General features: G+C 39.4%; 1 protein-coding gene across 11 annotated transcripts; it reads left to right on the forward strand.

Moving 5' to 3' along the window:
* Positions 1-7,767: 7,767 nt before the first annotated feature.
* Positions 7,768-61,116, forward strand: SEMA6D (semaphorin 6D). Of its 11 annotated transcripts, none has more exons than XM_016163231.2 (19): positions 7,769-9,294; positions 46,705-46,867; positions 47,256-47,367; positions 47,924-47,984; positions 48,101-48,163; positions 48,272-48,373; positions 48,606-48,696; positions 49,145-49,264; positions 49,970-50,058; positions 50,792-51,009; positions 51,119-51,250; positions 51,565-51,720; positions 51,813-51,986; positions 52,689-52,829; positions 52,925-53,002; positions 53,453-53,553; positions 53,917-53,973; positions 55,492-55,659; positions 57,411-59,840. In XM_016163231.2, the coding sequence occupies exons 2-19, from the start codon at positions 46,759-46,761 to the stop codon at positions 58,697-58,699; spliced, it is 3,261 nt and encodes a 1,086-aa protein (XP_016018717.1). In that variant the 5' UTR covers positions 7,769-9,294; positions 46,705-46,758; the 3' UTR covers positions 58,700-59,840. The 11 variants fall into 11 exon arrangements, with proteins under 11 accessions (XP_036095014.1, XP_016018717.1, XP_016018716.1 ...); XM_016163230.2 differs by having other exon boundaries at positions 7,769-8,121; XM_016163232.2 differs by having other exon boundaries at positions 7,813-8,121; positions 53,492-53,553.
* The last annotated feature ends 83,063 nt before the right edge of the window (positions 61,117-144,179 follow it).

Consider the following 144,179-nt stretch of genomic DNA (forward strand, 5'->3'; position numbering starts at 1 on the left):
CTTAAATATGGCCAGACTAAGAAACTTGGGAAAAATTTCCCCCACTGCACCCCTACATTCAAACATCGGCCCACTCTGCTGTCTGTCTGGTATATATTCCTATTTTTCTATTGATTGCACCACCACTGAAGTCATCTTCTGTCCTGACCCCTACATTAGCAACCTTACTTCTGAAACTTCCTGCTTCTCCAACCTGTTCCTCTGGCTTTAGTATAGTCTGTCGAAAGCCCAGCCTAGATTATCTATTTCTCAACATTCTATGGCTTCTAAATACCCTAAGTGCCAATTCAGAAATTCCATACAATGATTCTATCCTGCCCTTCAAGTCACATCTCCTACTTGCATGTCAGTCATGCTTGTCTACACCTGGCCCTCACACCCTCTCCTACCTTTGCTGTCCCCTCAGCCTATGACATCTTAACTTGGTTATAGTCCCCTACCTTTGACACTTGTCTTTGAGTGTGCTTGGCTCAGCTCACATGACCCCACATCATGAAATCTTTTATAACCCACACTATTTTTCATTTCCCCCTTTTCTGTCTGTGTACACACTCTCCTTCACTTCTAGATTTAGCATTTACAGCATTCTTCCATGTACGAAGTTAGCCTCTGGCTCAGCTGTCTCACCAGTTAGGTTGCTCTCTCACTCATTATTCCATCTATCAGATATCTCTAGGGTTACTGTCCCAGCTGCTATTCTAGACACTAATAATACAAAGACCTGGTTCTCTCTCAAGAAGCTCAGTCTAGTAGGTGATAAAACAGGCAATAACACAATATGGTGAGATAAGTGTAATAAGGAAGTCCAAAGGGTAGAGAATAGGGAGAGTGTGTGATAAACACCAGACTTAGATTCAAAAGACTCTGGATGGATCAAGTTCTGTCTCTTCTATGTAACTAAGTTATAATAAGCAAAGCTCCTAGTTTCAGTTTTCTCATTTGCAAAATTAGGATCCCTATCACCCAGTATTCCTCGAGGATCAAAATAAAATTAAATAGTAAATTTCCACGTCTCAGGTTCTGCTAATTGCTCTCTCCTCTGGCTGCTTAGGTCCTAGGGGTAGTCAGACCACTAGTAACTCTCCCTTGTGGTTTCCTTGGACTCTGCCCACACCTTTACAAATAGTCCCTTTATTAAAGGCTCCCCAAATTACCCCAGTCAAACATGCCATCTGTTTCCTGCCAGGACTCTGACTGATAAAACTGCTCTTCAAACTTTAAGTTCCTGTCTAAATGCAAGGAATTTCTCATTTATCTCTGCATAGTGCTTTACACAAAGCAGATTGCTGCTATTAATAACAAATGGTGAGATGAATGTATGCAAGGATGAATGAGTGAATGATCCTGCCCTTCTCCACTCTAGCTGTAGTCTTCTCTGAGGGATATCTCCTTGTCACCTTCATGGATTTTGTAATGTCTGGTTTGATTTAAAGGGTTCCCTATTCCTTTGAAATTCACTGTCTCTTAGGGAAAACATTTCTGCAGATAGTCTATCTCAGTCCTTGTATATTTATAATGATTTAACTTAAAAGGGTTAACTTTCCTTGAATTTCTACAAATATCCCATTTCTATATGCTACACACTTACCTGGGGTCTAAATAGATTATTTATTTGTTCATTTATTTATATTTTTGTTCATCATCATAAAAGATGGCAAATAAGTCAAAAGCAAGCAAATTGATTATTTCCTTATTACATGGGACCGAAGAGCATATTTAAGGAATTAATAGCCCAGACCGGGGTAGTTTTTTTCAAAAGCACAATAAACACAGGGCAAATCGTTACCTTCATTGCCCCTTCTTCTAGGCAAAGCCTAGTCAACGAACGGGCAATCGAGTAGCCTCACCAAATGATCTAAATAAAGTTAAATCACAGAATTCAGTATCCTGATATTTATGAGGAGCTGATATCATGACTGATTAGACTTTAATATTAAATTAATTTATTCTCAGCAATTATAGACTATCTTTATCTCCTGACTTCCCACATAGCTTGATAAAATAGGAGATAAGTGTTTTTCTCTTTTCTTAATATAAAATTGATGACTTAAAATGAGAAACTGACCCACAGAAACTATCTTTATAAAACATACTTTTGAGTAAATATATTTAATCGTATGTCTTGGTACTGGGTAGGCATTATTCATTAGCAAATAATTGCATAACTAGAATTCTTAATTAAAATCTGTGATGAGAAATGAATCTGTTTATTCTGTAATTATGACCCAGAAATTCAGAACATATTGGGGTAGCTTATGAGAACAATTCCTAAGATTTTAATATTGCAAAGGAACTCACAAAGCTTATGAACAGGAACTTTTAGAGAAAACACACACGCAGTGTATGTACATGTATCCAGATACAGTAAGATTTAAAAAGTCAACCATCGACTATAACTATAACATGGAAAGATTCTAATTTAATGGGTGTCTAATGCTGCTGAAAACCTCTAAACAGTCCTCAGGAAAATCCAGAAAGGCCCTTAGCCAAACAGTTTCTTCCTTTAGCTTTGTAATTGAAATACAGATTCAAACAATGACAAACACCATGAGGCTCCTTTTTAAAGCTTACTTTAAGAATATAATTTTGACGTGATTTTTTTCAGCATACATTTCAATTCGAGCTTCTAGAAGACAGCCGTCAAAGAACTCATCTTGGACTATAGTTAAGTGAATCAAATAGTATTTAATTCTAAATTGGTTGCTAGGGCCAACCTGGTAAGAAAGTCTGTATAAAAATGTATAGCCTTTGATTGTTTTTACTTGCTGGCTGTCAACTGATGATAGGTTCTGCAGTCGAAGGCCAAAGAGATTTGGGGACAAATAGAACTTGGACAGACCACTTTGTGGAACCAACCAAAGGTTGGATAAACTGTAGATTTCTTCTGAGCCTTTTTCTAGGATATAAATGAAACCCATGAGCAGGCTGGAGGAGACAGCATTACCTCCTGTCACTTCCGTGTTGTTGCTGACTCGGTGACACTATGTCCCAGACCCGGATTTAAACACGGTTGGCCAATCGTATCTTCCCATGTGCTTCTGGATCTTGCCACTTCATCACAGCTTAATAGGGCATTTGGATTTTAGACAAGTCCTATACTTACAGCAGAATGCAAACACTGTTTGCTATTGATTCTTATCCCAGAATGCCAACTTCTTCCTGTCCCCCATATACATACTACCTTTCACTCCCTTGAATATTAACAATGTAATTTTTAAATGAATCTAGTATATTCAATATTAATGAGCTGTCTATAATAGTAAACATCCTATCTGAGAAGACAAAAGAAAAAATGTACCCTTTATTTGGAAAGCTGTAAATTACCCAGAATCCTATTCTCTCTCTCTTTTTTTAACCAATAGGTGGCATTAGTATTTCTGGCAATAAATTGGCTCTATAGCTTTACATGGTATAGTAGTTCTTGTATGTACAGGATTCAGTGATTGGGATTTTTTTTTTTTTTTTTTTTTTTTTGTGAAAGGTGTAATCATATGGTCCTAACCATTAATTGAAACACTTGTGGCTTACCCAGTAAGGTTTATTTTAATATAAATTTTTATGCTGTTGAACGGCTCTTTTTTCTTATTATTTATAAGTGATTCAGAGATGCATAATAAAATGCAATAATGTACAGAGGTTTAAACTATGTTAAAAATCCCATCCCAGCGTTCCTAACACTAGATTGTATGTGATAAGCAAAAACTATCAAAGAAGTAGAAATTAAAGCACACATTTTTAACCTAGCTTTGAACATTTAGTTGCAGGTTTCTTAATGTTTTTATTTCTTTTGTTAACCAAAGCATATTTTTTTCAAAGCTATACTTTTTATTTTTTATAGCATGATGTCCTAGAAAGAAAATAAGCCTTGAGAGCCAAACAGACCTGTATTAGACCCCAGACTCCATATCTACTAGGGCTACAAACCCTGACAAGATGGTTAACTTAAATAACACTCATTTCTTCAATCCTAAATGATGCCTGTCTCTAAGAGCTATGGCAAGAATTAAGTGATACTATTGTGGCTAGCCAGTATCTGGGATGTAATAGGTACCCAGTTAGTTTCTACTCTCTTTGTTAATTTGAATTCTAACATTGGCCATTGGATGAAACAAAAAAAAATAAATGAATAAAATAAATAAAAAAACAGACAGGGAGGTTTGTTTTAAAAAACAAAAAGTATTTTTTAAAACAGATAAAATGTTCTAATTCTCGACTACTTTTGGTTACTTTTATTCCCTTTCTCCTTTGTTAAGACATTCTAACATTTAATAGACCCTAATCAACCCCAGTTCTTCAAGGTCAGAGGCTTGGTTCCTGTAAATTTGTAGAGAGAAGGCTGTCAAGAATTTACACAATCTCAGCTTCCTTACATCTGCTGGCATGTAAGCTGGCATCACTGTATCCTAAGTATTCCTTCCCAAAGCACATATAAGTAGAAATAAGCAATACCAGCTAAGTTATCATCATCTTATTTGATTCGCCTCAAAAAAATTTTATTTTGCTTCTATTTGTTCTAAAAATCTTTGATAAAATGGTGATGGCATTCTCATCTCGCGTCTGTTTTCAAAAGAGCTAGTAGCATTATTAAAGGCTGTTTACTGTTCCTCTTTCTGATGGAAAAAAAGCTTAATTCTTTTTATTTAGCTTTAGCATTCAGTGTCCTTCCATACGATGGCACCTGCGGAATCATTAGCAAAATTAGATAAGTAACTGAAATATTATTTCCGTAAATGCACCGGTGTATTCCCTTTACTCAGAGCGTACAGCAAAAATTATTTATGCTAAGTATAGCAATCAAAATGACTTAAAAAGCACGTTTTTATCATTTCAAACATAAGCATAGCTGTGGTGGTATACTATCATGGTACATAATAATAGAAATGAATTATGTCAGTAAAATCTTGAGGTTGAAGATTTACCATGATAAATATTTTTCATTAAAGTAAAATATCTTGGCAGAGTCACTTTTATATGCAGACTATTGACACAAGGAGGCCAGCTGTGCCTATGCAGATCCTGAGATTTGGTTCTATATTATTAATGATTTATCATGTCACGGAGAGCTTATATTAGTTTTGAAAGCAATCCCTTGCCACAAGAGCATTTCTATAATGTGCAAACGCAAGGAATACTATGTGTTCTTTCTAAATTAAAGTAATCACAGAAGCTGTAGCCTTTGAAATTTTAATCCCTCTATGTTTTTATTTTGAAACATGAAATTCTGCATCCTAATTTGTATTATTCATTAAAATTCACACAAAATGTTATTTCACATCAACTGGAGTGTAAGTAGTATGTATTTAATAGACATATACACATAGACGAGGGAATGTAGATGGAATGGAACAAAAATTATTACAAATCTATTGCTCTAAATCTTGCATTTAACGTGAGGTTGGATTAAGTTTCTAATCCAATTCTTCAGGATTCTAAGATTGCCCTGCCTTTGGGGCATATCTAATAACATTGGCTAACATTTATTCAGTGCTTGCTGTGTTCTGAGTAAGATGCTAAACATTTTATATGCATTATCACATTCAGTCTTCATAAAGTCCATTTGAAGTATTGTTACTACCCGTTTCACAGATGAGAAGACTGAAGCACAGGTAGTCAAGTAAATTATCCCAAGAGGAAGAGTCTGGATTGAATCCATGTTGTCCGATGTTGCAAAGCCTCTACTATTAACTAGTGCTATTAACTGTGACCTCACTATTAATCATTATTCCAACTAAGCAAGAAGTTGGGTTCAGATCCTACCCTCATACGACCTGTGTGGCCTTCAACAAGTCACTTAAACTCTCTAAGCCTCAATATCCTCTTCTAGAAGATGAAGATGATAATAATATGACAAGTCTATTACATGATCCTTACCAAAAGATATAGTGCCATTCTTATGACATCAATGAATTGTCTACTTTCCTACCTCTCTTCCCATAGAGGACCTAACACAAGGATTGGCTTTTAGATCTAGATCAATACTGAAACTGAAAATACATCTAATTTTTGGCCCAAAATGGCCTATTAGCATATCATATCCTTGTGCAACCTAAATGTTTTTTCATTCCTGGATTTAAGAACTCAGTCTAGGGTCAACTGCACCCTCTGGGGTGGCACTCTGGAGAGTGGGCCATCGCAGAATTTCAGCAAAGAATTCAGGAATCTGGAGGAGTGAACTTTCTTTTTCTTTGCTTTGCTGCTACAGCAGACACAGGACAACTCATGAGTTTTCTGCCTCCAGATGGGTGGCAGTTGATTCCTCATCAAGTCCTGGGTCACCTCTTTGCATTTTTATTCAGTGCACAGAGCCCTCTGCCTGCAGTGGGTCTTGCTCCCTTGATGGAGAAAACATGGAATGACTGGATGCCTGTAAAACAGGCACAGCTTTCTGGGTCAGAAGTTGGCCCAAGAAAGGCCCTGACTGCCAAGACTTGCAGTGATGTCAGAGTCCATCCAGCACAACCAAGAAACACCAGCCAACCAGCCAACAAAAGCCTTAACAACGGGCAGAAAATTCAGAGCTGTGGTGCGGAAGCTGTTCTTTCCGCCCCCTACCCCCTTTCTTCTAATAGAACAGCAGGAAGAGAGTTGATATGTTAAAAGTCACCCTCCCCCCACTCCTACTTCATTTTGGTAACAAAGTGTTAACTACTGAGGAAACAGTTCTGATGAATCTTGCGTTCCTGGGGGTGTCTTTTATGTGTTCCTTTTCAAGGCTGTCAGTGCAAGGTTCAGAAACAACTCAGAATAGGGTATTTCCCTAAATGTAAACATTTAACTTTGTGCTGTGGAGAAAGCAGGAACCAATCAAGGAAAGGAAAATCCTTTCTCTGCCCTGTTCTTTTCTCTTTCACGGTAATTAACTATACTCAAATGAAAATTAAAAGTTTGGCGAAAAAGCTCTCTTCTTTCTTTTTCTTTAAATAGGGGCATCATGGTTCATTCCAGCCATTTAGAGCCTTTGGTGATTCATAATTCAACTGGAAATTAATAAAACACAGCCCGTTCTTGGAAACGAAGTTTGCATTCAAATTTGGATTCGAATCCTCTTGTTTTGGAATATATGACTTTTTTTTCCTCCTTTCCTTTGTGACAGTCAATTTTAAGTGATGTCACTTCAAGGACATTTTCATTTCTCCCACAACATATTACACGAAATACTTGCCTGTAAAACCGGCTCATTAGCCTGCAAAATTATACTGTACTGAATGGCTTTCATTCAAAGTAGAAATGGGATTTTTAGTAGGCAATTTCTGTATTTTATAAAGATAAAGCAATGTTTGATTGCTTCTTCCCAGCTGTTTTGCTTAGTAGTTACAAAAAGAAATTGGATGGGGGGCGGGGCGAAGAAGGTAATATAGGGGCTGGTTTGTGAGGATGTGCTTAAAAATAAATGTAGGATTAGGAGACTAAGGCAGAACTTTACGGAGCAACAGTGCCTGCAGCTTCTCTGGGCTGCAGTGATTTGTCCTCTAGATGTCTGGAGAAAAGCTCCGGAAAAAGTGAAGGAGCGATTAAAAGGAAAAGAAGGAGGAAAACGGAAAGGCGGCTTCGCGGGCTGCATGCAGCAGTCACCGCGAGCTAGATGGCCGAGGTGCTGGGAGTTGCTGGAAGGAGCAGCTCTTCAGAGGCGGGGAGAGGGAGGGTGCGCAGCAGAGCGCCGGGGAGGAGGGAGGCGGAGGCCACGGAAGGGTCAGCGGGGCTGCGGCGCCGGGCTTGGGGCCTCCAGGCGGCGCTGGCCGCGGGGCTCGGGAAAGGGTGAGCGCACCCGGCCACCCGCGCCTCCTGCTGTCCGCGCCTGGGGGTGGGCCCCGGGCCGCGAGCTGCGGCGTCGGGGAGGGAACGAGGCTCCGACTCGCCTGATGGATTGACTTGGAGATGGATCGAATTACACCATTTGCCGTGCCTCGATTTGTTTTGCTCCCGCTTCGTCCTGCTGCTGCGGCTGCCGCTGACACTGCTGCAAGGACTGGAGTTTCGGGATTATAGCGAGGAAGCCAAGACCTGAGACAGAGGGATATATATGTATATCTTTCATTTTTTCTTTATTTTCATTTTTCCTTCAGCGTGACAAGCTTTTTTTGTTGTTGTTTTGTTTTTGATTTACCAGCCTCCCTCCATGAGGTAAGAAGACCCTCTTGTAAAGACTTGCTAATGCTCTGAGCGCCTGGTGGGCAAGAGACCCAGATCTTCAGAGCCCGAATCGAAGCCCATGTGAGTGTGTGAGTGTGTGTGTGTGTGTGTGTGTGTGTGTGTGTGTGTCCGCGCGCGTGCGCGCGCGCCGCGCGCGTAAACGTTGTCACTGGAGAGTTGATTTCTTTTCTAACCAGCTTTCTCCGCCTGCGGTGCAAGAGACGCGCAGAGGGCTGGAGAGGTTTGGCGGACCCGTCAAAACTGGCAGAGCTGGGGGTTGGGAAGGAGGGGCATGTGGACTTGGAGCCCCCCTCCCCCGCATTGTGCAACCCTTTGGGGAAAAAATAGCGGAAGAAGGGGGCAAGTGAAAGTTTCTTGCTAGGCAGCGCCAGCTCCGCGCTCCCCCATACGTTATCAGGGGCAACCCAGTCCGCTTCGGTGCCCGGCACGGCGTCAACACCCAGCAAGAGAGCAGCGCCAAGGCCAAAGGAGCCGGCTGCGCGTTCGGCCGCCCCCCTCCGCCTGCGGGCCCCGGAGCCGACGCTGGGACCGCCGGGGTCGGGCAGCGCGGTGCTCCGCTGGGAGTGGACGGGCGAACCCTCGCCTGCGCCCGAAGGGGCGTAGCGCAGCCGCCGAGACCCGAGCAGCTCACCGCGGACGCTGGCTACCTGTCAGTGCCCTCCTGGGTTGGACCGCCCGGGTGTAGCGCCTGGCTGGGGCTTGGGGGACTCGCCCACCCCTACCCTCTAGGCTCCAGACCGTCTTCTGCCCGGAGAGTGGCCACTGCCTTACCCTCCTTCACCCCCTGCTGGCGGAGCGCGCTGCGGGGTGGGCTCTGGGCCGGGAGCTGCCCTCCGCCCACCCCACCTCCCACCCGGCGCCCGGGTTTCTCCTCCCGGCCACTCTCCCCTGCAACTTTCCGTGCTTTGTTCTCCGGCTGGAAATGATTTACGGAAGCGTCTTGGACAGGGTCTCCGCCAGGCGGCAAGAACCCGGCGCTGAGATGTGTTACGTTCTCATCTACCCATCAATTATGGATGGAAACAAATAAGGAAGAGTCAATTTTGCATGAGCCCCTTTTCTGGCGGCAAGAAGCGTCCTGCAGCCGGGAGGGAACTGCCGCTCGCGTCGGCAGCCGCTAGCAGGGGGATGGTGAGGAGGAAGGTAGGGAAACTTTTATTTCCAGTCTTGACAGTGATGTTTGTTCCTAGTCTGCAGAAACTGATACAGCACCCGCCTTGGGGAGATTTGGAAGGGTTTAAAGCTTCCTCTATCGTGTCTAACACTTGGATTGAAATAAAAGGTCATAAAGGACTTGAAGGTGTGAATTAGAACTGGGTTTGAAAATTTTTCTGCTAAGTCGACTCTTGGGACCAGTACTGCCAGGTGATTGTTTGAATCCTGAACCTGTGAACAGCTAAATGTCATGGAGCCAGTGCGGAATAAAGTAGCGGTATTAATTACAGCATTAGAGGCGGTCAGGGGAGTGCTCCCTGTTCTGAAGTGACCAGTCAGGCAAGTTCCAGCATCCCAATTCCTCATTGCTCTCAGCTGGGTGATTGTCACACAGAAGGGACAGTAGATCGTTGTTGTAGATATATAGACTTTGTAAACAGTAATTGTACTCATGTCCATCTCTATGTCAATGGGGGACTACTTTCCCCTTAAAAATAACGGTACACTTTATGGTTTCTTGGGAAAAAGCGCCTAGGGCAATTTTCCCAAGAACTTCTGGCTGCTAATAATTTTAAATCAACAGTATCTTCTTGATACTTGGGGCTACAAAGTGGATTCTTTTGTTTATTTCGAGGCTGAAGTCCTAGGAAGGGTTTATTATTTTTCTAAATTGAATTGGTCTCTGCCCCTCAGAGTTGTTTAGAGAATGTTTTCAATGTTTCTTCTTGGTAGAATTGGAAAGTCCTATCTCAGACAGCTCAAGGTGAGGATTTTACTATCCTTATGATGGTTGAAACAATAGGTTTTGATGCTGGTTTATTCGTATTGTTAAAAAATCCCTTAGCTCACTTAGGTATCTAACTCAGGAAATTGAGTTGTGTGTAGTCATGTTTAACGTAGTAAGTGACAAGCATATTCTGTCAGGCTGGCAAATATTAAACAAACATTTACCCTGCCTTAGATAAAGAGAAGTTACCAGATAAGCTCTGAGATTTGGGTCTATATATTACCATGAACTTAAACATCTGAAGGTAAATAAACTATAGCTCTGTCGTAGCTGAGTTTTGTTTTTTATACTTAGTGTCTGTGATTTGATTTAGGTCTCTAGAATGTGCTCTCAGACAGTTAAATATATAACCCTAATATTTCCCAAATACGTTGTTTAGCAGACCATTTTCTTCCATTAGCACTTTTAGTTAGATTAACAACCAGAAACTGTATCTTATTGTCTCCTGTCGAATATTGCTTGTTTCTACTGGAGAAGCTACACAGATAACCTTTCTGGGGGGAGAATTTCTGTGATGCAGGAGAGCGCTAGGAATACTGTGACTTTCCCATCACCAAACAGCTGGTTAACTTGAGTTTGATTTAGATTTGTGGGCATTCCGCCCTCTTCCTTTTTTTCTTCTTCTTCTTCTTTTTTTTTTTTTTTTTACTCTCTAATAGCACCATCTGGTCACGTCTCCCCTAGTTTGATAGATTTGAAAGATGGCTGTGACGTAAAGCTATTAGTCCTTAGAGTGAGGGTAACTTAGAAATTTTGTAGACTTTAGTTCACTGGCTGCTTGCTGCACAGGAAGGATCTGTCCACTAACTGTGCTCGGGGTAAGTGGGTCCCCTATTTGTGTGTGGTAGTTTCTGTTGCTTGAAGGGCACATAGGCAGACAAGCAGAAATCAGAGCTTTGATTCACAAAGATGCCCATAATTGTTAAGGACTTACTGAAACTGGAGGAGTTCTTCACTTTTTACTTCTCCATCATAATGAACCTTGGTAATTATCTTAGTCATAGTTCTTGTGTGTGAATTTCACTAAGATACAAGGAGTGAAAAATGCATCTGAAATAGGGTCATTTTTTACCCTTCTGATGCATTTTATGCATAGTTCAGAGCCTGGCTGAATGCCTAACCATTATTGGTGTAACTAGAGGAGGTGAGCTCCTTCCCTAGCATATTGCAGGATAAAATATTACCCTTTATTTCAATTAATAAACTTTAAACCGGCACATTCTAGATTCATTTCTAGAAGAAGCAAGAGGCAATTGGGATATGCCAGCCACTCAGTATTTACCGAGTATTATTGTTTGCAAGGAGCTATGCTAGCCAATGTTTCAATACCAGGTGAGGCAGACATCTTTCTGCGTGTCCAATTGAAGTAAGAATGAAAAGAAAAAAAGTATAGCAAAACATTTCACTAAACAAGAATGTAAATATGCATCCAAGGGATTTTTGAATCAAGATTATTCATACCCAATATTTACAGTGGCCTTGTCTTTCTGCCATTTTTTACAGCTTTTCTGACTTTAACACTAATAATTCAATGTACTCTTAGTGTAATTCATGTATCGAAAGCATCATTAGAGCCAGAGATCTCACTTTGGGTGGTGGCTCATGTGAATGGAGTCATAGTGTTACAATCTACCAAAACTAGTATCTTAGATTGTCGCTTATTTTGTGAACTGCTGCCAACTTCCAGTTGGGGAAAAAAGTGACACATGGAGAGAATAAAAATCATATAACTATATTAAGCATATCATAATCCTTTATAGTTGAAGTGACTGTTGTCTGGCTGACTTTTCTTCTTTTAGCCCCTGACAACAGTGGCAGTGCAGCTGGTAATTGAAGCTGCTTCCATTCATCCCAACAGGACAACTAGAAAATATTCTTACTTTGAAAAACAACTGTTGATGTAACCAAGGGTGATCAAATCAGTGGTCCACATAGATACCACATGAGGTGTACTTATTTTTCAAACTTCTCCTTTCTGTTAAGCTTTTGTTAACTTACCGAGATTAGCATTTTAACAACCCTGAAGTGAACTTCTGCCATTCTCTCTACTTGGACACAGTATGTAGATCATCCATCATCCTGTCCTTGGCTACAACAGGCTGCTGGCTCCGTCACCATTTGGAGCTACACAGAATCCATCCGACTGTGAACAGCACAGCTGGCTACAGCAATTTTTTCTTCCACACCACTGGCAGCATTGTCTGGCTGCGGTAACTAAAGTTAACACCCAGAACGGGAAGTTTCTGTTGTTTGGCAACCTGTGCCAGGCCCCGCATCCAGTTCTGGAGGGACACCTGCAAAAAAGGCCCTGCTGTCTAGCAGTGGTGTGTTCCACTTAAGAGGGGACTTGCTCCAACCTTACACGACCCACAGGAAAGCCTCTTTAGGCCTGATACGATTAAACCACCAGAAATACAGAATTAGAAGGAGCTATTCAGACACCACTCATCCTAGACCTTCAGAATTTACTCTATTTGAAAAGAGGAAGAAAGAAATGAAGTAGCCATTAGCTTGTTATCCCAATGACTGAAAACGGAAAAGACTTTGTCTAATTCTTTGGAGAACTGAACAGATTACTGCTTCATCCCTTTTCACAAAGAACATGTGATATGTCTTAATTATGGGGCCCATGTCTAATAGTACCCAATACATTATCATTGTTTTTCTTGTTTATTTGTTTATTTTTATTCAGTGAGATCTGCTAGAGTAGTTATTGCTTATTAAAGCAAGAATGACATGAATTTGTTAGGATATGTTGCCAAGCTTTAAAAAAATTATAAGATTGCTTTTTGGGATTGGATACAAGAAGGATAGTTTGATGTGCCTCATGTTCTGGTGGAAGATAGTCTCCTTGCTTTTTTTTCCCTAATATTTATTAATGAAATCAGCCACAAAACAGCTGGGATAATATTGTGGAGGCTAAAAAAAAAAATGGGTATTTTTTCTTCCACCCTCTAAATTTTTCTAGCTAGGCTAATAATCAAATCGAGACAGAGTAATAGAAGAAAATCTGATTTTAATACCTGCACATGGAGAATTCACAAATGCATGAAAATTCCAAAGACAGTGAAGCAACATTAGGTATATATGAAACTTGGGGCAAAGGAGGAAAAAGGGCAACTAGGTCTGAGATTTCAGAGATGAGAATGGGTTACAGGTAGTTGAGGAAGAACAAAACACATGTGGCAGGCAAATTCTTGCTAGGCAACTCAGAAAGTGAGACACACGGGGTATCTAGCCAATAGGCCCCTGTCTGAAGCCTTCCTATTTACCATACTTAATCAAAATCAGGCAATTATAGGAGGCAAATTATAGGAGGCAAACATCCTATAATTCCCTTCTTGAAGCAGGTTTTTCTGTCTGAATCTTTTAGGCAGGGAAAAAAAGGAGGATCAAAGGTTCTGAGTCTTTTGTTTCTTAATAAACAGCTTAAAAGCTTCCGGATGCCAGAACTTTGGTCCTCTTCAATATGGTGATGCTGCTGATGATAATGATGATGAAGAAGAGAAAGAAAACAGCAGTAACCGCAATACCTACCACTTGTTGGTCTGCTTACTGTATTCTAGGCACCATACTCAGAGCTCTATCTTCATTATATCACGTAACCTATAAACAGCAAATAGAACCAGGTAGGTTCTATTATCATCAGTGCTTTATCAAAACAGAAATTCAGGTACCTGAGAACTGAAGTCATTTTCCTAAGGCCACACAGCAGGAAAGTGTTTAGTCAGTATTTAAACTTTGCCTGACCTCTCAGCCCATGTTTTTCATCACTGCTCTAAATTGTTTCTTGAATCCTGGACCATTCTTTAATTTTCTGAGTCCCTGATATTTTTGACATTTGTTTTTCAGTAAGAGTAAGAAGTAAATTTTTATATTGAATGAAATAATATGTACAGAATGGGTATGCTCTTAAATTCTAACCTTTCTCTGAACTAAATCCTATTGCTGTACTCCTCTTTCATTTTTAGTCCTGTTGGCCAAATAATTATGGCATGCTCTTCAAGTGGCCTAGAACTGTTATCTTCTCCCATAATTTTTCTCCATGGTAGACTTTCCTGTCCAAAATTGCAGTGGCCTAGGACAAATGGCAATATTTATCACTCTCTACCAAAAGTGCTTCTGCATCGTGGTGTGATTGACATTCATTTCCCTGATCGTGGCAGGTGGATTTCCATTACGTATCCTTGTCCCATTTCCCAGGAGTATTTATGGGCCCCATTAGCAAAGACAGTGAGAACTACAGCTAGCCATTCAAGCATTAGTGGCACCAAGAGGGCAAGTGAATTACTGAAGTTTGACTGTGTATTATATTATAAGACACATTTTTGTTGGTTGTGGTTGTGGAAGAAGCCTTTTACCTATGAGTCATCAGACACATTGTTGAGAAATTGCCACCCATGCATCAGCATTTTTGTTGTTGTTGTTCTTTTTTATTCAGGATTCCAATGGGAAGGAGAAAAAAAAAAATACATTACCACTACATGTGATGCTGAAATTTAAGGTTTTCAACATATATTTATGGGAAGGAAATATGGGTTTTTAAAAGTCCAATATGTTGGTACATGTATAATAAGGCCTCAGGAAGATCTGCAATTACTTAGCCTATTATTGGAGTCTGTATTTAAAAATAAAGTGTGGAGTTTCTACTCAGCCAAGGAACTGGCACATATGAACCAGAGCAGATGAAGCTCTTTAAGAAAATAACACTTTCATTCCCCTGGAACCAGCTGTCAACAGACCAGGGACTCAGACCCCTCTAGAGTCTACTTTGGCCTGGGCCTCACTTGTCATTCTAAGACTCTCTGGAAGCTTTATTGGTCTTCAGAGTTGTCTACATTTATCAGTAAGTCCTTGTTTGGATAATTGGTAGGTTAAGTAAATATGTTTTTAAAAGCTACAGAAAGAGGAGGAGGAAAGGCCGAAGAAGAAGGAATAAAGAATGCGGCAGTTGTTTCTGTTTTTGTCATTGCTGGGGTGACCGTTTGTTCATCCAGCTAACTTCTACCAAGTGTCTGCTCTGTACAAGTAGGTGTCAGGGTGGGGAGAGGTTTCAAAGAGGAACATGACACAGTTCCAGAGCTCAACGGTCTTGCCGAGTGGTATAGAAAAGACGAGGTATACACATAGCCGAAATAAAATGGCAAGTGTTTTAAGTGCCAGAAAACATACACACAGACCTATGGAACCTGAGAAGAGTGAGAGGTTATTTCTGGTGAGAGTGGTCAGAGAAGGCTTTGTGGAGCCACTGATATTTGAGCTGGTCCTTGAACTAGGTAGGATTTGGACAGGTGGACAGTGAGGGAGGTGGAGAGAGGGAGGGCATTCCAGGCATAGAGAACAGCTTAAGCAAAGGCCCTGGGGTGGGGTGGGGGTGGGGGTCTAGATCAGTCGTCCAAATCTGAGTCCTAACCTAGGACAGACTTGCATTTCAGGTGTGAAGAGGCAGTTTGCCATGCAATTCACAAATACTTATTTACCATCTTTGGTCTGCTGTTCTTCGCTATTCAGCCATCAGAATGAATGAGATCAATCTTGTGACGATTTAGTAGATCGTTCCGTGGGAACAACTAAAACCGCCATGGCAACTGCCAACTGGTTCAGTGTCACACATGAACATTGCAAGGGATGGCATGATTTGCCTCAAATTGCCCAGCAAGATGTTTTCTTCCCACAGTATTGTTAAGCAGAACCAAACTAAAAGCTTCATCTTTAAAAATAATAATAATGATAATAACTTGACAAGACTCTAGATACAGAATCTATAATAAAGAACAAATTGCATAATTTGTGGGGATATTTGGTGGTAGGAGAAGGGAATGCGGAAGTAGAAAATAGAAGAGAGTAGAAACATGTTGGAACTGTGACAGTGATATGAGTTAGACTCATGGTGCTAACTAGACTGCTGGCCCCAAGAGGACAGATTGCCTGCTCCCCTCTGTAAGTTAGCAGAGTGAGTGACACAGAGTTAACATGCAGCAGATATTTCGGTAAATGTATTAATTGCATTAACTTTTTATTACATTGTAGTTAGAGCCTATAGTGACTGGTAAACTGTAAATAATGAGATTGACTGCCTTTTCCTAACAGCAAAAAATAGCAGTTAAGGACTTTGGAAGTTACTACTGCTTCCTTTTTGAAAATCTCAACCTTGAGTATCCCTGGGGTTCAGCACCCCTGTCTGTATCTCAGCTTTCAGGATAAACTCAACCCCCATCAGGTGCTCCCCAAGATCATACCTTACCAACTTCCTCATCTTCTTCCTACCCTCCACCCATGCTCATCTTTACTTTAAGCTAGGTTGTTCGGGTTTGAGGATTTCCAAGCCATCATTAACCCCTTGAGCTAACATGAATTGTAATCAACCCACGATTTAGTGGAAATGATAAATAAGCTTCATGGGAAAAAAGACTAGAAGTTCTGTGTAGTGTAAGCATGCTTATTAGAACACATAATAAAGGAAAAATAAAATGAAATATTTACATTAGGGAATGATTAAGCCAATTGCTTTGTGAAGAATTGCTCCAGTAGTTCAGTTTTCCTTGATATATTTAAGTCTTGTACAAGTTAATAGTTATATGACAGACAGTCTGAGAGAAGACTCTTAAGTCTGAAAAATCACGGCCAATGAAAGATCAATCAGAAATAATAAAATAGGTCAGTGGGGGAAAGGGATTATGCACATACAAATTCAATATCGGGAACTTTTCAGGAACATTCCACTGACTTAAACAGAGAGCATGCTGAGTCTGGTAAGCAGTCTGGCTCCCACCCAGTTACTCCTTGAAGTGAAGGGCGTGCTGCCTGCCCCTGTGTAGAGCACAGTTGCTTTCCAGACAGGACCTAAAATAAACTGGCCTGGCTCAACTGGACTAATAATAACAGCTAGCACTTAACAATGTGCTTACTTTGTGCCATGGCACTGTGCCTAGCACTTTAAATATCTAATTTAATTATGTTACCCCTGAGAGTGTAGGACTCATAGCTAAGAACTAGCATTTATTGAATACTTACTATTTTAAGTGCATATATTAAATTATTTGATCAGCATTCTGTGAGGTAGATACTATTATTAATAATATCCTCATTTTACACAGGGGGGAAACTGAGGGACAGGAAATTAAGTAATTTTTCCAGGGTTGAACAGCTAATGAGTAGTGAGACCAGAGATCTTGGATCCATGAGAAGCATTGTGATAGCGAGCTTAAGAACAGGAACTCCTGAGCCCGATTTTCAAGGTGTGAGTCTTGGCTGCGTGACTAATAAACTGTGTGATCTTGATCAAATTACATGACATCTCTGAGCCTCGGCTTCCCCACATAAAAGTTGTATGATGATGGTAGTAATCACCTGGTAGGGTTTTTGTGAGACATAGATGAATTAATATTTGAACAGCACTTAGAATAGTGCCTGACAGGTAGTGTCTGCTATATATATATGTCATTGTCTGTTAATATAATAATAAATGCAGTCTGGCTCCAGAGTCCATGCATTTACCCCTTATGAATAACTATGCTATCTTTTCACCTGTGATTTTGTCATATTTCTTTAACCAGTACATAAACCTTGAAGCCAGTTTCACAGCCAGCTACCCTCTATCTCCACTCACTACCCTTGTCACGAATTCAGCCAGATTAGAAAGGGGGAATTTGGCAGAAGTCCAGTGGCCTGGAGATTTACCCAAGACCTTGATGCCTAGTTGTATATCCTTGACCCAGATATCAGCTGTTTCAGGTTCATGATGGCAGAAATCTGGCTGCCACTATTGGTTGCGTTGAAGGACAAATGTATATGATCAGCATGTATTCTATGCTAGTTGACCCCTGGGCTGATGAAAACCTGAATAACACCATGGAAATTCAGGCACACTCATAGACCATCCCTGTCATCACTCACAGTGGTCCACAAACTTTAAAATTAACCAAAATCACATGGGGTTAAAATTCAGATTCCCAGGGTCCCAGCACCTGTGGGTCTGGAATGGTGCCCAGTCTGAATTTTTAACAAATGCCTCGAGTGACTTATGCCCTGTTTTGTCCCTTAACTACACTTTGAGAAATGATGCTCTAGTGCATCAGAGTGTAGATTCCCATCTAGACAAGGCGCTAGACTTCAAGGCTAGTGTTGGCAGGCCACTAGGTAGTAGATCAGAAACCTTTTGCCTACAGCAGAGGGAGAATGGTCATGAGCTGAAGGCTTCCTGGCTTGCTCATGAAAGAATAGAGAAAGTAATAAAATCTGCTCAAAGCTAAAATGTGCTCCCCCCCCCTCCCCCCCAGTTTTCAAAAGATCTTCACAGTGAGTAGAAATTAAGAAAGAAAAAGGGCACTCACTTATTTCTGCTGACTGGCCCATATCATTTCATAAATGGAGTCCTGGGCCAGTATTCATAGCAACATTTTTTGATTTAATGATAAACTGAGATAAGGGTAATCAAACTTCATGCTTCAGGGCATAAGGTGATTGCCTGCTGTGGTCAGGATGGAATTTTTTCCCTTGTGTTTTGCACAATTGACTAGATGCATTAGAGAGAGTACTTGGGCTGTGCTCAGAGGAGCAGGGGCTGGAAGCCCTGGCAGAAAAATTCCACTGGGTGATATCATACAGGAGATAGTCTGGTTTGCGATGAACAACATCATCATTTGGCTTTTTGTTTCATCTGAAGATCCTGCATTCCATGCATTTGTGTTTCTGTAAATCCCACAGTGAGGATGAGAGCCTACTGTATTTGGAATCAGATGACCTGGACTCCAACTTTGGCCAGCAATACATTCTCTGGGCGACCTAGGGAAAGCACTGCCCCCTTGAAGGCTGACTGAGTCTCTTCATCTGTGGCCTCATTTTATAGTGAGCATCAGATAAGAGAGTAGAGGTGAAAGGGCTTCTTAAAAAACAGATATGTGCTGCTCGGTTGTAAGGTATTATTATGATATATTGAACTATACTTTAAAAGCCACCATTTATTATAATCAGCAATATATAAATCCCTACACCATATAATGATATTGTATGCTTAAAAACAGTAAACATATATTGAGTTCTTAAAGTTTTTACATGCCAAGCTCTGAAGTATTTTATTTACATTCTCTTATATACTCTTTACATTAATGCTTTGGGTCACACACTTCTTTTAGTCCTATTTTACCAATGAAGGCACAGATGTTCAAGGAGTGTCAGTTTCCTACTGCTGTTGTAAGAAATTTCCACAAACTTAGAGGCCTAAAACAACACAAATGTATTACCTTACATTTCTGGAGGTCACAGGGCCCAAATGGGTTTCACCAGGCTAAAGTCAAGGTGTCAGCAGGACTGTTTCTCCTGGAGGCTAAGGGATGAATCTATTTCTTTGTCTTTTTCACCTTCTAGGGAGGGTCTGCCTTCATTTCTTCACCTGTGTTCCCTTCCTCTATCATCAAAGCCAGCCATCCCATAACTCCGACTTCTACTTCTATAGTCATAGCTCCTTCTTGGACTGTTATGCCTCCCTCTTTCATCTTTTAAGGACTTTGTGATTACGTTGGGCCCATACAGATAATCCAGAAAATTTCCCATATTTTAAGCTCCTTTGTTTAATCACATATACAGAGGCCCTCTTGCCATGTAAAGCAGTATATTCACATGTTTGGGAAAGGGGGCATTATTCTGTCTTCCACAGATAAGTACCCTTCTAGGAAAACACAGTGGCAGAGTCAGAACTGATGCCTAAGCCTCTCTAACTTCAAAGCCTATAATCTCAATCACTTACTATAAAACCTCCTTGATTCAATCAGTAGAAGAAACAATAAAATCATAGAACATAAGTGGTGAGGAGGGCTCTGCTCTGTTCCTTCTAAAATAATCAATTGGTGGGGGGAGGCTTTTAAGTATAATCATTATAGTAGTAACAACACAAAATTAACCTTACAGATCTTTGTCCTACTTTGTACTAAGCATACTCTATACAGTCATTTCTTTCTTGTGAGGGTGAATATTATTTATCTAATTAACTGAATTTACAGGGTCCCTGAGTCCATTTGTTTTTTATGGGGTGACTGGATAAAGAAGGAGCATTTGGAGGACCAAGAGACCATTTTGGAGGACTATAGGAAGGTGTTCTAATGGAGCCACCAGTTCATCAAGATTGGTCGGTGATGGAGAGAAGCCATCCATAATCCTTGCTGGGTCTGGCATTGGCTCTGGTTTAACGGTCTCTTGGCCAATTGGATAGGGTTTCTCAGGTAAGAATACCCCACCCCATCCACTGAAAGCCAAGACCACCTCTAGGTCACAGGGCTTGATGTCCTCAGAGGTCAATCAGAAAATCAGGAACTTGTGTTCTGTTAGGTTCTAAAGAACTACAGAAAGTTATCAGAGATTTCTCTTAACTCTCTTACTTCGTCTTTCTCTTCTTCTCTTTGCCACACACTTAGCTCATCTCTAAGGTTTAATGTAATTTAAAGTTCAAAGTGTGCGCCCATCACTGACAAGGCTGCCAGAGCAGTTTGAAAAAGGAGTAAGAAGACAGAGGTGTAAGTCTGGAAACGTAGCCCGGTTCAACTATTAGCCAGCCAGATATCTATGGACAAGGCACTGGCTGTGCTGGCCTTAGTCTTCTCATTAGAACAAAGTGAGGTGGGAATGGGTAGCGCAGAGCATCTAGATGGTCTCCAAGCTTCTTTTTAGTCGTAGGATTCCTTAATATTATATTTATTTTCATGTTTTAATGACCTACATAGTAGGGTCAAATCTAATGGTGATTTTAAAAGCATGAATCTCATGGATGTGCACATAGCTATCTGTAAAAAGAGACAGACACACAAATAGTCCAGCTTCTCAAATTTATTATTGCTATTTGCATTTTACAGCATTTGCCCTTTTCTTTTGGGATCACTTAAACTTCATTGCTGCTAATATAGTTTTTAGACTCAATTTTCAGACATATATAGATAATATTTTCAGTTAGCAGTAATTGCACCTCATTCAGCTCTCAGGGGTTGGATACGCTACCATTGCACAATTTTCCTGTAATTTTCAGTTCCATCCCTGAAGAGCCATCCCCCACTGAACACGTATGTAGGACAGATAGGGCAAATGAGTTTCAAAGTAGAAAGCCAAATCTAACTGCTTAGTAGTAACTGCCGAAGTCTGTGTTGTAGAAATTTGTGGACCACATCGAAAGTCAGGGAGAAAAAGGATACTTTTATTGATTAGTGAATTCTTCTATGACCACCTAGATTTTCAAATTTGCTAAAAGGGGAGGTGCGTGGTAGCCCCTCTATAACACATTTGCCATCTTTGAGTCAGTATTTTCTTTAGAGACACATATCTCCCTTAAAACACTTACTCATTAATTGTCTCTGTACACGTTGATAAGTATTTAATGCAGCACGATTTCTCAGCTAGCCGCAAGGAATAGAGTTTTGAATTATCTGACCCATGAGAAGGAAAATAAGTAACTCCCAATGGTTAAGGAAATTTGGTAATGATTACTTTTTCCATTTGCTTTTTTTTTGTTGCTTATTCCCTCAGTTATTCCCCATTATTTTTAATATTTCATTAAAGAGTCTACAATGAGATAAATGATTATGCTGCTACAAGTAACACCTGCACCATAGGTATGTAAGTGTGGATAGTCATTAAAATATACTACTACCACATATATACAAAAACACATACAGAGATTTTAAATAACTTGAAGTCTTAGGTTGGAATCCTGCCCTATCTTCTAACTAGATGTGAGAAACTGGGTATATCACTAGTTTCTCCAAGAGTCTTAGTTTTCTTTTCTGTTAAGTGGAGAAAACAGCCCTTATCTTAAGAGATGTGCAGTTAATTAAAGTGAATGCTTGCAAATTAGCCAGCATAGTTCTTAAAACACAGTAGATAGAGGTTGGCTACAAACAATAGAAAACCCCACTCAACATTACTTAAACGATGAGGACGTATTTAGTCATATAATAAAAAGTCCTGAGATGAGGTGGCTCCAAGGTTAGTTAATTCTTTGGCTCAACAATGTCATCAAAGACTCACATGTTTTCCATGTTCTCTGCTCTTCTCAGCCTGGCAGTCTCTCCTTGGCTAGCTCTTTTCATGTTCCCAATAACACAGGCACATACCTGGTGAGAACTGAGCAGATCAAGAGACCAAGAAATCTTCCTTAGGAATCAGCTTCTCATAGGTCTCTGCGGATAGAATCGTAACACCTTCTCATGCCCAAAGCCTAACGCAGTCTTGAGCAGGGCGTGGGACCACCACAACTACATATGACTTAGTTGGAGGAAACTTACTTACTAGTGGATATAGGAACAAAAATCAGCATTTTGTTATAAAGTGTTTGTATTTATACATCGATATATATATATATTTATATATAGTATATATATAGTATTTATATACAGTATATATTTCGTAAACATATTCATGAGTGTGCTCGAGCTGTAAAACTTTGGTGTTTATTTGAAGATTTTGCATACCTAGAATAGAATTTTTGTTTAATCAAGCAATTAAAAATATAAAAAATATGACATTGGAAGACAATGCTACAAAAAAAGTGGACAGAATTAAAAATGAATTGCCTTCACTATGCTTCCATATTTTTCTTTATTTTTTTTCCTATATCTTGTTTTAAATGAGAAATAAGTTACCCCTGCTAGATTAACACTTTGAAACATCATAATAAATATAAGCCATAATTATGAAGGCACTTTTATCTCTTGATAGGTAGAGACAGAAACACTAATTCTATTCTCTTCAATGCTGAGACATTTTGTAATTATAAATTCACATTTTCTTATGGTTCCTACTTCAAAAGGACCAACCATTAACCCCCGAAGCTCTAAAGTTAAGGTTTCATATATTTTGCTTACATATTGTAAATTCTGTATCTATGGAGGAAATTTACTCACTTTTTTTTTTCTTTCTTGTGCCTTAATGAAATATATTGCCGGTGACCTAAGTGAATATCATAGCCTGGCTCTTCCTTCGCTCTGGACTGTTCAACTTTTTTCTGGTCCAATAATGCAATAAATCAATCCTGAGGCCCCATAAAACATGGGCGAGGAGGTTCTGTCTTTGTTCAACTTTGTACCTGTCTTTGTACAACCGATTTGCCTTTGCAGTAAGCTGTAAAATTAACCACCTAGATTTTCAATATTGGAAATTTCTACTTTTAGTGTTTTATGGTTGCATTTTTGATCACCAAATTGAAACTTCACCCAGCCCTTATCAAATAAAAATCTCATTCCTTAAAAACAGCCCTTGCGGTGTTCTCTGTATATCCAACCTGCACTATTTTCCTTCAAAAAACTAGTAGTCGCTAGGAGTCCAAAAAGTCCTAAGGTCCAATTCTAATTCTGCCATTTAACCCTCTTGGAGTCTTGTTTTCCTAATGGAAAATCAAGATAATATATCTACCTGTAGAGATGTTACAATGTCTTCCTTAAGAAGGAAATATATGCAAAGCGCTTAACATGGTATCTGACATAATAAAAACTCTATAAATTATAGTAGTTTTAGGATACCCAGCAATGTGTGAAATATTCATATCTGAAGGGCTTGTAGATTTTGCATATGGATAGATTCCATAAAACATCTGGATGGCTTCTTCTAAATGCAGAACGACACAGAAAAAATACACAAGTTCTGGTAAGAAGCTGGCATTTCTTGAGCACATAAGTACAGTAATGCTACCACATGTACACATTGCTACTCATATTTTGGTCATGGATCTGGCAACTTATTTGTGTCAGGCTGGGAAAGTTGATTATGTCATGAAGTATTTTCAGATTATGAATCATGACACTTAAGTAATGGACCAAGTGTTCATGGCGACTGTATTAACCTGACCCTGGGTCTTAGTAGTAATTTTCTAGGTGTATTCCTTCACTCATTCATTTATTCATTCTTTTATTCACCCAACAGATAAGCTTTGAGCATTTTCAATTACAAAAAGCCTTTCTTCCCCTTTGCCTTTGAAGAGTCAAAGCCTAGAAAATAATGAAATAATGAAATAATGAATAATGAAATAAAAAAATGAAATGGGGGTCAGTTTCATTGATGTGTTAACCTGTGCTGTCACAGTTGGCCCTACACCTAGAATGCTCTGCTGTAGCATATCCTGAAATTTTAGATAATTTTTTGAATAAGGAGCCCCACGTTTGCATTTTGCATTGGCCCCTGCAAATCATGTAGCCTGTTCTGATCGCTCCTTTTTACCCGTTGTTTTTCTTCCGTGTTGATCTGAGTAGACAGACGTGAGTTGGAAAGTCACAGACTCTGGGTCTAAGTTCCCACTGTATCACATACTGAGGCAAGCCACTAATTTCTCCAGGCCTCGTTCTCTCTGTAAACTAAGGCAGAATAGACTTGGTCTCCAGAATCACTGCTGGTAATCTTCACACTTCAGGACAGTAAGATGAGAGAGAGCATAAAACGATGCCAGGCCTGCCTAAATTTGGATAACTGTGGTGACTACACTCTCAGAACTCAAAATTAGCATTATGGGGATTATAGGATCGAAAGCAAAAAATATTGAAGTCAGGAGACTTTTCTTGAGAAGCCGAGCTGTGTAGTTGAGACCTTTGATCAACTGAGATCAAATTGATGGAGCATTGGCATTATTTCATTTGGATCTGCTCTTTCCTCTCTATAGATTTTATGCTAATATTCCAGAGGGGACTTAACTCACTCCAATACTTTGGCCACACCTTAAGAATAAGTCTATGTCCAAGCCTTTAAAACTCTGGTATATGAATATTGGCATCCATGAGAATTCTCTAATTTACAATCCTAGAAGTTTTGTTTATTGTAAGATGATAATCAGAATGTTTAGCCAGCCTTCTGGCATGGGTACTGACCAATTAAAACAGACCCTATAACGTGGTACCAAGTGAAGGCCAGCTCTGGGTATATTCCATATAGTATCATACTTCAGTGCTAACTTTTAGAAAAAGTGCCGGTGTACTCATGATGGCCCAAATATCTAGTTCTATAGAGACCTATCTCTCCAAAGTGTAAGAAAGAGGTACCACCATTGAATCTGCATTTACTCAGTGTGAGAACCAAGTTCTTTTCTGGTTCAGTCATTCTGACACCTCTGAGAGCCCTGTCACAAATTCTGAATGAAAACTTATGGCTGTTTAACGGCAAGCACAGACTTTAGATATGAATCATTTTTTTAATCAGGTTGGGGTCACCAGCAAATTGTAACGAATAAAGACCTTTCAAAGAAAAACAACTCTAAATTAACCGAGATTCCGCAATCATCATTTGTAGATACACCTTCAATTCTGCCTGAAGCCACCTTCTACTCTATGAAATTTTAGATGGCAAGAGAATTCTCCGCCCCAAGTATCTCTAATCATTTACCTAAACATTTGTATCATTAAGTGGGTCTTTCCATTTTACATGCATGCTGTCAGCTTGTTTGAGCAAAGAGATGGGGACTTTCCGTAGAATTAAAAGCCCACAAACACTTCCAGTATAAGTCACAGCACCAGAAGCCAATTAAGATCAAAGCCATGATGCTTAGTGCTACAGAATTCATCACTTAAACATTAAGCAATTTTTACTTTGACACTGATCAAGAGGTGTTAATATGAATTCTTTTAAACAACTCAAATAATTTAGGATGTATGGGTGTATATGTGAGAGAGGAAAATGGTAATTTTTTCTACCTTCAAGAGCTAGAAGTATCATGTCAGGCCCCCTAAAAGTTACTCAGTTTAGGGGGTTGTTAATTTACTTATTTTAATTTAACTTAACTATTTTATTTTATTTTATACTGGTGGAGAACATCTTGACTTCCACTCATTTTATTATGCATTACAGTATGTTTAGGTTAGAAACCTTGGAACTAAATAAAAGTTTACCTTTTAGTTCCCAGGATATTTCTTCAGCCCTGACGGTGATTGACGGATGTGTTTACATTTGTATTAGCACTGAGTGGGCTGATTTGAAATGGGCCGCAGAAAGAGCTGACTTCTTGTTGCTCTAACTAGAGGCAGAATTACATTATTCTTATTTGCTATGGTATTTATTTTATGACTAAGAGAAATGGTTCTATGTAACTAAAATTCCGAAATAAATTTGGTGTTCCAGCAGCCATTTCTTTTTAAGGTGAAATGTAAACAGTTCCACTTGGAAATTAGTTTATAAAAATATGTTTTTAATGTTTTGCTAAATACAAATTTAAATGTCAACTTCAAATAGAAGTTTACTTAACACCTTAGACTGACACTTATTTAGATCCTGGCCAAGTAGGGTGATGACTTCAGCAAAGAGCAAGAAGGCTGGCAGAGAAAGTGTCCTTACTTCCTGCCACTTCATTCACAGGGCTCTAAGGGGAAGTTTGGGATTTGAATGAACCAGATTTTCCTTCTCCATTTTTCTCTGCCTGTTTTGAGAGTAAAGAAAGGAAGACCTAATGCCAATGTTTGAACAACTGGGGTAAAAATGATTTGGGCTTTAAATATCCAAATACACAATTGCAGTCAGTGTTCCATTTGCTTTTGCTGGTGTACATTTGACCACTGAGAAGTCTAAGCCAAGTTTTCTTTCTCCTGTGTGACTGTAATACTTAATTTTGAATGCAGGAGGCAATAACTATATTACTAGCACCATGAGAACAGCAGTGATTTTGAATTGGCATGAATCTTTGTGAAAATCGGATTAAAGTTCACTCTAAAAATAAAAATTGTTGTTGCTAGTTTTATCTTAGCACTTTATATTTTAGAAGTCCAGGAAGGAAAAAGGGAGAGGTTGGAAGGAGAGAGGAGCAAAGTGAAAATTATAATATGCTAATTTACTGCAATCTCTGAATTACCTCTCTTTTCTCTTACTGAACACCAGAGTATAAATATAATACATAAAATGATAGAGGACTTATTCTCTAGGAAGTTACTATCTAAAGTAAGCTATATGTTTCAAGACACATATTCCATAGGTTCCAAGAATTAGTTCTTGTTTTCCGTTCAGCAGAAGAGCAACCATTGTCTTACCAAGAAAATGCTCAGTTTAATTGGATTGGAGGGTGGTTTTATTTTTTTAATGGTTCATTTCTCCGTCCTCCTTTTTAAAAAGTTAAAAAATGTTTTGTTTTTAAAGAGGAAACATCCTAATATAAACTATTATATAACATTTTATCTTTATCTGTTCCCTTTTAATATTTGTCTGTGTGTATCTCTGTTTTTATTAAGTAGTAATCAGCAGGCACATAGTTTTATATTCTGATTTTTTTTCCCCACTTTGTATTACATAAACTGAGGATTACTGGTCTTCATTATTATCATCTTAATAGTTGCATAACATTCCACAAAGCTGGCATAGTATGCTTTTTTTATTTTAACTACTTCTCCATGTTTAGAAATTTAACCTGTTTTCAATTTTTTCACCATGATAAATAAGTCAACAATAATCATCTTTCTTTATTAAGGTTCTTTTATTCCCTTCTTACTTTATTCACTTAGGATAAATTATGAAAGTAAAATTACTGAGTCAAAGGTTGGTATTTTTAATGTGCATGGATGGGAGCGAGTTTGTGTGTTACACATTGCCAAATTATTTCCTAAATGGTTGTACTAGTTTATTCTGCCATGGGGAATATATTGATTTCATCCCAACTTCACATTAAATATTATCCTGTAAAACAAACAAACAAAAAAGCCAGTGTAAAATTGTACCTCGTTGATATAATTTGTATTTCTATGATTAATAACAAGAAACTTGATTTTAACAGACAGAGACAAGACAATTTAGGGACAAGTTTTATACTGTTCGACACATAGCAAGACAATCCGAAGACTGTTACTGGGGATTGTCATAGCATCTGCATTCTGACTAAAGACTCCCTGTGTTTCTGCAATATATGCAGCTTTGACAGCTAATTTCGGTCTTCAGCTGGTCCAACAGGAGTAAAGAAAGTGATATTTCAGGATGGAGAGATTACATGAAAGGATTCAGGAAAAGATTCTCCCCAAAACACGGAGTATATCAATTCCATTAGAAACCATCCAAAAACCAAGTGTTTAAGAAAATATATCATTTATTTGACTCATGAATCTACAGTTTGGGCAGAGCTCAGAAGAGAGACTTTGTGCTCCACATAGTGTCAACTAGAGTGACTCAAGCAGGGGCTGAGGATCCACTTCTAAGATGGCCCACTCACATGGGGGCCAGTGTGTGTGTTGCCTGTCAGCTGCGGGCTCGCCTAGGGCATTAGTCCCTCTCCACAGGGGCCTCTTCATGAAGGCTTCTCCACAAGCAGCTTGGGCTTCCTCATACTGTGGTGGCTGGATTCAACAAGTTACCTGTTCATTGAGTTTTGGGCCCAGAAACTGACACATCTCTTCCACCATATTCTATTATTTAAGTAGCCATACCAGATTCAAGGGGAGGATAGATATATCCACTTCTAAATGGGAACAGAATAAACACATTTGAGGACCATGTTTTAAAACTACTATACAGTATTTCTAGCCTTTTGAGAGACAGATAATCTAGCTACTTGAACACCATGGACTGGGAGGTATTGTAGCACTTACCTCCACATTGCCTTCCAGAATACTTCAGAAGTGAGTTCTCCATTTACCTAATTCACCTTTCCTACAACAAAGAATTCAGTCCAGTGTCTCTAGGACCAATTTTTCCACTGTTGGGAATCTTGTAGTGTTCCCTTCACTCACCAACCTTCCCCAAGACGTCAGGTCTCAGTGCCTTTAGTTATCTGCGTCATGGCTCTTTTCTAGTAAGATAGATGTTAGAGGTGGGCCCGAGTGTGTAACGCATCTCAAGAAGAGGAATGACATTAAGTATATTTGGTACATTTAAACGGCAAAATGCTTAATGTCTAATGTGCTGACAGCCATATTTCTGAGAATCTCACCTGACTGCTAAGTGGTTGATTTCGGTGTTCCTATTACTAGTGCCAGGAAATGGAAAATAGTCGAAGGCAACTTCTTTGTTCGGTATTCCAAAGAGTATTCCAAGAAGACGATGCTGAAATTACCAGAAGTGGTCTTCAGAAAAGATTAGATTATCATGGGGCAGGGGCCACAGCAGAGAGGAGGAGAGTGATACTACTAATAATAATACTAACAGGAACAACTATGATAATAGCTAATACTTTTTTAAAAAGTTTTCTGTATATTAAGTCTATAACCCTCGAAATAACCCTTTAAACTGAGTCCAGCTATTTTCCATTTTTTGCAGATGCGAGGTGAAGTAGTTTTTCCAAGGTTACATAGCTAATGGGTGGTGCAGCCAGAACATTCTTAAACCCTGTTTCCTCATTGGATTGTATGAGGCCGTTTATTATCAGGCATGGTAGGAAGACGAGCCATCATCCAATGGTTCCTTTGGGTTTCACACATTGACACACTATTTCATGGGGTTGAGTTAGAGTGTGGATGAGAACCTCATGCTTCACTGTCAGTCAGTGAAGACAGAAAGTAAGAAAAGTAGACAAGCCTCCCAGAGGTGGAGACCTAGCTCCTTAAGCACTTCCCCCTGGCATCTACTTTAAGCCTCTCTTTAACTCTGAAGGACCTAGGAGCCAACAGAGCCCATCGGGCTTTCCACCCTCAATTTGTTTCCAACGAGAGCACCTGAGCAAGGAGGTTCCCTGACCTTGGGGGAGGGTGGCTGCTGCATCCCTTCCCTGTCATCCCTGGAAACAATAGGGAAGAAACCTCTGACCACTTCAAAGGTGGAGGTAGGAGGAAGAGGTGGAAACCAAATCCTGAGACTCAAGGAGGCAGGATCTTAGCTCATCTCCCACATGAAACTCCTCTCTTACTATTTTATTGTTTCATAGAAACTTTATTTGCCTGATACAATTACCTGCTAGGTCAATGGACTGGAAAAAAGAATGTAGGGGAAACATCGCCATTTGCATCTTAAAATAACGATAATAAAATCAAGCTAAAAGTGTGATAGGATTCTTATCTAAATAAATTACAAACACCTCTTCCTCCTCTCCTTTCTGTTTCTTCTGCATTATTTTCTGGTATAGTGATTAAGACTACAGACCCTGGAAGTAAACTGACATACACCTAGATAATTTAGTTTTATGACTGAAAGCAGATCACCTCTTCATTTTTTCATTTACAAATTTGGAAAAATAGCACCAACCTCCTAGGGGTACTTAGCACAGTGCCTAGTGCTTACTTAGCTTTCAACCATGCCTTGTTGTAATCATTACTGTCTCGACTTTTCTAGTCTCCAGCACGTGCATATTACAGACAACTCCAGGTGTGTCACATGAAAATGGAAATGAGTGTGTTATCAGAGAAATTCTGCTCTCGTGGAGCAGGAATGGGAAATATTTCCTGCATTGGCCCATGAACTTACATCCACTAGTAAGTCATAGATCCTGCCTTCTAAGAACTCCCTATCTAATCGGAAAGACAGAAAGTTGATGGCCAGTGCTATCCCACCGTGGTAAACCCATAGTTGAAATGGATGGAGCATTGCAAAAGGAAACCAGAGAAAGAGATGGAAAAGAGCTCAAATCGGTGATGGGTCCTAAGGAACGATTATGAACTTGCCAGTCAGAGAAGCCTGGGAAGGTGTTCCGGCAGGAGGCTCAGTGGAGCCTGAGATTTGCAGAATGTCTGCAACCATGGAAATAGAAATGCTAATATTTATTTGAGCAAAAGTATAAGTGATATCAGTATACAATGCTGATGCAAACTGTGACTAAATAAAGTACTGATAATAATACTACTTCTTCACACTTGTATGGCACCTTTACAATTTTCAAAGTATTTTTACTCACATTTTCTCACTTGTCCCTGTAAAAAGCCTCAGTGAGGTAGTCAGCGGCGACACTCCCTTATCTCACCTCAAAAGAAGCAACAGTGCGTGGGAGGCCACAGAAGCCCGCATATGCAGGTGACGCCCTTGCCGCGGGATCCTTCTGAACCTTCTCAGCAGCCTCCATTTCTTCCTCTCCCTTGGGCAGGTTGGATGCTGCAGAAAGACACAGTAAGCAGAGAAGATAGAATCAACTCACCTGAGATAGAGCTTAGGGCCAGGGAACTTTTGATAAGAGCATCTCCGAAAGCAGTGCCCCTCACCCCCATTGGGTCAAGGGTTATGCCTGTGTTACTGGCTGCCTCTCCTTGAGATCCCAAAACCTCAAAGATGCTCTGGGACCTTTAGCATGCACGACATGAAAGAGGCAGCTCTCCGTAACACCCAGCTCGGTATAGACACAACCAGTTGGGAAAAAAAATGTAGGTGTTGAAAGGAAAGCCAGCTACACTTTTCCTTTCAAAGGTAATTAAGCTGATTTCTTTCAGTCTTTCCAACAATGTTCAGCCCGTTTGCATACCTAAAGCAACACTTTTCTATACCTCCCAAGGATGTTTTTGGTGACTGGGATAAAATTTGGGGCCCCAACTCCAAGGCACTGGTCATTATAGGAAATGGGCCAGAGAATATCACTGGAGCATTTGTCTGTCCTATATGTCCATCCTACCAATTGCAAAATCAGTGGAAGCCTAAGTCTCACTGTGGTCAGATCAGCAGCTGTAGGAGAGAACGCCTTCCACACAGACTGCAGCATAATTTCATGCTGGTGTGTGTCTGTGTTCACTACTGCAGACCGTGGGCAACCTGTCCCTAGCAGTTTACCATCAGTGAGAAAAGTGTTCTCCAGAGATTTTTCAACTTTTTTTCTTAATAAAGTACAGGGTTGCACATAACAATTCATTCAACAGACAACTATTAAAACCCTGTGTACCAACCCCTTTTTAAAGAATTTATTTATGAACAGAAAGGGCACTCAAGGGACTCAGGGAGTAGGGCCAGTGGAGGGGAGTAGTTGAGAAAGTAAAGCAATGTAGTGTATCATTTGGTATGAGCCCTGATAAAAATGAGCCCTGGTTTTGGTGGCAGAAGGTGGAAAAGAGGGAAAATCCTGGTGGGAAGTGATTTCTCATTAGGAATTGGCCATGTAAAGGAAGAAGAAAGGACCAGAGGGCATTCCGGGTGATGGGTGCAGCATACGCAAAGGCACAGAGGGAGGATGAGCCGGTTTGGAACAAGGCGGCTCCATACACCCAGAACATGGGGCACTAAGAGAGGCATCATTTAAATGCTGTCTCACGCTTGGGCTTCATATTTGTAAGGTCGCTTTTGGACGTCACTGTGGAATCTACTTTTATTTTTATCTGTACATGTTCATTTTGAGCCTCTCTGAGATTAGCCATGGAGGTGACCGAGCAGTAGACCTAGAGGCAGTTGTTCCAGAAGCATCTTATTAACAGCCTCACGTCAAGTGGATATTCATTGACTAACTCAGCAAACATTCTCTAAGTAGGTACTGGGTACCTGACACCATGGTGGGTTATAAAGATAAAGCAGATAACAGATAACACAACAGACTTCTGTCCTCATGAAGCTCACATGAAGTGCAGTGGAGATAATAATTTCTGCCCTAAACCTTCAAGGACCGAAATAGATAAGACATGTTTGCTTTGGAAAGCATAAGATGCTATAAAAGTGAAAAGCTCATTGCCTAATTCCTGGTCTACAGTGACTATCACTGAGACCTGGGAGTCCCAGATCCCTACCCTTATGCACAGAAGTTAATGAAATACCTTCATCAGCTACAGACTGCATTTGGGGGGTGCTAAGAAACCTAGAAGTCCTGGGTGTATTGGACCTGAGCTTCCCACAAGCATATCACACAATTTAAAGAAGAAATTGCAAGTGATCCGTTGACCTGGGGGGGAGGGGCTGCACCACCTTACCCCTGGGTCCAGGGAAGCTGGAAGCAGTGCTTAAAGGCAGTATTTGCCAAGGCCACATGACTATGAGGCGGGGTGAACTACGCATCCTCTACCATTCCATCCAGCAATGTCAAATCCACATTCATAAGTGCCAGGGGAGACTCATTCAGTGTTTAACGCATCAACCAGTTTATACTACAGGGAACATTTGTGGTTACAGATCAGAGGCAGGATCGAATCCTGTCTCAGGATTCGGAGAGTGTACGCGTGCTCTGTATCCTAGGCAATGCCAATTTTATAGGAAAAATTTAGAAGTGCGAATTAAGAATTGTTTTACTTTTGGTAAAGAGCCTTTTTCAATCCAGACACCAAACTCAGAATCATAAAATTCAGTGACTTGGAGGGAGCCTTAGAGATGATTAAAATTCTAGCCCAACCTCTCATTGTATAGATGAGGAAACTGAAGTCAGAGGAAGTAAATTGGGCTTCTCATGGCCTCTTGGCTCCTTAGAGGTTGAGTAAAGAGTAGAATCGAGATTTCTTGACTCACTATTGTCTCCAGGTGTATTTGCTGCCTGGGGAAAGATTAACATCCCCCAAGGTGATTCATAAAGGGAGGCAAGAATAAATGTAGATAAGGGTAATATGACATTTGAAACATAATTATCTTCAGCAATAGCATTAGAACCACATAGCCCTTCCTCAATGCCAGTAGCCTTGAACAGTTGCCTGTTACTCACCCAGTCATATAACAGGTTCCAGGAACTCTCGCATGCTCTTTAAATAACTAGCATTATCCTCAACAGAGAGTTAACCAGCTTGCCTAAGGGCAGGTGGCTAGTTAAGTGGAAAAGCCAGGATTCCTACATAGGCATTCAGGCTCCAGGGTCCATGGCTGCGACCCCTTACTCTACTGCTCTGCTTTTAGTCAGACTCTACCTTACATAGGAGGGTGTAGGAGGAAGGGCCCAGCTTTCTCACGCCCTCTGGGTGTTGAGTCAGTTTAGAAAAAATCAGCAATTGGCACCAATTTACCTAAACTCCCATTTTGCCTCTGTGGACCTAGAGGTTTTGAAAGCTCACAGATATCAGATATGGAGCCCAGACAAAGGTCCACGGGTGAGTCACGGTAAAACTGATGCAGTCTGGGCCCTCCAAGAGCTCTTGCTGGCCATGGAACTCACTTGGGCCATTTACTGTTCTCTCTATTAGTTACAGCTTCTTGTTTAGTTCAGGACTGTCGGATTGAGTCTAACTCACTAGGGACTCCATTTGTAGCAGTAAGACAACATATATATACATATATATAATTATATATGTATATATATATTGAAGTAATTATAAACTCACAGGAAGTTACAACAATAGTAGAGTCCCATGCCCTCTTCACCCAAGAAGTACATTTTAAAAAACAAGTCAGAACTGAACTTTCCAATGGAATGTGGATAATGGTAATGCTTTGGATCCTTCAGAGTAATTAGTAATCATTCTCCACAGTTGCCATAAAAAGTAACTGTCACTATGTTTTCAAATGCAGAGGGAAAATACAAAGACCATATTTTTGGCAATTGAAACCCATAGGACTTGGACCAGGAATTCTTGGCTTTTAAAAAATTTTAAAAGACCACTTTTCTTTCTCTGGGTTGTTAGGGTTTAATCCTTCTGTAAACCCTTTGACCACAGTTTTAAATCATGACATCACCTGGAAACCTCGGGTTAGGTGGTTTGCAGATTATAAAACGTGAAGACATGAGCTCCTTCCTGTTGCTGTTGGCAGTGATGACGAACACAGATCACTGAACTCTCATGACATCTGGGTTCTGCAGCAGCTCAACCATTCTGGGATCCGAAGTCCCTTAGTATAGCTGCTTATTCTCTCCCAGGAATAGTAGCAGCAGCCCATCCTCAGTCTTTCCTTGCTTGAGGATTAGTCTTGTTCTTTGAAAACCTGAAAAGGCACCATGGAGGATATTAAAAACTATGGCTCCATAGTGGTGACATTAGACAAGTCAAGAGAATCAGAACAAACATGTTCTACTTCTGTCATCCCAGCCCAAAGGACAGAGCCAGGCATGGACCCAGACCCTATTATCCTGAACGGAATGTCACATGCAGGCCATATGGCAGCCCCAGCAGGCCATCTGGTAGAGTAAGGCAGTGTTCCAAAGACAGGCTGATTCCTTTGGCATCACATTCATCCCTTGGAACCCCGAGCCCTTCCTTTGTCTAGAATGGTTCCTTTCCTGGAGGCCGAAGGGGAGCAGCCGGGTCCGGCTGGGACTACTCGTGTGGAGAAGATAACAAAGAAAAAGACTTTTAATTTCTCTTGTCACTGGATAGCCTTGAAAGCCTTGCGGTCCTCCCTGAAAAAGGGACACATCGTCATGCTCATTTCTGTCATGGCCATCTTTGGCTATCTCTTGTTTTTCTTTTTTGGTTGTACAAGGTTCCAATGTTTTATGTTTTTACAAAGCGAGGCCTCATCTTTCTCTCTTAAGAAGTCGGTGTGTTTTGTCATCTGCCTGCATAGCAGATTCTCTTTGCTTAGATACGAGGCTTGGCCTCTCACTCGTCTCTTGTGTTATTTTCACTTAAATTGAAGATTGTTTCTGGGATGATTTAGCTTTAAAATGTTATCCAGTTTGAATGAGAGCGGACAGGCAAAAACTTGTAGGGAAGTTCTCACTAAGATTTTGCTCCGCAGAGCCATGGTTTCTGATCAGAGGTCGAATTCTGTGATCCCTGTTCAGATTTGCTTAGAATTTGGCAAAGACAGGTTAGATCTTGTTTTCTGTCCCTTCCTGCCCAGTTCCTTTTAAGTTAATTCGTCTTTGAATTATTAATATTTGACCAGAAGCATTGAAAATTCAGACTTAAAGTAAAAATCTTTAATTAGAGCTGCTTTAATTTTCAGGAAACCCCTTTAAATAGCAAGCTTTCTTCATGCATGTAAAATATAATTAAAATAAACATAATTGATCCGACTTTTAGGAAGACATCCATTATAAAGCAAGGCATTAATAAAGGACACAGTAGGCTCCAGACCCCACTGCACGCCCTTTTCTCCCTCTCATGGTATCTACTGCCACTTTTCTTTTCACTTCTATCAGAATCTAGCCACCAAGAAAAGACCATATAAATGTATTCATACTGATTTCTGGCCTATATTATGCTCTGACACTACAACAAAGGCCATCAGCCAAAGGAAATAATTTCCCATTGCAAATTCTCCAGCATCAGCCAGCTAATAGGCAAGCCGATTTTTATTTTATTTTTGTTTATTAGGGAGAAGGGAGTCAAGTAGGCTTCCTTCTCTACCAGCCCCATGTTCCCTGCTCTTTAACCTCAGGAATGGTTCTCCTTTCCTTTGTTCTGGGAAAGCTGCAAATTGGTCAGGAACTTCAATGGGAAGTGATGGAAATCACTCTTTTGGCCTGTACTGCCCATCTCTCCTGCATTGAAAAGCTGTTTGTTAATGGTTGGTTTGTGTGAAAGGAGGTGTCTGTTACTGTTTCTAAGAACCCCTTAGTCTCGCGACACCTTCAGAAACTCAGGGACTGGGGTCTAATGAGGATGCTGTGCTAACGCTGCAGGAGAACAAGAGTAGATTCAAGACTCCAGATGTTTGGGGCAGTGGTGGAGAGGTGTTCACGAATGTGCCACAAGTGCCACGGCTGAGTCCGGTCACATGTACCACTTCCTTCCTTCATTTATTTCTTCCTCTAATCATTAAATACTGACTAAGGACCTCCTAGGTGCCAGGCCCTGGAGATAAAGAGGGCAAGTAAAAAGTACTCTCTTCTTCAAGTAGCCCAGTTTAATAGAGAAAATGTGAAAATAAATAACATCACTAGGAAGTGGTAAGTTCATAATAGAAGTATTCGCATGGTATCATAGGGGAGCAGTGTGGCCAAAGGAGAGGGATTTGGGGGAGGAGGAAAAATGGGAAAGGGGTGAAGTCCAGGGATGTTTTGAGCTGGTGAGTTGATGATTTCCAGGAAAGGTATTTTTAGGTAGAAGAGTATATGCAGAGTTCACTGCTTTGAGATCAAGGTGGGGAAGCATCAGTAGCTGAAACAGAGAAGCTGGCAAGAATCAGATTGTGGAGGACCTTCTAAATCTTGGAAATGAATTTGGACTTTATCATATAGGCCTTCAAGAACCATGAAATTGTTTTTAGACAGGGAAGTACCATGATACAATTTGCGCTTTGGACAGATCATTCTGGAGGCTCTGTGGAGAATAAAGTAGCAGTCTGGAAAAACAGAAACCAGTTAAGAGTGAACTCCAGAAAAATTAAGAGAAAGAAATCAATAGGATATACTGACAGACTGGAAAGGGAAGGTGATATAGAGGGAAGAAATCTAGGATGACCCCCAGGTTTAAGGCTTAAGTGACAGAGTAGGATATTAAAAATAACAATAATAATAATAATAATAATGGCTGTAATTACTGGATCCTTACCAGATGCAAAGGGTTTGGCAACATGCTTTACATAGATTATTTCATTGAATCATCATCATAATATTAGTGTTTCATTTTAGGTAGGAAAACTTAAGACTTTGAGAGGCAAAGTAACATGCCCAAGGTCACATGGCTGGTGAGTGATAGTACATGAATCTGAACCCAGGAATTTTGAGCTCAGAGCCTGTGCTCTGTGCAGAATTTAGTAGGATGACAAGTCAAGGTGAAGTATCTTAAGTTCAGTTTTCGTGTACCGAACTTAAATCACCTATGTTTTGCTAAGGTCAAAATATCTAGCCAAGAATTGGACAGCTGAGTCTGGAGCTAAGGAATGTGCTTTGTGCTGGACATGCGGGATTAAGATTTCTCAATTAATTGGTGTCATTGAAGCTGGTAGGTATAATGTTGGGTGAATCTCAAAAGAGCCAGGATGGAACCACGAAGAACCACATGTGTGTGCTCAGACAAGTTTGGGAAGGTTGCTGAAAAGGAATAACTAAAGAGGTGAGATAACTATGAAAGTCAAAGGTAGAGTTTCAAGATCTGATGGAGGAATCAACATGATTAAATGCCTCAGAGAGATAAAAGATTTTAAATGAGGGTTGAGTTGGATTTGGCAATTACGTGGTTGGGCAAGAGCTGAAGTTAGACTGAAGTTGGTTTAAAAATTTAACAGAAAGTGAGAAAATGGAGACAATGAGCTCAGACTGCTCTTCAAAAAAGCTTGGCTAGAGAAGGAAGTGAGAGACAGGGAGATAGTAGAGGTAGCCTCAGAATCAGGGGAAATACCGTTTGTTACGGGAGCCACCTGAGATGCTGGTATGGAGGGAGAGGAGAAAAAACCTGTGGAGCAGTAGGGGTTACACCAGGACATTTATCCAGGTAGTAGGGGAAGTAGGATTCTCCCCTCCGGCCCTCAGAAGGACATCATGGACACAGCAAAAGAAAAAAAAAAAAGTCTTCCTATACTTTCAATTTGCCTCCTTTTCGTAATATGAAAAACTCAAGACAGAAAAGTGAAGTGACTTGTCCATGGTCATGCAGCAAGTCCATCACACCAGATCTCCTAGTGTCTGGTTCCTGCTGCCATTATCAGTGGGAGAAGAAGAATCCTTGAGGTGTTCCTCATGGTTCCGAGTCCCCAGCCGTCCAGGGTGGCTTTTCCCTGTTCCTTCGGAATGCATATCCTTCCAGATTCTGATGTGTCGGCATGGCTTTGGCAGTGTGAAGGCTGAGTCAGAGAGCTGCTTTGTCATTTCCTCAACATGCCATAGGGGCAAGGTTTGAGTTAGTTAGTTATAAAGTGTCACTAACACAGCAGTGCTGGAAGCCTCTTCCTCTCACCTGAGCTCCCAAGTTCCCACAGGGAGGAAGGGTCTCAGAGTTAAGGGCCCTTCAGCCACCTCTACCTGGCCCAGAGTAAGGAATGATATGTTTGTTCATATGTGGCACCTGGTCCCCAAGCCTGTGTACAGGAGAGAAATGGGTAGAGGTGAGTGGGATAGCAGTAGAGATTCCTTGAAAGAGATATCCTACTCTCCCCAGAGATCTTGTCAGTCAAGAGTCATTTGCTGAGCCTGGAGGCCAGCAGCTACTGCTCAGAAGGACTCAAAGTATCTTGCCTCAACTTTGCTTATGCGAACTTATATGTATCTGGTGGTGGTTCATCATCCCTTCTCACATTCTCATACTCGAAAGGTTATACTGTCAGCCTGGCCATCATACCAGTATTCTGTTTAAATACTGTTGTTGAGCACTGATTTAAAATCCACAAGCCTACACAAAACACACTGCCTAGAATCTAAACGTGTAAATAGTATATAAACATAAATATAAACTCTTTTTAAATTGACCTTTGATTATAACCCGTTGTGTCTTTGTAGGCTCCAATGAATAGCAATTAACTTGACTTCTCTTTGCTCTTTTTCAATCTACCTAAACCCAATGTTTCTTTTCCATTTTGTCATGTGGAGCTGTCAGGTGGATCTATAACTTCTGTGACTCCAGGGGCCATCATTCTCATTAACCACTATGTGAACCGTGCACCTTGGAATTTCATGGACAGTAAAAATGAACGGTCTCCTTTTGCTGCTGCTCTAATTCCACCCCATTCTCTCCTGTAGTTCACAGCACTCTCAGCTAAAAGGATTAATGCTGTCCGGGAACAGCACTTAGGGTGTCCATCCTCCCTGGGTCTGCTGCCCTTCCCCTTTTGTTGTTGTTGTTCAATAATATATATATTTTTAAATCTAAATTAGAAAGGAGTCCAAAATGAGAATCTTGCCCGGAGAGATTCAGCAGGGCTGGTGGTGATTCAGAGCACATGACTAGTTCTTTTGTTTACTCCTTCATTCACAGTTCATTCACAGTTGTCTCAAGTATTGACAACTGTGAGACATGCTTTTCCTCAAGGACTGAGAAGAAGCTTTTCTAGGCTCTGAAAAATTAGGAGGACTTAACTAGGCCAAGGGTAAGAGAGAAGAAGGGCCATCCAGAAGGGAAGTAGGAGCAAAGGCTGGTGGAAGTAAGTGGCATGACACATTCAAAGGCCAGAAGTGGAGCCAGCATGGTAGGAGCACAAGTGAAGAGGGAAAGAGAGTCAAGACTAGAGAGGGCTCAGGACACAAAAGGCCACGTTACAGAGTTCTGGCTTTCTCCTAAGAGTAATAGGAAATTACTGGAGGATTGTGAGATTATATGTAAAGCCTTATATTCTGAGAAAAGGTAATTCTTGCTTTATCTAGAAAGTGAAAGAGAGGCAAACAAGGGACAGACAGAAAGGTAAGTAAAAGGTCAGAAGAATGTGTTATAAAGGAAGGCAAGGAATAATCGTGTTTTAAAACGCTGTGAACACTCAACTGTGTCTAAATCTCCTGAGCAATCACATGAGACAGGACTGGAAAGTACCTGTTGCATTCAGTTACCTGGAGGCCATCTGTGACTCTACTGAAAGCTGTTATTGAGAAAGTTGCTGGAGCAGAGGAAGTAGAAGAATGAGTAGGGGGTGGAGAAATGACAACAGTTAAGAATGAAAAACTGTTTTTCTGTGTCTCAATGGAGAGAAAGAGAAAGGTGGTGGCTGGAAGAGGATATAGGGTCACAGGTGCTTATTACCTTTTCTTTTCTTTTTTTTTTTAATGAGAGCGGCTTGGGAAAAGTTAAGTGCTAATCTATAGTATTTAATCAATACACAGTTATAGACTATTTAGAGAGAAAAATATAATTGATGGATTTTTTTTTTTTCTGTTTCAAGAAAGTCAGAAGGGGTTGGGTTTAAACAGACTGAGAAGTGTTAAAGAATGAAATCTAAAACAGGAGAAAAGGAAGGAAAAGCTAGATGAAGATGCAGATAAGTTGATGTATTTGGTAATATTTATTTTCTATGTGAGGTAGCTAGGGTCCAAAAGGGAATCTTTCAGTAGAGTGGGCAGAGAAAACAGTAAGATGTTGAGGAAAAATTTAAACATTGATTTGGGGAGTGGGCAAATCTTAGTAGAGAAACAGAGAATCCTCACAGAGTTTTAAAGTGCTAGTTGTAGTTAATGATCAATAATTCTGTGATATTACTACCAAATTGTTCCAGAGTGTGGTTGTCTTCACGAGTATTCAACTGCTTGAGGGCAGATGTAAAAGGTGAATGGCTGGGATAATTCACGCTAAGAACTTTGCAAGAAAGTCTGACAGACAAAGGGTGAGGGAGTCTAGAGTACAGGCAAACACATTATTGAAATGATTGACACGTAAGATGGATAAAGTGCTGTCTCAAGATTGGGGGTGGGGGCTATTGAATCAAAAGAAAGGAAAGAAGTTAGTGGGACTGAAGGCTCTGACAAGTAGTTATGATGAAAGGGGTCAGACCAGCAAGCTTGGAGATTGGGATCAAAGCATGTAATGCTCAACTATGATTTTTAAGGTGAAGAAGCTATAGCTGATAACAAGTCCCTGAGTGGAAACATGCACTGGAGCTACTAAAATCTTTGAAATGTCTTTCTTAGAAAAATGACTAGGAAGTTATCAACTAAGCCAGGTTTTTAAAATAAGTTCATGGAGGCCCAAGATCCAGTAGAATCATTGGGAAGCTGGGAGGTTTAACTCCACTTTCAGATCGTGAGGTAAATGGAATATGGGTCTAAACATCCCTTTGAGAAGTGGCATATCCAGGAGAGAGCCAGGGGAGAGCTTTATAATCAGCATGGTATTTTTCTGAGTTCTTTGGCCTGGGGATGAATTAGGCCTGCTCCATTTCTGAATTCTCACTTCCTTGGAACTAATACAACTTTTAGGGAGACAAAGACTATATATACCAATTTATCTATCTGGGATTTATTAATTTCAAATGTGGCCACTGCACTGTAACCATAAAAAGAACTTGCATTAACCAACCCTATAAACTCTCTCACTTAAAAAACTCCATTTTAGCATTTCTTTTAGTTTGGGTCTGCTAACAACAAACTCTCTCTCTCTCTCTCTCTCTCTCTCTCTCTCTCTCTCTTTTTTGCTTGTCTAAAACATCTTTATTTTGCTGTCATATTTTGAAGAATATGTTCACTAGTAAAAAATTCTAGGCTGAAAATTTATTTTCATTCAGCCCTTTAAAAATGTCTTCTGTGGTTTACTGAATTCCATTGTTTCTATTGATAAGTCAGCTATCAGTATTGTTCTTGCTTCTTTGAAGATAATATGTCTTCTAGCTTTTAACATATTTTGTCTTTGTGTTCAACATCTTCACTATGATATGTTTAAATGTGTTTTTGTATTTAGAAGTCCTTAGAGTCTCTTAAATGTGTGACTTAGGGTCTTTTTTCAGTTTTGAAAAAATGCAGCCATTATCTTATTAAATATTGCTTCTGTCCTTTCCTCTCTGCCTTCACTCTCAGGGATTTCAATATGTTGATCTTTTCTCAAGATCCTATGTGTCCTTACTCTCTTATCAGTTTTTTTCCAACTATTTTGCACTTCATTTTTTCTGATATTTTCTATTAATCCATCTTCTAGTTGAATCCTCTCTTCAGCTACAAGAAGTATCTTGGTAAACACATCTATTGAGAAGCTTTAGTCATTGTGTTTTTTAGCTGTAGAATTTTCATTTAATTATTTTTTTAATAGATTCTAATTCTCTGGTCAGATTCTTCATCTTGTCATTTTTTTTTTCCTGGAAGAAATAAACATAATTATTTTTTAAATCTATGTTGAATAAATATCCGGGTTACCTGTGGGCCAATTTCTACTGTCTTTTTTTTCTTTCTTAGTCTTAGTTCTTGTAATGTGTAACAGCTGCTGTTTGAATGTCAAGTGTTTTATGCAAAAAAATTGATGTTATTTTACTCCAGAGAAGATTCACCTTACCTTTTCTACATGTAGCTAAAGTAGAAGACGATAACATCCACCCAATCAAGAGTTATCTTATAGAGATCAGGTTGGAGTTTTGGTAAAGTTTGGCTTACTTCATGTTTGCCTCCTCTCCTTAGGGTATAGACCTGCAGAGGTCAAAATGAGAGCCTTTATTTTATTTATTTGTTTTTTTGGGGGGAGAATGGAGGAGCTTTTAGATATTTACTAAAACTCTTCCTTCTTGGTGGATCTTAACCTTAAGATCGCCAAAAATTCGGCTTTTTTTTTTTTTTTAAATCACTACCCTCTCATCTTTATACAGTTTAAGAATTGGCCAACTGCATAATGTGAAATCGGCTGCTGCATGTGGGGCTCTTTTCCTTAGACCTCTTTCCTCTGAAAGATCTTGCCACTTAAGACCTGGCTGACTTGGCAACTCTTAACTCCTTTTAAGAACTTTCCTCATTATATTTAGATTTTAGCATCAGGAATATGTGGGAGAAAACCATATATAATACCAAAAAACGGCAAAATATAATTATTCAGGTACCCCCATTCTTTGGCTGAAAGTCATAACATAATATAGGTATATTCTTTACTAAAAGTTTACACGTAAGGAAGGTGGTTTCCTCTGCCTCTTTAAAGGCATCTGTGTCTATGAAGCTGTACCTTAATCCTCCTAGAGCACCTCTACCATTGTCATGATGGCATATGTAAACAGTTTGGTAAATAGTTGTACAAAGTGAAAGAGCCAACATTTCTCTTCCCCTTTTTGGCATTTTGGCCAATAAGAGGTAACGGTAATAGTCATGATCCTATTCACTGAAATTTACCAGAGATTTACTATGGACCAGGCCCTATGTTAGATATTTGATATAGATTATTTCATTTAATCCTTAGAAGAGCTTACGAGGTAGAAAAGATAATTATTCCTATTTTATACTTGAAAAAACTAAAGCTTTAAAAGGCTAAGTCTACTTATACAAAGTCCCAGAGCCAGGAAGGAAATAGTACAAGTCATTTGGAGTCAGATTATTCTAATTCCAAGGTCTATGATCCTTTCCAACATTTTGTCCTGCCTCTTGATGGCCCTCTTTTAAACTAACTAGTTTCATGATTTTACTGAGTCCCGGAATCCTAAGATACTTTCTTAAATAAGGTAAGAGCAATATTGTCTGAGGGAGTTCACATGCAAATTGCTTCAAGATATCTTAGGTATTTCCAGATGCTTCCTTCCCCCACTTAACCTTACTTTGATATATATTTTACATTCAGTATTTCTATTTATAATTTCTATGGGAAATCTGAAAGTTTTTTTTTTTTTTTTAAATAAAGCTTTATGTAGGGACAGGAAGCAATTAGTGGTAGGGCTTTATTTTTGGAGGATGAGATTGGTGGGGAGCGGGGTATGAGGAGAAATTGCTTTCTGCAGTGTCAGATGAATGAGTTATGGGAAATGATAACTCAGCCAGCAGCTTAGTACTTGCCGGTGAGTCAGCAGTGAGTCCGTCCTCAGTCTCATTGCTGGGATCACAGCTGTGAGAGATACTTTTTCTAGTGAGGCCCCTCCCTGCCCTAATGTCTGGGACATCAAGGCTCTGCCCATGTGATGTGAACCATTCAGTTACTTGTCCTAATGGAGAAAGGTTCACAGAATTGTCTTTTTCTTTTCCTGTAGATAATTCTAAATTTCTTTAGGATTGATTAGTGTTTCTGATAACCAGCAGAAACATCCAGTGACTTTCCATCCAGAGAATGAAGTTTGAGATTAATGTCACAACAAAATTTAGTTCTTAGGGCAACATTTTGTATTTTTACACAGCTTCAACTTTCTAGGGGATTTATAAATGGCAAAACGTGATGGAAAAGCAAGGCAGGAAGATACTGCTTCAAGAGAAGTGGTAGCTTGAAAGAGATCATCTTGTCGTAATTGAAAATACGTGCATGTGTCAAGAAAACTAGAACCAAATCGTTGTGGTTGTTGGGTTAGATGGTTGGATTATCAGTGATTGTTTTTTACTTTCTTTTCCAGTTTTGATAAAGGGGCTCAAATCGTAAAACTTATTCTAAAAATAATCCTTTAGTATTTTGAAATAAGTATCCATTTATGGAGAAAAAAGTTATTCTAATAGCTTTAATATTTTACAACATCTTTTTTACAACTCCTACTCAGACTCTTAAGGTCAACTTGGTCATGTGCATGGTGTCCAGTAGGAAATGGGTGAGGAGGACTAACTTTGCTCAGAATCTGTATGTACCAGGCATTTAGTTCTTTTTTATTCTATGGAGAAAGTGGTATTGTCCACATATTATAGATAAAGGAACTAATGTTCAGAGAGATTACAGAAGCTGGGCTGAGTCAGTCAGCTAGCTAGTAAGTAATGGAGTTACGAGTCCAAGTCAGACTGCGGCCAAAGTCCACACTCTTTCAACTTGAATACAAAATGATGCTGCCCCAGATCCTGCTGACTTACTGCTGGATTAATCATCCACTAAGAAAAATCGTATTGCTATATTATCCTCTCATTTTATAAAACTAGGATTCTAAAACTCACTTCTCCTTGGCTTTTACTTTAGTGAGAAAGAGAAATCTTGAGAGCATTGCGTAGTAGACACGTACATCTGTGTGTTTGACTTTAAGAAGATAAAAGAGGCATAGTAAGCGCTTAGTCAAGGGGTTGGACTCCCTCAGAATTTGAAGTGATTCTCAGACTCTCCCGTAAAGTTCTTAGATACATGAAACTAAAGAAAAATTTTAATGTTTTACTGTTTGGTACAGTAGATACAATTGACAATTTGGGTAGAGAAAGGGTGATATTGTTGCAAACTAGAGCTGTATGTACATTTTCACAAAATACCCATCCCATTGGCACAGCAGGGCCTTCATTATTCTTTTTAATAAAAGTAACATTTAAAGATTTTTAAAAATGTTTTGACAGTTAATATTGTACAATTAATGCTCTAAGTTTTGTTAAGATATTGATGTACAATATACTACACATATGTAAATGTACAATTTGGTAAAATTTAACATATGGATATACCTATGAAATACCACTTCGGTAAAGATAATATATCCATTACCCGAAAAAGATTTTTTGCTGAATTTTTGAAAAAAAACAAAAAACAAAAAACAAAACTCATCAGCTAATTTGATGACAAGAACCTAGATGGGGACTCAGGTGGTGTGGGTCTGGACTCTGATCTTGCTCTAAATAGCTGTATGAAATTCAGTGAGTCCCTTAATTTTTTTCAGCCTTTAGTTTTCTCATCTGAAAAATGAGGAAGCTGGATTAGATGGTCCCTAAGGCTTCTTCTGGCTCTAAAGTTCAATAAAGCTACGAGGACGGGCCTTCTCAGGGTATTGGTTTGCGTCCAAATGGTTCTATGTAAAAATGTAGACTTCCTCGGTGGTCCAGTGACAGCTGTGCTGCTTCGTTCCTGTCCTGCTTTGCTTGATTGACTGATCATGAAATCATTTTATTTCTTTTAATTCTCTTTCACTCTGATTCAAGGTCACTCATGTCATTGCCTCCGTATTGGTGTTACTAACCTTAGGAAACTGTTTTACTTAAGAATTTAGTACTAAGGCTCGAGTAATACTGGGAATTTGACAGTATATTATGCAAAGATCAGATGAAGGGTGACAGGACCATCAGCTCCCCAGATATTTGCGAGGCAGCTTGGGCATTTTATGGGGGCCAGAGGCTAGCTGTACTGGATGTATTTCAGGGCTGGGGGCAGGGAAGCAGATTGGAGTTTAATTAAAATTCTAATCCCAACTTTGCCCATCTTCTTGCCAAGTCAGCAGCCAGCATTTTTGTTTGTGGTTCTGGGGATTTTGCTGTGATGACATACATAGCTACCTCTAAAACTCTTGCAAATTTGCCTAAGATGTCAACATGCTCACCAGATGCTTTAATCAGGCCTGGCACGCTGCCATATTTTGCCTGTGTTTTCAGAGATACCTCCTTCACCATGGCCAGTGCTCCTGGAGCCGGAAGGGCATTGGAGAGAGCCAGTGGTGAAAATTGAGCAGATTACAAATGAGAAAACAGGTTTGTCACAGCACAGAGATCTTTCCAAACTGTTTCTGTTTTCTAGGTAGCTAAGTGGGATTTCTGAGGAGGGGCTGCTCTGACTTCAGCTTGGCCCACCATGAGGTTCTTCCTGCTTTGTGCCTACATGCTGCTCCTGATGATGTCCCAGTTGAGGGCAGTCAGCTTCCCTGAAGATGATGAACCCCTGAATACCGTTGACTATCACTGTAAGTAATCTAAAGAACATTCTCCTTTTCTAAGAAGGAAACATTTTTGGTTTTATTTTTCTAACTATACTCTTTTTTAGAAAGAGTTTTGTATGTCTTAAAATGTTTTGCATGTCAGTTTATCCAGAATAACTTCCTGGTGTTGAGAGAAAATGGGACGGTTTTGTTGGGTGCTTTTCTAAAGCAGCCCATATGTAGGTTATATATTTTCAGTTAAAAGAACAAGACCATTTGCTGAATTTCATCGTTATTCATTTATATTCGAGACCTGAGGAGGGGAATTTAGTTAAAACCCTTCTACAACTAGTATATACAGCTAATCAATGCCGTATATTGATTCTTCAGCTCCATAATCCTGACTGATGCTTTAGCCCATTTTTACTTGCAGATTCAAGGCAATATCCGGTTTTTAGAGGACGCCCTTCAGGCAATGAATCGCAGCACAGGCTGGACTTTCAGCTGATGTTGAAAATGCGAGACACACTTTATATTGCTGGCAGGTAATTTTCCTCTCGTTGGTTTATTAGATTAAAATTCTTTTCTCTTGTGGTACTTGCATTAATGTGTCTAGTTCATGAAAAACTAATATGTGATTGTGATCGAAAATTGCAAGTAGCCAAAAATATTCACAGAGAAGAGTCAGTGTTGTGTACCAGGAACAAAATACAGAGCTAAAGCCTTAAGCGGCGCTGTTTTATTACTGCCATCAAGAAATCATACACCATTCTTTATTCCTAAAGCAGCAGGGGGAAAAAAACCTTTCTTTTCTTTTTTAACTTGGAATTATTCGAGCAAATATTAGAAGTATGTCTATGCTAATACGAGTAGCAGTTTGACCCATGCCTGAAGAGAAGAGGTTTCTTTGCTCCCTAACCACAGTGATATATAAAAGCTTCTCACTAATGAAAAAGTACCCTTTGTTGACTTTGTTGGAGACAGAGAAAATCCAAATGATCTCCGAAACACAATAAAGGCAGATCTGTAAAAATAAAATAAGAAACAGCTTAACATTTTTATGCATTCGCATGATATGACTTACTGCCTTGTTTCCAACAGGGATCAAGTTTATACAGTAAGCTTAAATGAAATCCCCAAAACAGAAGTAATACCGAGCAAGGTAAGGTAGCGTAGTTGGCAAATTTACTTGCATTCGCTCAGAACTTGGTTACTACGCCCCTCCCCTCCAAAAGTTTTGGTTAAAAATGGAACTTTGGTTTTGCTTGATTAATGCAGAAACTGACGTGGCGGTCAAGACAACAGGATCGTGAAAACTGCGCTATGAAAGGCAAACATAAAGTAAGTTACACAGGCTAGAGCCTGCTAGATTTACACTTTCTGTGGACTTGATCCCACAGTGTCAGCATATGGAATGTCTAATATTAATGTAACTATTACTTTCTCTAGGATGAATGCCACAACTTTATTAAAGTATTTGTTCCAAGAAACGATGAGATGGTTTTTGTATGTGGTACCAATGCATTTAACCCCATGTGTAGATACTATAAGGTAAGTATATTTTATACAATGTGCTTTTTTCCATCAGCTTTTCTTCCTTCAGTGGTATGCTGTTAGAGTTGAATCCCTTATGCTGTAACCCAGTAATTTGTGTTACCTCTAATGCTATAGAAGAATAAAAACAGAATTCTTCAAATAGAATTTCAGTACACATAAAGCAGCATTGCCTTCAAACAGGTACGGTGAACAGATGTGACACCAGCTATTTACTCTTCTTTTGTAGTTGAACACCTTAGAGTATGATGGGGAAGAAATTAGTGGCCTGGCAAGATGCCCATTTGATGCCAGACAAACCAATGTTGCCCTTTTTGCTGGTAAGATCCTTTGGTTTAATGAATAAAAATAATTAATGACATTGAAGGTGCAAAAGGAATGTAATGGAAGAAAAAAGGCTCATAGCTAGGATAGCTACCTCGACAGAGGTGTTTCAAAGTCTAAGAGCTATGAAAATTTTTTCAAAAAGGGGAGTGTTAAAAGTGAGCATATTATAATATAGTATTCTGACGCTTGGTTTTGTTGTTAATTAAGCCAGTGACCCTGAATAAGTCGCTTAACTTTTTGATGCTTAGATTCCTCATCTGTAAAATTAGGTAATGTTATGGACCAACCTGTCACAGGTTGATTATGGGCATTAGGTTTATCTTTGTTTCTGTATATGGTGATAACAGGTGAAAGCATTCCAAAGGGTGTGACACACTACACAGGGTAACACCCAATAGGATAATTATGGTTATTTTATTCAAAGTATAACTTTGGTTTCAGATGGGAAGCTGTATTCTGCCACAGTGGCTGACTTCTTGGCCAGTGATGCTGTTATTTATCGAAGCATGGGCGATGGATCTGCTCTTCGTACAATAAAATATGATTCCAAGTGGATAAAAGGTACCTTTGAAGAGCAGCACTGTGGGATCGCCAAGGGTAGTGGGATGGCCAAGTGGCAACAGGAACCCTGGGCATCAGGAGGTTCAGTGCATGACTTAATATCACTTATTTAGAGCAAGTATAAACTGCTCTGGTTGTGAACAGGGGCATTGACAAGGAATGAAGAGACCAGCAGCTGTGGCAAGAAAGTAGATTCATCCAGGATTTTATCTTGGGTGACCTCAAAGAAAAGAGGATCAACCCCATTTCTGTGTGCCAACCCCTAATTCTAAATGCACATAACACTCCTTGCCCACCCCCATCTGCCTATCCTAGAAAGTTAACAGTGAGAATCGATTAGCTCATATCTGCAGTCATTTTGTTCTTTGGAGTCTAGATTTCTAGATTTTTTTAAAATTCTCAATGCAAGAGGTTTTCTTCCCTAGTTAAATAGGTTAATGAATAAATCTGTTGAAACAAAGACCTTTGCTATAGTTCAGTTCCCTGTAGGCTTTTTACAGTCTATTAGCTGACATGAAAGACTCTGGGTTCCCTGGAGCTTCAGCTCACCCATGTCAGAACTCCTCAGACTCGCTGGAGTGTCGAAGTTCTCATTGGCTTGAATGTAGCTATGTGACATCCATCGTCAGTCTTTCCTAGCAGTCAGGGTCTCATGCTAATTAAATTATCCTTTAGGAACCAGTTTGTTTTCATTTTTTCTTTCAGAGCCACACTTTCTTCATGCCATAGAATATGGAAACTATGTCTATTTCTTCTTTCGAGAAATTGCTGTGGAACATAATAATTTAGGCAAGGCAAGTATGTGCGCTTGACTTGTATTGTGGACTTGTACTGCATGGCCCTGAGCCCACTTTGGTAGAGCTGTGGCCTTTGTATGTTTTCGAGACCTTGGTTTGTTTAGGGCCAAGTACAGAGAGGTGAGTAGCTTACCATGTGAACAATTGCTGGAGAACACCTAAAAACAGCCGCTGGAGTGGGAACAGCTGCCTGGGGCCTTGAGAAGGTTTCATTTTTCCTGTCACTACACAGAGTGTTTGTTCTACAGGCACCCTTGAGCTATGGATGCTTCTTTGACTCTTTAGCAATCCACTGATAGTTTATTGTTTCTCTGTGTCAAAAGGCAGGATGGAAAATAGAGGCCCTGGTTCAATTTCGAGTGCTTCAGTAAAAGCCCACATGAGTTTAAAGTATTGCCACCCCTTCTGTGCCAGGTTTAAGGACGGCACATTTTATTAACAATACGAGAAGCAAAATGGGAGGCAAACTGCAGGAATAGTTTCCTTTCGTCCAGGCAGTTCAGTAGCTTACGTCTTGGGGAGCTTGTTTGGCAGAACAGGAAAACGGCCCTTTTTCCTCACAGGTAAATCTAGTTTACATTCTCACTCTACAGATCCCCAGAGAGAAGACTGCCAGGTTCTTTTGAACTAGATAAATCTTGAGCATTCTTTTTTCCCTCCCAAAAATAGCAGCTTTCAGTTTTCACTCGCCCTCCATGCTCACAGCCCTGTTGCTTTGTCCCTTGGGCAGGCTGTCTATTCCCGTGTGGCCCGCATCTGTAAAAATGACATGGGTGGCTCCCAGCGCGTCCTGGAGAAACACTGGACTTCATTTCTGAAGGCTCGGCTTAACTGCTCTGTCCCTGGAGATTCCTTTTTCTACTTTGATGTTCTGCAGTCTATTACAGATATAATACAAATCAATGGCATCCCAACAGTGGTTGGGGTATTCACCACACAGCTCAACAGGTGAGAACAGATCCTTGGCGCCTCAAAAGGTATTCTGGCCTTGCTTGCGGGAGCCATGAACAAGCCCATAGTCACCTGATGGATTTCTGATGGTTTCCCCCCTTTTCAGCATTCCTGGTTCTGCAGTCTGTGCATTTAGCATGGATGACATTGAGAAAGTATTCAAAGGACGATTTAAAGAACAGAAAACTCCAGATTCTGTTTGGACAGCAGTCCCCGAAGACAAAGTACCAAAGCCCAGGTAAGGAAAAAAGAGAAAAAGAGTTTTTCTCTTTAACCAACCCTCTGGCCACTGGAAGCATCCATCCTCAGAGAACAGCTGGGCCAACCTCCCATGCTGGGAAAGGGTCCCTGTACCACAGCACTGCAGACAGAAAGTCAGTAAACATAACCCTCTGAGTGTGAATATGGAGAACCTGCTGGATTCAGGGAAATAGCATTGCTCCTTGGGTTTTGCTCACTCTGCTGTCTTTCTTACCTCTTCTTTTTGAATGGACAGTTATTCCTTAAATACAGTTTATGAGGTGGGAAAAAAACACACTGTTTACCTTTCAGGCCTGGCTGTTGTGCAAGGCATGGCCTTGCTGAAGCTTTTAAAACCTCCATTGATTTCCCGGATGAAACCCTGTCGTTCATCAAATCCCACCCACTGATGGACTCTGCCGTCCCACCCATTGCCGAAGAGCCCTGGTTCACAAAGACTCGGATCAGGTAAGCCATGCGGAAATGGCGGCCCTCTCCCATCCAGTACCTTCTCTTCCTGTTGGCCCTCCCCTTATGACTTGGCTCACTTCCTCTGGCAGGTACAGACTGACGGCCATTGCTGTCGACCATTCTGCCGGACCGTACCAGAACTACACTGTCATCTTTGTTGGCTCAGAAGCTGGCATGGTACTTAAAGTTTTGGCAAAGACCAGTTCTTTTTCTTTGAATGACAGCGTATTACTGGAAGAGATTGAAGCATACAACCATGCAAAGTAGGTATATTTTACGAGAATGCTCTTCAGCACTGCTCAGAAATTTCCGGCATTTATTTCTTCTAGTCATTTCCTTTCAGCCTTCTAAATTAGCAGTGGTTTGGCATATTAGTATTTGGGGTTTGTTTGTTTGTTTCTCCTCACTGAAATGAACCCTAGATTTGTTGTCTTCCTGAGTCCACTGAGGTTTGGAGGGAGGGTAGTTAATGAGTTTAAAAATAATTCAGCCTTTGTCTGGTTGCAAGCACACGCACACACAGAATACAGTTCTTCCAACCACTAATACAAAGGATTATTTGGACCATTTAAACAAATGAGAAATAGATGAGAGAAATGAAGCAAAGGAAACTAAGGATAGATCTAGAAACATCTAGCACAGGAAGATTTAAATGCATTAAAAATTATCCTTTTTTCCCTATAGTCTAACATGGTCTCCACAAATATAATTCTCTTTGATCATCAGAACGAGAAAGCAATCTTAAAAAGCTTTTGTCCAGCCTGAAATTTAACCGACCATGCAGAGCAGAAGATGAATCACATAATTATTACTTCCCAAACTATGTACTTGCCTGGTTTGTTACTGATAATATTCCTTAAGACCTCCCCAGCTCTCAGTAATTGAAAGAAAACCAAACCCCACTTGCCTTTGTATAGCTTTTGACTTACTAAACATGTGACTTCAAAATGTATCCCATAATATAGGTGTAATGCTGAGAATGAGGAGGACAGAAAGGTCATCTCATTGCAGTTGGATAAAGATCATCATGCTTTATATGTGGCATTCTCTAGCTGTGTTGTTCGCATCCCCCTCAGTCGCTGTGAGCGTTATGGATCATGTAAAAAGTAAGCTGATATTTCTTTTCTCACCCTGGATCTTGCAGCATTAAGACTTTTGATGACGAGGAAATCCAAGTTGCGTTCTGTTTGGTTTTGTGCAGGTCTTGTATTGCATCTCGAGATCCATACTGTGGCTGGTTAAGCCAAGGTGCCTGTGGTAGAGTCACCCCAGGGATGCTGTAAGTATACTTTGTCACATTAGCCAAAATATTCTCCACATCTGCTTCTATCTTCTCCAGGGTCTCTAAAGCTAGAAATTTTAGGAAGCTTCTAATAACAGTACTTTTCTTTCTTTCTTTCTTTCTTTCTTTCTTTCTTTCTTTCTTTCTTTCTTTCTTTCTTTCTTTCTTTCTTATTTCTTTCTTTCTGTATTATAGAAGTGAAAAATCAACAAATCTGGAGCTATGAGACCGAAGGGAGATTAAAGACAGTATAATACCTAAGGGAAATGGATGGAGAGAAAAAGCAATTCTCTTCTGCTCTCTTAAACATTCCAGTTACAAAGTGTTTAACACAAATACTCATTTTAGCAAGCTGTTGAACTGTTCATTTGTTTTCTCTCTGCCCATTCTTACTAATCAGTCTATGTTCTTGGTTCCGCTCTGGTTGTCACTTGTGTTCCTATGAAGGCTGTTAACCGAAGACTTCTTTGCTTTCCATAACCACAGCGCTGGAGGATACGAACAGGACACGGAATACGGCAACACGGCCCATCTAGGGGACTGCCATGGTAAGACCAGATCTCCCTTGCCCATCTGGCTCTTCTTTTTGACCACATTTGCACGTGAACATTATTTAACAATCAGCCTTTTAATGACTCGGGACACATACCACCTAGCATTTAACTTAAACTTCGCAAAAGCTGAGCTGTTTGGTCATGGGGATACATTAGAGAAGAATCTTACTTTTTTTTTTTTTTTTCCTTCACCATTTACAATTTTGTAGGAAATCTAGAGAAAGGTAGTCTAACCAGTAGGTTAATCTTTTTAATTTATAGTCTTTTCTTTTTATTTTTTTAGTTAATTGGAATTCATACATTTTTGCTTTCTTTTGGTTACTTTTTACTGATTACTTGTTCCTTTAATTCTTTTAGAAATTTTGCCTACTTCAACTACACCAGATTACAAAATATTTGGCGGTCCAACATCTGGTTAGTTTTTTTTAATTTTTTTGAATTAACAACCTTTTCTTTCCTTCAGTTCAGCATTTTCAGCCCCTTCTCCCCTCCTTTTGCGCAGTTTGGCAGCCCCTTCATTTTTGTGCTTTGACTCATAATTCCACTGATGGTACCGAAAGACTTTTTCTTACTCAACACTTCACCCCTGTGTAGCATGTTAACAGTCCATCATTGGCCAAGGCACATCCTCTAAGAAAAATCAAACGAGTTAACATAGACTGCATTCCAGCTGCACGCACATCCACCCAAGCTTTCTTCTCTCTCACCCTGTGCATCATGAATGCTCCCTCTGGCCATCTGTATTTCATGGATGGCAGAATTTCATTATTTTCCCCCTCTCTCCTCACCTTTCCTAAGACTGAGTAAAGCAAATACACATTTCCCCAAAATGTGTATTTATAAACTTTAGATATCTTTTTTGAATGGTTTGCGGTAATCCTGGGAAACTTTGAATGTCGTGGTCTCAGTGGTGTGGAAAAGGCTCCCATTGAATGAAGCTGGTTTTTGATGTATTAAGGTGTTCATATCCACCTCTCTGTCCGTATCTGCTTGGGAGGCTTCATCTGTGACCATTGCACCAGTCTGAACTAGGGGTCTCTGGAGTTTTAACCTAAAATCATATGCTTACATTTGGAGGAAAAATCCTCTTGGTAGAAGTCAGTAATAGACATGCTAAGAGGCTGAGTTACTACCAATCTTACTGCTGCTTCTGAAAACTTACCAGCAGCTTCATTCCTCAGCGAGGGTTGCAGGGTGACAGAGAAAGGGATGGCAGATCTTATATATTAGAACATCCTAATTCAGCTTATAAATGCCATTTATTTTGCATGAGTTGCTGCAAACTCTTGAGAAGAAAATCCCCAGGCATTTAGGGAGGCGCAGGCAAGGTTCATCCCTGCTTCAATACTTTACTATGGATGGTGAGCCCTCAGTACAGTGAACAGTCTACGGATGGATGGGGGTCATGGCAAAGCAGGAAACCTCTTAGGCAGAGCTGATTTATCAGGTCCAAAATCAAGTGTCTACATGAACTTACCCAGATGTTTTCTGGTGAAGTTACACTTAGGTTCCTCAACAAAGGATATACAGTGTCCAACTGTCCATGAAAGTGCTTTGAAAAATATACACAAAAGGAAATGAAATGATGTTGTCTCACAAAAGGATGAAAAAATAGCAATTAATCTTTGCGGTTTGTATTACTTTTCCTGTGAGTGTCATTCATCACCATAGAGGCTTCTGCAGGAGTGTTTTAACTATCTTTAATTTTGAAATCCACTTAATATAGCTTTATTGTTAATTTTAAGTTTTGATTTTTCCCTTTCAAGAAAAGAATTTGGTGTAGTCTCTGCAAATGTGTTTTTATGAAATCCCAGAACAGGCTCTCTCATAAAATTTACTTAAACTGTTCTTAAAAATGCAGCAGACCAGTCAGTCAGAAAAATCTGCTGGCACTCACTACCCACGTTAATAAAAATCTGTTTGCCACCACAGACATGGAGGTATCTTCATCTTCTGTTACCACAATAGCAAGTATCCCAGAAATTACACCTAAAGTGATTGATACCTGGAGACCTAAACTGACGAGCTCCCGGAAATTTGTAGTTCAAGATGACCCAAACACTTCTGATTTTACTGATCCTTTATCGGGTATCCCAAAGGGTAAGGCCTCACCAGGGAATTCATCTGTCACTGAGTGGAAACCTGATTCCTAATCTCTCTGAGGAGCATCTGGACCTAGGGCTGTCCGTAGGTGAACTGGAATGAAGTTGCTGTTGGTACCACCACCTCCATTGGCCACGGTCACTTCAGTTTTCTGTGGTTATATTGGAGTGCATTCCTTCAAAGATGAAAGAGGTGGGAAGTTGTTAAAGGGTAGTGAAACAGCCACTCAGACAATCTAATCCGTGTTGGTGTCTGTCTGAAGAAGCTGGAGACTTCTGGATATCAAAGAATTTCGAAGGTCACCCCAGCAACATTTAAAAACAAAACTCAGTAACTGCAAGTAACCGGATGTCAGATGCTTTGCCTAGGAGCGTTTCCCAGCCTTTCGTTTAGCTGCGGTTCAAAATGCAATATGAAAAGGATATGTGTGGTGCTAAGTTGCTTGAAAGCCACAAGCAGTAAAACACAACAGAGTGCTTATCCATAACTATCCTTTTCAGCCCATAATAGAAGCAGTTATAACATAGCTGTGGACTAGGCTTGTAAAATACGTTACTCCAGAAAGATAAAACCTATTCTCTAGTGCTCACTAAACTGTGGGATCAGGTTTCCAATCAGTTTTCATGACAGTGCATTGTCATTTACGATTTATATCTGTTGATTTTGGTTTTAAATATTTTCACTGTAAACAACCTTATAATCATTCTTTCTGCATTGTTTTCTTTAGTAATATCATTTTGACTTTTCTTTCTTTGTCTTTCAAAATGTCACTGCATTCTATAACCCTGTTCATTAATTAAAAACAACTAATGTTTAAAGGCCTTAGTACTAACCTAAAGCAACAGAATCCTTAAAATCACTCTGACTTACTTTATTCTGGGATAGCTATGTTTATAGCATATAACAGACTTGGATACCTCTTAAACTAACATTTCTTTAGTTGACTGTTAGATGTCTGTGGTTGCATTAAAAATCCCAATAATTACAAACTAATTCACTCTTCTTCTTCTACTCTAACTTAAATATTTCTTACCTACTTCGAGATATTTGCATAATATTACTTAACTAATACATAGACTATTTCCTTAGACTGTCTGGATTTCTTTCATAGCAAGCAATTCAAGAGTGCTTCACCTCAGGACAGAATGAAAAAAAAAAAAAATCAAAGCAAGCATGAAAATCTATATTTGTAGCTAACAATACCAAACAGATGCTTTTAGTTTGTGAACAAATTATGCATTTTTATTCCAGTTAAGGTAGCATAATTGTATTAGCATAATTATTTCTAGCATGATATATATTTAATGCCAATTCATACATTTCTCTAATTCCAGCAGCTGCCCTTTAATCCTGGTTTATGAGTTAGGAGAAAATCATGAGACAAAACATTTTATTAGTTTAAAGCTAGCCTTTTAGAAAATATATACATTCTAATTCTAGTTTTTAGGTAGACACTCTTAGAATTTCTAATGTTGTATAACAACTATTTAAGAGGAATTGGTGGAAAAGAGACAGAGAAATACAGATCAATGGGAGAGAAGAGTTACCCAGCACTTGCAGCAGTCAGCTATCTCTGGGGAACCTATTGTAATTAAGGGAAAAATATATGTAGAATTTGAGTCCACCTGACCCTCCAAGCTAAGCATACGGACCATGTGAAGGTAGTGTTGGCTCAATGGAAGCCATTTGCTGGCTAATGCTGTTTCAAAGGGCGCCTCACTCAGATTCTTTCCCTGTGTCTGTTGCAGGTGTACGATGGGAAGTCCAGTCTGGAGAGTCCAACCAGATGGTCCACATGAATGTCCTCATCACCTGTGTCTTTGCCGCTTTTGTTTTGGGTGCATTCATTGCAGGTGTGGCAGTATACTGCTATCGTGATATGTTTGTTCGGAAAAACAGAAAGATCCATAAAGATGCAGAATCTGCCCAGTCGTGCACAGACTCCAGTGGAAGTTTCGCCAAACTGAATGGTCTCTTTGACAGCCCGGTCAAGGAATATCAACAGAATATTGATTCTCCCAAATTGTATAGTAACCTGCTGACCAGTCGGAAAGAGCTGCCACCCAACGGAGATACTAAATCCATGGTAATGGACCATCGAGGCCAACCCCCTGAGCTGGCCGCGCTCCCCACACCTGAATCTACACCTGTGCTTCACCAGAAGACCCTGCAGGCCATGAAGAGCCACTCAGACAAGGCCCATGGCCATGGGGCTTCAAGGAAAGAAACCCCCCAGTTTTTTCCTTCTAGTCCTCCACCCCATTCCCCATTAAGTCATGGGCATATCCCCAGTGCCATTGTTCTTCCTAATGCAACCCATGACTACAACACGTCTTTCTCAAATTCCAATGCTCACAAGGCTGAAAAGAAGCTTCAACACATCGACCACCCTCTTACAAAGTCGTCCAGTAAAAGAGATCACCGGCGTTCTGTGGACTCCAGAAATACCCTCAATGATCTACTGAAGCATCTAAATGACCCAAATAGTAACCCCAAAGCCATCATGGGAGACATCCAAATGGCCCACCAGACCCTGATGCTGGATCCTGTGGGACCCATGACCGAGGTCCCGCCCAAAGTCCCTAACCGGGAGGCATCGCTCTACTCTCCTCCTTCGACTCTCCCCAGAAATAGCCCAACCAAGCGAGTGGACGTCCCCACTACCCCTGGAGTCCCAATGACTTCTCTGGAAAGACAAAGGGGTTATCACAAAAATTCCTCTCAAAGGCACTCTATATCTGCTATGCCTAAAAACTTAAACTCACCGAATGGTGTTTTGTTATCTAGACAGCCCAGCATGAACCGCGGAGGGTACATGCCCACCCCAACAGGGGCAAAGGTGGACTATATCCAGGGAACACCAGTGAGTGTTCATCTGCAGCCTTCCCTCTCCAGACAGAGCAGCTACACCAGTAATGGCACCCTTCCTAGGACGGGGCTAAAGAGGACACCGTCCTTAAAACCTGACGTGCCACCAAAGCCTTCGTTTGTTCCTCAAACCACGTCTGTCCGACCACTGAACAAATACACTTACTAGGCCTCAAGTGTGCTATTCCCTGTGTGGCTTTATCCTGTCCATATCGTTGAGAGGATGATATCGTAAGGGTACCTTAAGACAAGAGACTCGCTTGTATTTCAAGAGAACCAAGTGGCCAAAGAAACTCTTTCTAACTTTGGCAACATCAAAACTTGCCACATGTAGCTACTACAGCAAGGCTTCTGTGTACTTGCCTGAAAACAAAGGAAGGTGCTGGCCATTCCATTTCTTTTGTTCAAAGCTAAAGAGATGTCTAGCTTTGAGGGGCTACTTTACCAGTGTAAAGACCTGAGACAGTACTCAGAAGAACTGTGAGCAAATACTTGAAAATGGGTTCAACTTAGACTACCATTATGTGTGGTCTTCCCATTAAATGTGAACATTTTAATTTGTATGCATTCACCTTGCCTCTTGCACAAATGTCAAAAACAATGGTAATGTCTCAAAGAAACCAACCTGTAGATTACCAAACAATTTGCTAAAAATTCAGCCTTTGACCCAAAACTGTAGCATTTTTTTTCATGCGTGGCATTTTTTTCATGCCACCAATGAACTCTGTGTGTGTGTGTGTGTGTGTGTGTGTGTGTGTGTGTGTGCGTGCGCGTGTGTGTGTGTGTTGCATGTGTTCTGTATCCACTAGAATTTGTTTAGGCACCCATTACATCTTTTTGTGCTGTGGAGTTGTTTACATTGAGCATGACTGAACAAGAGACAATAGCTACTTCCCTCAGCAGTCCATTGGGTGCAGCTTTGAGAAAAATAAAACCGAGGCTGATTTTGCCATCAAAATGATTTACTTAACGTGGTACCCAATGCCAGAATGTAAGAGTTCTAAGTAATTTTGTGCTGCTATTCATTAAAACTTCTATGACAGTCTTGCCAGCTTAAGGAGATAGAGATATTAAGAGGTATCTTTGATTTATACACCAGTATTCAGTAGTGAAATTTACCTGTCCACTGTGAACCCAAGCCTGAGTCACTCTATTTAATCTTGGACACACTAATAAGGTTTTATTTTGATTGTGTTTGGTTTGTCCCATGTAACAAAATATCTCTTCCTTTAACTCTTCCTACTCCTAAGATTTAAAAAAGAAAAAAAACAAAAAACAAAACAAAACAAAAGAAGGAAATGTGAAAGGAATTGTAATTGGCTTAACAGAAACAGTTTCTGAAAACCTAACAGTGGTGCAATCATGTTGTCTATGTTGTGTTATGTGAGAATTTTCTCTTAAGTCATGCAGGTAATGACAATATATTGTAAATATTACATGTGAGTTTACCTGAATCTGTGCATTTTGTGCCTTATTCATGAGAGTGATAGAAGTACTAAAATATGTCAAGTGTTTTCAGTATAGCACATCATTTACTGAGTGCCAGTTGTAAAGGTTTTTCAACCAGCACCCATAAAAACAACCTAGAACAGTTAATTGTAAAACAACCCACCCAAATAGCAGCGTTCCATCCTTTGCCATGATAAACATTCCACTCCTGCTTTCCTAAGGATGAAACAGTGATAATGTGAAATCGAATGGTGTTTCCCAGGTAACATGACACCTGTGGAAACCATGCAGAGTCATTTATTCGTAGCTTTTCAGAAGCCACTTAGAGTTGTTGATGTGCAGTCCCAAATGATGGTTTCGGTTAATATGCTACACACCACACCATGGTTTATTGACCCTAATCCAGAAAGTGTCAAGGCAGAGGAATGCTCCAGACTTAGACAAATAAGTGCAACTGGTTTCTTGTGATAATGCTGATGATACACATTATTTGGGGGAGGACGGGTGGCAAAAGAACAGCATTTTTATACAGACTGTAGAATACTGCTACAGTTATTCTTTTCCTTTGAGAATATTGTTTTATAAAGAAGGTAATTCTCTGAGACTTCTGGAAGCGCAAAAGCTAAAACTTCTGTTCTTGAATCGCTTCAGCTTTGCAACTAAAATATTACAGATTAATAATAAGTTAAACCAACCAACGGTAAACACTACTCGGTCCACCGCCGACAGACATGTTGAATTCACCTTTACCAATATTAATCCCGGCGTGTGGAAAATGGAACAGTAACTCTGTGTGATTCCCAGATAACATTTTGTAACATTGTGCTGCCTTGTAGTTTGTAATGTGAGTTCTATCAGTATTTATGTTGAAATTTCTAACATAAAATCTAGTCTCTATCCTGTTAATTTAATTTTTAAATGCTTTATCCATTTGTGCAAAGGTAAACACAGATTGTATCTTTTTTAATGGTACGGCATAAAAAGTAACCCTAAAGTGAAGTGGCTCTATACTGTTTTATAGAGTACTTTAACATGTATAGATATCTTGTAAACTTGTATTGTGTATGTGTAAATAATATGTACTTTGGGTTTTTAACACCGCATGTAAAGTCAAAATAAAATATACAAATCATTATATCCTGCCTCTTGATGTTAAAGAGGTTTATAACATCTCATATTTGCAAAATATTTTTGAGTCAACACCAGTGAGAGCTTCTTTTAAAATCTACAAAATATTTTTATCTGGCATATTTGCTACCCAGTCACGGTTACACAACCCTTCTCTTCTCAGAAGGCTGATACCGATGGGCAGAGTCCCTGAAACACTGAGAAATGATTCAGAAAACCAGATAAATGGTGTTGCATCAACAGTCAAATGCTTCAGGCAAACATACCAGTAGCTCACTTGTCCACATATCTAGTTCAACAGACATTTTTAAAATTCATGATTTGTATTCCCCCATGTTTCAATGTCATTTTAGTACAAAATTATAACTGGCAAACCGGATTTTTGTGAACATTCCCTGCTATTTGGTACACGGCATTTCTCAATTCCATTGTTTTAATTATGTAGAACGCATTAGCAGATATCTGCCCCAAATACTAAAATGGAAGGTAAACTTATGATTCCATTTGGTTGTTCCCATAGCATGAAATGAGTTGGTGGCTGCTGTCATTATTTCTTGTGGATGTTGAGGATGTCACCCCACTTCTGGGAGAGACAATAGGAGTGTTTGTAGCAACACTTGCCTTCTTGGGTCCAGCTGCTGCTCCTGGTCAAAGCCCATCTGCCTCCTCTATGGCTGCACTTATTCCAAAAGCCCCAGCAGCATCTCTGTAGAAGCAGAAGTTGCCGTATTCCTGTCTTTGGTCCTTGTTGTCCTCCACAGTGTCATCTAATGAGGGGGTGCTCATTTCAATGTCATTAGCAGGTCCTCTTTCATTGTTACGGCACATGCGAGTCTAGAGACATGAGGAAGAGTTTGCAGAGGCCCTATCATGGGAGAGAAAGATTGGTGGAAGACCTATTTGCCCCCTTTGTAAAGCTACTACCACTACAGCTGTGTAGGCAGCAAGGCAACGCCACTAGTAATGGAACCTGATTGGCATTCCAAACCCTGGCCCCACTACAGGAGTCTGAGTAAGCATGTCGTGTCTGGTGACCATTGCTGGGGAGAGAGTGGGAGGTGTCTCCCACCTCACCGACTTACAGAACACGTTTGTAACTCTTGGAATTTAAACGAATGAAGAAAAAGACAAGGGAAATAGATCTTCATTCTTGTTTCTCCCTGGGCTTCTTGAGCATTGGCATCTTTTTCATTTACATTCTCTATTTCTATTAAGTTGGTGTTCATTATACTTTATGGCCCTTATATTAGTTTTCCTGGGGTTGGTGAATCTTTTTCTTTTAAAGAGTGCATCTTTCTCTTCTCCTTTGATAGATGGTCTTAGCCTTTTCCAACTGTGGACTTCTTTGATAATTTAATGAATGCTACAGAATAAGAGCCAACTTTCACTTTCCTTTTCAGGGGATTTACAGACCCCTAAAACTATGAATTCTAAGATAAATGCTTAGGTGCCATTTGAGAGAAGTAGTGTTAAAGACTTTGGAGCTTTCCATAAGGAAGGCATTTTACAGGCACAAATTAATTAACCAAGACAGACCACTTGTCCTCTGGGTCAAGAAATCACATTGATTAGGCATTTAGGTTACTCTGGAGTGTGGCAATTTTGAAGCCAGGTGGAACTTGAGATGCTGGTTCAGGCTAAGAAGAAAGGGTGTCTTCCGTGCAAGGCAATGACCTGATGGCCTAGGTGAGGCCAGGTACCAGGATGGAGGACTCACCTTCCTGCCATCTGAGAAGGGTCAACTTTCTCCCCTCCTACATCATCTTCATCTTCCTTGTCAGAGGAGGGCAGAGAACAAGGTGTACAAAACAGCCCTAGGTCCAGGTCTGGGAGCCGGGTTATAATCCTGCCTCCATTACTCATCAAGCCACTTTGTGGCACTATGCCTCTCTTGAGTTCAATTTTTCCATTTTTGAAAAGAGATGGCTTTACATCCGTATCTCTGACAGTTTTATGGTACATGCCAACTCTATAATTCTATTACTTATTTTATGAATGCTATGTTTAAATATCACTCTTCCAATAGCTTGGTTTGTAGGCTTTTTATGGGTGTGTGAGGCCTGTTCCCTGTTAGATATATGTGAAATTAGCAGTAAAATAAGGTATGATAAACAATGCATTTTAAGCCATTTAGCTTAGGTCTATATTTGATGTTCACCCTTTCTGCATATAGAACATGCAAAACACTTAAATCTCTGCCAATGTTGCATTCTTTTTCAAATAGATGTGATGCCATAAACAAGGAAGAAACAGATCTTTAATTCACATGGGACTAGGGTGAGGGAATGGAGAGTGGTCAAATACTGGATATTCAGACCATGAATTAACTGGAATTCACACATAAAGGAAAATAGAATATTTCTAGACACTGTCTGATGATATAATTCTTTTTAAAATTAGGTATTGATTACTGGTTGCTAAATCTCTTTGTAACATGCAGTTTGGTTCATATTAGTCTCTTATGTTAGGTTTCAGTAAAGGAAATAAGAAAATATGGTATTTGTAACTATACATGATTTCTTTATTTGTGTGTGACGGACCCACCTGATGCTACTGTAAGGACTAACTTGAGGCCAGTTACAGTAGTTATAAAAGAGGGAAGGCTTGTCAATGTCAGGCAGCTCTGTCCAGTGGAACCTCCTGTGTTGGTGGAGAGGTTCTCTCTCTGTACTGCTCCATATGGCAGCCACCAGCATATACAGTTTCTGAGCACATAGAATGGAGCCACTGAGGTACTATGTGTTGGACAGCACTGGTTTAGAAAGCCACAGCTCCTGCTGCCACCATTGTCTGAGTTTGGGTGGCTTCTCTGAATGCAATAATGCCAAGGGGTATAGAACTCTGATTAAAAGATGAGACACACCTGGTACGTTTTGTTTATCTATCCTTGTGCCTCATGGAGAGTTGGGCTCACAATTTTTTCACCATTAATCACAAATCCAGTTGGAAAGTTTCAGGTTTGTTTTCTGTTGTTGTTGTTGTTGTTGTTGTTTTCTTATTTAAAAACCACGATGAGCACACCCATTGGTACCAAGAGAGGGTCAGCACTGGGTTGCGTGGACAGGCAACTCTTAGGTTTTTCTGGAGCTTTTGAGGCCTATTCGTGCTTTCTGTTGGAAAGGGACAAGATTTGTCATTCTCATTGTCAAGATGTGACAACTATGGAAATATAAATGACAGCCAATTCAAAAGTCAGGGCTAATTCACATATTCTCACCCTCAATCCTTGTGCACAAACCAACACATGCCATGAAAGGGCCGAAAGAGAATATCAGTGTTCAATCAGGTAGTATGGCCTCTCTCCAGCATTTCATGTATAGTGAGGAGAAACAAAGAAGGTAGCATAATTACAGTATCCAGGAGTATGTGCCAAACATCCAGTGAGAAATAAAAACATTCAGTGAATCAGTCACGTGCTAAGCCATCGTAATGAATATGCCAAATCAATTATTTTAAAAAACATTCATGGATCAAGCTGACATGATGCAGGCTGAAAGCAACCGAAGAGTATGGATTCTGAGATGTTAAAACAAACTAACTGGATGTGTCCAAATTGTACCCATCTAAGTTTCTGGGCATCATGCCAGATCTACGTCTATAGACTGTCAGAGTTTCCAGGGAGAATTCACTTTATGTTTTATGTTGGAATTTCTTCATATTGAGCTGGGGTTGCAGACTGGGAGTTAAATACGGTTGTAATTTTTCCACTACTCCCTATGGTTTGGGGAGCTATTGGAGTCAAGCTTCATCTTCGAGGAGAGTATTTTCTGATGATTTGAGTTCCCTAGTCTTCTGGGAGGTACAGACTAAGCACAGAGAAAATGTCTGTTGAAGGAGCAAATGTAATGACTGCCTCCGAGTTTTATTGTAAGTCAGGTGACAGGGTTTGGCCAGATATTTACAATTGTTAATACTAATAAACACAGCAGCTGCATATACCCTTTCTTAGTGTTTGCAAATCAGGTTCCCAAATAAGAGGATTACAGAATTCCTTTAACATTCTGAGAGGGGCATCCCGTGGATTTGGGGTAGAGCTTTAGAAAGTGTGAAAAGGAAATGGAACTCCTTAGGATTCCATTTGAAAACCTCAGGGGTTAGCATTTGGGATTGAATGTTAGACTCCAAAGTTTAATGACATATCAGGTTGAGGGACAGGACCATTTACTGGTCCAGGCAATCTGGATGTTGGTCAGTATGTATCTGCAGCAACTTATAAAAAATCAAAAGTTAAAATTTATTCTGACTTGATGAATGGCCTCTTCAGACTGCCCAAGTTATGACACCTGTCCCCTCCCCCCAATAAGTCCATCCTCATTCCAAGATCTCTAAGCTATTATTTCCAATTTTCTATGCAACCCACCTGTCTCTCCAGAGAGACAGAAACAGTTGAACTCTTGACGTTTGCTTGATTTACATAAATATTCATCATAAATTTATTTAGTGAAAATAGCAAAGTACAAAACTGATGAAAGTGACAAAATTTGAACTATTTTAAATGTAAATATACACACAGGAGAGTCTTAAATACACACACACATATTATGTATTTATATAATCTATATATTATATATACTGGTTATAATCATTAAAACTAAGATGTCATTTTGAAATGTGCTTCATCCAAACATATATTTTGGGAAAGTCTCTTTAAGTTTGGTTCTAAGTTCGTTTTTAAAAAAGAAAAAAAAATCCTGGAAACAAACCCTGACATCACTTAGTTATTTGGTCTCAAGAAAAGATGACATCTGCTCACTGCTGAAAACAAACTCCCAGAAAGTTTGATTTAGCTAAAAGGGAGATGTCCCCGATTATGATCTACCTTGATGTCTTTTGGTTTCTAAAGTGTGTAAACAGTGTATTTCTCTTTTACCTTGAGGTGCTAAGTCCCAGTTGCTGAAATATGGAAATTGTAGAAATACCAAAGGTAGAAAAGAGGCTTCAGAGGGACAGAACTAGGACCCAGGCAGAGTAGCCCCGACAGCGGCCGACAGCTGGGCAGGGTTTGATTTGAAGCAGACTGCCGAGTGTCCAGAGAAGGACCTCAGAACGGAGAAGCTGAGTCCGTCTCTGTCTGTCTGTCTGCTTCTTGTCTCAGCGGACAGGGATACGGAAACCTACAAAGCACTATTTTCTCCTTTGTCTTCTCTTCCCTGGATTCCAGAATAACAGAAAGCAAGGAAGCAGATAAGTAGAGAGCAGGCAGGTCTGAGGACTATGAGATTGTTAAGGTAATGACAACTTGTGAAAATACAATGAAATAATTAGTGGAGCAAAATCTTCTCCTCTGAGACAGCATGCCAGTTCAGGCTGTCAGGAAAGCCATGCCTCTTTCCAAAACTCCCTGGGGTTCTTCCCCTCTCCTCACTTTCTAAAATGTGAATTTTCTCAATTTAACAAGTTCTCTCTTTGAAGAAGTGACTTTGCCCCTCCTCTTTATTGTAGCTGTGTACCACCTTAAAGGAATTAATGTCTTGTTTTTTAGATAATCTTAATCAGTGTGACCAGCCAAAATGGAATTTAACCTCTATTTTGGCATTTAGGGACCTAGCTGTATATATCATCATATTTTTTTCATTGGTGTTTCCACTGTTCTAACTTATATCAAGAGTGTCCATAGCCAAGACAATTCAAAAGGAAGTTCTTGTTCTCTAAAAATAAGCTTAAGGTGCAAAAGGAAGAAAATTACCCCCCTTGTTGAAATTTTTTATTCATCACATAACTGGACCTCTGTCTCTTGGTTTTAGGCTAGTCATCTACTACCAGGGAATGAAGAGATATCTCTAGAGGAAGAGTACTTTTCTCACCTTTACATATGAAATCACCACAATTGAATAATTTTACAGAGGTTAAAAAAGTCAAGTGTAGCTAGTCCTCACTTAACATTGTTGATAAGAGTAAAGACATATAATAAAACCAATTTCACCGTAGACTAATTAATAGAAACAAGAGTTAAGTTCCTACAGGATTTCATCACTATAACGAAATGATGTTGAATAAAATGACCTTAGTCAAAGACCTGCTTACTTCTTTTTCAGTCTAACAGTGAGGACATGGAATAAGAACAATTCTGGCCAGTAGAACACTAACTAATAGTCACGAGCATGCTTCAGGTGGTTATCTCACAGTGGAGGGATGATGGAGTAGAAAACTTCCCTCTCTCTTATCTATCTGTGCATATATAATTTGTTCTGTATTCATGGTTTTCAATTCTGGCTGCATATTAGAATCACCCAGGGAGCGTTTCAAAAATACCAATGTCTGGGCCACGTCCCAGAACAATTAAATCAATTAAATCAGCATCTCTGGTGTGGTGATATTTAAATTTAAAGTCTTCTCCATAAGCTTCTGATGTACATCCAGAATTGAAACCCCCTGCTTTATGTTGTATCTTTCCTATGTGTTGTAAAAATGTTAGTGTATATGTATTCATCATCTATGACTGAAATAAACTACTTGTATTAGTTTTCTATTGCTGCACAACAAGTTGTTTCCAGATGTAAAAGCTTATCAGCACACAATTCTCTAGGTCAGAGATGTGAGCAAGTTGGATGAGGTTTTCTGTTAAGATCAAGGTCTCAGCTAAACTAGACTTTTATCTGGAGGCTCTGGGGGTCGAGGTGAGGGTGAATTTGCTTCCATCTCCTTCAGGCTGTTAGTAGAATTCAGTTTGGGTTGTACAGTTGAAGTTGCAGCTCCCTTGCCGGCTGTTGGCTGGAGCCACTCTCAGCCAGTATTCTTTGCTTTGTGGCCTCTGTATCTTTAAGCCAGCAAGGGTACGACAAATCCTTCTCATTCTTTGAATCTCTATGACATTTCCTTCTGCTGCCAGCCAGAGAGAACTTGCTGCTTTAAAGTGCTCACGTCGGCATTTTAAATGATCACGTCAGGCCCCTATCACAAAGCAGCTGACTTGGGGCTTTAAATAAATTTGAAAAATCCCTTCACAGTTGCAGCTATATTAGTATTTGATTGAATAAAAAGAGAATGGTAATCTGGGGGCAGGGGTGAGGGCAATCTTTAGAATTCTTTCTACCACAATATCCCCAAATTTAGTGGCTTACAATAACCATTTATTTTTCCACATTTCTAATAATTGTACTGATAAGCTTTTACATTAGTTTAGCAATTTGATCAGGGCTCAGTTGGGACAGGTCACCTCTGCTCTTCATGGTGTTGGCTAGGCTTACTCATGCTTGGAAGTCAGTCAGTTGGTAAAGCTGGCTATGAGGCCGGCTGGTTTTTGATGGCCTCACATATCTTGGACCTCAGCTAGGATATCTGCAATGGCTGGACCTGTATTGTTACATGAACTATCTGTCTCTATCTCTCTCTCTTTCTATCTCTCTTCCTCTTCATGTGATCTCTCACCCTCAAAGAGGCTATCCTAGATTTGCTCCAAGGTACATAGTTCCCAGAGAGTGAGAGTGGAAGCTCCAAGGCCTCCTTAAGAAGAGGCTTGGAAATCACACAAAATAACATCTGCCACTTCCTTTTGGTCAGAGCACATCAGTAAGGCCAGCCTAGATTCAGGGAATAATGGAAACAGACTCTACTGCTTGATGGAAGGAGCTGTAAAAAATTTATAGCCTATAAAATATATCATAGCAAGTAATCAATATTTATGATGATATGTTAACAAAGAGGTGTTTGGATGATTTTAGAGGTGCAAAAAGCATAAGATGGACCTGAGTTATCTTCAACTATAATCCAACACATTTCAGTTGGCACTGATGGAGAAAATCCCAAATGGCTCACCAAAACTGTGATGTTAAGGCATGACCAACATATGCCCTGACTCAGATGGCAGAAACAAGCAAAACAATCTGCTTCTACAAGTCTGACCTTTCAAACCTTAGGGTGCCTAAAAATCATGCAACTTGTTCAGCATTTTAAAAGGGTTACGGGAATCAAAAAATGCTCTTGCCCACAAGGATGTTAAAAGGTGACAATTTCCCTTGCTCTGAAGTCATTTTCCTTTCTTAGTTTGAAGATAGTCTTGTTTACCATTAAAGATCTAAGAGTTCTTTGTGACTTTATACTTTACTGAAATGATAAATAATTGAACGCATTTAGTTTACACTAGTTTCGTGAGGACACATTGCATCCTAAAATTATGGAACAGCCTTAGACCACAACAGTAAATAAAGTATATTTAATTTCATTAATAAACCATAGTTAAGGCAGCCATGTCTGTGTTTGGAATTAAAAGCCCTTTCTTCATTAAAATTTTTATTGTTACTTTTTGAAAGCAACAAAAGCTTAGATGTACATCAGACTTTGTACCACACCAATGGATCTTCTACATAACCACCAGAATAATCTTTTTAAAACAACATTGTCACTAATTTCTCCTTGATCATTTATAAAGCTTTGGACATTCCCTCTAGCAAAGAGAATAAGTAATAAAGCCCAGCTTCTTCTGTTATATACAAAGCCCTCCCCAATATGGCCTCAATGATGGTCGTCATTACCTATCATTTCCCTAAGTCACACTTAGAAGCCAGGATTGTTCATTCAGTAATTTAGTTATTCATTCATTCAAACAAGTATGCATTGAGGGCCTATTATGGACCATATATATAGTCTTCTAGTTGTTGAAGATTCAAAGATGAACAAAATATTGTCTCTCTCCCAGAGGGGTCAAGGCTTACTTGAGGGAGAAAGAAAGATAAGAAATAGCAAACTGAGTACATATAGTGTGATAGTTCTCCAACCCAGATGCCTTTTTGCAAACATTTATTTATTCAATGTACATTTAGTGAGTGTTCCTTGCTAAACAGTATGGCGGCACCTAGAAAAAACAGTGGAAATACACTGAGCTGAGATTTTCCACTTTAACTGGGTTTCGATGGTCAATGAAGAAACAAAAACACAAAAAGGTCCAGGACAGTTTATCCATCTTCCCTTAAGCAGTGCCGTCCTGCGCAGAGGAAGAGCCTCTATTCTGGTAACTGTACAGTATATGAGAAAGTCCTGCTGCCCTGTAGCCAATGAGAAATTACCTGACTGAAGTACAAGGCAGGCTGTGTATCTTGGTGAAGTTGTAAAATGAATCAGTTTTTTCTGACACTGATAATGGCAGACTAAAGGACAAAGGACAAGCTAACATTCTCTAAAATCTACCTCCCTTCTGTTTTCCCGTTTTCTGTTTCTGGTTCACAGGAAATGGGAAGAGAAGCAGAAGAATTGAGTTAAAGAAATAAAGTAAATAACGTTTGTTCTGAGGTCATTTTTTTCTTTTCCAACATTATCTATCATTATTTCCCATCCTGTGGTCCCCTTTCCTGCCTCTGGTTCTTTTGGCTGGCTGAATAATCAAATCAACAGGAGGCAGATTGACAAGAGAAAAATCAGAATTAGTCTCATATGCACGGGAACTCTGCATACATGAGAGAGTCAGAGACCCACACGAAGGAGAGGTTTAGGGATAGAAAAATGGTTAAGGTACTTAAGACATCCTGAGCTAGGGATGGGGTAATGCACCTTAGAGGATTCAAAGGGTCATTGCAAGATGATAAGAGAACAGATGTTTAGTAAATAGATGTTTACCCTAACTATCTATCGCTAGGTCAAAATAAGTTATCTCTGATAATCTCTTATAATGGGACAAAGCCCATAATTTAAATGCTTTTAGGTAGTTAAAGGGAGAAGCAGAAGTTTGACTTGAGCCAGAAGCTAAAATTGCCTTTAGCTCCAAGGAATCTGCATATGACCAAGGCACATCTTGAGTTGGCTTGGTTTAAACCCCCACCGTTCCTAAACTTAGCATGCTTTCCTGATACACCACAGAGTCTCACTTCGCTCCCATTTGCCCTTCACTCAAATCCTGCTCTCATAAAAGAGAGTCATGGAAAAAGGAAAAGGAGAAAGTCAGTGAACGAGGGAAGGGAAAGTATAGGTTGAAAGAAGAAAGAAGAGCCAGAGGGTAAAGAATCAAGTGGTTCACAGAAATGACGAAATCTAAATCCCTTTCATGTGTCAGAGGCTCCAGTTGAACTATTTCCTACTTTGTGCACATGCAACGTTTTCCCACTGCCATTTACTACTACATGTGTGAATCCTGTCTCTTCTTCAAGGTGTGGGGCAAACACAGCCTCCTCCGCTATGGCAGTTTCTCTGATTTGTTGTCTAGAAGTAATGTAGCCCCTGAGAACTCCTTAGTCTTTCTCTGAGCTCTTTGCATGGCCCTTATGATTTTTCTACACTGCAGTCAAACTAAATGTGTGCATGTCATTTTCCGATTCTCACTTGTTTACTGATGGCGGTCTCCATACTCACCACATCTTTGTGGTCCCCAGGAGTACATAACCTAAACCTGCATATAACAAACTCTCAACCATCTCAAGGTTACGAGACTGGGGGTTCTACCTCCGTCCGGGCTGCCTGCTTCACATGGCTTCCTCTGCCTCCAAGTGCCAGGAATCATGTTTCATGCTATCTGCTCTTACTAGACTCCAGGTTCTGAACTTTTCTTTCTCATTTCCCTGTACTCCGATCACAATTCTGCAAATTCTTTATCTATTAAATTCTACTTGAACTATTCTAATTTGAGCATGTTGTCATTTCTTGCTCAGAGTTTAACTGACGCAGTATTTTATCAATGACAATAACAGCTGCAATTTGTTATATATATAAATATATATATAAAATCGCCTTTGCTGTTACAATAAACTAAGAGCTGGGTACTTTTAACCTAATAAGGTTAAGTAATTTACCTAAAGTTGCACAGCTTGTACGGTCTCAATTCAAGCATTACCTTCTCACAGGTGGCCTTCTGTACTTGAAATAACGCCTTCCTCCTAGCTCCCTGTCACCTTTTATTCCTTTCACAACACTTATCACTATCAGAGGTTCCTCTTATTTCTTGGTATTTTATCTACTTGTGTTATCCAACCAGAAAGGGTGCTCCACAGAGGCAGGACTTTGTTTGGTTCACGGGTTTCCCCTCTAGAACATTCCTGAAACTCAGTAAACATGTTGAATGAAGGAGAGAAATTCTTCAGTCCCATGAGCTTCCCTTCATACCATGGTTCTCTGATAATAGCCTGGAATTATTTCCTTTCCATTTGCATCAAGATCTTCAAACCCAGAGCTTAGATCATTAAACTCTTTTCATATCTACTCTTTGGGTCAAAAGTAGGAAGTCTCAAATTCATTTTGATGGTTTAAGAGGAAGCCAAGCAGAAGCAAAGGAGACAGACAGAGAGTGGGAAGAGATAAAGTGAAATTCTCCAGAGCTGAAGCTGCAATAAGAGCTGCTTGTGGACCACTAATAAGAAGCTGGACTGGGTTTAAAACGAGAGTCACTGGGTAACTAATGAAATGATGCTAATGCTTCAACTATTGTTGACAATAAGCACCTTAAGGCAACAACACCATAAAGACAGTCACATTTGATAAGTAAATAATCCTTGCAAAAGTTCAAAACCAAACAACTCACTATCTTGGAAAAAAAATTGAATAAGAATACAGTATGTAGTGCATGTTCTGTAAATACTATACAATCCATCTCCCTGTGGGAAAAAAAAAGTCCGTATACTCTACTAAATTCAAAACTTATAAGTACAGTATATTCCTACAGAATTCCATATTCAAAATTTCAAATGAAAAGATTTTAAATTCATAAAATACATACATACAAGTAGTCATTTTTGAACAAAATTAATTTTGAATTTAAAAAACTCTTGGCAGATCTTTAATTTTGTTTTATAAACTCATCGTCTCTGTATAAAATTGGTCTCTGCCTGCCGGAGTTTATGTGAACCCTTGTTCTGGGCTTTTTCCATTTAAGAAAGACAGGAATAAATTAAAACCTCATTTCTCTCTTGTGTGTCCCATGATCCCCACTGTGAATTTCCCATGGTTATCATTGTAAAGACACTCCTGGGCGCTTTCCAAAAATTATAGGCTGTAGTCCTCCAAGCCGTAAGTCCTTGAGCCAGGGAAACAGGTACCGTGCTTGGCACATTAATGAAACTCAAAATGGCTAAGTTGGCTGGCTGGAGGAACTCAGGATTTCCTCAAGAGTGTAAATAATTTACTCCTATCATGTTGCTTCCTTTCTGTAAAAAAGAAGTTATTTCCCTGTTCAACAGTCTCCGTGATTTTGATACTGCATTACCTAAGTAGATAAAAGGACACTTGCTCCTTAAAAACTGTTCCTAAGTGAATGCGAAAGGAGTCTTTAAAGCCCCTGGAATTAGCATGGACCAATATGGATGTCAGCATGAAAACATCACAGTTTAAAATGAGGAGAAAGCTGCACAGATGACATGGGACAAGAACAAGCTAAGCAACTCTGGCTATTCACAGCTGGAGCCATGGTACCAGTCACTGCTGAGATGGACCAGTGGTTAAAAATAAAAACCACGCCTGTGTAAGTCATAAGGTGATGCTTCAGCAAACCTAGATAATTTATATGGAAAGGGTTGTTTTTTAATTCTTGTCAGAGGTTTTTTTTTAGGGGGGAGGGCAGTATCCGAAATCCTTGTAGATTCCATAAATTGTTCCACCAGAAATCTTTATAGTCACTGAGATGTTACCTGACCACATCATTTTTTGGAGAAGAAAAATCCATGCAGTGCTATTTTGCAAAGATGGCGTGTGGGATGTGTCCATCAGCACAACAATGAAGCCATAACCTGAGAAGAACAACACCCTGCTGAGGCGAGCTGAACTTTCAGTGAGTCTCTGGGCTCAGCACAACTGTGTCAGCAGCTCTGTGGCTATGCCAGTGGTCCAAGGGTGCTTTTAAATGGGGCAGCATCACAGAATCTCCATAAAAATTGTGAATGACCAGTGATGTGCAATTCCCTGAGTCAATCTTCCTTTTGTGTTCGGGCCAATAAAATTTAAATTTCCTCTATACGAAAATAATCACGGTGGTATGTTTTAGGCCTTTATACATTCTTTCAAGTAAATTCTATCATTATCTGGAGGTGAATAAGTTTTAAGACCCAGTTGCTGATCCAAACAAAAGTTACAAAAGTGGGCATATTACACAGAACATCTAACTTAAGGGGCTTTATTGATGTTTTTGTTTTGCAATTATTTTGATTTTAAACAATGCAGCATGGTTTAGGTCAAAGTGCGCAGGATAGACTCATGATCCAGCCCCTTTGCTGTGTGAGACTGTAGCCTCAATTTCCTGAGTAGCGAGGGGTTGCATCAACTAAACTCTAACACTCATTTCTAGTCTTGCTTTTGTGAGTTTATGCAGTGGGAGCCAGCTGACCTGGCTTGCACCACCATCTGTGCCTTTTGTTAGCCTATAGGCTGTGTGAAATTGCCCTTCTTTAAAAAATAAACCACCCTCCATTTTGTCATTTGTTAAATGGGCACAATAACAGAATACATTCCTTTTAGGAAGTTTGTGGAGATTAAATGAGTTTCTATATGTAGAATGTTTAAGCAGCATTGACTCTAAGAAGTAACCTATTAACTACTGATATTTTCATTTTATTATTATTCTGTCTTTACTGAGGAACGCTAAATCAACATTTCTCCTTATAATGGGATAACACAGTCCAAATGATTGTGTGAGTGTTCACGTAAGCATGGGCTTGAGTAGCAAGGTTTTGTAGGGGGACTTGTTTTATAACATATGAACTATGGAGAAGGGAATGCCCTTGAAACTGCAAAAAACTTTCACAGATATGAACCCCTTCCCAGTGAAGTCACTTCTTTTTGGATAAACAAGTCAGGCCCCATCCAGTGGCAGCACTCCAAGGGAAGTGTCTTTTTTGTGTGTGATAGCAGTCTGAAATAAGCATTTCAATTAGATTCATTAAGACAGTTATTACTTGGTAATTGAATAGCAACAGATTGCAAAGGAACACTTATTGAGGTCTAATAAGTATGTAGGAGAGAAATCTTCCCTTTCTGTAATTCCATCAGCTATAAACCAGTGTAATTAGATTCTTACTAACATATTCAAATTGAAGGGAATGTTGAGGCATATAATTGGCACTTAGGAAGATACCTGGATTATGTTAAGGTGCTTTCCATTTACATACTTATTAAGTGTCAGTTTAAGCTGTTAAATAATTGAGACTAGTGGACAGTAGTAGGTCAAGTGGTTAAGCAAGAATTAAATTCTTAAATGTATTAATAAATAAAGGTCAGATATATTTTAAAATTTAAAATGCAACTTGATCGTATCCACAAACTCTCATCAATGTATGTAATATTTCAATGATTCGTGTGAGCCAATTCAGGACTCCAAATTATTTTCTCAAGTATAATAGATTCATTCATTCATTCTCAACCAGGTTTTGAGTAACTACTATAGGAAAAAAAATAAAAAGAAAGAATGCTATTTGCCATTATTCGATAATGGAGATAAGATAGTACATAAGAAAATTCCATAATTGGTTACACAGCAAACTATGCTGGGAGAGCAAAAACGGAAGAAAAAACATTTTTTTATAGTCTTTCTTTCTTATGGGACACACTCCTCTTTAGAATTTCGATCTTTTATCAGTGGGGAAGCTAGGTATTTTCACTTCTCGAAGCAAAGCATGAACTTCTGAGCAGACCCTTAATCTTTATCATTTTTGATGCAAAATGATTACCAAGTGCTCTTGGTATAGCAAGTTAAATTAAGTACTTATAAAACCTCAGATAACTTCTGTAATGAAAAAGTACTTAATTTTTGGAGATTTACATTCAAAGCAACTATATTAATAAGCAACCAAAATTTGGATAATTCAGTTTGTCTTTTCTTGATACCAATCATAAGGAAATATTTCTTTTTAAATATAAGAAGCTAGTCCCCCCGTAAAATCCACAGAGAAACACAGGAAAACTGAAACTAAAATGGCTGCCCACTTGTGGTTATGAATCGTTCAGACTGCATTTATAAGGTAGAAGGCTCACTTGATTGACCACAGGTGCAAAAAAGTATCATTTTGTTACCGAAGTCCTTGGACGGCGAAGAAAATCAACACACAATCCCCATTCCCATTCTCACACACACCAAAAATAGGACTTGATAATATCCATTTCAATGTGTTTCTAATGAGTAAACTTTGCCAGAATGTGTACAGATTGCTAAAAGCTCTCGTTTGCAACATTTTCCCCTCTCTTTTTAAGTGCCCGCTTATCTGGGAGGGGACAGAGAGAAAAAGAAAATGTCTTCTTTATTATTTTGGTACCATTTTGGTTTTGCTATCAAAGACTTGACTCCTTATCTAGCAAACCAACCTCTCCCCTCTCCCTCTTTGTCAGAGATGCCATTGTCTCCCTTGTCTTTTATGCTCACTATCACAGGCCTGCATCTGACACTACCCTTCTCTGCCTGTCGCTAAGAAATGGATGTCACTAAGCCTTGCCACTTTCCCTCTGCGACATCACTAAAGCTCCATTTTAGCTCTCTATGTATGTTAAAACTGTACCCATGTTTTATCCTGTGTGAAGACATAAAACGGGCTATGTGACAACAGGAGGGATTCATCTTGAATATAAGGCAGAGTTTTTTGACCATGAAACACTAGAAAAGGCTCTGAAGAGAGTCTGTTGTAATGTTTAAGAATGACAGACTCACCTTGGAAAGGAACCATTTAAAATTTTCCGAAACCTGACTTTATTCATCTGCTTATTTGGAATCATTCCCCTCTCCCCCATGCAGTTTTTACCCAATTCCTTTCTTCAGCTCTTATTTCTGCCTTCATTATATTCCCTTCAACCAAATAAATGAATTTCCCTATTGTTGATACCTTTGCATTTCTTTACAAATTCCCATGAATATCCCCCCTTAAGGGTCACTTAAATAGCTGCTGTGATAGAGGCTAATATGTATTTATTAACCTCTTACTACATACCAGACAACGTTATAAGCACCTTGTATACATATTATCTTATTTAATCCCATAATAACTATATAAAGCAGTTACTATTATTATCTCACTTTCAAATTTGGAAAATGAGATTTAAGTTAAACAACTTGTTCAAGGTCACATGGATATGAAGTGGTAAAAATCTAGATTTACACCTAGGAAGTCTCCCTTTTAACTACCACAGCATAAAAGAAGTCACTTTATTAAATTTCAGGTTTGTTTCTAATAGAGCAGATGTTTGCTGGTTACCTATCCAGTTTTCATCCCCCTCTCTTTTCTTAATGTGGACAGCAAAGGGGCCACATACTAACCCTGACAAGCTCGAGGGAGGGCCTCACGGTGGGCCTTACAAACCCAGAGACCAAAATAACCACACAGAGTGCTATAAACATAAAAATTCTTGACAAAAACATACTCATGATGAGTAGTCACATCTTGGGCTTCCCTGACAAAGGGCAATCTTTCTTTACCTTTGAAATTGTCTGTTGTCTTTGTGCATCTAAGATAACATACCTTTGAAATAACAGAGTAATTTTCTTTTCCAGACGCCTTGAAGGCACAACTGCAGGCATCAGAGCATGAGACCACATTGCTATCTTGTTGCCCGAATACCATCTCTATGTGCTGTATATGTTAACTATACTGCACTCACCAATGTAAAAAAACAAAGAATCTGTCTCTCCCTTCTACTTTTTATGCAGTCTCAGATTTTCCCACTTTGCTTTCTCCCTCCTCCCTAATAGACCACCGAGGAATTTCAGGTAACCCTCTGTACCTCTCCCTTTGATTCTAAAGTGTAAAATAAGCCTCGAAACTGCCATTCTCTGGAGCATGTTCTCAGTCCACTGAGATTTCGCTTTCTGGCAATTGTCATCAGTTTGGCTCACATACACATTTTTTAGACTTTTTCTGAGGCTGGACATTATTTCACCAACATTAATGTTACTCAGATTTTAATTTTTTAAAAAAGCCACTCATCCACAAACTGCCCCAGTACTTGTGAGAAATTAACCCTACTTATAACTCCAACGGTAGGCCCTTTTTGGTCGAACCCAGTGAAAGCATTCCATTTCCTTGGCCATGTCATTTATATTGTGGTGGGCATGTGACATAAGTGTCTGAAACTTAAAGTTCTTGCTTGGAATCCTGGAGCAGAAGTGCTTTCCCTGGTGCTGAATGTGACAGAAGCAGCATAGAGCTCAACTGCTACAGCGCCCATCCTATGACCACAAGAACCAGTTTTAGGATGAAGCCACCATCCAGAAGGCGGAGTAGAGACATTAGGAGAAACTGGTTAAGCTATTTATGTGGGCCCTTAATTGCTTAAGCCAACCTGAGTTGGGGTATTTTAGGGTGAATGTGTCCTGTTTGCCTAGGACAGTCCAAGTTTAAACTTCTTGTCCTAGAATAATTTTTAGCAGTGCCTCCTTTAGTTCTTAAAGTGTCCTAGTCTGGACAATAAATTATATAGCCACCCTAGTTTTCCCATAATTTTAAACAAGTCCTAACTAACCCATTCAATTCTTCCTCAGTCAGATTTTATTTCTTAATACGCTTTTCACAAACACCCTATAACCTGATGTGAAAGAATCAGAAGATAATTAAAGATCCTCTGCTAAATGGAACGTGGTAACTTCGGCACATCATATTCCTGAACCTTTCCTGCATTTAGCCAGCTAAGAAAAGGTCTCTTCACGCCCACATCTAATAAAAACACCATTTGAGGATTTGGGATCCAGTAAGCTCCTGCTTATTCTAAGTCTCACCTCAGCTCAGCCGATCAATGAGCATCAGTCCCATGAATCTAGAAGCACCTGACCCACATTCATTTTGTCAGCAGGTGAAGATTAGGCTGTTTCTTGCTGTTCTATAAACAGTCAACTGTAGCCCTTAGAATAGAAAAGACTATGCATCACCGAATATCATCCTGATGCCTTAGCATAGCACATCAAAGGCAACACCCTGGGAACCAGACTGAAAAGGTGTTCTTGGCATCTGACTCAGAGCTAGAACAACTACAAATCCCAGCTAGGAATGCTAATTTTAGCAGCGGCAAAGAAAGGAGAAATGAGGAGAAAATAGCTCTAACAGAGAATAATGATTGGAAACTTTCGAATTAGATCCTGAAATGTAGCACAGGGTTTATGACTAAGTTTGGGAGAAACAAAACATAATGATTACAAAGAAAAAATAAGGAAGGATTAGAGTACCACAATTATTCATGCACTTTCCATCTTTGACTGTTTATTTCCACTCAAGTTCTAAATATAAAGAATTTAAAAATATTTACTTTTTTCTTACTTAATTTTTATCTCTTAATTTTTTTTGTTGTTTGTTTTGTTTTACCTTTAAAATAGCTATCATGGCAACTAGTAAAGTAAGTATAACAGGGTGTCTTGGCTGGGCAGAGAATGGGGCCCCAATACTTTGAGTACATCTCTTTGTATGTAGTCATACCTGCAGTTGCTAGTAGGAAAAAAGTTGAAACTCATCTCATGAACCTGGTTGGTCCCATGATGACTGTTCTTCTGAAGGCCTCATAAGTTTTGCACCCAGTGAAAAGGAGGCCTGTGAGGCAGGCTCAGACAAGAAATGGCCTGGGTCTTGAAAGGGAGTGGGAGTTCTGAACACAGCTTGGAGACTCTTCTAGAATTTGTCTTTATCCAGGCTCCACCAATCTATGGATGAATAACAAAATATTCTCTAACTTAGTCAATTAAAATCTTTATTGTATATGGGTCAGGAATTGGCCGATTCCCCTGTACCATGTGGAGTTGGCTAAGGTTACTCTGTGGTGTTCAGCTGGTGACTGGATTCATCTGGAAGAGCCAGAGGCTTCACTCCCATGCCTGAGGCCTTGGCATGGATGACTGGAAGGCTGGGCTTGGCTGGGCCCGCTCCCTTTCTGTGTAGTCTAGAGGCCTCTCCACGTAGTTTCTCAAGAAGCGTAGTTGGACTTCTTATGTGGTGGTGCAGTACTCCCAGAGGTCAGGGCAGAGGCTGCCATCCCTCTTAGAGACCAGGTGCAAGTTCAGTGTAGGTAGAGTCACTTCCTCTGCTGTCCCCTCAGTCAAACACAGGCCAGCCAGACTTACGGGCAAGGCAAATATGCCCCACTCACCATGCGACACATGTCAAAGAATTTGCTTCCATCTTTAATCTGCACAGTCAGCTACAGTAGCAAGGTGTGTGTGTGTGTGTGTGTGTGTGTGCACGTGTGTGTGTGTGCATGAGGGTTGCTCATGTAACCTTGCTCTAGAAACCTTATTCCAAGGTTAAAAAAAAAAAATGAAGTCATTTTCTACCTTTCCTTCAAAAGTATTGCTCTAAGCACATGTGACACACCACTTTAGACCTCATTTAGATGGTGGCAGTGCTCACTTCTGTACTGACACAAACAGGTTTCTACCTTGGAGCAGGATCTCTGAGGAACTGTTGGCCTGTGGGATGCTGACCTAGGCTCACACCCCCCACCACTCACCCCCATCCACCCGGAGGGGAGGAAAGAACTGGATCGCTAATTGCTGTGGTATTTTGAGGCTCCAGAAGCATTTCTGCAGGAAATCCTGTCTTCCGCCCTGAAGTACACCGGCCCCACCCTCCCCTTGCGACTCTGCAGGAGTGGTGATAAGGATCTCTGGCATCCAGGTTCCAGGTTGTGTTCCAGTTTTCTTGACATGGAGAACAGTTGATTTCCAATTCCTGTAAGAGTCAGGCAAGAGCAACAGAGACAGAAACTGTATTCCAGAATCAGAATGGTTTTTTCCCTAGACACATCTGGGCAGGGATGAGGGGTCTCCATGAAATAGAGTCTAAGCTTAAAAATCAGCAGAAATGAGCCACAGCAAGACGGATTACCCTGGGGATGGGGCGAGACCGGGTAATTAACATTAGCATTAAGATTTCGATATTCAAACTCAATCTGTGCTTTCAGGCTGGTGACTCCTCAGATGGGCACATTACAGAGATAGAATTTTTATTTTATTTTTTTAGTGAACAGAGTTAATATGACACAGCAACCAGCCACTGACATCTGATTAAGCAAAAAGAAAGGTGAAAATAGTGGAAGAGCGAGGCTAAATAAATAAATAAATAAATAGAAAATCTTTATTCCACTTCATCTACCTTATTCACTTATATGGTTTGTATTTCAGCCCCAGCAGGAAGAAGTACTTACTCTGTTCTGAGCTCCAGTTACTGGCTTTTGTAGAGGTCCCTGGGGCATCCACAAAATGATCTCACTTCAGGTTGGAAACTGGGGCTGAGCACTCCTAGGATACTTTTACCCTTCAGTTATGTGTTTAAATTGTAAACCCGAGACTGGAATGAAATGGGAATTTTTAATGGAAGCATCATTTATAATCATCTCTTGCTAGTTCCCTCTTTTAGTTTATTTCTCATAAATATGAACATTGTATTTCAATATAAATGACTCTTCTATGAAGGGGAGAAATTAATAAAGAGAAGCTATTTGATCTTTTTTCTTCTTTCTTTTCTTCCTCCTTCTCCTCCTTCTCCCCCTTCTTCCTCCAACTCTTTATGTTAGAATTTTTAAGCATGCAACAAACTTGGAAGAATTTAACTGTGAATCGCAGTTCACAGTTAAATAGTTAATAGTATAATCTAAAAAAGCCAAACATAGAAACAGAGAGTTTCTATTAGATTATACTATTATTGAAATGTCACCTATTGAAATGATCTTTCTTTAAACTTCAGTTTGAATTGTACTGTAACTCAGCCTCCCTTACTGAGGTGAAAACTTAATAGTTTTTTTTGTGAATTCCAATGCATTTAAGAAGGCAATGTTGCATTTAATATTTTCTTTTCTTTCCTTCTTCCTTTTTAAGATGATTTTTCATAAAGATAAAAAAGAACCTGTAATATTTAGATGTACTATTTAAGGATAACAACCATATCACTGAGAAGAGAATAAATTGTTTAAGTTAAAAATGATCTTATTAAATGTTCTAATGTAAAAAAGAACATATTGAGAAATTGCAAGTACACATATGTGTGTATATATGAAAGAAAAATATCAATAGCCAATTTACCTACCCCTTTTATAGAACTAAATTTTTCAGATAAGTTGATAAAAAGTTAATTCATCTTTTGAAAAGATAATAAAAACTGAGGGGGAAAAAAGACAGGACTCATTGTGAAAGTAGTGAAATATGCAGAATATCCCCAAACCATTAAATAAAAAATTTCCAGCTTTATTGAGATGTAATTAACATGCAATACTGTGTATGTTTAAGGTGCACAATGTAATGGTTTGCTACAAACATATATTGTGAAATGATTACCACAATAAGATTGGATAACACATCCATTATCAGATAGAATTACTTTTTTTATGTGTGTACGGTGAGAACATTTAAGATCTCTCTTAGCAACTTTCAAGTATATAATGCAGTGTTGTTAACTTTAGTCACCATGCCGTACATTAGATCCTCGGAACTTATTCATCTTATAACTGGAAGTTTGTACCCTTTAACCAATATCTCCCCATTTGTTCCACTTCCCCAGGCCCTGCCAACCCCCATTCTACTCTCTGTTTCTATGTTTGGCTTTTTTAGAGTCCACATATAAGTGATATCATACAGTATTTGTCTCTCTCTCTCTGACTTACTTTGTTTATCATAATGCCCTCATGGTCCATCCATCTTGTCATGAATAGTGAGAGTTCCTTCACTTTTATGGCTGAACAATATTTCAGTGTGTGTGTGTGTGTGTGTGTGTGTGTGTGACATCTTCTTAACTGTTTATCTGTTGATGAACACAGATTGTTTCCATGTCTTGCCTTCAGTGAACATAGGAGTGTAAATATCTCTTCAAAATAATGATTTCATTCCCTTCAGATTAAATACCCAGAAGTAGGATTGATGGATCATACAGTAGTTCTCTGTTTAGTTTTTAGAGAAATTTCCACATTGTTTCCATAGTGGCTGCACCAGTTTATATTCCCACCAAGTGTACAGGGGTTCCCTTTCCCCCTGCATCCTTGCCAACACTTGTTATTTCTTGCCTTTTTTAAATAATAGACATCCTAAGTATGAGATGATATCTCATTATGGTTTTGATTTGCATTTCTCTGATGATTAGTGACCCTGAGCATCTTTTCATGTACTTGTTGGCTATTTGTATGTCTTTTGGAAAAATGTCTATTCAAGTCCTCTGCCTATTTTTAAATTAGATTTTTTAATTTTTAATTTTTGGCTATTAAGTTATATGAGTGTATCATTTTATGAAAATAAAATGATAGATCTATATTAGGAGCACCTACCAAGTATGTCTTTTATGGCATATAAATGTCATACTGAGGAGGTAGTGGAAAATTCAATGGGTGGTGATAGTTTCTTTGGGTGGTGTCTACATAAGAAATGTCCAAAGCTATACAGAATTTTCATGAGTTTATGTGAGCCAAAAATGATGGCAGTGCCATGGAGCAAGATCTCAAATGCATTTGGAATTGAGAAGGGAACATAAGAAAGATTACATGAAGGTGGGAGAAACAGGGTGGGGGTTGGATTACAAAGTAGTTAACAGATGATGTGCTTTCTTGAGGGGTCTGAAAAGAGACATTTTAAAGGTGTATTAACCTAGATGCACAGAAACGATGGACAAGACCTGCTTAAGGCAAAGATAAACCTTTGACAAAATAAGTTATATGCCTGGGTTGGGACTACCCACCATGACTGACCCTGTTAGGAATTTATGATCAGATCACTCTGTGAAATTACTTTCCCTCACCTGACTTGTTGGTTTTATCACAGACCGTCCCCCTTATTTTTTTTTTTTTTTTTTGTCTACAGTGGCAAGAAGTGTGGGAGGACATCATAGATCTGAAAGTTTCTTCCCGTATAGCAGATACATGATATATGGAAGAAAAGAGCAGAGAGCAGGAGACTGCAATGGTTCAGGGAGGACATAATGATGTCCTAAACTAAGTTTTGGCAAGGATGTGGAGCACCGGAACTCTTATACACTGCAGGTGGAAATGTAAGCCGGTAGACCATTTTGGAAAGCTTTGCAATTTCTTAAAAAGTTAAACATCTCATATCCAGGTGTTTATCTAAGAGAAACAAAAACCATATATAAATCTTCGCATCAGCTTTTTTTTTTTGTAATAGTCATAAACTAGAAACAAACCAAATGTCCATCAACAGGTAAATAAATAAACTATGGTATATCCATAAAAGAGAGTACTACTCAGAAATAAAAAAGAATGAACCACTGATACATCAACAACATAGATGAATCTCAAAATAATTATGTAAAGTGAAAGAAGTCTGACAACTAAAAGTACGTGTGAATGATTCTCTACATAAATGCTGGAATATGCAAGGTAATCTATAGTGAAAGCAGATCAGTGTTTGCCTGGGGATGGGTAGGAGAGGTAGAAGGAATTGCAAAGAGGCACAGGAAACTTTTGGAGGTGATGTTTGTGCTCATTATCTTGATTGTGGCCATCATTTTATGTCCCTGTACATGTGTCAAATGTATCAAATACATGTAATTTACTGTATGTCAGTTTTGCCTCAGTAAGGCTGCACATGCTTTTGTTTCTTTGTTTTAAATATTCGTCTGGCAGATGGAGATAAAAGTCAGGAAAGATAAAAGCTGAGTAAAGACATCTTAGATGGAGACAAAGGAATCAATATATTACCCATCCTTAAACCAAGGGTGTGGATAAGTGTGGAGAAGGGGAAAGAAAACAGAACGCTTTTTTTTCTAAGACGAAAGACACTGTTACAAAAGTCTCTGCATTTCTTAGGATGTAGTCTGATTTTTTTTTGGTCATATTTTAGTAATTGGACAACCCATGGCTTAGTTTTGAGTCATATTCTCCGAACTTGAGGCATATCCTCAAGTTAGGAATGCAGACTTCTCATATAGGTCAGTCTGTCTATATGGGACATGAGCTCTGATACTGCATGAACCATACCAAATGAAAGGTGAAACCAGAAAAAAAATGTTTTCTTTTTTTGGACAAAGCAATGAATGTGTTGATTCAACCTCATTTCCTCCTTTTCACATGACTGCTGACTCATTCATTACCAGTGGGGATGCTCTTTGAGTTTTGTACCTTGAACTACTGTGCCAAGAGAGGAAACAGTCACGATTCATCCTATTGCATCATTGGGTGCCCCAGCTTGCTGGGGTGATGGTCGATGTTTCAAGCATGGGTCCATTTACATGGCACTTTCCAACTCACACAGCTATTTTTGTCAAATCTCTTCATTTTCAGAAACATAATAAAACTAAATGAGTTGACGTGGAAATGTAGACGGCATTGGTTATATCTTCAGCAACCATTCCATTCGATTTATGGAGAGCTTATTGTACAGGAACAAAGCAGACAAGACAGTTGCTCTCCAGAATTTATATTCTAATGGTGATGCATATAAGAACAATGGGGGAAAAAAGAAAGATAATTCAGGTAGTGATAGATTTAGACATTGCAGTATTACTGCTGAGCAGAGAACTTACTTCAGATAGTGTGGTCAAGAGTAGGCCTCTCTGAGGACAAGGCCCTTGAGTTTAGGCTTGAATAGAGGAAGGTAGCCATGCAACCCTCTGGAGGAAGAGTTCCGGATTGAGGGGGCTGTAGATGAGCTGAGCCCAGGTGACTGGAATAGAGGAAGCCAGATGATTGACTAGGAAGTAGGGAGTAGGAAATGGAGAGAAAGGCCAAAATTTATGATGCTCTGTTTGGATTTTCTCTAAAAGCTGTTTGAATCTTTTGAAATGGGGGAAGGGCTTTGGGATAATCTGAGAAGTGTTTATAAAAAGATCACTCTGCTTCTGTGTGGAGTGCAAGGCTGGTAGCAGGGAGACTAGTCAAGGGACAGTTGTAGCCTAAAGATAATGGATGAGGGTGGTAGACAAGCTCCCAGGGGATCCTAATGCTGCTGGTCTGAGGACCACACTTTGAGAACTGCTGACTTAGAACGGCAGTGGTTCTCAAACTTGGTTGCATATCAGAATCACTTAGGGGAACAGAATCCCAGTGCCAACCTGTGCTCCCTACCACTTACATCAGATTTTTAGGAGTGGGTCCAAGGCATTGGTATTTTCTAAAACTTTTCAGGTCATTCAAATGCACAGGAAAATTTGAAAACCCATGGATAAAGGTATTGACATGATGAGCCAATCAGTGATTTAGCTGTGTTGTGGGCAGGCAAGACCGTTATTGAAATGCCAATGAATGATTGTTTTTAACGTTACAGTATAGTGAGGGAGAGAGGAACTATTTTTGTTTTGTTCTGTTTTGTTTTTTAGGTCTGGGGTGAAATTGGTGGTTATTGGGTGAAGAAAACCACTCAAAATCCACAAATGAGAAGTTCAATTAGAAAATTGAACTTTCCACTATGCTACGTTTTCTGTTTCCTATTTCATTTCAGAGAAAACCAGTAGTCCGCTCACTCTCTCCAAGCCTCTGTGAATCCCTTCTTTAATTCATATTCCCCATTTTCAGGGTTGGCACCTGTGATTTAGAAGAAATAGAATACAATTCAAGCCTGCAACTCATAAACTAAAAGTAAGCAAATTTGATTATGCTGATGCCATACAGTGCAGTGTGACAATACCTTGAACTTTGCAGTGTGTTTAAAATCGTAAATGTATGTTATGAAATTCCCCCTATTCCTCTAAGCCTTCATTGCTGTATCACTTCCCTGCTTTTTCACTTGTATATTAGAAGCCTATGAGTTCTTAATTTTTAATAAATGAGATATTGATTTGTTTTGCAAATGCTCCAGCAGGCAAACTTTAATCGACTGCTACTAAAGACCCAGGTTATAAAAAAGCCATCAGACCCCACGATTATACTTTGAGTTTTTTTTTTTTTTTCTTCTTCTAACTTAAGGAGTCATGAAAAAGCATTCCTGCCTCTGTGGCATTCTTCAAAATTGCTCAGCTCCCTTAAGAACAGAAGCTCTTCTCACTCTTAGAGGATCTATCCAACGAAACTCTGACCTCTGGCATCCTTGTCATCTCCAGAGTGAATTTTCATCTCAGACACTTCAGTTTGGCTTGGGGTCTCAGCTCTGTTTGGGAGTACACATTAGGGAGGAAGAAAAGCAGCAATTTTCTAGAGAATCTAGAAGTGTCTTGTGCTGATGAAGGAAAGGGGTAAGATTTCTGAATCTAAAGGGATTACGAGTGCCTTGTGGGCAGCCCACTTGAGCAAGAATCTTTCTGAGGTAACTGTGAAATCACGTTCACACTCTGAAACATATTGAAATAGCTTGCTCCGATGACAGCACAGAAGGCAGGCGGAGGGGAAGTGGCAGGGTTGGAGGGTAGGAAGGACCATCTGAGCATTATATTTCAGTGTATGAGACTGTATCTTTCTGTCAGATAATTACACATTAACCTAGGACACTAAAATTTCAAAACCCGGTAATTAAGCTAATGCACAAGGCCATCAGGCTAAACAGAAAAGCCAATTTGTAGTTGCATTCTTGGTCCTGGGGCTATACTTTTGTGTTTTGAGGCATGGACTGAATTGTTTATTTTTCAAAATATGGCAAAAATCAGGATTTAATGCCACCAATAAGGCCTAAACAGCTTATGAATAAGAGCTTTCAGGAGGTCCCAGTTCACACTGCAGTACTGTCTGTTCTAAGTGTCCCTCCAGCCATTCCCAAACCAAATGGGCTCTAGATATCCTGAACAGATTAGTGCCAGCATTTGGTGGTAGGGTAAATCTAATTGTCTACTTACACGGCTTCCTTAATTTGATTACAGATTTCCCCCAGTTTGGCCTACCTACTGCAATAGTGGTTATCCTGTCAAAAGGAATTATTTCATGCTGTGCGAAGATTTAGTTGGGGCAGCATATGGTGCTGTGCGAATCAACAAGGAGGATGTAAATCACATCAAGTGGAATCTGATTGAGATGGCATAGCTGATATCAAAAGAGTACCCCAGTTCAACAAATCTCCAAACAATTACTGGTCCTTTGTAGGTGAAGCTAATATGATTGTCTTTTGATTTCTCTAAACACACATTTACATATGCACTTTTTTTTTTAAATGATAGTTGCTGGTAGCAATAAAGTCAAGCAATAAGGAGTGCAAAGAAAATCATGTGATGTCTCCCCAGTAAAATAGCCTCTAATGGGGGCATCAGGGAACCTTAGGGAACATTATTCAGAGATATAAATACAGGAGGTTGGGAAGCAAATTTCACAGGAATGAAGTTACTATGAAGCTATTTGTATTAAAATATTTTAAGTTTAATTTATACAAATGTTAACAGGATGTAAGCAGATAAAACAAAGCATAATGGTTTTTAGATAAAAATTATTAAAGTTTCTGAAAGATACCTAATATTTGAAAGTGAAGATTACAGGTAACATTAAGAGATTGAGAATTCTTTAAAAGGAAAAAGAACTCTCTACTTTGACTTTAGACAATGTTTTTTGATTTCTTATTATAAGAAAATTAGTATCCTATTATCTCTTATCTCATGATTATTATTTATCCTATAAAGTCTGGCCCTAACATTTATGAGGTCTCTGGCAACAGTAAAGTAGAAACTTACCTTGTGCCTAAGTATTTAAGTTTAATAAATGCTAACTTTTAAACGAAATTCACTTTATCCTTCTACCTTGAAAAATATACTTTCATAATAACAAAATTGAAAAACACGTAAAACATTAGCTTTTTTTAATATGGCTAACCATTGGGAAATATCATAGACAAGTGAATACAATTATTTTGCTCCTACTGATGTGTTTTAATGTTTAAATAAGTAACAAAATAAACACATATAATTTATAAAGTAGTATGTATTTATTTTTGTATTTTAGCCAAATTACATATTATATTTTTATCATTGAGATTTTCATATAATTAATATTCTAGTGATAGTAGTGAACCAAAGGAGTCAACATAAAATGTAATTTTCATATAATATATAAATATATTTAGACTGAAGCAGCAAATTAAGGTAAACATGAAAATTTTAAAAATCAAAATTATTTTTATATAGATTTTTTTCATGTGAATGGTCAAATTGTGGTTTATCATCAAATATTGTCATGTAAAAGTCTGAGGTCACTCAGACTTTTTTTTTTTGTACTTTTGATTTCCTTGGATGCTATAGATTATTTTTTATCCTTTATCATGAGTTAATTTGATATAGATCATTTTGTATCGTTTATTCTGCTGATACAGTGTGCTATTTTGTATAGCCTGACACACTGTAAATGTCATAGTTTACTATTACTACTAACATTACGATCAAATATTTTCACTATATTTTTTAATATGAGAGGTAGCATATTACATGAACATGAGAGGCTGTCTGGAATAGCTGTTTAGAACATGGACCCTGGAGCCAGACTATAGTTTTCAAATCTTAGCTCTACCACTCATCCGAGGTCACTTAGAAGGTAAGTGACAGAGCATACCATGTCAACAAAAAAACTGGCACCAAACAAAATCAAGGTCTCTGGGGTCTCTTCTTAGAAAGACACTATCCTTTAGGATCAGGGCCCCACCCTTATGACCTCATTTAACCTTAATTTCCCCTTTAGAGGCCTTACTTCCAAATACATCCACACTGGAAGTTGGAGTTTCAACATATGAATTTGGAGAGGACACAGACATTCAGTCCATAACACCCATAAAATGGAGACATACTTTTATAAGGCTTTTATAAAGAGTAAATGAGCTAATAAGGGCCTTGGAAAATACTTGAGTTATAATAAGCATTATATAGATATTAGATCTTATTATTATTTATGAATACCAGCCATATATATGACATATATATAACATATATATAACATATCTCATGTATGTTATATATGTATAGATATATTATATGTAATTGCTTTTGTCTGCCTTTCATATTTATCATTTTATTGCTATCACTTTATTATTTAAAAATTATACTTTGTGATTATAAAATGATAATGCCCTCAGGCCTTTATCCATGTCTCTAACAATGTTTATACCCAACTTCTTCTTTCTCTTTGTATTTTCTTTATGTGGCATATCCAACTTCTTCTTTCTCTTTGTATTTTCTTTATGTGGCTTTCTTCTTTGCAATAGTTTGATTTTCCTCTTCCATTTCTTTTTTATGCTCTGCCAACTCATTTCTCAACTTTTCAGGTGTCTCACCATTTTTTCTTTGATCTTCCTTATTTCTTTTTGAGGGTTTTTTTTTTTTCTTCCGGGAAGTCTATGCCAGCTTTTATTTTTCTAAGGGACAAATCTCATGAACTTTTCTGTTTTCTGTGGTAATAAACTCATTTATACTTACTCAGTTGCAAGTGATAGATACTCAACTGAAACTAGCTTAGTATAAAGGTGAATTTATTTATTCATATAACTGAAAAGTTCAAGGGCAATGTAATTTTAAGAACATTTAGGATCTCAACTGATGTCTTCAGGTCTCTATCTATTGGTTAAGCTCTCTACAAGTGGTTGCCATGATATCTGCTACCAGCTCAAGACTCTGATTCTATTTCCTAGCAACATAGTTAAGAAAAGAGCATATTTTTTCAGAGTACAAACTTTTTCAGAGAATTTCCAAGGAAGACACTTATTGGCCCACATTCAGTCCTGTGCCCACCCTTGAGGCTATCAGTCTGACTTTTTAAACAGTTATTCCAATTGGCCAGATTTGGTCACATACCTCTGGCAGGAAAAGAAAGAATCACACCAAATAGGTAATCACACCAGAGCCACATGAAATGAGAGTGAGTTCATTTCCCAAAAGAAAGGTGTGTGCTATTGCTAAATTCAGGAGAAAGAATGTTGACTATCTGCCTTTGCTCGTGTTGCTTCCTTTCTCACTATGAGAATCAATGCGTAAGGTCTATACTTGTTCTCATTTGTTTAATGATAATCTTTGAGTGGAGCTGTCTCTATTGAGACCAGCTAAAATATTAGCAAGAGGGGCAGGAGAAGTGGATTGATCAAGTTCACAGCTTTAATTAAGATGTGCTATTTAATTATGCTCTCACTAAATCTGCTACACCTCCCTAGGGGTAAGTCACCCTGCCTCCCACCCCTACCCTCAGTTTTTATTTCATTTTCCATTTTGGGGGCAAACAAGAAGTCAGTGAGATTCACAGCAATACCACTTAAGTCTCTAGACTCTCCATGTGATTACTGCTTCCCTTTTTCATGTGAGCATCCCTCCAATAATCTCCCTTGCATATTAGATAGACCTACAGGGTTTGTCTGAGCAGGTTTTCCTTTATATCCATCTATCATTTTTATGAGAAATAAATCTGCATAAATACAGTCCCATGTCATTCTGGTGGTCTACCCAGGCCCCTAGATCATTGAAGAGAGAGTGTTTAGAATTGTGACGTGTTGAGAGAAATTCATATCCTTCTTATATATGTTCTAAATTAATATTTGTTCTCAGTGTTTGCCTACATTTTATCCTGAATTTCTCTGTATTAGGCAATATACTAGATGTCTGCTGCTGTGTAACAAATTAATCTTAAACTTAGAGACTTAAATAAATAAACATTTATTATCCATAGAATTTTTGAGTCAGAAATTTGGAAGTGGGTAAGGGTCTCTTATGAGATTGCAGTTGAGATATCTGCTAGGTGTACAGTCATTTGAAGGCTTCATGGAGCCAGAGGATCCACTTCCAAGATAACTCACTCACATAGCTGCTGGCAGGAGGCCTTGAGTCTTCACCATATTAGTCTATCCACAGGCTGCCTAGAGCCTCGTGACATGGCCCCTGGCTTCCCACAGCGCCAGAAGTCCAAGAACACACGCTAGAAACCACGCTGCCTTTTACAACCCAGCCTCAGAAATCATATTCCAGCCTTTCTGCAATATCCTATTGGTTACACAAGTCAGCTCTGTTTCCTGTGGTAGGGTATGCTCACAACAACATGAATATGGGGGCATCTTGGGGTCTGGCTACTATAGGCAGATATTTCTCATGGTTTAATGACAGAAAAGGCTTCAGAACTTTGCTGTGTCACTCAGTAGCTATGTGACATTTGGGTACAGAATGGGCAGGAAATAGCATTCAAATTTAGAGATAAGTGCAATGTGCATCCTGGAGATCACTGAAGCCAGTTTAATGTAAAGCCTGTAGTTGTTCACCGTTATGTTCAAGAAGATTCTTAACAGGGTCTAAAAACATCCAAATTTGGAGTTATGTTCATCCCGTCTACCCATAAGCAGAAGAGAGCCTAGAGTCTTATGTGAGCCAGCTCTCCCTGTCTCCCCTTCACAACCAATAGGATATAAATACCCAGAAACTTTGCTCTCATTACCTGAGGCCATTGGCTGAAGGGACATGTCCCTGTCTACATGTCACATGCCTCTTTAGAACTTTAGGGCTGGGCAACACCCATCAGTCTCTAGGCCTGATAAAGTCCGCTCTGACCCCATGTGTGGCCTGTACATACCGTTCTCAGGCAGGGCCAGCCACAGGCGCAGTTTTATGTCCTTCCCTTTCGGCACCTTTTTGTTTCTCTCTTGGCACCCAACTCCCTCCCCACGTGCGCCCTGTCTGTTTTCTTTCCTCCGGATCTTGTTTTCAGTGAGCTGTCATTTAGTCGTCAACAAATTTCTGGAGGTATTACCTGATGGATTATATCCATCTCACTCAGAGGCATTACATTTTAATAGGGCTTACTTAAGAAAAAGATGTCTTCAGTACCCAAAGGAATAAATCCTAAACAGTGAATTTTAAACATCATAGATGAAAGGGTGCTGAATAGAGTTAGAGAGAGAGAGTTGTAGTTAAGAAGCCCTAATCTTTGCTCTTCAAATCACTGCTCATAGGTCAAATCCACTTTGGGAGTTCGGAGTCTTCATTTCTTTCTCTCCTACTTCCCTTCCAGTCTTAGCTTCCAAAACTATTGCTCACACACCATGTCTCTTCTAGAGTCCACTCCAGGTCCCCCGTGCAGCTGCTCAGATCCACTTGTGCCTTGCTCTGAAATGCCACTCCTTCCTCTTTCTCCCTTCATTCCAGCTGTGCATTTTGCGGGGGTGTTTTTTTTTTTTTTTTTTTTTTTTTAACCTTCTCCTTTCTACTTTCCCTAAATTTCAAAATCTGATTTATTCTCCAAGTGCAAATATAAATATCCCTGCCCCTGCAAAGACTTCCCCCCAATAGCTGCAGGTCGATCTCATTACGTCTGCCTCCCAGTATCCCCCAGCACCCTCTGATAACTTCAAAGGAAGCACATGTGGTAAAGTGTTTAGTGAGCCATTCGTGGTGCACTGTGCCTCCTGGACGGCGGCCTCTGAGGTCTAGTCAACTCAGAATGTCTGGTTCACAGAACAAGATTAAGCACTTCGGCACCTAGCAGAAGCCTCATAGGTTTTGTGTTTGTTTTTTTGTTTTTAAAAGAAACATACTTACAGTTTCTGCCATGAACTAGCTCTGTGCTCTTGGTTAAATCATTACCATTTCTCTAGGCCTCCGTTTTTTCCATTTTAAAATGAGGAAGTTGGGCAAGAATTGTCCTAAAGCCTTTTCCAACAATAAAATGTTGTGCCACAGCATCATGCCCCAGTCTCTCCAAAGTGAAGAATTAATATTTTCTTCACAGTATGATAAGAGTGGGTTTGGTTTTTAGAGAACTGTTGATACATATTTGTGCGAATAAATCAGCTTTGCCGTTTCCACTGACTCATGTTTCCTGGAACCATAAGTTCTCATGTTAGAAAGATTACTGAGAAGGGGTATGAGAGCATACTTTCCAACTTATCAAAATAGGAAGGATCACACCCTATTTGAAGAGCACCAGCCACAGTCACCCTCTTGCTCTGCAGAACGGGAAAGCTCTGGATGGCTTCCTTGAGCAGTATGAGGATCACGTTGACTGCCAAGACATTAAGAGATATCATCACACCTGTCTTTCTTTTTGTTGTCTTTGCTTAGTTTTTTTTTTTTTTTTTTTTTTTTTTTTTTTTTTTTTTTTTTTTACAACTGAAATGCAAGAGAAACCCTAAAGGAAATGTGAAGCTGAGCAAGACATAGTTCTCTGAGAATGACCACAGAAAAACGCTAAGACAAACATGTTCTTCTGATGGATGAACATAGTTGCAGGTTCTGTCCAGCCTTGATGGGTCTGAGCAAATGCCCATTTCCAAGGAAATGATAATAGGTCTGACTTTTTCTCTCTGCTCACTGCTAAGTTTCTTCTACATCCACACTCTGCTCCTGTGGTAGATGCTATGGGGGCCGGGCCCAGATCCCCTTTACCAGCCAGTGCTCTGACCCCATCTGGCTGTGAGAAACAGCTATAAATGATGTGCGGCGGTAACCGTCTCCAGAGAAGCACCCTCGGAGGACAGGAGTGGTCTTCCCCGGGAAGATAAGCACCTTCCCAGAGGTCCACAGCCAATATCTCATATACATGGGCAAATAGGAAGCCGACCTCCTTGCCTAAAAGGGGAGAGCTGTTCTGTGTGGCATGAGCTTCAGAACCTTCCCCCATGGATCACACTGAGGCAAGGCCTTACCCGACATCCTTCCTAGGCTTCTCCCCATGCCCTGTCCTGTGTCAGCTTCTAGGAAGCCAACCTGACCCAGCTCATCTCTCCTCAGTCTGTCATGTCATAGAAACCCCTACCAGAAAAGTTGTTTTAACTGTCAGGCAGACTGCCTTGCTACACAGCAGCCCTTAGGTTTTATGTAATCCTAACAAGTTTCCTCTGTGGTTCGTTTATCTTTAAGAGGCTAGTGGGCCTCTATCAGTAACATTTTCAGATCACAGAGGAGAAGGAAATGAGGCTATATGGGGTACTGGAGGAGCACTGGCTCTGAATAAAAAAGCACTGAGTCCAGCTCCACTTCTTACAGTCATTTTGACCAGGGGTAAGTTGGTGTAGCTTTTGGGTCTCAGTTTATTTCTCTGTCAAGTGGAGAGAAGGAAAAGATGAACCCAAACCTCCCTTTCTGTTCTGCCTTTATAGGAGTTTATTTTTCGTTCTTACCCAGAAAGAATGTGCAGGAAGAGAGATGTAGATGTGTGGAGCCTAAACTCAATTATTCATTACTTGTCTCTGAAGCAGAGAAGCTACATATATATTTTAGTGATATTTATTCAGCACTTAATGCCTTCAAAAAACTGATTTTGAACAAAATGGTCTAAGTACCTACTTTTTGGTGGCAAGCTGGCAGTGGGGCTTCGTTTCACTCTGGCAAGCACTCAACATCTGCTCTTCTTGGCTCCTTGCATTTACAGAACTATGTGAGAGCCTATCAAAAAAGGCAAAACCTGCTCAGATCAGCACAGGACTCGTTTGTAAAAAGGAGAGTGCCTATTGAATCAATCGTAGACCACAACATTCATTTGAACAATAGAGTTCACTTGTTTTTCCTTGCCTTTTAATTTTCCAAAATGCCTTCACATCCATTTCTTCATCTGGTCTTCCTGGTGACCCTGTAACACACTATCACCTCTATTTGGAAAAGAAAGAAACCTAGGCAGGGTGTGGTTGTACGATTGATTTTAAAGTCATTCGTAAAAATAAATGAATGAATGAATGAATGAATAAATAAATAAATAAATAAATAGATAGATAAGGCTGGTGGTGAATGTCAAAAGCAGTCTCAGAGCATAGTTCGCAGCCCCTCGGCCACCTGAATTCCTGCCAAGTCACCGTGCCTTTCTCAATAGTAGAGTTTGCCTAAGTATTTTCTGAGGGCTGCACATTCCTTGGAAGGTGGCTAATTGTTTTGCAAAAAGAAGTTCGGGAAATAAGTTTGGGAAAGTCTAGATGAAGCAGACTTATTAAGACTGGTCAGAGCCTTCAGGCCACACAAATGCTCTAAGACAAGACAATGCTCGTAGCTCACAGCACTAGCAATTCCAAACATTCCTTTCCATACAGACCTTTACTTTCAGATCACCTTGAATCTTAAAAATGTGCTCTTATAAGTCACACTCACTGGAGTATATGGTACCCACAGTGTGGATATTTGGATGATTTCTGGTATCAAGTAGGCTTAGCCTACTAGTCAAACTTACTATTTCAGTGATTAGGAACCTATAGCCTTGGCTTTGCTTGTTTATTTGAGTATGTGATGCATGAAGGCTGGCAAGCCCTACTTGGTTGCAATGAGTGTCATCCCTAGCCTTTTGTCTTTGAAAAACTTGCCACATAGGACTTACCGACCACTTTTGGAGAATTGATTCAAATCTCACCCTCTCAAAGTTTCCAGTAGGCTACCTGCTCCTCATGATTTCCACCAGTCCAGGTATTTGAGGTACCAGTTCTGATCCAGCTTGTAATATCTTAATTGTAAACCTTATTCAAGCCGTTTTCCTCTGAGAAGCTCCATAGCCTTCCAAAACGGGTTGAAAATCATCCATAATTACAAGTATTTAATTGCCCACACATAATATAATTTCAAGGACTGTAATCAGTGTCTCCACATAGACATATCATACTTCTTACAATTAAATTCCAAGCACCTGTGTTGGACTCAGTTTATGCTCCTCTGTTCCACAGGTCTCTCGGTCTTGGATTTTGCTCAATGAAGAGCCTTGGCCGCTGTCATCACTGGCAGCAGCTTAGGTGCTCTACATAGTCATTATTGGATCTATAAAGGCTCAGGTCCTCCCCCTTCTGGGGCATGGATGAAATACTAGGGCAAAAGGCTGGGGATTGGCCTTTTTCCAGAAAGGCTGAGTAACAAGCCTGAGGGAGGTGAGAGTGGGGGAAGAATTAACACCCAGAGAGACAACATACGACCAGTAGGAGTCAGGAGGCAGAAGGAAGCCAGCAGGAAAACATCACTCCTGCCCTCCCCTCAACAGATTGTTCTGAGGTGCAGTGGTTCCTTATGACATTTCTGGAGCCCTGGGAACGAGTAGCTGTGTTTTCTTGTGGAGCAGTGGCTTGCTCCGAAAACAACCCTTTTGAACCATTTTGACTCCATCCCTTGCCTTACTCTCTGTGCCCTGGAATTGTATCTCCCAGTGGATTACTAACATTTAAATTTTTCCTTAAACTCTGTTCTGGGGAATCCAGGCCAACAACTCCATACATACCCAAGAGTTTTCCCTATTTTTTTTTTAAATAACCACGATCATAATTGTAGCTCTTGTATACTGAACCTTACTATGCAGACTCCTCACACACAATACTTCCCACTGCCCATTTGATGAGAATAAAATTGTGGTAAGCCACTGTTTATATCCCTTTTTGTTTACTCTATGAGTTCTAACGTGCACCTTTTCCAAAGTCTCTCCTACAGAGGACAGATGTAAGTAAGAGTTCATTAAGAAAATAATTACGCTCTAGACAAGAATGCTGCCAGGTTTCATCACCGTTGAAACATGATTATTAGCTTATGATCTTCCACCTCAATCCTGCCCAAGGAATAAAATGCATTCAGATAAAGAGCAGGAGTAGCATATGTACACATGTTGTAGAGGCTGCGGGTTGTACACAGTCCTGAGAAGAAAGACAGATTAATTTAATCATAAACTTTAACAAAGCAATTGAAAAAAAATTGGTTAATTCTCTGTCTCTCCACAGCAAAATTGTATGCAGCTAAATTTTTTATGGAAACTAGGTTCTTTCCTGTGGCCTAGATAATATATATTTCCTTGGACTGGAAGTTAGAAGGACTTTTTCAAACTTTCATCTAGAGAGATATTTCTATGAACTATGAATATAGGTTCTTCCCATGAAATATACTCCCACTGGCAGCTGAAAGCACCCCCTCTTCCCAGAGGTGATTGTGAGTCAGGTAGAAAATGATCGGCTATGCTGCAATAATTAAAAAGCCAATTATCTTAGTGGCTTATAACAGTAAAAGCCTATTTCTCTCACTCCTCCAGGTCCATCAGGGATTGGTGGGGGGCTCTTTTCCAAGTCGTCCTCACTTTGGAAGCAGCCATCACTGGACCATTGCCAATCACCTTGGCAGGTAGAAGAAAAGGTGGTGAATTATGCGTAAGTCTTAAAGCTTCAACAGGAAGTGGAAAAGCTATTTCCACCCACATTTTAGTGAGCAAAGCAAGTCAGATGGCCACAGTTCATTTCAAAGGGGGTGGGGGAAAATAGTTCTACCAAATGTTCTAAAGAAAGACTATCAGAATATTTGCTTTCAGCCCTAATTACTGTGGCTCTATACATTGTCACCAAAGGAAGAAATTACATCCTGGAGGAGGAAGGTCAGTGAAGCATTTTGTTCCAAGTGCAGCTTGACTTCTCTGAGGTCATAGTAAATATCTGAGTATTCTCAGATACTGGAAGGCGAGGCTACCATTCAGTCACAACATACTAACGCACACACACACACACCCCTCCTCAGAACGCCTACTGTAAATATTTACTTAAACTTCTCATAGAAGAGAAAAGAGAGTCGGACTCCTCCTCTCTCTGCTGAGCAGCTTGGAAGAGGGTGAAGTAGAAGCTCGCCAGCCCCGTTTTGGGGAGAATGGCATTGAGACGTTTTATTTTAACTGTCCTCCACTATGCAGAAGGCTTCCTTCTCTTCTTTCTGCAGACTTAGTCTTGGCAGTTGAATCAAATCCCTTAGGATTTGACACACGAAGAACATTGCATCCAGATGCATCAGTCTACTCTGGAAACCTTTGCAAATGCAATCCCCAAGTTCTCTGCCGACGGCATTCTGTCAACCTAGGATCTGGCTTGTTTTCTGTGGTGCTTTCTTAGCAAAAAGCCATTTTCCAGAGGGTTCCTGGGGATGGTTCTTATAAACCAAAGTTAAAAGACATCATGGCCAGAGGCCTTTTAAAGAAATTTCTTCTTTCTTCTCCAAGCTTTTAAAAGATCATATCTTCAGAAGCCATTTTCTTTATTTTCCTAGGGCTAACTAAAGAATTCTATATGGTAGAGACAGAAAGAGTATTTCCTTTATGGAAAAAAAAAAAAAAAAAAAAAGGAAGGAAGGAAGGAAGAAAGAAAAAAAAAGAAAAAGATCAAATCATAAAGAGTTTTTAGATACAGAAACCTAAACACTTTGATACTGGGCATATTTTTATCACTCTATAAAAATGTCTTTGTTTCCTCTTCAACCCCATTAAATGGGACAAAAGAGAAAAGCACATTTCTTGTTTTCTCTTCTGAGGTTATTCCTCCTTTATGCTGCTTATGTGCCCAGAGGTTAGTGCATTAGCATCACCAAGCCCCCCAAAGGTCTTGCCTCTCTGCTCACCACCTCTCAGATCCTCTCTGGCTGCTTGGAGAACAGACAGCAGTTTAATGAGACAAGTCCCCTTGGAGACTCCTCTTCCCTCTAGGAATTCAGTAAGTGCTTTATATAAAACAGTAATAGGATGGCTCAGCCAGACTCTCTGGCTCACAGACACTAACTGGTGTTCCCTTTGGGAAAGAAGAGCAGGTAGCCGAGTGATAAGGCCATTAGGACTGACTGCACGGAGCAAGCAGTAGTCCCTGAAGCCACTTTTCCTGCCTGTTGTGAACATGAAAGGAAGTCAGTGAATGGCTGATCAGAACAGACTTCCTGGTGGGATATAAAGATGTCCATGGGCAGACTCTGGATAGTAATGGGCAGAGAATGATTTAGTACTGTGATTATTGCTTAGCAGAGAGGCTGGAAGCACTGGGCCTGGGAAGCTTAGAGGAGCTATGGAGGAGTGATGAGTGAGAAATCAGATATGCTGACCCCATATAGGTGAGATTACCTATTCCTGCTGTCAGAAGGAACCAAGGGAATTCTTCAGGAGGCCGTAGCAACGCCTCCCAGAACTCTAGGAGACAGCAGGTAAAAGAGGACCACATCTGTGGAAAATTTCTCTCTTTACATATCACTTCCCCTTTGTCCTCTAATTCATAAATTTTTGTCTTTTTTTTAATGACTCCAGGCTTCAGAAGTACCTGGGCCTCTGCTTACACTGGGTTCTTTTTCCTAAGAAGTTGAGGATGTTGTAAGCTCTCAACGACTGTAAAATCAACAATTGGAGTTAAGGAGACGTTAGAACCATGAGCGATGTCAGAATGGAATAAGGATGGGGGCAGAGTTCGGGATGGTAGATGGTGGAAAAAGATATAGAGTGACATGAACAGAGTTGTACTTTTCTTTTTCTTTCTTTTTCTTTTTTTCCTTGTCCTCCTCTCCTCCCCCACCTTCTTCTCCTTCTTCTTCATTATTTTCTTCATGCACGGTATTTATTGCACAAATTAGAAATTCTACTCAACTGGTGAGATGATTTTAAGATATGGCCACAGATTCTTTTGAGATTCTTGCTTTTCAAAGATAGAGAATTATTCCCCTCCCTTTGAGTATAGGCTGGACTTAGTGACCTATTTCTAATAAATAGAATAAAATACACTATGTGACTTTGGAGACTAGATCATATGAGGCCCAGTGGCTGCATGCTTATTCTCTGTCACTCTCTCAGTAAATGCTTGGAGCATTTATTCTGGGGTAAGCCAGCTGCCATGTCGTAAGGACTCTCAGGCAGCCTATAGAGAGGTCCACGCAATAAGAAACTGAGGCCTCCTGCCAACAGCCACGTGAATACACCATCTGGGAAGCAGATCCTCCAGCCTTCCTCAAGCCTTCATTGCCTGCAGTCCCAGCCAACATCCTGACTACACTCTCATAAGAGCTCTTGAGCCAGCCCACTCAAATAAGTTACTCCCTAATTTTTGACTAGCAGAAATTGTGAGATAACATGTTTGTTGTTTTAAGCCACTAAATTTTGGTGTAGCTGGTTATGCAGCAATAGGTAACTATAACAATGGAAATTGTACTCACTATGATACAGACAGATAACCAATATGAAGCCCAAACCAATGTTCCTCTGGCTAAGGCCACAGGTCATCAGCACCTCAAAACTCTGATGAGAAATAAAATGAAAATGAACCAAAAGCTCGATGTTCAATACCTGTTTCTGGGAAAATGGATTTGCTATTTAAAAGCATCTCAAGATTTGTTCCTATGTGACTTTTCTTGGACCAAGTGAAAAAGTGCTCAAGTTGATGCTATATTCAAAGCAATGGTTATGTATTCAAATGATTGTATGTTTCAAGGAACTTAGAAAATTCGTTTTCCTATTCCAGGTTTAGAGATTCCTAGATTGGAAAAATTAAATCAAAAAGGAAGGAGAAAAAGAGGAAAAGAGGAGGAGAGGGAGAAACGATTCAAAGTGAAATCAGAAAAGAAAGTAAGAAAATTTCATACTCTAACAGCTAGAATAAAGGTGTCCCCCTGAAGTTCAAGTTTTTATGAATTTTGTCCCTTAGCTTTTCATATCTACCTTGATTTATTCGCCTTTCTCAGCATTATATCTTGTAGACCTGCCAGAAAAACATAGTGAAATGAAACATCTGGCAAAATATCCCAGATCCTATTATGAAATAGCTTCAATTTTCAATTTGGTGAAAAGTAAACAGGTTATTGTTTTCCCCAGAAGTGATTCACTTTGCCGTCGGAACCAGGGACCATGGGTGATGGAGGTCTCTGTACCACTCCTTGGGCTGATGGACACATGGGGCCCTGTCGTCTGCAGTCTGGGTTAGCTGGAAAGGTCAGGTAACTCTGGGATGCTTCACCTAAATAAATACATCTGCTTGCTCCGTGAGGTGGTTATTATTATATATTTTTTTTAACTTCAAAGCGATGCACTTGGATTCTGTGGAGTCGCTTAAGAATTGACATTGTATCAGCAAATCGTAATTGCTTAATTTCTGCAAAAATGTCCTTTTATTTATATTTCAACTCTCTAACTACACACACACACACACACACACACACACACACAACTAAGTTAAAAAAAAATGTAGATAACATGGCCACCTGCAGCTGCTTGCAGTATCACATAACCAGATTCCTTTTCAAAGGGAAGAATTCTGGATCCTTCCATTGTCATTTGGTCCTGAACTTAAACTAAAGTGCATGGTACTTCTTAAATCTTTGTGTTCAGTAAACAGAGAACAATGCCAAGTAACTGGAAAAAAGGCTATTATGCCAGTGAGTATTTCCAGAGATTTCTTTTTTTTTTTCAATAAGGCATCTTTATAGATATAACATATAGGGATACTAAGCAGATGCACTTGACTGACAGACCAGAAGGACTGAACTACGAGGACTTGTAACAAGCACGTACTAGCTTTTAAACACACTGAGCCTCTGCCAAGAGACTCTGAAAGACTTAGAACCAGATGAGTCTATAATAACGCATATGGAGAAACTGAGGTCAAATGTGGGAAAGAAATTTGGTTAGCATTTCATGTAAGTGATGTCCGTGTGGTTCAAACAGTTCAGAAGTAAGATGCCGGGAAACAAGGCAAAGATAAACAACTCCATAATTAGAGTGGGTCGGCTAGATCCTAAAACTGCTGTAGCAGCCTCTCTGCAGAGATTCAGAAATGACCCACAACAGGACATTTTAACCATTGCTAGGATCTGATCCATTTGAGTCATCTGAGCTGTCTCAGCAGTCCAGAAAGTAAAAGGCCTTCTTTCATGAAGATGAGCTTTGGTTCATCTTTGGAGAGATTAAATTATGAAGATATCAAGAGCAGAATTTATGATTAAGTATTTTTAATATTTTTCATAACAAACATGGTGCTGGGCACATAATAAGCATCTAATAAATGTTTGTTGAAGTGAAAAGATGGAATTGTGTTCATCATTTTGGATCACAGCTTTTGCATTAGCCGTGTACATCTTTCTTCCTTTTGAAGCTGAGTAAAGACAGAAAGGGGCTCCAACACTCCCTAAATCTCCTTTCTTGAAACAAATTAGCCAGCTGGAAACTCTCAAACTTTAGGTCTCTAGTGATATTGTTCATGTGGTTTCTCAGTTTTTCTCCCATTTTGATTTTACCTTAATAAGCACTAAACCTACTAATGCTTCCACCCAGGGAGCAAGCAAGGGAGAGAAGGAATACAACCTGCATTTTGCCTTTCCTTCTCTCAGGGAGCCAAATTATGTTATTTTTGTAAAAGCATCTCTCCTCTTTTCCTATTGTCTGCTCCAGTTATCTCTTCTGTCTGATGGTGGAGTGCCTCAGCATGGCCTCTGCTTATCTTGGTGGGGATCTGGTGGTATAGCCTTTTAAAGTTGCCCCAAGCTTAGCTGGATGTCTGCAACATTTAGTGCAACTTGTTAAAAAAAAAAAGGGGGGGAGACTCTTTACTGTTTCTTCTGGTGCACTATTGCAGAAAACGCTAGTGAATATTTTCATTTTCGACTCCAGTTTCTTAATTCCTTGCAGCGTAAGAGAGACAGTAGGCTAGTAAACTCAAAACATCCCAGGTTCTATGTCCATGCTCAGCTTTCTTGGTAAGTATTGTAATATGCCATTGGAACGGAGGACAAAGGCGTGGGAGGATGTCCAAAGGCAGTCTGAGAGTGCTCTGATCAGCAGCACTTTTTTTTTCTATCACAAATAGTTATCCTTTTTGTTAAGCCTGTTTAAAAATATTAATTCAGCTTTGCTTATAATTGGCCTCGGTCTGCAAGCTTGCGGGCCTGCCAAGCCAGGCAGCTATGAGTGACCCTATTCCCTGTTCCAGCCTCATCTGTGGGTCAGAAGTCTTGTGGAGAAAGAGTTTGCCACAATGTAAAAATCAAGGGAGGTCGATGCTGGAGCTAAGAGCAAATGGCCTTGGTGTTTTTCTTTTCTTTTTTTCTTTCTTTTATTTTTTTATTTTACACAAAATAATTCGGCAAAGTTTATTTCAAACTGCTTTGGGAGACCAGGGTTCAGAAAACAGTTGTTAGGAACCATTAGATGAGGCTAAATTTAGCAGAAAGGAGAACTTTGATTTCTCCACCAGGTCCCTCACATAGGATCAGAGAGGAGAGCTGGTGTAAAGGTGGTTGACGAGCTGCAAGGCATTTCATACGAATGTGTGTACTCACTGTGTGCTGCCAAGGAACGACATCTCAGCGGACCAGGGCTGCTGCCCTGCGAGCATTTAAAGAAAGATTTTAAAACATTCGGTTGGGCCTCGCTGGCATGGACAAAGAGCCCTACGTGACAAAGGCAGCTCATCTAATCTCAGTGTCCATAAAATAGAGAAAACTATCTTACTCTAGGTGATACTGCGTTCTATAGACTGCTGACTTTGCATAAACATCTAGCTTAAATGGTACCAGCATGAGGAAAACAAATTCAAAGTTTATAATAAATAAATTAAAGGGGAGGAAAAAATACTATTTTATGAAACTGAAGGCAGCTTTTCAGTTTAATCGGTAGGATATCAATGTGTGCAGAAATCATGAGCCAGGACAGACAGGTTCTACTTTTATTTAAAGGGGTTTTGGTTAGGGAGCCAAGGACATGACGTGGAATGGGGCTGTCAAGACAAGAGAATTTACCAGGCGTAGCAATGCGGTTGTGAGACTGAGACCTCACCCTTGTGAAAAATAAGCTTTTCGTTTCCTCTGTGCCAGCCTCAGTAACAGAACGAAGATAGAAGGGATTTAATAGGGTGAGCGTGGGTCTCAGTGATGAGCCGAGGGAGCCCAGCCTGAGGAAGAAGCCCCCATGAAAGGATTCCTTGCGCTGGGGAGGCCCACGTAGGAAGTTCAGCAACTCTGGCGTTCTGCAGCCAGTATCAGTCTGTTTCCAGTACGTGCTGCAACACTTCTCCGTGTTTCCCATTCCGGAGGACCCGCTGAATCATTCAGGTTAAGGTACCCCTGGTGACAGTGCTACTTTGAGTGAGCTGTGCTCACATTGCAGGTCCCAGCACCCCGGAGGGCAAAAGGGACTGAGAAAGTGAGCCAGGTTTGCAGAGAGTGCTCATCGGTGACACCAGGGCACTTGGGGGACACCCAAGAATTCTCAGAAATGTCTGGGAGGGTACTAAAGGTGTGGTAATCAAAATGAGGGATGGGCTGGAGTTTCCTGACTTTAATAGTAAAACTAAAGCTAACCCAGAAGTCTAGGCCTGGAGTATACCATGTTTCATGACTATGTCTCCAGGACCCACACTGTGTCACACCTGGTGATGGGAGACAGGAACCATATTGCTCTGTTTCCACAGTGATGCCCCATCTGCATAGCAGGATGAACTTGCCTGTTTCAGAAATGCTGATTTAGTGGCCTTTGCTGTCCCCTGAAATTCCCAGGCAGATTTCCTCAGTTCTCTAACTGCCCTCCTCTAATTTCCCCCAAATCTCCATGGCTGTGCAGCAATTAGCAGGCCTGGTGCAGCGGGCCTGCCAAGCCTGGTAGCTACACCATCAGTCAGCAGCTGCATGCCAGCCAAGGAGCTGTGAGAGGCTGCAATGATTTATTGGATTTATTATTTCCACCAATATGAGTAAACAGGACAAACTACTTTTTTTTTTTTTTAAGGTCAGGAATGAAACTGCTATTCCTCAGGTACCATTAAGCTGAAATAAAATAATTGGTGGAGAGCTTTTGTGTAATATCATGCTAAATGTATAATGGTGTGAGGTGAAATTACTTTCTGCTCTCTGCTCTTTTGTCTTATGGTCTCTCTGTGTGGTATCATCTGATGATATATATTTGCCATCATTAAGCCAGCTAAAAGGTCAATTCTCCATTGTCCTGAGACTTGAAATTACTTCATTTTGGTCATGATCTTTAAGTTGCTATTTGGGAAACAAATTTTTTTCAATTCTTTTTATTTATGATTATTAAGTTAAATTTACACACAAATAATGAGTTCTGATAAATGCATACGCTTGTGTAACCGCTTCCCTAAACAAGACATGGAATATCTTTATCATCCTGGAAAGTTGCATGGTGTCCTCTTCCGGTTATTCCTACTTAACTACATCCCCTGCAAGGTAACCACTGCTCTGATTTCAAAGGTTAGTTTTATTTGTTCTTGAACTTCATATAAATAGATGTATACTGTATGTACTCTTTGGTGTCTGACTTTTTGCTCAACAAGTTTTTAATATCCATGCATGATGTTGCATGTGTAAATGATTTGTTCATTTTTATTACCAAGTCACATTCCGCTATGTAAATTTACCACACTTTGTATATTCCTTCTCCTGTTTATAGACATTTGGGTAGTTTCCAGTTCGGGGTTATTATAAATTAAGCCACTATAAAGATTCTTATACAAGTCTTTTTGTGTGTAGGTTTTCATTTTCCTTGGGTGGGAGTAACAGGGCAAATCAAAGAGAAGACGTACGTTTAACATTGTAAGAAACTGCCGAACAATTTTCCAAAGTGATTACAATGTTTTCCATTTCCAGCAACAGAGTAGAGAACTCCGATGGTTTGATATCCTGGACACATTCTTTGGTTTCAGCCTTTCTAGTAGATGTGAACTGGCATTTCATGGCAGTTTTAATTTTTATTTCCCTGATAAAAGTGATGTTGTGCCTTTTTATCATGTGATTATTAGCCATTTGCATATTTTCTTTTGAGAAGTGTCTATTCAAATAATTTCCCCATTTCATTGAGTTGTCTTTTTATTGTTCATTTATAGGAACTTTTTGACATGCATTCTAGATAAAAGTGCTTTGTCATATTGTCAATATGTTTCCAGTCTGTAGTTTACCTTTGCATTTTCTTAACAGTATTTTTAAATAAGAAGTTTTAATTTGATAAAAATCCAATTTATCCATTCTTTCCTTTTATGTTTAGCATTTGTTGTTTTCTCTAGATGATTTTGTTTACCTGTTTGTGGTGACTTTTTGATGGAAACTTTTTAAAGAGTGGTTTCTAAGTATTCCTAATAATAAAAAATGTCTTAGTTATCCATCTTTAGAAAAATATTTTTTAGTTGTCATCATTTCCATTTTAATTAACCAAACATAGTAGTGTGCTAGTAATTGGCTTTACAGGTGTGTGTGTGGGGCGGGGGCGGGTTAGGGTGGAGTGGGGCAGGCTGGAGAAGCCGCGCTTTATAGTATTGGCTAATTTCCATGATATAAATACTCCCATCATGACTGATGTCAAGCTACCAATGGTTTAACAACTGGCTTACAAAACTCCCGAATATTGAACAATCAGTTCTCACTAGCTATTATGATTCCCTCCAGCACACCACTGCAAATGCCACATGAAAACAAGTAGCAAGACGTAAATCCTTGGGGAAAGGCTGTTCCCAGGGAGATTGGAAAGATGCCATGTTTGAGGGACACTTGGCCTCCCAAATCGGAGAGTCAGTGACCATGACTGACAACAGAGCCCGATCTGACTTTCAAGTCCTGCTAATATAAACAGAAGTGCAGATACAAGGGATGCAAGAGTTTTAAAAAAATAAACACTTAAAAGGAAGAAACTAATATCCTGGCAAATCAGTATAAAACCAGAGGATCTGCAAATATTCTAATTACTGAAGAGATCAAGAAGCAACTTACTTCTGAAAATACTAAAAGGAAATAAATAGGAGGCTAGAGGACTTTTAGAGTTGGAGGATAGATATTTAGGCTATATACAAAAGGAGCAGAACAGAAACTTCCAGGGAGTGACTCATGGAAAGACCCAGGACCCATCTTTCCTAGTGAGTTCACTTAGCATAGGAATTAAACATTAAATGGCAAGAGACCAGTGAGATGGGAAATGAATACTTTTCATCCGCAGCTGCTGGGGCCAGGTGGTTTGCTTGATGTTGTGACACAGGAAATGACCATGGAAGCAAGACCTTTAAGTCTTAAGAAAGAGTCTCACAGATGATTTTCTTTTCATCAAAAGATAAGAAAAATTTTAGTAACTTCCTACCACGGTAGTAAGCAGAAGGAGGCAGTTCACAGCAATCATTCTACAAAAAATTTTCATATCGGAGTAGAAAACCTAGGAAATTTGCAGCTGTGTGTGGTTTTCTGTAGCAGCAATAATAGAAATAGAGCAAGGGAAACACATTTTAAAATCTTCATTCTTTCAGAACTAAGCTTTAGCCAATTATGAACTGAAATTCAGCAGTATTTCCAGTTTATATATATTAAATCATTTATTTCGCTAAAAATATATACAAACATACATATTTAATTTAGTCTAAATAATAAAATGAGTGCACTTATACTCACCACCAAGTTTATATAATAAAACATCACCAATGCCAATACCTGGTATCTATCCCTTGATCAATTTCCCTCACTCCTCCCATTCATTGAGGAAATTTTTATTCATTTCAGGCCTCAGTGGTTTTTCTAACATTACTGCCTGCTCAGCCATAAACTAAAAGGATGTTGTTGTTGTTGTTTTATAATCTGTCTTGCAGTTTTCTGTGTCCTGTATTAGGAGAGGTTCCTCTGTAGCACTAATATGCCACATTTCCAGAAATAGAAAGTCTATATAGCTTTTAGTATCACTAAATAATAGGCTTGAGGTGGAAATGCTAGTCAAGGTGCTGGCCCTTCGCATGGCCTTTCTCAGAGACTCCACTCCACCCTCTTCCACTGAGTAAGCAGTGGAGTACATGACCCTGTCCACACCCCACTCCTGCAAACAGCTGATTGCATGAGTTTTAGACACCCAAGACTAACAAGGCTTGATAAGAAATGGAAAGGCCGAGGTCAACATACTTCATATCGGCCCCTGGGTTTGAGAAGTTACGTAGCATTGGGGCTATGCATACCACTTTCTCTCTTACTCTGTCCTGCAGAGAGAAAGGATGAAGGGGGCTAGTTTCAAATTTCACCCCTTCGTGATTCCTGGCTGTACTTCTTGCCCATGGGTCATGTGCGCTACTTCTTTATCTCTCCAATGGCTTCCTCTTTTTTTCTTTGTCTGTTCAAGCTACTCATTTTAATGGGTTTCTGTTTCTTGAACTAAATATTCCTGATAAAGATAAGTCAGGATTGGGAAGAAAGTAAAAGTGATAGGAATTACAGTGGCCCAATGTGTGAAAAATGGGAGTCTAGCCAGGGAAACATAAACATCTCCAAGGATTTCCAACAAAGAGAATTTAATGTAGGGAACCGGTAACCTGGGTGATAGAGAAGCTGAGCACCAATCAGGAGAAAATTGAGAGAGCCCAGAGATTAGTGAGAGCAGGAACGCTCTATTTTAACCTAGGCAAGACAGACAAAGAAAGAAAGGAGTGTTGCTTGAGCCAAGGGCTGGGTCACGTGAGGAGATCCTGTCTGGTGAGAGCTGAAAGGCATGGCTGCTGCCAGAGAAACCATCCAGAGCGGAATGGAAGGGGAGAAATGGTTGGGCATCTTCCTTTTCCCTGTCACACAATCTTCCGTTAGTACCTTCCACTATATAATTTCAGCCAGCAGCCAAATGACCCTGGGACCTTTAACATGGAGCAGAACAGAGGAGGATAAGGAATGAATCTGAGGCCAGGACAGGTACAACGTGAAAGGAAGGAATCCTCCTCTCATCTTCAGCAGAGTTAAATAACCATGGATACCATGTATGGAAAAACAACAGAAATCCCCAATGATGAATAAATGTTTAATTAATTATAAAATATTGTGTGGCTTTAAAAAGCAATATAAAGAAATTTATAATTACATGAGAACATATTTAAAGTTTAAGATTAATTTTTAAGAAAATATATAAAGTTAAAACAGAAAAATATTGCCTATAAGTTCCAATTTTGAAAATAGACAAAAAAATATGGTGCATAATTTCAACTGCTGAAATTATGCATGGAAAAAAAACTGGAAGCATGGCTATCAAAAAGTAAACATTGTTTTGTTTTGAAAAAATTTATTTTTGCATTTTCTTATTTATATATTTTTGTATTGGGCAAATGATCAACACTGAGCACCTATTCCCTTTATAATCAGTAAAAAGAAGACTGTCCTCTCAGCAACTAGAATATGGAATCCATTGGGCTATACAGGGCCCAGGAAGATTATCTGCCATTTGGGGACATTACTATTAGAAATGGTAGTTATGATGTTCTCATGCTTCTCTTAGTATTTACATTTTGTAAAACACTTCTAGTATTTTTTTTAATACAATAACTAACCACGGGAACTAAGTTTTCCTACCTTGCAGATAAAAAAAAAATAGAAATGAAACAAGATCAGACTGATAGTAAAAGGCAGAGCCAAAGTCAGAGTATTAGCTTTGATGTCTCTTGTCAAATGACACATGATAGGAATGCACTTCTCCATCTCCCAGAAAGAATGGTCATGTGATTTGCTTTGGCCAAAAAAATCTGAGTAGAAATGATGAGTGAAATGCAATGAGTAGGTGACGGGGACTAATCATGAAATGGGGTGGAGAAAAAGGTTTTCCAATCTCTAGATCCTGTTTTGCACGGTCAGGTGAGAGAAGAGTAATTCAGGGAGCACAGGCAAGAGAAGGAGGAGGAGGGCAAAGGCAGAGGGATAAGTGAACCTAGTCCAAGAGCATCTAAGCAGACGGCAGACCCCTGGTGACAAAGGCATGAGCTGGGGGTGGAGGAACCTCTGTAAAGGAAAAGTCGGGGAAAGTGGGGGTCTGAGAAGCCAAAATTATGTAGCGAGGATACAAAACTAGGCAAAAAGAACCTAGACCAGAGGACTAAAGCAAAAATAGTAAAAAATAAAGACCAAAAAACAAAACAAAACAAAACAAAAACAAAATTAAAAAAAAGTTATGTCAGGTTGATAAGAAGCAAAAGGTCAGTGGGTTCTCATAGAGAAAGGTGGATTATTTATTGGTGTTAGAAAGTAAGATTACAGAAAATTGAAATAAATTCTGTGCCTGAGAGTTCGTGGAAAAGGCTAGTGGATGGAATACAAAAATATATAAATTTTAGGAGGGGGAAAAAGCACAGCCAGGAAAAGGAAGGAGCATACATAGTTGATGGATGGTATAAAGACCTGGAATGTGATAAAATATAAAGTTTGGAACAATCACAGCCTAGTATTCAAAAATGGCAGAGAGAAAAATATAAAGATACTTCCCTTTAAAACTGCATCTTAACGACAAGAAAGAAACCTATTCAATAGCTTATTCAGTAACTAGATGAACATCCAGTGCTCAAAACATCACTCTTGAATCAGAGGGAGCAAGATGAAAGCAGGAAAGGCTCACTCGCATTCCTAGTTGGGACCTCAGGCTTCTGATCTGACTGGCAGGAAGACACACAAAGTGTTCCTTGCACAGACTGAAGACATTCATCTTTGAATCCTCAGTACCTAATACAAGTGCCAGTCGCTAGCAGTTGCTCAATGAATGTCATTTCAACTATCTAAAGAGTAAAGGTTTATGTCAAAGAATAAAGGCAAATAGAGAAAAAATGGAGATGTCTGTATTATTAGGAGAAATCGCTATGTGCATATCAGGAATAAATAATTATTCAGTGAAAAGTACTTTAAGGCTACCTTTTAAATTTTATTTTAAAACATTTTGCAACAAACTGTTGCAAAGATTTTAGCCAGTCATTTATCACTCTAAATTGCAGTTTAGCTAATCCTTTCCAGCCAGTCCTAAGAGAATATGATACAAAATTTCAAATAGACCCTGACTGTGGAAGAGAAAATAAATGATTTTGGAGAGGGAGTTTCCCCCCCCCCCCCACCCACCCCCTTTTAAAAGGCAAAGCAGATAGCTGTTCATTTCTGGTAGGCAAGACTAAGTTTCAAGCAAGACTTACATTTAGGGAAGATAGAATCTTGAAATTCATAGGAAATAATAGACCATCCTAAAAGGAAGAAGGCAGGCAGGACTAGCAATTTAATTACTTCTGTTGATCTCTGTGAGCAATACTGGCAGTTGAGAAATAGCCAGAAGGGACCAGACATCAGGTTATCTTAAAGTCACAAAAACTATAGTCGTATCACTGCAGGGGACTGTTATTAGCCAGGGTTTCCAGAGAAACAGAACCAATTGGATGTTTGTAAAGAGACTTATTACAAGAAATTGGTTCACACAATTATGGAGGCTGGGAAGTCCCACAATCTGCTGTCTGCAAACCGAAGACACAGGAAAGCCGGTGTGTAAGTTCCAATCTGAGTTCAAAAGCCTGATAACCAGGAACACCAATGGTGGAGGTCCCGGGCAAAACACCAATGTGCCAGCTCACTCAGGCAAAGAGAGGAATTCTCCCTTCCTCCACTTTTTTGTTCTATTCGGGCCTACAACAGATTGGATGATGCCCACTGACAGTGAGGGGACAGTCCACTTACTCAGTCTACAGATTCAAATGCTGAGTTCATCTGGAAACGTTCTTCTCACCGACACCCAGAATTCATCTTTATTGTAGTGTTCAAATATCTAGGCGCCCTACAACACAAGTAAGTCGACACATAAAATAACCATCGCAGGGACTGATTCAAAAAAAAAAAAAAATGATTCAGGGAAAACGTAAAAGATACATTGTGCTGTAAACTGAGATTATAAACATGCTAATCTGTAGCTAATAATAATTACAGATTAAATAAGGATTTAAAAAAAACTGTTCTCTGAGTGAAAGATTAGAAAGATTCTTCTTTTTCAGTAATTTTGCTAGAGAACTAAAGCAAACCAGCATAACTCTGAGGGCATATACTGATTACAAAAGACCTCCTTTAATACTGAGTTCTACAAACCCAGACCTCAAATAAATGGTGACAGAAAAAGTTGTGGTGAGAACAAATTTCATTAAAAACCTGAAATATTAATTAAATTCCATTCTGCAGAGTGGAAAGGTCTCAATGAATGAATCAATATAGAGCTCAATCTTCTCTTTCTCTTTAGAGCAGAGTTTATACACCCCTCATCTCTGGATTGGCTTTGTCTTCCTAAAATATAGCTCTAGCCAAAAGGCTGGATTGAAGATACTGAGTTAATGGGGATTCACTGTAGTCCAAAGTGTTGAGAAAGACTTGACTCCCTTGAAAGCCGTGTTTCAGGAAGGAAGACAGAAAAGACAGAGAAACCAGAATTCCCTACAGGGTCATATAGTAGTTCTTACAGAAAAGCCTCAATTAGATGGGACCTCATGACCCTAAAGTGGAAGGAATCTCCTATATCCATGCATTCAACAAGCAGCTATCCAGCATCTACTCTGTGCAAAGCACACTGTTCTTGGGACTCAGGCTCTTTTCCCAACCTGGAATCTGAAGCAGATGTCATTGTCACCAATGCAGTGTGTAGTTGTATCATAGTGACAAGAGGAAGGCAGACGGCGAAGGCTAAGATGAAAATGAGAAATGCCTCTTCTCTGTCTGCTAAGAAATTGCAAAATTAAAGCTGAAGTGTTAAGGTTCATGGGTGGCACATAGTTTTCAGTAGTAGAAATTGACTAGGTGGGGGTCTACATTTTGAAGCAATTTTTTAAATTGACTTTCTGTTTAGAGCAGTTTATATACTACTACAGACAGAATAATGGAATAAACTTTTAAGGTCATCTCAGATTTAAAATTCAGGATGCTTATATTTTCTTTCCTTATTTGTAGACTGTTTCTATTCTTAAATATGCCAAATGCTTAAGAGGGGCAAGTCACAGAATTAAGCAGCTTGAGGCCCAAAGAATGAATGAGACAGAGTCTCTGACTTTAAGGACCTCATAAAGCAAGATAAAGTAAGTGTTCAAATAGTACTCTATTTTTAAATTACTATCAAAACTGTAAAAATAAGCCACAATCGAAAACCACTTCAAACAAGGCAATCAGAAAAGTAGTGGCAGATTGACTGCAAAAAGTCCCCCAGTTCTTCATTCTTCTTATCCACACCCATTGCAGTGTGATTCTGCAGTTCTTTCTTATAAGGGACAGAGTCTAGAGTCCCACTCTTTGAAACTGAATTGGTTTATGGTTTGCTTTTGCCAACAGAAAGCAGCAGAAGTGATGGTGTGCCAGTTCTGAGTGTCAGGCTCTAGGAGCCTTGCACATTCCCTCTTTCTTTCATAATTCTGTCATCACTATGAGACCAAGCCCAAGCTAACTTGCTGGAAGATAAGAGACCATGTGGAGGAAAGCACAGTCATCTCAGCTAAGGCTGTCCTAGGTTACCTCACAGGCAGCCAACCCCTTACACATAAGGGAGCCAGTCGACATTTGCAGATCTTTCTGCCATCACATAACTGTCTGCAGATAAATGGTGAACCCAAATGAGATCATAAGAACCATGCAGCTGAACTGTAGCCTTGTGAGGACAAATAAATGTCTGCTCTAAGTATGCCACTATATTTGTTATTGTTACTCAGCTTTATTGTGACAATCGATAACTGATACCAAAGGCTTCATGAGGTAGTAATCTTTCAACAAAGCCATGAAGAATGAAGAGGGTCGAGGAATATGACAGGCAGTGTAAATGAGGAGGATTTCAGGCAAAACAAAACAAAACAAAACAAAACAAAACAAAACAAAACAAAACAAAAACAAAAAACATAGCATGAATAACACCAGGGAGTAAGAAAGCCCCAAATATGGTCACAGAAAGGTGACAACCCAGTTTAATGAAAAGGGCTCGGAATTTAAAAATGAACACTGTCGTGATATCAACTATAAGAAGTGATCTGTAAGGGTGACTCTCTTCTAGACAAGTAACTGTATTGAAAGAGGGTTCATTCTGACACAAGGCCTCTTAGATGCTAGGGCTGTGGAATGAATACAGTTTGCCCTCTTAGCTGGCTGGGCCGAGAAGGCGCAAGAAACGGTACAAATCTCGTAGTTGCCCCAGAGCAGGGCAAGGACGCAAATCCCTTCTTGAAATAAAGATAACATGACTAAATGGTGGAACAGAGAACTGGAATAAGTGAATACACATGTTCTCACTGAGACACATTTTTTTTTATTTTATTTTATTGGAACTTAGAAGTACTCAAATCACATTTTTGTATTGGCTTGTTGTTGTTATTTTGCCAAGACATGAAATTTAGGAGGCTGCAGGTGTTACTGAGATGCTATCACATTGGTCTGCCTCAAAAATCTTTGGAGGAGTAGGTGACATATGAATAATCAATAAATAACTAATCTCTTCTAGAGAAATTGGCAGAAAAACAAAAGCTCAGTGTTGACTTCTTCATATTGATTGTTTGCTTTTGCTTTATGTTTCCCCTTCCCACTTCCTGTAATTGCCAGAATGCTAGGTGACCTTTTTGTGTTTAATTACCCAAAAGAAACATGCAAAAAAAAAAAAAATGAATGCCAGAGGAAGAGGGAGGTCCCTATTGTTGAATGTCTTGTCAAAATAACCACCCTAAACTCTTTCCTATTTCTGTGGGATATGCAATGTTTGTTTGAAATGAACAGAAAATGAAATGGAGAAAATGTGTCTAAGAGGCCAGAGAAGATGGAATAAGGTGGGAGACAGCTGAGCAAAAGTATATATGTGCAAGTAAGAGTCTCAGTGTCATTGTTTGGAATACAATAGTTTCTAAATGGGACATTCCTAGGAATTCTTCAGACAGAATTCTCAACTCAGACACTTCTATCAGGGAGATACTAGTAATTAGATCCGGCTATCTTGCCCAAAACCATGACCATTTCCAACCTGGTTACGGCATAGACAGAGCCTCTTGCATAAGCAATGCTGAAGAGAATAAGGGAAGGTATTTCAAAGATATTGCTACTCAGTCAAGTGTCACATAACACTTTCTCCAATGAGCTCAGAGAAAATAATATTAATTTTCTCTCTTATTACTTTATTTGCATCTGATGCCTTAGGTGCCTAATAAAAGCTACTTTATTGCTCTGGATTATTTCCCGATTTTAGTGACTATTTATTTCACTATTATGGGGCTTGAGAAGAGGATGTGGGGAGTGACACGAGAGAACTTCAATTTGAATTATAAAATTTCTCATTTGCAGTTTGGGCACCAAGACAGAACAGCTCAGCTCCATTTCATAGCCCTCCGGCCAGAGTCCACATTGGCAGGGAGACATTTCAGAGTCCTTGAGCCTGTGCATGCCATGGGGCATCATTGAAGTCTACAGAGAAACCACTTGGAAATTAAGAACCTTTAGAGGGAGTTAAGAGAACAGAGTAGTGTGGGGAGCAGGTGAAGGGGACAAAGAAAGGAATTATGTCTAAGTTAAGGAATCGAGTACTTGTTTGGGCAGGCTGGAGATTACGGTTTTGCCTAGTGTCCAATCAAAGAATACCGGAGAGAGAGAGGTCTTAAGGATTATAACCTTCAAACTCCTCATTCCACCAAGAGGAAACTTAGGCCAATGAAAGAAAAGATGTTTGCTTCACATAGGTCCCTGACCTCCCAGTTCAGGGCACCTCTATACTATAAGCTTTATTTGGAGTCATCTGTACTTCAGCCTAAAGACTTGCTGCTTTATCACTCACCCCACATACATAAATATGAGGTCTCACTAGCCTCAGGTTTCTGAGCACTGAGATGTTTGTCTCTACCATGCTATCTCCAAAGTCAACAACCCAGAAGGGCTGTTGTGCTTGATTTGCCACCTCGGTGACTCATCCAGGTGGATGGGCTCCTCCAAACAGATGGCTAGCACAGCCTGGCTCCCCAGACCACATACTCTGCTAACCTCAGCCCCAAAGATCTGGTTGAACCGCTTCAAATCATTTTCCCTTTATCTCGGCAGATTATCTGTTCATCGAAAGGAAATGAATGTCCTCACCTTCCCTGCACTGGATACTTTCTTCAGGGCACCAGCCACTGAAGGGACGATGGCCATAGAGTTTCTCGATGAAACTCATAGCCCCAACTGTCTGACCATGAGGCTTGGAGGTCCAGTGTTCAAGTGCCAGCCTGAAAAAGGATCTAGTGCCGAGACTGTTGGTGAGATGGGATTTCTTCCTTTGCCCACAAAAAGGGCTTTGTAATGCTAGTCAATACTATGGGTCTCAATGGCTGAGATAGTAAATCTTCACATATGCCAATGGAGCAACTATTGCCCCTAACGCTCCCCCTCCTTTTTTTTTTTTTGCAAATAATCTTTGACTTTACCTATGGGTGACAGATTCATCAGCATACTAGCAACCTTCTCTGGACATGTTAGAAGTGGTTTTGGGAGTAGACTTCATAGTGTCTACCTTATCATCGATGCCTCGTTGTCTCCAATTTCAATGTGCAAGAATATTGGTTTTCATGTCTCAGCTTGAGATCCTTGATTTAAATCTCTGATTTATTTTTATTCTTGTCCCCTATGCCAGTGTGGGAGAGTTCAGACATGTTTTCCTATGCACTGAGATGTCAGAGAAATTAAAGAAAAGGCAGATTTTTTCTATCAGTCAAAGACTAATTACAACTGTGCTTTCCAGCAAACCAGTGATTGTCGGCTAATTTTCGGCTATGAAACAGAAATGGAGGTTAATGAGGCTAATTGTGTTTACCAGCATTTTTGAACAAAAGAAAAGAAGCCAACTCAATTTTGAAGAGAATTTTTTGTCAGGAACAAATTGGGGAAAATTGCTACAGTTGTATCAGCATTTCTTATAACTACTTAGTGCCATGCCTGGGAACCGAACATCCTTGAACACAAGCTAGCAGTCCAGAGAATCAAGTCCTTTCACACGGAGGCTTTCCTGATCCAAAAGACATTGCTGTATCACCGTGATAGCTGAAATCTTGAAAGAAATGCAATCAGGAGACATTCAAGTGGCTAGCCCTTGATTCTGTGCCATTGCACAAGGGGGAGAGGCAGAAGGAATCATCATATATTGATGTCTGATAAACCAAGATCTGGCTCTGCTGACTTCAAAAGGTTGAGGGAGGTGACTCAGGCAAGGAGCCACCTGAGAATACTGCATCCGGCCACCCTAAAGTGAGATGACCACAGTGCTGTTCGGAATTGTCCATGAATGGTTCATCCATCCCTTCCAACAATTCCATCAAGCAAGAAGATTGGCTGTAACAACTCCTAGGAAAAATGATCAGTCAAGAAGCCATTTTTCGAGGCCATGAACGGCTTACCATGCAATGGAACAATCATCAACTGAATACCAAGTTCATGGAAAAAAGAAAAACGCTTCTGTGATAACATACCACTTCAGCCTGGAATTGGAGGCGGCAGAGATCGCCCATATTTCTTACATGGCCTTTGCCCACTTGCTCTGAAGGTCTCTCCCTGTTGATCACATTTGGGTGGCATGAGCTGTACTCTGGACAAGATTGGTGTATGGCCACCAACCTCAGGTTACTTTGGTTCTAAATTTAAGTTCCAAGCTTTCAGTGTCTCTAAAGAGGCCTCTACAGAGAGTTATTTGGGGGCAATAGGCAGTTATTTGGTGGTGCAACAGTTTTAAAAAGGACAGTAGTATTTTGAGATATATCACAGTGCCTATTATGATTCTAAACAACACGATCTGTTTTAAAGGAGGCCTTGGGTTCTCCAACTTCAGATTGAAGTAAAGAAATCTATTGATACTTGTCATGATGGTAATGACATGTCCATAACCCAGCCAAGATAAACTGATCACATGCCATGTGGGAGGAATACAAGAGAAAAAGATGACAGGGCTTGGACTAAGGGACTTCACTATCTCCCAGGTAGACCAGAGCCACCCACAGTTGGCAAAATTGGGCATGAAACAAATAATATATTTTAAGGGATGGTCATATTAAATGCTGCAGTGCAAGATACCACAAGTACTAACAACAATCAGAAATCAAAGATCATTCGCATTCACCAAGGCTCAGTTCAAATGCAACCTCTTGGATGTCTCTCATCTCTCTAGTCACCATGAGCCCCATTTTCCTTAGGGTTCCCAAAACACATGGTGTGAAGCTTGATTTAGCACTTATTTCACCATGCTTTGCCGGCGTACTTGTCTACTTCACTCATTTCTTTTTTAAATTACAAGCCTTTTAGAACAGGGAACCTAAACCTATTTTTATATTCCTCATAGCACATAATGCAGACATAAAGTAGGCATTCAATAAAGATTAAAATGAAAATGAAAGGAGAATTATTCGTGTATTTTAGAGATTATTGCGAAAAAGTTCTACATAATGTGAAAAATAAGCCAGAGCCACAAGAGCTAGAGGAATAGGGCGTAGATGAGAGAAAAAGAGGCTGACTTTTTAAGAAAGAGGGAATAGATTGAACAAATAAAGAGAAAGTAAAAAACTTAGTAGATGAATGATAGAGACAGATTAGCGATCAATAATGAGATAATAGGTTATAAAGGAGAAAACCAGATAGATTTTGGAGATTTTGGAGAAACCAGTTTAAGTATAAGAAGCTTAAGTTTGCCAAAATTCAATTCATTGATCACTTTCATCCCTTTCTGAAATGCATGAAGGTGTTTCTGGAATGGGCTTATGTGAGCTCAGAAAAACGTTTATGGCTGTGAGCTCGCAAATCTGGATGCCTGCTACCCAGTCCCTTAAAGGCTGGAAGAGCAGGAAGCTTAGGTCAGCAATGAAGGTTTAAAATTAACCTTATGTACAATAAAATGTTTTATCAAAAGTCGGACCAAGAAAGTATTTATTGTGGGGATCGGGCTGTGCCTCTGTTCACAAAATAGCCCCACCACTCTGATCAGGCTATTCTGACTGGCATACATCAATGTGATCTTGGATCTTAGGATCTGAATATCAGCTCACCAGAGCCAACAGAATTAATCAGTCATTTCCATTCATGGAGGCTTTTCAGGTATTACATCACCTGCAGGGCACAGATTTCACGATAGATTTTCCTACTTTCCCATGGGATCTCACAGACTCGGTTCAGGAGAAAACAAGCTTATGACCATGCTGGTTTGTAAAGACTACATAATCATCTAGGGATGATGGACCAGCTCCTTTTTCTGTGGTCACAGGCCTGAGTGTGAACATCCTCATTCATGCTAAGGGCCATTTGGTCACAATAGGGCTTTGAGGTCACTTGAATTCTGACATTCTACTCAGCAATCTCCAGAACTTTCCACAGCAAAACTGGCCTATGGGTGGTTCCCAGTGGGCACAGAGGCTCAGCTCATTAACATTTTATGTCTATGAGATAACAGCATTTTGTTTTTGAATAGAAAACTGGCACAGGGTGGCACCCAAATTTCTCCATGTCTAGGCATTCTATGCACTATTGTTTGCAAAATTCTTACAAAAAGATGCATTCTTGCTATTTTATAGAGGGAGGAGGATGAGGACGACGAGGAAGGATTCAAAGAAGTCACTGCCACCCAAAGGTAGCCTGGTCATTTCTCATATTTTCCAATCCAGAGTTCTAGAAGACTCTCTAATCTCCATCTTTAGATGTAGAATTAAAATATATTCCAAAAGTCAAAAGAAAAGCAAGAAAGTTCCCAGGGCAGGTCCAGCGCTTATGCTCTTCACAACATGCCCATTCTTGGCTTTGCAGCCTTGACTCAAACTCCCCAGTTACTTCACACCATCTGTTGCTCCCCACACATGCCCTGTACTTTCCTGATTTGTTCACCCTGCCTGGGCTGCCTGCAGCTCCCCGCCTCCCACCCTCTGCCAAGTGCCAGAGTGCACAGCATTCTTGAAGGCCTGGCTCAAAAACCATCTCTTCTGAGACACGGGCAGAGTTTGTCATTCTCTCCCCAGCATGCCACAGAATGACACTTTACACGCTTGTCCATTACCTGATATGTCAAGTTGTAGTAAAGTTAATGTTTTGATGAATGTGTTCCCTGCTTTCTTGTGAACTAAGGGCATGGAATGGGTTTACCCTCCTCAAGTGGGAGCTAACATAAAGTAGGTATTCAGAAATAATGCTTAGTAAATGAGTGAGTGAATGAGTGAATATATGTGAATTAAACAGTAAAGTTAACAAGGAAAGAGCTCCCTATTTTTACCTGAGTGAAATTCTTTCTAAACAGGAGAAGGATACCATTTAGCATTCTGTAGACTCTTCTATGGCCCGAACTCCTCTTTGAGCATCGACTGAAATGCTTTGAACTTAGCCTCAGAGGAATCTGGTAGCTGATAGAACAGAAAGAACATAGAAAGAGATAAAGAAAACCAAACTCTGTTACCTCATTTGGGAACATAGAGAGCAAATTTCTTGCCTTAATAGAGTGAATTCCTCTATTGCTGTGTATTTGTGTGTGCATGAGTTTGTGTGCACTCACATGAGGCCACACACGTATGTGTGAGGGCAAAGTGTGCATATGGGGTAGGAGACAGGGCATAAATGAGGAGTGCGGAGCATATGGAGAATGACTTTGAGTACAGAGAGTTAATAACAGACTATCCACAAATATAGAAGCACTTGCTCATTGAAAATAATGATACAAAAATACTAAAATTAAAGAAATTATGCAGATTTCTAGAAATAACCTTAACCTTAGTCATTAAAAAAAATCAAATACAAAGATGGAGTGCCTATTATTGCAAAATGCAACATTATCCCACTCTTCTCCATAGTCTCGTTTATTTCTTTATATTCTTTTATTAAAAAAAATAATAAGTTAAGTTTTTTTCACCCAGGCTAAAAGCAGGAAGAGTCGCCTAGAGGTCTGGCTGAGTGCTGTCCTCCCAGCATCTCAGAGGCAAGCGCTCAGCACCAGCTGCGACCTGACATCGCGGAGGTCATTTGTGGCAACAAACAGGAAGCATAATGGACTGATCTCGCATTTTGGGAGAAGTGACTGTAATAAGTCAGCATTTCCCAGGCTTGAATTCTAAAACATAGAAAATCTGTCTGTTTGCAAATGTTATCTAATTTTGCATACAAATGTGTGGTTAGAATTTCATTTAAAAAATGAACTGCCATCACTAATATACATCATTTAGTCAAATAAGGTTTTCTATGAGTCCAGTATGCCATGTAGGGCAGAAATTCACTTAGGCCTACTTTATACTAAAACGACTGAAGTCAAGAAACAACTGTTAAAGAGATTATTTCTTCTTTACCCACACCCCAATTTTTTTTCATTATTTTTCCTCCAAAATTATTTAATAGTTAACTAAATTCTAAAATTTCCTTTGTATGTGTAGCTATAGATGAAAACTTGTTTTCTCTGAAAACAGAATGCTTTCAAAAGCATTTTCTAATGTCTTCTAAACGAAGGCCAAAAAAGGGGGAAAAATACTATGTTTTGTTGGAAGAATGTTTCAAGTTTAATTCAATTACAGAATCTCATGATTCAAAGGAACTCAAGAGAGCATGTGATAGAAGCCTTCACTAAATTATTGAATCCTAGCCCAAGTGGGCATTAGCCTCTATTTGGCTCTTCTAATGATAAGAAGTACCAGACAGGACATCTCATTAGTTTCCTGAAAGTTCTCATTGTTTAAAGCTCTGAGTACAATCTTCCTCCTTGAACTTTAGTTCTAACTTTATGTACTGAAGCTACACTGAGCTCTCCCTTTTATATGTCATCTTTACCCACTACCTTCATTTTGAGTAAAATTAAAGTTATTGGGAGCATGCTACTCAAGGAATCATATCCTACTGAGTGATAATACCCTATTGTGAGAAAATTAGGACAAGTTTGTGGTCAGCACCAATAAGCCTTTGTGAGCCTCCAAGGTTCTTCTGTCTAATACAGTAGACATTAGTTATATATGATTATTGAGCCCTCAGCCACTTATGGCTGGACTGAATTAAGATGCGTTCTGTATGATAGTACATAGTGGCTTTTAAAGACTTGTATAAAAAAATTAAAATATTTTATTGATTTTCTATATTGATTACATGTTGAAAAGTAATATTTTGGATATTTTGAATAAATAAAAATATTTTTATTAAAATTAATTTTGTATCCTTTTTAAATGTAGTTATTAGAGAATCTAAAATTATAGACCTTCCAATCATACTACTTTCACCACAGAAATTATCACAACTGTGTTACTATGTTATTGTATGTGCATGTCTGTGTGTGTGTGTATTTGTCTAACATCTGCCTCTCTGGTAAAGTGTGAGCTTCATGCAGGAGAGGATTTCACCTCACTCAATTTTTTATTCCCAATACTTAGCACAGTACCTAGCATGTAGTCGCTACAAAAAATTTTGTTGAATATTTGAATCAATGGTGCTTAGCATAATTGGGACCAATTTCTGTATCACGGGAGAGTCCTCAAACATATGGTTCTAAGATCTTACTATCCAAGTGAGTAGCCACATAATAATTTGAGATTTGGTTGGGTATTATTGAGGACAAGGAGAGGACATGCCACAAAATGCAGAGAGCAAGGGACATGGGCTGATAGGATTGGGAAAATTCAGAAGTAGACAAGGATAAAGCAGGGATTTGGCTAGCCTTGCATTTGTCACATCTGTAAGTAGCTGCTTGCCCTTTGATCAGTGCTATCTTATAAAAATACAACATTAATCGTATATATGAGTGTATAGAGAGAATCATAGAAAGTATCTTTAAGAAAGTGACATTACAGAGAAGTTCTGGAAAGTAGGAAGGAGTCATCCAGGTGAAGACTGAAGAAAGAATTTTTCAGCTGTGTGAAGTCCTCAAAGTGAGAAAGAGCTTGGCCATGGTCAGCTAAATGAAACAACAACAACAACAATGTAATCGACATGTGGGAATCAGGAGGAGAATGGATCAAGATAAGGTTGGAGAAGTCAGGGGCCACATGAGAACTCTGTAAATCATGTTAAGTAAATTGAACTTTAAGTATATTGACTGCTAAATGAAGGATTTTAAGCTCAATGGTGACATGATAAAATCAATGTTTTTAATTTTTTTGTTTTAAAGCTCATTCTTCCAGGGTCCTAAAAGGAAGCAGGGACAAAGTGAGGCTATTGTTGTCCATTAGGAAAGAGATATGGGTATTTAAACTTGAGGGAATAGAGTTGTAGACAGTGGATAAACTCAAAATAAATTCCCTAGAACTTTGAATAGATGAAATGGAGTGTGTGATGGAAAAAGAGATATCAAGGATTGCCCAGTAGTTTCTGGCTTTAGCACTTAGAAAGATGAAGGTGCATTCATTTAGTGAAAGAAGGCAGATGAAGGAGCGGTGGAGAGAAAAATCAGAGTTACATTTAGAAAGTCAAAGAACTCTGTTCTTAGCAAGTTGTGCACACTATGATGCAAAAGCATCAGGGATGGGGTGACGGCCAAGGGTATGTGAGAAATAGCTAGGAAGAGTCATGACCCTCTTCACAGATGAGAATGAGTGACCCTCTGTCCCTTTCCTGAATTAACAACAGGACCTGCAGAGGCTACCTAGACCAGGGTAACAAACAGGATCTTCAAAACATCAAGGAGACTCCTTTGATGACCAAGGTTATGTACAGGAGTGTGAAGTTAACCTAATTGGTTCTGAGGAGGACTGCCTAACTTAACGACCAAAGCAATACGTGTTCACCGGAGTGTAATAGGATTTACTGGGTGGGGACACTGAGACCACCCAGCTTTGTATTTGTCTTCTGAGCTTCTTCTCAAATGTTTATAAAAATGGTTAAGAATTCTGAAACTAACATTGAAGAGGAAGCATTAAGTAAAAGTGAGAATACTAGAAAGTATTTAACTGGTAAGCATGAGCCTTCTGGGAAGCTTATAAAATTAGATGACTTTGTACTTTCTAGCTGGTAAGAAGAGTGCACTCCTGCCCAGGCATACCTAAGTCCTTCCTAAATCTCCCATGCTGTAGTCCATGAAGGAGACTCAATGTAAATAGAACAGGTCTACAAATTTCCCAGGAAATCAGATATGTCTAAGCCTGTCATGTCTTTCTCAGAGCCACAAAGAATGATCCATGGGAAAAAGGAAGCAGCACCACAAGCAATCAGACGGTGGTCCGCAGAGTACCTTGCATGATTTTAAATGTGAGTACCACCCTGTATGCATACTGAGGTGACTTGTGGGTTCATGTCATTGCCTGCCAAATCTGCGATTCTATTGTAAATGTGGCCCAACATCTCACTGATTCCTCTCTACTTGTGCCCTTCCTTACTTTAGTGAGATACTAACTTTAGATCCAGATTTTCTTATCTTCTGGGGACAGAATGCTACTCCACCTCCATACTTTTAGCAGACTCGTTCCTCTCTCCACATCCCCCAGACACTTACCTCATACTCTAGCCATAAATATTAATTTAAAATCTCAAAATATGTGTGCTATTGTATTTATTGCACTGTTCTTCAACCTCAACTATGCAATCCATGTTCTCCACATTCACATCTCCTACATAAATACACACACACACACACACACACATATATATTTTATAAATGAGGATTCCAAATTGCCTATGAACAAGTGCAAAACATGTCAAGTACACAATAAGGATTAGTCAGGCATGAAATAATACAGAGGAAAAATGTTTCAAAGCAGAAAAACTGACCTAAATTCACAGTCGATTGTTCTGTATTGTTAGGATTTCACTAATGACTGTATTTGTTCCATCTTGTCAAGGTTGATCTGCCATTTATGCAATCCATTGATCTAAAGACAAGAATTAATTGTGGAACTCAACAACTTCTGTCAAAGTAAGGTGCTTAGTTGGAAAATATAGTTTTCTATTACTGATTTTTGCTGATGCCTTCTAAAATTGAACTTCAGAAGGTAACAATTACACATACACACAAATAAAGAGAGGAAAAGAAGAAAATAACTCTATGCAGATCTAGAATTGACAGAAGGAATTTTAAAACTTATGCTTCATTTTATATGTTTCACATTGAGCTCACACATATTATAATATTTAAAATGTTTCTTAAATAATTTTCAGTAAAATTAAAATATATAATTTCTCTTTAATTATGTATCTGAAAAAATAAACAAGAGAAATGCTATAAACTATTTTTTAAATAATCTTCATTTGTAATCAATTTTTAATAGCACACATTCATTTTTTCTTCTAGTTGTGAAACAAAATATATAAATAGATAGATAGATAGATAGATAGATAGATAGATAGCCAGACAGATAGATAGACAGACAGATAGATGATTGATAGATAAATGCCATTTGGTTATTTTTCAAAGATACTTATTTATTTACTTTTAATTTAATTTAACTTAAGTTACATGTACACATAATAAACCAAGAGGTAATAACTTAAAGCAGGGATTCTTATGTTTCATCTCTTTACTCTAGTCCCATTCCCAAAAAGCAATGTCAACTCTAGTTGGATTTCGGTTGTTCTGAGTTTATCACCGTCATACCTCTAGGGCTGTGATCCCCAACCTTTTTGGCACCAGGAACCAGTGCTCCTATGAGACTCTAATGCCTAATAATCTGAGGTGAAGCTGAAGCGGTGATGCTAGTGCCGGGGAGTGGCTGCAAATACAGATGAAACTTAGTTTACCTCTTGCTGTGTGGCCCGGTTCTTAACAGGCCTTGGACCAGTACTGGTCTGTGTCCTGAGGGTTGGAGACACCTGCTGTACAGTATGTTATAATACCAGGTCTTAATGTGCTAAATTTAGAAACTTTTCTACTGACTTCCAAATATAAAAAATGAAGATCTGGATCATTTAGGCTGCCCCCTTCTCCTCTTCTGCTCCCAGCATTTATTTGATAGTTAAATTTCTTTTTCAAATTTCCTAGTGTGTCCTTTTGTAGTTTTCAATGCTATTTTATCTCTTGTCCCATTGACTTTCTATATATTTTTGATACTCTATTTGTAAGAGGAAGATATTAATGTCCTACATTTTATTCCACCTTTTCTCTTACTCTCTACGTCCCCACTTCAGTCACCTACATGTTGGCATTGCCAAGCATGTTTACATTTACACTATACCTTGCAATCATAAGCAAATGTACTTTGTTCACAAATTGATAGTAAACATCGAAAACAACAACAAGAAAAATCTGTTTACATTATGATTATGGAAGTTTTGTTCACTGCTGTATTTGACAGCATACCTGGATCACATTTTTTTTTCTTTGCAAGTCTCGCTTCATGATTCCAGAGTAATTGGTAGGAAAATTTGTAGCATGCAAATTAAAAGCATTTTATTCCATTATAGTCAATAAAATGCAAAAAATCAAACAACGTTCTTTGCTCATCGTGGGACCATTGTGCTCCTCTTTTGTTAGTTTATTTTTCTTGGAGTTTTTATTTTATTTTTTTTTAATTTTAGTTTCCATTTTGGCCTTTAGGATATCACCAAGTATGTCCAAGTTATCTTGTGAAGACATTTGTCAGTTTTTCTACTCAGAATCTAAATTCTCTTTTTATGTGTGGGGCATTTTCTACTGGATGAGTCTTTGGAGGTCAAAGCCCAAGTTCCTCTATTGAAAGCTCAAAATGACTATAATCCACTTTCCTAATCTCCAAAGAAATGAAGATTATGGGGTTTTTGCTCTGGATGAGGTGATGGTGGTGGCAGCAGCAGCCAGAGCATCGAGTTTCTGAGCACTCTGAGACAGTAGTGTAAGGGTCCAGTGTCTAGGGCCAGTAGCGGCAGTGAGAGAAGATGTGTGATCAGTCTTCCACTGGAGTGGGACTGGTGTCCGACCAGACTAAGTTGTGACCTAATTTTGACAACTCTCTGGTTGTTGTTTAGCCATTCCTTCTCCTCTACTCTTCTCAATCTAATACGTCGACCTTGCCCATCACGAGATGTACATTTTCTGAGTCTCTGATATCTAAAACGGTTTCTATTCTAACATGACACTAAAGTGAGCATAATATTTTAGGCCGAACATCATTTTCCTCAAAACTTTGTAGTTACTTGCTCCATTGTTTTTTAGCAAAGTTGCTTTTGAGAAGATCGATGTGAATTTTATTCTTTTTTCCTTTGTAAGTTTAAAAAAAAAAAACAATAATTTCTGAAAGGATTGGAGGTCTTCTTATCATTCCCGGTATTCTCAATTCACCAGCCTATGTCTAGATAAGGGTTTCTTTCCATTATTTGAAGTCAGCACATGGTGTACCCTTTCAATTGGAATATCCCAGTATTTTGGCCCCAGGAAAATCTCTTTTCTTACTGGTTATTTACTTCCTTTGGTTTTCTCAATTCTTTCTTTCTTTACTAATTTAATATGCTCTTTCTAGAGATTTCCTTTTCCTATATCTCTTACCTTTTCTTGATTTCTTTTCCCATTCTGACTGTTTTCTGTTTTCCTCTATTTTCTGAGAAATTTCTTAGACTTAATTCTTTTATCGATTTTTTTTTAACTTTAACAATTGTGTTTAATTAGAAAGAGAGTTTTTTATTTTCTTATTCTCTGAGTATTCCTTTTTCATAATATACAAATCTTATTTTAAAAATATATTTTCTAATCTCTCTGAGCTTTCCACTTAGGAAGATTTTAAGCAATTCTTTTCATTTTATGAATATTTCTCCTCTCTATATCCTTTTTTTGGGATTGTTTGGGCTCTGGTAATTCTCTTCATTTGCTTTGTGCTTTTTAGCTGTCCATTACTATTTACACAGAAGATTGAGTAACAAGAATAGTGAAAGTAAAACTGTGTCATGCTAGCATGTAACACAATTCAAATTTGTGAGGCTTTCCTATTTGCTGGTCCTGCAAAGTCTATGAAATTACAATTTATGTGTAATTGAAGTGAGATGCTTCTCTGGACAAATCTTTTTCATAAGAAAATTTCTTAACAAAGAATGGTAGGATAAAGTCTGTTGTGTAGCCAGAACACAGGCACGAAAACCAAAATACACTTCATCTAAGCCAGACCCTAGCCCATGATTAAAATGCTCATAGTCTCAGAGAGACTGAGAATCACCTTCTTTCCTCCTGACAGATCTGTCTCTAGCTACAATTGACTTTTTATCACTATCAGTCACCTATCAGCTATTAGAGTTAAAGAAACTATCTAAATTGATGTTTTTAATAAGTTCTAGGTTACTGACTGCTTTGAGAATCTGATAAGAACATTGGCTCTTTCCCCTAGAAGAATATATGTATTCAAAACTGACTTGCATATAATTATAAGGATTTCAACCCATCCATAGACCTTGTGATCCAGAAATTAACTGATCTTTTTGAAGTTTTGTAAAGTCCTAAGTTTTATAAATTGAAAGACTGCCCAATGGGCAACACAAATATTTAACTGTCAGAAAGAGTCTTGCCACCAGCATTACCCTGAGAGAAGTCAGCATAGAAGTCTGATAAATAACATTCTATCAAAAAATACCCTACTGACAACTGAAGTTAAAAAACAAACCACAAGTCTGGGCACGAGAGTTAGAAATTCTAGCCCCTTCCCTGACAAGTAAATCTAAGTTGCGTGAAAATGTGCTTGAATCATTCTCAGCCTGCTTTTGTGCCTCTACACTGAGAAGAAATCAGTTTTACTGTCTGGTGACATGAGGGACATCTCTCTGGAACTGATGTGAACACAGAGATGGGTTTGGTTCACAGAAGAAGCTATGCAGGTGGGAAGCCAATTTCACAGAATAGAGGTGGGTCTGACTGAGCTCACTGTTCTCTCTGAACTCTTGTCCCATGTCTTGTCCTTCTGAAAAGAACATTCGACATGTTCTGTCTTCTGCTCTTTGGATGGTGAGAGATGGAGTCTTGCAGGTTATAAAGATGGAGCTTCATGATAGGTAATTGTATCTAGGTCAAGAGTCACTGTTATCCTTACAGGTAATATCAGGGGATGTAATTTTTCTTCTTGGAGTTTATGTCAAAGCAGCTAGATGAAAAACAGGAACTTGATACTGAATGTCCTTGCCTACTTTCCCTCCTATGTGAAGGAATAAGTTCTCTAAAAACTACCAAATATTGCCCTAATACACCGTAACTTTTGTATGGAGAAGTGTGTGACCTTTGAATTGATTCATTTAGGAGTGACCACTAACTACCTACGCAAACATACTTTGAATTGCTAATTGTTTTAAAAAAGTACTTACATTAAGATGTAAGTGCTAATTTTCCAGCACACACCTTGCATGTCAGAGCTATTTAACTACTGTGTTACAAAGGTGTCTCATAGCCTTGGGTTACTGCTGAATGGCAAAGGCAAAAGACCTCCATGGGGTTATCTGGCTATATTTTACCACCTTGCTCAGGACTTGCTTGTGCCAGAACCAAGAGATATTGACCTTTTATAATTGAGGCAATCTCCTCAAAGGTCAGCCCTGACAGAAAACACTGTAATTGGTGTGGTCCGACTTGCTGAATCTCATGGCCACGTCAACTCAGAGGAGTGTTCGCTCTTCCTTTCACTGTTCTATGGACAAAAGCTCTACTCAGGACTCCTGGGGTTTTTATAGCTAAGGGGAAAAAATCTGCCAAACACAACAGCCACCACTCCTCGAGTACAAAGATTGTGTCCATTTCCATCATAGTGTCTTTAGTATTTAGCCCAGTGGCCATAGTTTCCTAAATATTTGTCCTCGCATTGATTAAATAAACAAATTAACGCATATTCTCACAATAGTTATGAAATGCCAGCATTTTTCTGGACTTTTCCTAGAAAGGTGTATCAAATTTTACCATTTCATGAAAACACCAGTGACTCCCAGTTACCGGTGCTTGAAAGCCAGACAAAAAGCTAAATGATTCCACAGTCTTATCCTGAGCTCCCTTCATGAGTAAAAGCCTGTTTTGTGCCTTCAAAACCACCCCTCTCAATATATAACAGGATGCTTATTTTGCAGGTGGGGAAACTTAGTCTCAGAAAGATTAGAGAATTTTCCAAGAATATATGGATAAGTACATGTGGATCTGGGATTTGATATTCCAGTCTGACATCTAAAGAATCTGACACCGCACAGTATGGAGATAGCCTTCTGAGTAGTTCCACTTGTCCCCAAATGCTGCTAACTTTATTCAAAGTACTCATCAGCCACAAAAATGGGAATGATGCCTCCAGCAGGCTCCAGTTCTGAGGGAGCATGACATTTATGTAAGTGGGCGTGTAGCCCTTTACGGCTAGCTCTTTATTGAGTCAAATTTCAGTTTGGGCAAACTTACGAGGAACGTGCTCTGGATTAGAGTTGCTCAGGGTGTGGAGCATGAAATAAATGCCTGAACTTGCAGGCAGCTTCTTAGGTAGACAACATCCTAGCAAGGGGAAAACCCAGTCTAGTGCATCTTCCACAGCCTAATCCTAAATGCACCTAATATCCTTCAGAGGGAGAGATCTTGTGCAATGGGGAACATTCCTGACTCTACGTGCGGAATTCCACAAACGCCCTTGGAGAAGGTCAGAAATTAAGATCGACAAAATGCCAACCTCAGGCACTGGACTCGGCCACTCATCCAGGAAACTGCACAGCTCCAAGGGGAAGTGGGGCTCCCAAGTCAGCTGGAGGTCCTGAAAGCTGCTGAGTGGCTCAGTGAGCCATCTCTCTCTAGAGGGGTGGGTACAGGTGTCTCACTCAGAGGGAGTTGTTCCCTCCCGGGCATTCAGAAAAATATGAAAGGAAGTCAAGTACTGCTGGGAATATGACTCATTAGCTTCTTTCCTACCATACTGGGATGATTTGGTCTGGTTCCAGTTCAACCCAAATGCACTTCGATACACAGTGTTTGTTTTTTTATTTTTTTCCCCTGAAGATTGCCCATTGCTGTCTTTTACTTCCCTTGCATGTGGCAAGGAGAAATAAGATAATATATGTGCAATGCTTTGAGCTCCTTGGGAAAGCAGCACTCTCTAAGTGCATGATATTAATAATAGCAATATTTCTGTTACCACGAAGACAGGCTGAGTTCATCTTTCATGTGTCCTTTAAAGTCATTTTCCCCGCGGCTGCCTCTTTTGGTAAAATGGTTCTGAATGAGCCATACGAATCTCTAGTTTTAAAACACTCATTGGGGAAAACACTAGTTTAGTCTCTGTATTACCTGGAAGGGGAATATTCCGATGTTTGTTTCGTAAAGTGATGGTGCTCTGGTAGGTCAGGAAAGGGAGAGCAGTCAACCCCTGGGTAGCAGAGTTGTGGAAGAGACAATTGTGTGGAAACTAGAAATCCATGGAAGCCCTGCCCCCCACGATCAGAATTTCAGCCACTCCCTGCAGAGCAGTGTGGCTGAGTGACAAAAAACTCCCTTTTTTGGGAGTCATGGAACACAATAGTTGTTCTTGCCTTAAGAAAACAGACCAAGCTTCCTGCAGTCTGGCAGCCAGGAGCCTCGGTCTATTAGAAATACACCCGAAATATTATGCCCGACATTGGCAAAATACCACGTTGATGATAGCCATCATTTTTCAAAAGCTTGCCCCATCCAGAGACTGAGGTAAACTCTTTATATCCCTTGTCTTATTTGATTTAACCCTCTGAACAAAAATACATAGTCTATAGTATTGTCTTTTAAAACTCAGAGATGTTTAGTATCTTGCTCAATGTCACACAGCAGCAATTTAAAATTTGAGGTTCAAGCTGAAAATAATATGCTGTGGTTATTTAAAAAAAAAAAAGAAGAATGAAAGAAAAAGTGGAACCTACTCCTTAGCTGTGTCTCTCATCACTCCTCTCCATCTGCTCAAATGCAGTTGGTGCTTTTGGGCACTCTTAGGTCTGAGAATCCAGTGATGAATAAATAAACGTCTCTTTCCTGGAAGAGCAGTAACCCACCCCAAATGACATTGTGAGGGTTTGGAGCACAGAAATGATAGCTGTGTTCCCCTGTTTGCTGCTGGGACAACCACCTGAAGGGCAGTCTGTGAGCTTGCGATTGCCAAGCCTTTAGCGTCTGCTCCTGGGCTCTGAACTCTCTCCAATGCTTCCATTTATGGAAGGCTGCCAACGTGTCACAAATAAAACCAAAGAACAGAGTGGAGTCTTGGGCTGTAAAGAGCACAACCTCAGATAATAGAGCTCCAATATAAATTAAAACTAGGTTTTAACTCTGGATCGACCACTATGAGCAAGTCACAACTTCTTCTCTCTTTGAGCCTCCGTTGGAGATAATAGTACACATTTCAAAGAGTGATTGAAAGCATTAAATGAGCTATTGCATTTAAAGGGCCTGATATCGGGCTTGGCAGCTATAGGACCCTCAATTATGGTAAATGCTCTTTCTGTTGTAAAATCCAAGAAGAATGTTCAAAAACAACCGGGCTTTAAGAGTAAAACCTACCAGCGACGAAGAAGTGCCAGCATGACCATTCCGAAGCCTGTGAAATCTGTTATGTAACCTCCTTCCAACATCCACACTCGTCCAAACGTTCTCTCTGCACTGGGCGATTGCTAATAAAATGGGAACAAAAGAAATCATGAGGAAACCATCCATTCAGCCACCAAACAAAGCCCTTGCAAAACCTCCCACTGCCCCCTACCACAACAGACCGGAGGGCCACAAGGCAGGGGAGGCTGAAGAGCCCCTTATTAAACAGAGCCCTGAAGAGAGAGGAGGCATTCACTGGCCGCACCCCTCCGGGGGTCCTGGGATTGTCCATCTTGTCCTAACAAACTCTCACATCATCAATAGAGGATTGACACAGCATTGGGCATAATTAACTGCCTTCTGATTCACCGCTGTGCTGGTCCTTGTTCTTGGGAAACTGAGAATGATTTTGGTATTTTGCCTTAATGAAGAAAAACAAGTCTAAGTGTGAAAATGCCTTTCTTGTGCGACTGGCAAGTGTATTTGGTTTTATTCTTTCACATCAACAACATACTCTATTTTTCATTCCTTGCCAAAGAATGTCATTGTGAAGCAGACCAAATATGACAATTTTAATGTGTACCCCAGGGCTTGAATAGCACAATGCCAAAAATTCTAGTGATCCTGTGTGATACAGACAGTCTGACCCCCAGCTGCAGGCCTTGGAAAAGAAAGCTGTGCTGCCCAAACACAAAACAAATAAGATCTTTTTTTATAAAGGATTCTGTCAAGTGTCCTTTTTATTTATTTTGCCTTTTGTCACACTCAATCCAAAGTCTTATTATGAAAAAAAAATTTCCTGCTGCTTTTGGGTCATTTTCCTTTTCTTATTAAAAATTGCCCTCATTTCATTTTTTTAAAACAAGGTACATAAACAAAGTTAATTGTTTTAAGGTAGAACTTTAAAATAACACCAATTAAAAAGAAATGAAGGATACTAACATAAGTACTGGTGTAAATGATAGCAATCTTAAGAAGTTCTACAAGTACACCAAAGATGCTCTAGCCAGTCCCTCGGTATCAGTGGCGTCTACTTCTTCCTCTCAAGAGTGACAGCTACATCCTGAACTGGCAAGCAGTGATGGAGATACCATTTTTCTTGGTAGAGATGTGTTTAAATATGGGCATGGATGCCAGTCCCAGCCAATAAAATGTGAGGGGAGGACTATTAGAAGTCTTCAAGAAAAGGCTTTAAGAAGAATTAATAAGCCCAACAGCTGCCTTACATTGTAACGTTATGTTAGGTAAGACCATTTTCCTCCTTATTCTTAAGCCCGTTGAGTTAGAGATTTCTTATTTGTTATTGAAACCTTTCAAATTGATTAATAATAACCACTCAACTCATTTTGTAATCTCCTCAATAGAAAATGCTGTCTGAATCAATTTAACATCATCACAAGAAAATTTGTGCAGCAGTCATCTGCTCCCCTTTTTTGTAGAGTAATCATGCTTCTCAGACTCAAATGTGCAGAAGAGTCATCTGAGAGTCTTGTGAAAACACAGATTCTGATTCAGTAGATCTGGGGTGGGACCTGAGATTCTGCATTTCTCCCTGGTGATGCAGCTGCTGCTGCTCCATGGACCACTCTTTGCATAGAAAGGGTCTATATTTCCATTGGTAAAACCAGCCTTCTCCCACACTCCATAATACTTAGGTAAAATTAGCTTAAGATAGAAGTCCATACCTAGGCTACAATTATCGGTTCATAGATGAGCATGCTACTCAGTATGAGCCCGTGAGATGTGAGATATTGGCTGGGAACTATAAAGTTTTTCACTCTCCAAGAGAGCTACTGGAAGACAAGGATGTGGGACAAGGATATGGTGGTTGGGATTGTGTGTTTCTGCTGCAATGAGCGGAGCCACATGGGGACAAAACCCAGCCACTGAAGAGGGCAGTTCTGAGAGAAGCCTAGACATGGAGCCTTGGGGATGTCAATCTCAGGTCAAACCCCACCTACCACTAGAGATGCTCCTGAATTTTTCAGTGACATGATTCAGTAAAATCCCTTTCCCCCTTGCTTAAGCTATTTCAGTCTAAGTTTTCTATTTATTACGATTTCTATTTATTACAATTGCTCTTAGTGATACAATTAGAATCAATGCTTTAGATTAGGACAGGAGGAGTCAGCAAACTATAGGCAGAAATCTGTTTTTGTATGGCCTTGGAACTGAGAGTGGTTTTGTACCTTATTAAAGAATTGTAAAAGAAAGGAAGGGGGAGAGGAAGGGACAAGGGATGAAGGAGGGAGGGGAGGGAGAGGAAGGAAGGGAAGGAGAGGAAGAGAGAGAAACCTAATGTAAAGGGCAATGATTAAGCGCAGAGCTTTAGAGTCAGAATGCCTGGGTTCACATCACAGCTCCTACGCTTACTCGCTCTGTCACCCTGGGAAGTAACTTAACTTTTTGTGCCAGTTTCTTCATTCATCAAATGCGGACATTAGCAATACCAATCTAATGAGAAAATGCATAGCAAGCTCATAGGCCAGTTTTTGCCACCTAGAATGGAGCTGTACTCTTGTAATAAGGTAAAGGCAGCCCCTAACGCAATCAGTTCCCAGGACCTCTGATGAGCTCATAATGGGCCTGGAGCCTGCCTTTTCCTTCTGATACATGGAAAGCAAAGAGAGAAGTAAACAACAAAAATATCCAGGAGTCTCATACATTACTGGGGCTTGATATTACCAGGAACAAGTGTCCCCAGAGAGGAGCTTTACAGAGACACTTAGTAGGGGAAGGGGAGGGGGGAAAAGAAAGCAGAATTGTTCATTGGGCATTCCCTCGAGTGATTTCTGAGGGTTCATTTCTAAAGGCAAATACAGTAAACTGTCCCCCTAAGGAGTGACCCAGTGTACCAGAGCCTCTGAAAATATGCAGATGGAATTTCTGGGATTTACAATGTTGCAATTGCTTGTTTTTCCTTTTCTCAAGAGGCAGCCCCAAGGGGGCTGGCGGCAAGCTTTTCTCAATACCATAGATAAGCAAAGAGCAGTTGAAAGAGACTCTCTTGCAAGTCTCCAAGGTACAGACAGGCGAGTGCCCGCAGCAGAGCACACAAAGGGACACAATTGGCATTTACACTGAGGAAGCCACGCAGCTCTAATCCTGTGCCCTTTGACCCTGCACTATATTCCAATAGGTCAGAGCATCCTTGCTTGGCTTCCCTAATGCATATTATCCTCTCTGGTCAATAAAATTCCCCTCTGTCTCTACACTGACAATAGATGTGAAGGTCAGCTCGCCTCCTCCAGCTGCAACAGCATCTTAGCTGTCAGTGGGAATTTAAATTAAGGACGTAGGTAATCATTTCATTGCTTTTAGGCAAAAATAGATGAGTCTGTTGCTTTGGCTGTAATCAGATTCTCAGAAGAGAAATGAAAAGATCTCTGGATTCCCAGGGGAAAATATTTTAAAGTGCCCGAGGAGGGCCTAAGGCACACAGTGGCCTTAAGTGATAAATTTCCTGAGGGACACTCTATCCATTACATTTTTCCTGCTGTAAACTACCTTCTTTCACTGTCAAATAGTGTCACATCCACTGGATAGGAGCAATTATGATTAGAGTGAAATAAATTTCACACTGAAAGAAGTGACAAGAAAAGTAAGGCAAGACGAAAGGAAGAGATGACTGGTAAAGTGAGAGGGAGGAAAGCAGAATGTCGATTTGGGGCCCGAGCCCTAGGTCAGCTCTGTAACTGACCAGTCGTGGACCTTGGGTAGATTCATTAACCTCCCAGGGACTTAGTGTCCTTATCAGTGAAATGATCTGATTGAGGTTAAAAGTTCTTGAAGCTCCTTTTGGGTTCCAGAATCTCCTGAGCTTAAAAATCATTTCATTTCAGTGTTGGGTTTCGTATGCTAGTCTCATTTTAGAAAGATGGGTTGAGAGACGTGGTTTGCCCTCAGAATCCTCAAATCCTATAATGTTGAGCTGGAAGAAAGCACTGCAGACCATCCTGTCCAACCTGCCCATTTAGGAGATGGAGGAACTAAAGGGACTTTTCCACTTGATTTTTTAAACCAAAAAATGTCCCTCAATCTCCTTTCTTCTTTCTTCCCTCTCTTCCTAGCTCTCTTTTCTTGACTTCTCTTGATGAAAGATCTTCAAGTTCAGTTTGAATTGTTTAAGGAAGTCAGTGAAAAATAGAGGAAAGGTTCAGAAAGAAGGAAGTTGGTTCACACTTCTTTATAAAGAATCAAAAGAAGATTCTTATTGCACACTTAATACACAAATAATTTCCAAGATGATTAGATTTAATGGCAAAAATCAAAACAACAAAGTACTAGATAAAAATATTAAAAAATACATATTTAACCTTGTTATGGATTAAATCTGAACATGATGATAAAGGCAGAAAGCAAAAATGAAAACATAAAAAGTAGTAACATAAAAAATTTTAAGAGATTTGCACACCAAAAATACCTACATACAATTAAATGTCAAAAGAAAGTCATGAGAAAAAATATGCAATTCATGGGGCAGATAGACTTAGTCTCACTATATAAAGATTTCTTTCAATTTAATAGGAAAAATATGAGCACATTGTTTGTAAAAAGATGAAAAGATATGAATTGCTAATCAAAGAAGAAATATAAATGACCATAAAAATATAAAAATACTCTAGCCCAATAATTTCCAAATAAATTCAAATAGTAAAAGCTGTCAGATGTGCTTTGCTTATGAAATTAACAAGTTTTGTTTTACTTTTGTTCTACATAGTAACAATAGCCAGCATTGGTAAATGAATACTTTAAAAAAAATCTCCTAGTAGAACTATAAATGGATATGATTGGTAACTGGGTAACATATAACAATCTTTAAAACTGAACATACCTTTTAATCCAGAAATTCTACCTCTAGAAATTTTATATCTAAGAATTAATTCTAAGGAAATAATAAGAGATGCCCCTTTTGGCACCAGTTACAGAGAAAAGTCACATCTGAGCCTAGAGATAAATGAGCTCTCACTTATGCAAACCCACAGAGAGGCTCCGAATAGACAAAGCTTCTTCTCCATCTCCTTACTTTAACCTCTCCAACAATACCATAAAAGAGAGATCCCATGTATTAGTTTGTTCAGGTTGTCCTAACAAAATACCAGGTTGGGTGGTTTAAATGACAAAAACAAATTTTCTCACAGTTCTAGAGGCTGGAAGTTCAAGATTATGGTTTGTTTTGGTTTCTAGTAATAAATAGCCTCCTTCCTGGATTGCAGAGGGAGACATTCTCACTACGTAAATGGGAGTGGGGGGAGGGGAAAGCAAGAGAGAGAGAGAGAGAGGGAGATCTGGTGTCTTTTCCTCTTCTTATAAGGACACCAGTCCTATCAGATCAAGGACCCACCTTTATGACCTCATTTAACTTTAAATATATCCTTAAAGTCTTCATCTCCAAATAAATAATTACATCGGGAATTAAGTCTTCAACATATAAATTTGTGGGAGACAAAATTCAGTCCATAACACTCCATGTGAGCCTATCCATTGGGTCATTTAGTTCCTCATGTAATCAATATTTATCAAATGACTATATTTGTCCAGCAATGTGCTCCATCTGGGATGTGTAGTTATTACCTTCGTCTTTCCTCCTTGACCTTTGAGGTACACAAATCTGGGCTAAGGTGGTATCTACCCCAAATTCCCAAAGTTCTATACTAAAAAATAGAAAGTCAGAAAACATGTCAACACAGAAACCTGCACATGAATGTTTACTGCAGTTGCTTCATAACTGCCAAAACTTGGAAGCAGCCAAGATATCCTTTACCAGGTGAATGGATAAATAAACTGTGGTAAATCAATACAACGAATTATTATTTGGCAATAGAAAGAAATGAGCTATCAAGCTACAAAAAAAGACACAGAGGAAACATAAGTGCATATTATTATGTGAAAGAAAGCAATCTGAAAAAGCTACATGTATGATTCTAATTTTACCACATTCTGGAAAAGGCTAAACTATGGAGAGACAGTGGTTTTCCAGGGTCAAGGGGAGAGATGAATAGACAGGGCATAGGGGATGTTTAGGGCAGCGAAACTGTTATGTATGATACTGTCATGGTGGATACATGTCATTACACATTTGTCAAAATGTGTATTGAATCTACCCATAGAACATACATCAAGAGTGAACCCTAATGTCAACTCTGGACTTTAATTCATAATTATGTGCCAATATTGGCCCATCAATTTTAACAAATATATCACACTAACACAAGATGTTAATAATAAAGGAAAATGGGGAGGGGGGCATATATGGAAACTCTCCACGCTTTTCTCTTATTTTTCCATGACCTTCAACTGCTCTAAGAAAATAAAGTTTATTAATTTATTTTTTAAAAAGAGGGGACACTAAAATGACAGAAAGCCCTCCTCTCTATACCCTTCCTTCCCTCTATATGTACGTACATACTGTGTCCATATTCATTGTAATGGCTGCTCAGAAGCTTAAAATCTGAGTGTTTTAATACTTAGGACTCTGCCCCAGGCCCCTGTTCTGGGATTAGTTTTCTTTTTATTCATTTGGGCACTGCTTAAATGAGTGTTTTTGCAGTGATAACACTTGTCAGACATGCTGGAAGGGAATTGGGCCACAGCCGCCATGAGTATTGCTATCTAAGTTCAGTATGGGGACTGATAAGAGCCCCCATGAGCCCCTGGTGTGACAAATTAGCCCAAAAAACACCTTTGAAAGAGATGACCCCATCTTCCTACAGTCATCTTGTAGTTGTTCTCAAAATCACTTATATAGGCAAGAGAGCTGTGTCAAGTCACAGTGGACTTAAGCTTGGAAGTTAGTAGTATAAAGGGGGAAAAAAATGAAAAGGAAATTGCCAAGGATTTCATGTTAGCTGATCTTGGGGTTTTCTTTTTCAACTCATGAAATAGCGGCCCATGGTCTTTAAGAATAGTGAAATCTGAGTCTCAACTTTAATGCTTTATGAATAAGGTCAGGAAGCTGTTACATAATATGAAAATTAAAGTTTCAAAGATGTTTCTATTCCACTCCAACATCCACCACTCTATTTGGTCATCAGACCTTCACATGGATATCAGAAGGCATGGTTCATTTCCTCATATCCATTTGGCAGCAGTGGCTGGTTCTACCCCATCCCCATGCTGGCCCTCTGCACTGTGTGAGGAAACATTTAGTCTGATCTGAAAGGACACAGGACAGGGGCCACTGTGCCACTTATACGTCTCTCTTCTTCAGACAGATAAGGACATTTGATTACCAATGCAGTTCTGGTCTTAACAGGAGAGAAATAAACTCAATGACAAGCGAAAAGAGCAAATGATGCTTTCAGATATGACATCCAAACTGATTTTTCAGTTATTAGAAATTTACTCTCAGCATTTGGGCCTTTGAAAAATATTGCAATTATAAAGTTCAAATTTATGTCTTAGACAAGTGCAAGCCAACTTCCCTGCCTCGTAATTGACAATAATGTATGGGATTACTCCCTTCTGAAATGGCATGACTTGAGATGGTTAGGAGGATGTTAGAGGCCAAACCCAAGTGGCATTTTTCCATCTCCCACATAAATGGTCAATCTGCTCCCTTACAAAGGTATCAGTGCATTACTGTAGTAATAATGCATTAAATGATATTCTAAGTGGCCCTAAATAGTTAATAGACTTCTCTAAGCACCTAACTTTCTCCTGGGGAGGAATTCAGAAACAGGGGATAACAGGGCTTAGGTTATTATCTGTACTACACAGGTTCCAGCGAGAGCTCACTTTCTAGCCCCATAATAATATCACTGCAAATTGTAATGTATTGAGCCTCTCCATCTGTAAACTAATCAGAATTGAAGCTGTGTCTAATCAACTGGAATGAAAACACTATGGAGCAATAGAACCCATCACTTTGGATCGCCATGGCCTGTCTACTAAGTCCAGATGGATGTTCCTCATGTGCCCTGACCACTCAGAGAGCGATGCCTTATTAAGATGGTGCAGTGGCTGGCTCAGTGATGCTTCCGGTTAGTCATTTCATTGCATAGGGGCATGACCTTGAATCAGACTATTCATTCTTAATGTCTGGCAAACAGTGTTCAAAGATTAAAGTATTTAAATTTTTTAACTGATGACTCTTTTCCCCTCCAAATTATATGCCAAGGATAAAAGAATTATGTCTGAAATAGAATGTTCAGCTGCCCCAAGGCTGCTAAGTTAATGGTTCTATGTGAAGGTTTGCTTAGGGGAAAAAGGCAAGTGCTTTTTGCCCATTCCGCAAACTGATACAGCCTTGCTGGATAAATTGGCCCTAAATGACCCCCACTAGAACCATGACCCCCTTTTTTTTTAAGTCTCTATTATCCATTGTTCATTTGTCCAGTTGTGGGTGACAGACTGGAAGGAGAGTAAGATTCTGCAGTGACTAGAAATCTTACATTCTGCCAAATATCCTGGTTTTATTGGTCTGGCTTCTTGTGCCAGTCGATTTTATTGACATAATTGTTTGTCCTAGTTTCAGTATATAATTGGCTAATTTTTTATCTGTGACTGTGAGTCACTTATTTTTCTTTGATGTTAATTGTATGGAAAGCAGCTGAAAGGAGAGTTCTGTGTTTCTCCTCTATCTTAATAGGAAGCATGGTGGAAAGTCAGAATAGAGGAAAACGAGAGAATCTGATTAGTCAAATGTGCCTTTGGAAGATAAATGACAGCCATTGATTGGGTTAGGAGATTCAATTTCCAAATGATCCTCAATGCTCAGAAGAGCAGCATAGCACTAATACCATCTGACGTCACATTGCAGGTCAGAGATTGATCAGCTATCAAACAAAAATTAACTTCATAGTCTAATCAGAATATCTCCTTTAACCAAAGACTATCTTTTACTTTTCATTCACTGAAGGTCTATTCTAATTTGGGAACTATCCAGATGAAGAGTGCAAAATGTCTAAAAATACAATATTTTCCACCTCACATTCAGATGAATTAGTGTTAACGAAAACCAGTATTTCAGAGACCAAAGAGAAAAACCTGGAGAAACTTGCAGTTTTACTTCTAGAAAGACACTTTTTTTGTGATTGGTGATGTGTTTGCCTTAAAAAATATTCCAGAGCCTAAAGAAGACAACTCTTCAACTTAAAAATATTTGCTATGACCTCTTGCTTCTTGGTTATGTGTGTTTTTTCCTGAAGTCTGTCTACCAAGATCCTAAGAAGAATCCTGCATAGTTTTACCATTTCCCCACAACCATATCAGGACATTTTCAATTAGAAAAATGGTGATTGGAAATTGAAACCAATAAGACTGTGGATTAAAAAAGAAAATAAATCTAAACCCGTCATAATATTCTTTGGCTCAGGTGTAGAAAGTCAATGTGAGTTCAAGTATGTATTAATGCTTTAGAAGGAATCTTAAAGCAATGGAATAATTATTAGTGCAGTATGTAAGGACTAAGATGGCCATATATAACCACAAAATTGATACAAGCTTCATGTTCATGTAATGATCACACTTTCACCTAATTACCATACCTAGCCTATTTTTGTTGAGCTAGCATGGTATATTGAGTATTTGATTGACTAATAATTTACACTACACAATTACTAAAGATCATGATAATAGCAATTTAGAAGCGTATCAGTGCAATTTGTTTTTGTGTTGAATCGATCAAAATATTGTTCCCAGTTTTCATTTAAAGGTTTACTGAAGCATTTTAAATATTCTGCCATTAGTCATCTATCTTTGATTCTTTTCTTTATGAACTACAAAAGAATTTTAAATTTAGGGTATAGGGAGAGATGTGTGAAGGCACATACATAGAAATCTGTGCTTATTTTCAATGAAAGTGTATCTCTTTGTTCAATATGCAATATATATAGGTATTGCTTTGAAATGGGAAGGGACTTGATGAAGTATAACAAGGTATTTGGCTAGGCTGGGCTTAGAGCTCAGATATTTTTGATTAATAATTTGATAAGTAACACTTTTTAACCCTTAACATATGTATATTTATTCCCTATATTACACAGGGGCTAGAGAGATTCCTACAAGGGTGATGATCAAAAACACAGTGTGGTAAAAACACATTAATCAGAGTCACAAAAATGAATTTATAATTACAAACTATAATTAGTGCCATTATAGACAGAACATAAAGGGGTTCAAGAAAGACTTTCTGAAGTGCTGATGTTTGAGTTGACATCTCAAGAAGAAATAGACATAACTAGTTGAAGAGGGGCAATCTGGAAATAGAGCTATGCGGATAAAACAAATTCTGTGCGCAAAAGCCCTATCATGGGAAGGAGCATGCAGTATTTAAAAATATGGAGAAGTCTAGTGTGGTTGGCTCACAGAGAATACCAGGAGGGTATTGATGAATGAGGTTAAAGAGGCCAGATTGTGCACAGCGTTTTCAAGGATTCTGGTCTTAAAGAGCAAGGAAGCCACTAAAAGTGTCCTTTAAGCCTAGTCTGGTCACATTAGCATATGGATTACTCTGGTTCTATGAAGGAATGACTGGAGGAAGTCCGTTAAACCATCTAAGTTATCTTGGTGATAGATAATGGTAGTTTGGATCAGTATGTTCTGACATAAATGAAGACAAGTGAATAGTTTCAAACCATTTAGAAGGCTTAGTGATGGTCATTTGCTAGGAAGATAGGTGAAGCAGATGATTTCCAGTTTTTCACTCGTATAACTGGATGGCTGTGATTTTTACCAGCTAGACAACCCTGGGACAGGACCAATATGGGAGGTGTAAATTTGTTTTTGGATAAATTAAACTTGAAATCTCCTTGTGACATCCAAGTGAAGATGTCATGTAGAGAAAGGCCTACATGATCTAGAGCCCAAAGGAAAGACTACAAACTTTTATTGTTTCGTGAACATTTCCTAATTGCAACCCATGATACCAGCTTCTGGGGAAGCAGAGATAGCATGGCCTCTGCTCTTCCAGAGGCCATTATCTAGTGAGGGGACAACATGAAACAACTATCATATAAAGCAAAGGGATGAAAATGCTAAAAGGAGGTACAAATTACAAGTTTCCAGAATGCAAAAAAATAAACTTTTGATTTGGGCTGGAGAGAAGGCTGAAGGAGATTTTATAAAGGTGACATTTATATTGGGCTTTGAAGGATTTCAGTGGAGAGGAAGAGAATGGGAGGAATAAATAATTTCTCAGCAGTACCAAAAACCTTCCTTTGTAATGTGAAATGTAACCTTCAGAATCAAAACAAATGTTGGCACAATGTGTAACTTTTCTAGGTTCAGAAAGCTTTGTTTTGACATAGTAACAGCACCAATACAGGTAGAATCCCTCTGTCAAAAGACATGATTAATTAGCAAATGACATCGCCTAGTAACTTACTGGTTGCTGTGAATAATAAGAGTAACAACTAACATAAGTATTGTTTTATAGTTTATAGCTTTCACTCTCTTGTCCTCATTCAGGGATGCGATTTAGCCAAGACTCATCCCAACCAGGATGGCTACCTCAGCATCTAGCTTATTGGAGTTGTGTGTGGCCAGAGTACTCTGCCCTCCAGTTGTTACAGAGAAGAGTGTAATTTGCAGTGCCACACAAGGGATCGATCACTTCCTTGTAAAGTCCCTAGGGCTCATCCGGTTCA

This window comes from Rousettus aegyptiacus, unplaced genomic scaffold, assembly GCF_014176215.1.
Source record: "Rousettus aegyptiacus isolate mRouAeg1 unplaced genomic scaffold, mRouAeg1.p scaffold_m13_p_3, whole genome shotgun sequence".
Taxonomy (NCBI): domain Eukaryota; kingdom Metazoa; phylum Chordata; class Mammalia; order Chiroptera; family Pteropodidae; genus Rousettus; species Rousettus aegyptiacus.

Excerpts from the sequence above, each read along its gene's own strand:
- SEMA6D (XM_016163231.2), top strand. The coding sequence starts at position 46,759 with ATGAGGTTCTTCCTGCTTTGTGCCTACATGCTGCTCCTGATGATGTCC. Across the intron at positions 48,697-49,144 it reads CAATGTTGCCCTTTTTGCTG|ATGGGAAGCTGTATTCTGCC; the intron begins GTAAGATCCTTT and ends CTTTGGTTTCAG. Across the intron at positions 51,987-52,688 it reads GAAGCATACAACCATGCAAA|GTGTAATGCTGAGAATGAGG; the intron begins GTAGGTATATTT and ends CCCATAATATAG.